General features: G+C 29.2%; 8 protein-coding genes across 12 annotated transcripts; 3 read left to right on the top strand and 5 right to left on the bottom strand.

The window, feature by feature from the left end:
- Positions 1–6,649: 6,649 nt before the first annotated feature.
- LOC113867419 (probable inactive receptor kinase At1g48480) lies at positions 6,650–9,452 on the bottom strand. Of its 2 annotated transcripts, XM_027502736.1 has the most exons (3): positions 8,304–9,452; positions 7,950–8,267; positions 6,860–7,645 (listed from the first exon to the last, which is right to left on the bottom strand). In XM_027502736.1, the coding sequence occupies exons 1-3, from the start codon at positions 9,382–9,384 to the stop codon at positions 7,005–7,007; spliced, it is 2,040 nt and encodes a 679-aa protein (XP_027358537.1). In that variant the 5' UTR covers positions 9,385–9,452; the 3' UTR covers positions 6,860–7,004. The 2 variants fall into 2 exon arrangements, with proteins under 2 accessions (XP_027358536.1, XP_027358537.1); XM_027502735.1 differs by having other exon boundaries at positions 6,650–7,645; positions 7,950–9,452.
- A 7,075-nt stretch (positions 9,453–16,527) lies between these two features.
- LOC113867785 (chaperone protein DnaJ) lies at positions 16,528–22,926 on the bottom strand. Of its 3 annotated transcripts, none has more exons than XM_027503258.1 (11): positions 22,562–22,926; positions 22,106–22,174; positions 21,715–21,807; positions 21,429–21,550; positions 20,871–21,066; positions 20,589–20,764; positions 19,844–19,973; positions 18,397–18,557; positions 17,803–17,885; positions 17,576–17,690; positions 16,528–17,057 (listed from the first exon to the last, which is right to left on the bottom strand). In XM_027503258.1, the coding sequence occupies exons 1-11, from the start codon at positions 22,850–22,852 to the stop codon at positions 16,859–16,861; spliced, it is 1,635 nt and encodes a 544-aa protein (XP_027359059.1). In that variant the 5' UTR covers positions 22,853–22,926; the 3' UTR covers positions 16,528–16,858. The 3 variants fall into 3 exon arrangements, with proteins under 3 accessions (XP_027359059.1, XP_027359060.1, XP_027359061.1); XM_027503259.1 differs by having other exon boundaries at positions 16,744–17,057; positions 17,576–17,694; positions 17,831–17,885; positions 22,562–22,909; XM_027503260.1 differs by lacking the exon at positions 21,715–21,807 and having other exon boundaries at positions 16,744–17,057; positions 17,576–17,694; positions 17,831–17,885; positions 22,562–22,909.
- Positions 22,927–25,481: 2,555 nt separating this feature from the next.
- On the top strand, positions 25,482–26,111 carry LOC113866746 (NDR1/HIN1-like protein 10). Its single transcript, XM_027501548.1, has one exon. The coding sequence runs from the start codon at positions 25,482–25,484 to the stop codon at positions 26,109–26,111; it is 630 nt and encodes a 209-aa protein (XP_027357349.1).
- Positions 26,112–41,303: 15,192 nt separating this feature from the next.
- Positions 41,304–41,930, top strand: LOC113866745 (NDR1/HIN1-like protein 10). The gene has a single exon (XM_027501547.1). It carries the CDS (start codon positions 41,304–41,306, stop codon positions 41,928–41,930), a length of 627 nt encoding a protein of 208 aa, XP_027357348.1.
- A 2,020-nt stretch (positions 41,931–43,950) lies between these two features.
- LOC113867950 (cell division cycle-associated protein 7-like) lies at positions 43,951–47,316 on the bottom strand. Of its 2 annotated transcripts, none has more exons than XM_027503466.1 (8): positions 47,181–47,316; positions 46,880–47,099; positions 46,119–46,302; positions 45,636–45,706; positions 45,468–45,545; positions 44,991–45,078; positions 44,337–44,392; positions 43,951–44,218 (listed from the first exon to the last, which is right to left on the bottom strand). In XM_027503466.1, the coding sequence occupies exons 1-8, from the start codon at positions 47,250–47,252 to the stop codon at positions 44,127–44,129; spliced, it is 861 nt and encodes a 286-aa protein (XP_027359267.1). In that variant the 5' UTR covers positions 47,253–47,316; the 3' UTR covers positions 43,951–44,126. The 2 variants fall into 2 exon arrangements, 1 of the variants encoding a protein (XP_027359267.1); XR_003505204.1 differs by having other exon boundaries at positions 44,132–44,218; positions 44,337–44,476; positions 44,929–45,078; positions 47,181–47,263.
- Positions 47,317–61,108: 13,792 nt separating this feature from the next.
- On the bottom strand, positions 61,109–62,744 carry LOC113867186 (nudix hydrolase 18, mitochondrial-like). The gene is made up of 5 exons (XM_027502300.1): positions 62,467–62,744; positions 62,047–62,146; positions 61,863–61,946; positions 61,637–61,765; positions 61,109–61,510 (listed from the first exon to the last, which is right to left on the bottom strand). Exons 1-5 carry the CDS (start codon positions 62,736–62,738, stop codon positions 61,397–61,399), a joined length of 699 nt encoding a protein of 232 aa, XP_027358101.1. The 5' UTR covers positions 62,739–62,744; the 3' UTR covers positions 61,109–61,396.
- Positions 62,745–85,980: 23,236 nt separating this feature from the next.
- On the bottom strand, positions 85,981–90,371 carry LOC113867534 (glutamine synthetase PR-2). Its single transcript, XM_027502919.1, has 12 exons — positions 90,084–90,371; positions 89,667–89,706; positions 89,466–89,569; positions 89,329–89,377; positions 89,111–89,217; positions 88,896–88,983; positions 87,498–87,626; positions 87,116–87,190; positions 86,947–87,000; positions 86,804–86,841; positions 86,570–86,729; positions 85,981–86,370 (listed from the first exon to the last, which is right to left on the bottom strand). The coding sequence occupies exons 1-12, from the start codon at positions 90,155–90,157 to the stop codon at positions 86,218–86,220; spliced, it is 1,071 nt and encodes a 356-aa protein (XP_027358720.1). The 5' UTR covers positions 90,158–90,371; the 3' UTR covers positions 85,981–86,217.
- Positions 90,372–99,041: 8,670 nt separating this feature from the next.
- Positions 99,042–102,998, top strand: LOC113867225 (NF-X1-type zinc finger protein NFXL1-like). The gene is made up of 2 exons (XM_027502385.1): positions 99,042–99,125; positions 99,308–102,998. Exon 2 carries the CDS (start codon positions 99,444–99,446, stop codon positions 102,525–102,527), a length of 3,084 nt encoding a protein of 1,027 aa, XP_027358186.1. The 5' UTR covers positions 99,042–99,125; positions 99,308–99,443; the 3' UTR covers positions 102,528–102,998.
- Positions 102,999–112,894: the final 9,896 nt, after the last annotated feature.

The raw sequence follows: 112,894 nt of genomic DNA, 5'->3' as shown, positions 1-112,894 counted from the left end.
TTGAAGGAGAAACTTTGTCAGCATGAGAATGATTTTTGACATTGATTTGTTTGCATGTTATCGATAGAGTGGGAATTTGTTTGATATGAGATAGACATCAAAGTATAAAAGGAGCTGTGTCAAATCTACACATTGTGTGACAACCTCTAAATGCGTATCATGTATATTGCATTCGTCATATTGCCAGTAACTTTAATCACCGGTTTAAAAATATAGCATTGAAGAAAGAGCTCATCAAATTGGGTATGTATTATTATTTTTATCTAGATTATTGTTAAAGTATTAGATAGCCATTGAATTTGTCGGTACATCTTTTAATGTTTTTAATGTTGTATATGTAGGTTATACACCATCGAAGGTCATATTTCAGCAAAAGTTAACTAGATTTCGCAATGACTCAGAAGATATACAAAGGTCATATAAACATGTCATTGTTGCCCCCTATGTGCCTAATGGTGATGATCCTCTGGAATTAAGATGCATTGCCTCTGTCTATCTTGAGCTCTTCAATGAGGGTTCCGATGAACCTCTCCTAAATCAACAACCGCACCAAACTCGACATTAAGATCAATACCTGACTCTATAGGATGTATGTCTGATGGTATAGGCTTAACTTGTATGTATGGGGCACTTGGAGTCAGAATGGAATGGTGCTCGTGAGGAGGTGTCAAAAAGAAATCAGGTCGTTGGCTGTAATCTTCTGAACCTGTAAATGGTGAAGATAGGTGTTATGATAGATGGTGGGTACCCTGTGATGAATGGAAATAGGTCGGGGCTATCATCAAATGAGATAGTTGAAAAGGGAATTGTGATGGTACAAGGAAGACACCATCAGGTCGCTCTAGCATAGCTGGGACAACCCACTCGGCTGCCTGCACTTGTCTTCGTTGATGTGCTAAGCCTTTTCCTTCTCTTCATTGATGCGGCTGATCTATGTGTAAAACTGGATCGACGGGATTACCACTTTGTACTGGAGGACCTGAGGATGAAACAGGTTCTAATATGCGATCTTGCTTCTTCTTCAGTGATAGGAGAGTCTCGGACAAGTCCTTTAATTCATTAAAGGTAAAGCAATCATGTCCATCAGTGTTCAAATAATGCAATCTCTTTATCTCTCACCCTAAAAATAGTCAAAAGTAACCATTACTATAATTTTGCATATAAAAAAAAAGTAATAGTGAACAAAGTATATATTTCTATTAACATATCAATAAAGCTGATAAAGCTGGTCATCCAACGACGAGTATGACTAACATACTATCGTATGTACTTTGAATTTGAGCTTAGTAAACCACACTGAGGCTCATTAGTCATCACCCAAAGTCGTCTACTCTTCCAAATTTCTAACATAGTACTAAACTTGGCTGACCAATCTTCTCCAGTCTTCCCTCTAAGTGTAAGGTCATGTAGCTGGTCAGGATGGTAAGGAGTCCTTGGTATGTGTTGAACCATACCAAATTGACGCATTACTCTCTCAGGTTGACGCCACTGACATACCTAAAAATATATAAGTGGCACCATTGTCTTCCATAAATCCATACCGTCTCTACAAATAGGTAGTAATATATTGATGAGTTCCATATTGTATGGCACCCACACAATCTGTATGATGACATAAAAATAGGATTAATAACAAATTAAAATTAATTAGTGTAATATACCCTATTTAATACATGTTATTTAAATGAGTAACTAAGCAAAAGTTGGCTATAATACCTCACCACGTGCTAGATGATCAAAAATATATCTGTAGTACTGGACATCTTTCTTTCCCTTTCTAATACCGTGGAATAACCATCTACAAGTAATTTTGATCATAAAAACATGAAGTCAAACAAATAACATTATAGAAAACCTACAAATGCGTAGAAAAATAATAACAATAACAACTTACCTAACACCGTAGGGAAGATAGCGACATGTATAGGGAGGATTGGTAGGTGTTATTTGGGGAAATCTATTCCAAGCCCAGATCACAATCAATACAACAAGTTCAAGTCCTCTAATAGCAACACGATCAATGTTGGTGGTGTAATGCCCTGACTTTTTGTAATATTGATTATTAGTATTATTATTATATATAAATTAGTGTTGAAATGTATACTTGAGTGTGTGATGAATATTGAATGATGATGTGTATGAATGCGTATGGATAAATACGTGATTATATATATATGGTGATGAGAATGTATGTGTATGTTTGAAACTAGTTTGAAATTTGGCTAAATGTTTGATGCAGGATATTCTTGCTGTAACGACAAAAGTCTTGCTGTAGCGAGAAGGTCTTGGGAAGAAGGCGTGAAACTGTCGCCTTCTCGCTGCAGTGAGAGGTCCTAGCTGTAGAGATAAAATGACAGTTTGAGGTGCAGTCTCGCTGTAGTCAGAGGGTCTCACTGTAGAGAGATTCTGCAAAAATCAGAATGCAATTCTCTCTGAGATTTTCACTGTAGCGAGATAGGGTGTCGCGATAGCGAGGCTCGCTGTAGCGAGATTGTCGTGATCAAAAAGGGATTTAGGGTTGGGGAACCTCATTTCTCATATCTACCTTCGAAATTTCTTCGATCCTATCAATCCCAAACCCTATTCCACTGATTAAATTGTCTCCAAAATCATTCGTGAGTTATATTGAAGGTTGGATTAGTGTTAAGAACACCTGGAGGTGAGTTTTAATGTTTAAGATTTTGTTTTTCATCCTTCTTCTCTGTTTTCTGAGATCATTGCAATATAAACAGTAAATCATACACAATGAGATAGGGTAAAGTCCCCCTTACCTCGGATTGAAGACTCACACATGAATCAATAAGGAAAAGGGCTTCGCACGCAAATTTCATCCCTAAAACACATAGAAAACTCCATAAGAAATGAGAAGAAGGATGGATAAAACTGTTATGAATGGGGCATAATAAATGCCATTGTAATGATGTTATGAATGGTTCAGCGATATACTGGAGGTGTGGAAGATAGGGACGGTAGAAATACCTTGGGAAAAAGAGAGTGGTGATAACACCAACAGTGAGCGTGGGTGCATCACAAGCCGTACACTCTCCTCCCGACTAAACCTCTGACCATTACCTTTGCCGAGCGACTCGTGACTGCCCACGCAGTATCGGTGAGGCATGAGTAACCGGTGACTGTTCATGGTGTGAATCTGTGATCACAGTGCCACAGTGAGTGTGACTGCGTGCGGTGAGTGCACACGTGTAAAATGTTTTGGTGTCATGAGTGCATTGATCGTGAGTTGAAATAAATTGTTGTTTGTAATTATACTTGTGTAAAATATATTATGAATCGTGCGAAATATGTGTGAGGTGAGACTCTATATTTAATTGTGTGTGTGTCGAGTAGTATAGAATACTCACCCTTATATTTATTTTTCAGGTGATCAAGACGATCAACATCGGATTCAGTGAAGGATGGATAAAATTGTTATAGGATTAGAAATTTATTTGAACTGTGATGTAATTGAATTAATCTTGTAGCAATGATTTGATGCAAGTTGTAACCCATCCTTATTTTAAATATTTGATGAACTATATATGGGAAAAACCTTTTCGAATGAAACTTTATTTTCTCCCATTTTTCTGAATTTTGATATTTGAGATTAAATTTAAAGTGTTACAGGTGGCCATGCATAGCTCTCGGTACAAATAACCTAGAATTGCAGAACCCCAACTATATTGACTGGTCAACTCAAAATCTTCAAGCAAAGGCAAGTACCTCACAGATAACCTGCTGCTAGAGTGATCAGGAAGCATGTATCCTCCAATAAGCCTCAATATATATGTTCTAGCAAACCGAGTAATCTACAGTAGAGTCTGATTATGCATGACAATATGAGTGAAGTGTTCGTCCAACCAACTCATCTTCAAGAAACTCCCTACAAAAGCATTTGATCTTGGTCTTCAACAATCTGTGCCCAATCACCTCCAGTAGGTGCTATAACAGGTCTTCCATCTATACGTAATCTTAAGAGAATAGCAACATCACAATCTCCAGGGGACATATAAAAGGTGTGCGTCTCGGGCCTCCACCTTTCTATTAATGCAGTAATCAATCCCATGTCTACGGGAAGCTGAGACAAGTTAGCCACTCTAATAAAACCTGCTAACTCCAGATGTGAAATAATTTCTTCCAAAACACTCTCTAATCTACTGAGAATATTTTGACTCTTCCTAACCCTCAATGTCGGGTGATTACGTCCATCCCAAATATGTTTAGAAATATGAATACTCTGGAACAGAAGAAGTGATGGATCTTCTGGCCCGAGATTAATAACCTTACTTTATCGTGAAGATGATGCTATCTATACAACAACAAAAAATATTAGTAAAATAATTTCATTCAATAACAATAATAATAATTTATATTTTACTAATATATTAATAATACATATTTTATAATCGTTAAAAAAAAATTTACGAACAAATCATTATCACATTATAATGACATAAATATATATTAATTGCAATATATTATAAATGCAAAAATCAGGTATATATAAAAAAATCATAACTATAATTTTTTTAACAATATAATTAACTAAATTACTTACCTATATTCTATACAAATAAGGTATAATCTCATCAATTAAATCATAACTATATTTTTTTTTACAAAATAAATAACTAAATTACTAACCTATATTCTATACAAATTATAATTTATGCAGTATCAATTTTATTTTAAATAAATCAATTCTTATTTACATTTTCATACATATTACTAAAGATATATAAATTTTTAATTATTGTAACTTTTTTCATATTAAAATGTATTTAATAAAATTTATATAAATAGTGTTACGTTATTTAAATACAAAACTCTAATTACTAGCATAAAATTAAATTAAATTTTTATTTTTTCATATTTCCAATTTAAATCTACCTAAATTGCATTCAGTTTATAATTATATAAATAATATTACGTTTTTTAAAGTAAAAAATATAATTATTTACATACAAATTTTATACATACATAAAATTCATACAAATTATGATTACATCTTAATTATTTTACATTATTACTGCATTTCAAATTTTACAATTTTAAAATTTTACTTAATTTACTATATAGGTGTAAAAATTATTTATTACAATAAAATTAAGTATAAATTATTATATTTAGTTTTATATAATTATTTTATTTAACTCATTTGCTATTATTCTGTATTTTTACAAATATATATAACAATTGCTCCAAACAAATTTTATAAATTTTAATTTAACCTATCTTTTTAACAGTTAATTATAATTTTACATTTTAATCAACTATATCACATTTTAATTTTTTTTCTAAAAACATATTAATCTATATATAAATAAATGAAAAAATATTTAAAATTTAAATTCTTTTTTACTAACCTTAATAAACCTTCAGCTAAATTATTTTTTCACTCACCCCTACTGAATCACCTGCATACAATTAAAAAATATTACAATATTAATTGTTGCTGTTTATCAGATTTTTCAATTAACAAATCAAATTAAAAATAATAGATAAATATGCATATTATAGGTTTATACCTCTTAAATTCGTAAAAATTTTAACCCTTCACAATAGAAATTAAAATAGATTTTTAGACAAATTTTGGAAATAAGAACCCTGCACGATGGAGGGGCAAAGATGGAGAAATGAAAATGGAAATGGAGGAGGAGAAGAAGAAGGCCGGTCAAGATTACTGTTTAGCTAGCCACGTGTCAAAATTTGAATGGTTTTGTCAACGGCAGGGCGAAATACACTTTCGCCAGTAGCAGCGCGAATCATCTGAAATGTTATTACATGTATCAAAATCTCTCTGGCAATCTATTTTGAATTCATTTTTATTAATTATTTTTAATTTTATTGACTTTCGCGATTCTAATAGAGAAACAAGGGTCGTTACAGTCACGTGTCACTATCTAATTAATTATGCTCAAGCTGTGGTGAAACTTGCTGATTATTTTGCCAATCAAGTCGCGAAACTAATATATGTTTGACACGTACTATTATCTTATTTATTTTTTATTTTTTGAGACAAAATAAATATAAAAAAATTTAAAAATAAATTATTTTTGTCAGTTGTTATGGTAAAAAATGGGTCCGCATGACCAAAAAAAAAAACAGAAAAATTATTTCAAATTACTTATAAAGTGATAAATTATTTTTTAAATTATAATATTGAAATAAATTTACCAAATCTAAATACATCATTTCATATCATATCAAACTTTTAACACATGCCGCACCTGTTTGACCTTAGAATTTTGCTCATCATATGACACTTTTTGACATTTTATCGACATAGTGCAGTGCTAAAAGTTGTTTTTTTTTTTAACATTCTTTTTGATGGAAGAGCACTAAATTTTAGGATCAAGATTCTTAGACATTATTTTAAAATTACGGCCATCCAATCCTAAAATTTCATTTCGAGTTTAGTGGAACACTGATAAAAAGACAATGGTTAAGGAATTAGTGAGACATGAAACTGAGAATTTTTACAACTGGGGATCCACATAGACATTCACATTCACATCCAAATCTTAAATCCACCTCCCATGTGGAGGAAAAGTTAATCAAAGTTGGTTTTGGGTAAAAATGATCCATCTTGTCTATACCAAGGTGGGGTTCACAACAATTAAATACGTGCTACATGCCACTTACAAGACATTACAACCAACCATGAAAGCGACTATATATTATCTCAATATCAACAGAGAAAAAAAGTGTCACCAAAAAGCAAAAGTCCCAATGTTAAAGCAAACAGTAATAATTACATCAACCAGAATCCACCGGCAATAACTATTGAAACAAGATATCCACTCCCACTCCCCCAAGAAATATTGATTGGGAAGAAGAAAAAGGGTGAAGTAGAACAATGGAGATAGGAGAAAAATTCAAAGTTGGGTGCTTAAGAAAATTATATCCCAAGCTAAAAAAAATACAACATAAACACTTGATTTACTTCACTTAGGAAGCAAAATATGAGGCTTTTGACAAAGCCAACGAGACCCTTATACATACCAAACTCATCTAGAAGACACATCATCTATATCATTGATAAAATCAGATTGTTGGGTTTGATCTTGAGTACCCTCTTTCAAGCTAGACCTACATAACTCTTCTATGCGTTGTCTCACTTGAGACATTGAAGGGCGGTTATCAGGGTATGTAGCAGCACAATCCACCGCAAGTTGCAACAATTGAACCATTTCCTCTTCAACATTATGATACCTTAATAGCTCAATATCAAACACCTCTGAAGTCCACTCTTCTCTAACAACTGATTGCACCCATCTTGGGAGGTCCACTCCTTCCTCATTCAAAAGGGCATGTGTGGGAGCCTTTCCAGTAAGAAGTTCCAAAAGCAAAACACCAAAACTATACACATCAGCTTTCTGAGATACTTTGCGAGGATCGGTTACTTCAGGAGCACGGTATCCAGCAACCCTGTTAGGTGTGGATGATGAAGGACCAACAAGTTGTGCAAGGCCAAAATCCGATACCTTTGGATCATAGGACTTGGTTAGGAGGATGTTTGATGACTTTATGTTCCCATGAGACACATTAGGCCCTTGTGAATGAAGATACTCAATGCCACGAGCTGCTCCGAGTGCAATGCTTGATCTCATTTCCCAATTCAATGGTGTCCTACCTGCCCCTTTGTTTCCTATGATGATAAAGAAAGAATCATAGTAATGTCATTTTACCAATCTTCATGATAACACAATTACAACAAAAGAGGTCAATGAGATTTAAAAGCTGATGCTAAATCACTTCTTGATAGCAAAAATGTTTTATCCAGAAAAGAAAATAAAGCACAAAACCCAAATGTATGCAAATTGCAGCAATTCATCTAAAAGAAAAATACACACTAAAATCAGTAAAGAAAATCTGAAGTCATGCTCAGAACCACAAAACATAGAAAGGAAGCAGATGATATATATCCAAAGTAAGCTTCAAGTTCAACTAACCATGCAAAAGTGCAGATAAGCTTCCCATTGGCATGTAATCATGAACAAGAAGCTTCTCATCTCTGCTATAATAGTAAGCCCTTAGAGGTACCAAATTTTCATGATCCATTGCTCCAACCCCTTCAATCTTCTCCTTGAATTCCTTCTCAGAAATGGTCACATCCTTCAACCTCTTCACAGCCACCACAGGCCCATCCTCCAAAACCGCTTTATATGCAGTCCCATAAGTCCCTTTCCCCAAAACCTCAGCAGAAGCCCTCAACAGATCCTCCAAATCGAACACCTTCACCGAATTCCCGAAAAACACCAACTTCTTATCTCCACCACCACCACCACCACCTTCACCCCTTCCACCACCACTCCCACTCATCGCCGCCACCGCCGCCGCCGCCACCGAATACCCATTATTCCCATTCCCATCACCACTCTCCACATTCTCACCCTCAATTCCCACCTCACCACCATCATGCTTCTCTTGCTGCTTCATTGTCACTATGCTATCAACACTCCTAGTCTTGCTACCACTCTTGTTCCTACACAATAGAATCAAAGCAAACACAACCAACAAAAGAACCACCACACACCCAATAACAATACCAGCAATGGCACCCCCAGATAACTTGCTCTTCTTCTTCCTCTCTCCTTCAATCACCTTCCCTTCATCTCCTCCAACCCCACTTGAATTTGAAGTCCCATTTGCACCATTCTCACTACCACCATCATCCCAAGGACACAATGCAAGTGGTTTCCCACAAAGGGTATTCCCCAAAAACGAATCTTTAGTGAAAGTTTGCAACTTTCTTGGCACCGACCCATTCAGCATGTTGTAGGAGACATTGAACTGAGCCAACTCGTTCAGCTCTTTCAACTCGGGCAATGACCCAGTGAACCTATTGTTCTCAAGGAAAAGGGTCCTCAACCGGGTCAAGTTCCCGAATCCAACCGGAACCCGCCCGGAAAAGTTGTTTGAAGCCAAATTGAGCCGAACCAAACCAGTCATGCCGGAGAAGAACGCCGGAACCTCGCCGGAGAATTCGTTCCGCTGCAGATAAAAGTTCCGGAGCTTGACGCAGGAAGCGAGATCGGCGGGGAGGACGCCGGAGAGAGCATTGACACGGAGGCTGAGAGTGTGGAGGTTGGGGAGCTTGGAGAACACGCCGGCGGGAAGCTCGCCGGAAAGTGCAACAGCAGGGAGGTGAAGTTCAACGACGGTGACATTGCTGACGTCACATTGAACACCGGGCCAAATGCACGGCGAAGATGACGAGGCATTCCAGAGAAGGGTTCTGCCGCGGACGGCGGAACGGAGGGTTAAGAGTGCGGCACGCTCCGACGTGAGATCGGGTTTGGCGAAAGGGAAGAAGCAGAAGAGAAGAATGAGGATTGTGCTTGGTAAGAATTTGTGAGAAACATTTTGTTGATGATGTTTCTTCATTGTTCTATGAATGAATGGTGCAGTTCAAGTTGTGTTGTGTCTCTATTTTCTTTTTGTTTTGTTTGTGTTGTGTGTTATTCACAGTTAAAAATAAGGCACAGCAATAGCGGTTACCGTCTTATGTTCAGTTTCTTTGATGATGTCTGATGCAGTCATCTTCTATTAATACGAGAGTTATTACTAAGAAGAAAGAAAAAAAAAAGTGATTAATTTTCATTTATTTCTTATATATATATATATTTATTTATCTCTATATAATGTAATTTTAAAATATGGAAGCAATTTAATCATAATAAAACAAGAATTATAGAAATAGATGTTAGTATAGGTGCTAAAGTATGTGAAATCTTCTGGTAGAGTGAAAGGTTGAGTTTTGGATAGAATGTATTATCTCCTTTACTTTCTTTTTTAATTCTTATTATCTCTTCTTTACAGAGAGAGACAGGGTATGTGCTTACTAATAAGGACACTGCAAAAAAGAAACCCTACCTGTAGGTATCTGTACAGTCAATGGTGTGGGGAACAGGTTTCTTTTTTTAACTCCATATTTTCCATTTCTTTTTATTACAAATTTTTCATAGCCCAGTTTTGGATTATTTCTTTTATATATCATATTTTAAAATAATTTATATTAAAATATAATGTTTTAAAAAAATTATAAAAATATAAAATTCAAAAACTTCTGTGTAAATATAAATTTAGAGATAGAACAATTAAAATTATAAAATATTTAAAATAATAAATAACATTATATGATAGAAAATATTATTTTTTAATTGATTTTTTTCCTAGATTACATATATTTTTATTTAAGATAATTTTTTAAAGCCAAGTAAGATTATGATAATTTTTTTAAAAATATTTAATATAATTACAGTTGTTGAAACTCATGCTCTAAATCACATATTAATATTAAACATATATAAAAATATATTCTATTAGAAAATATTTATTGTATTAAAAATATAAAATTATAATAATTTTATACTATTTTTAATTTCTTAAAATTACTACTAAAGGTTCAGAAATAATGTGTATGTGTCTTTTTTTTTTTTTTAATTAAGTATAATATCCTGAGAGTATCATTTTTCTTAAACACAACATATTATTTTGTAAATAAATATGTGATTTAGTATACTAAAATATCTATTTAATTTTGTTAAGAGGGGACAAGCACACGTTGATTTATAAAAAGTAATGATGTGATACCATGTTACATGTGTATATTATTTAGTTAAGAAAAGCTTTATACACTGGGTGGTGGAATATTATATATGTAAATATTTTTTAGGTTATATGGATAAGGAAAAACGATATTCATACACTTATTAGGTGTGTATATTTAATAAGAGAGTAAAGAAAAAAAAATACAATAAATGATATACTATGATATGAAGAAAAACAGAATAAAAATAAATATTATATATATATATATATATATATATATATATATATATGTATGTATGTATCCAGTAATGAATTCTATGTACAAGTATAATTTCTTTAAAACTGTATTTTTAGGTGAATTTATATGTATCCAGTAATGAGTACCCGTTGTATTAATATATATAAAATAATTAAGTCATGAGTACTCATTAATTGTTAGTTTGAAACCACAATTATAATAATAGACTCCATTAATAGTTCTTTTCTTTATTTTGTGAAATGAAAATAATAATTGAATTTGATGGCCCTTTGCTTAGTCAATTTTTGTTTTAGCTCTTAATCCGTTCTACCCTCCACACGCGGCGAAAACATTAAATAGGAAATTAAAGTTGTGTTAATTAGGAATTGCTAATTACTTCTATTATCTTTTATTAATGCATAAGATAGTGATAGAGGAACTAAAAAGTATTATTAACGTTTTAATTTTTATGGAAATTTTAATTTTTTTATTATATCTCTTATGAATGAAGTAATTCCAACAGCTTTGCATTACCCCAATTTGGGACCTTTTAAGGTTCATAAAAAGAAAATAGTCACATAAGTACTATTTTCTTATATAAGGTAATCTTTATTGGTGACTCAAATTGAAATGATTTTTTATCTTATTTTTCAAAATAATTTTTTTCCATAAATATAATTATCATGACTCAATTTCATAGCGTGTCACATTTTTTTTTACCAGGCACAGCAAAAACGTTTCATGCAAACAGATAAAAGAATAATAAGAATAAAAATATCTTCAGAATTATCAAACATGAAAAAAAAACAAATGAAGTTTAATTTGTATCAAAGAGAACAACAGCGGGGTAATGGAAATATATTAACATGAGGAAATGCATCATACTAATGTTAATGGATACTTTTCAAGTTAACAAAAAAATTGTATATATAATATGTAAGATATATTATTTTTACAATAAATTTTTACAGTATTTTTATAATTTATTTATTTATGTTTTTTAAATCACATATCACATCATAATTTATCTTACAGTATTTTTCTTTTATAATTTATGCAAAATTGTTATAAGAACATAATTTCCCTCATATCTAAGTGCACACTTTTTCTAGGAATAAGAAAACGATGCATTGACAAAGAATATATTAAAAATTACGTTAATCGATGTTTGTAAAACTTAAACCTTTCACCTTTGTTGTTATGATCACTTTGGACACACTTGAATAGCATACTTCTTAATCCTTTATCATTTTTTTCCATCAAAAGATGAGCATTGCAAAACAAACGTTAGTTATGTCTTATAAGCCCCACACGTAACGTTACAATTCTTTCTTACCCAATATTTTTGGTATTCGAGATATACATATAGAGAGAGAGAGAGAGTTGGTGGGGGAGATTTTTAACGCAACAATTTGATTAGTCATTATAAGAAGATAGATGTAGGACCATAGAGGGAGCAGCTACCATCTCACAATATTAATAATAGTAACTTCCAGTTTAGAAAGCAAATGAACAAAGAAAATAGAGGGGAAGAGAATCAAACCTACACCACAATCCATGTCAAAGGCAGAAACTAATTAAAATGAAAAATCAATAATTGAAGGAAAAGTGTAGGTGAGAATTTTGTGTACACTTTCTTGAGGGATTGAAAGCAGCAGCATAGTGTCCCAATGTTAGCTGTTTTGAAGGGCATCCTCTGGTTGGAAAGCTAGTCATGCTTGCTTTTCTACCTACGTACACTTTGGATAGAGATAGCTAATAACTTTCCATTTGGTTACCCATGTGATGACCAACGCAATTCATCTAGACCAACTTGTCCAACCGCTAAAACTAGAGTTTCTTTATGTTTTTCATATGAATATAGTTAAGGTTATTGATTCATTGTATTAATCAATTAGTAGATGGTTGTTTTAGTTTAACTTATAGTTTCAGATTTAAATTTCTATATTTCTTGTGCTATATAAATACAAGTTTCTTCTATCAGCTAATTTTGCTGAGAAGATACGGTGGTTGATCATAAGAAAGCATTAAGGTCTTGTTAATGACTAAAATTTATGGTTGTTTGGGGAATTTTTACTTAATAATTGAATTTGATGGATGTAGGTAAGATATGTAGATTGTAAAAGAAGTAAACTCACACTGTTATATTGCCCCTTTAATCTTATTATAGGGAAAGAAGTGATTTACTAGAAAACAAAAATTAAGTGTTGGCCTATAGGGGTTGTTAACGTGCATATGTGAAAGCAGGAAATTGCAGTTATTTATTGACTACTTGACATTGATAAAAGACATTTGTAAGACGAAAATCTAGTTTGGCTAGACATGTCTTTGCTTGAATTTTGATTTCTCCTTCATTAGCAAGCAAATGTTATTGTTGCGGTTTTTTGGGAGGCATAATTAGACAAATTTTTAAACTAAACATCACTGCCCACCAAATTAGTAGATTTGATTGGAGGTATATGTGGCTTAGATCATAGAGCTGTTGAAGTTTGAGTTCAATCCCTTTTCTATTTTGATTGTTAGTAAAAATTTATTTGATGACTTATTACGTATTAAATTAATGTGCAATGGGAATATTATATCTTACTTTTTAATACATTTTATTATACTTGTGTGATTAGCATCACTCACCCTTTGGATTTTTAATGGGCACTTGATTTTGGCGTGCATCAAATTGTAGTGAAATAGAAGATTTTAATTTTAATTTTCTAAAAGAGGGCTTTCATACTTTATTTTTTGTAAAAAACAGTGCATTCTGACTTCAGTCAGAATTAAAACTAAGAACGAAAAACATTGCATCAGAACAAGTAAAGTAAACCATGTGTAAGATATAGCAAAAGGTACTGAAACATCATGATTACAGCTTGCCATAGTGTTACACAAAATAGATGTTAAAATCATTTAAAATAAAGGCTATGAAATATATTTTCGAGAATTTATTCATACAAAACTATCAAATAATCATATCTAACTAATATAACACAATTATAAACATCCATTTTTATATAAGTATCTTGATCCATTATTTAATGACAATCTTGGCATTGTCACTAAATATAATCCGAAATTTAGATATCTGATTCTGGCTACACGCAGTAGCTGCTTGGCCAATTATATTTATTTACATTTTAAAGTAGTTTTATAACACTGATGTATCTTGTGATGATTTTATTTACTTATTTTAAACGCCAACTAATTGAAAGGGAATGGCTGAACATCGTAAATAATTACTTTCTTGTGTATTTATTTTATTTTATTTTAAAGATGGCAGCATCTTTATTGGGTAAAAATCTGTCCAGTAGTAATAAAATAATGTATCAGATAATTCACAGACAGTGGTACTGGTTTATGATGTTATCAATACATAAAACAAAAAAAAAATGCTAATTAAATACCAGAAATCGAAGAGAATGAGCGTTAAAGATTTAAGAATATTTTTTGCAATTTCTCTTTGATTTACATGTTCAATTTTAAGAATATTTAACTCAATACAGCTTGACTTCAATACTATAAAAAAAGCTGTGTCGACTAAGTTTCAGTTAAACCCATATTTTAGTTTCATCTTCGTATTTTGAGCATAAAATAAGTTAATACCTATGTCACATTTTTAATGTTCACAAACCATTTTCTTTTTAGTTTTGTTAGGATTTTGAGGTGCTTGAGTTACTAAAGCGTTTTGAATTTATGGCATTTGAATTATTAAAGCGATTTCCAATTTCAACAAGAACTGGTATGAAATCCAATCGGATCAAAAAATACTGCAAAAATAAAAATAAAAAAATCATTATATTATATTACCTAAAGATTAATAGAAAAATGGTGCAGAATATTTCTTAATGTGATCTTATGGTAGGAATTGGACTGATCATTAACAAGTTGTGAGCCACAGCTTAATCCTAAGCAAATCTTCATTCCATTAAAACTTTTTATGTGATAATCTTGCCAGCCTATATATACAATTGAGAAGTCTAAGTATTTACAGAACACAAAGGAAGGGAAAAAAAAAATAAAGTACCTTATCATCACCACTTGTTCTAAAAAAGTTGGTAATTGTGAAGGTTCCTAATGATTGCAAGAAATGAAAAAGTTGTAGCTTTTTAGCCAACAAGTAGGGTTGAGGGCTTTAAGCATTATCTTGCTCATTTCAACTAAGGTGGAAAACTCTGCGTTTGGACCTGTTCAACCATTGTTTAGCTTGATTTACACGACATTTATTAGTAGAGGTTTCTTCAAGATGTGTGCATTAAATTCTGCATCCAGATTATCCAATTATTGATGCTACATTGTCAAATGCAGAGGGGTAATAGAATATTAACCAGTTTTGTGTGGACAGATTAAGATGCAGCTTATATTTCAAGGAAGGCTAAGAATAGTAGACCTAGCCATTATTTACATGACAACTTTTCTAATGTCTCCAAGAACATATTATAAGAAATTAATAAATTATAAAATTTTATTGGAAATTATATTAAAAAAATATACATATAAATTCTTATTATATACTTTTAGACACATTAAAAAAATTTGTTTACATGATATAGTGTTTGTGCACCGCACATTGTAGACCCAAGAGCATTAGATGCCTGCCAACATATATGTGCCAGATTGTAAAGAAAGCTGGGTTAGGTCAGAGATAATAGAACAACCTTGATTACTTTGTCTGCGGAATATTTGGTTTACTTTATTTTGGACTTTAAAGTACTCACCCAACTGCTACTTCTTTAAAGGGTGTTTGGCTTTTTTATTAATACAAATTCTCAAGCATCCAAATGAAAGAGTAAGAATCAATTGCTTCTTGACAAACATATTTTAAATTCTATAATAATGAAAAACCACACATTTTTAGCTATGCTTATAACATCTCACCCAAATATTCAAGTTCAATAGAGACTCAAAGCTTATGCTACATCACGTGGGAATTGCATTTTCTTTACGAGCAATCCTTGTTAGCAGTAGCAACATAATTTACCAGCTTACTTATTGCAATTTTCATTAGACAAAAACTTATATGCTGTAATTTAAATGCTTTATGGTGCCGTTTACTAATTAAAATTAGATTTGACCAAAAAAATAATTAGAATTAAAATTTTATTTTAATATGTTTTATATTTAATGTTATTACATGTTACCTTGCTAATACATTAATCTTGATTGAAAAACAATACCAAAAGGTACCTGTAATACTTCATTTAAAATTTGTTGGCTTTGCACTAGACAATAAAATCACATCTTTATCGGGCTATCTTCAATTTTGCTTATGCAAATTCACCCAATCTTAATTGATACTTAGATAAGTTATAACATAATTAACCATACATGCACTCATGATTAGCATGATATATATGTTGCATGTTTGGAAGTGGTTATTTTTGAAAAAATAATCACTTATTTTTAAAAAGTTAATAAACGATCATTTTTAAAAATAATCTTAAGACACATTTGTTCGCCTTTTAATGAGAACTAGGAGTTTGTCATCATTTAATGTAGTAATTAGTGCTTCTGTGGAAACCATTATTATTATTATTATTATTATTATTATTTTTGTCATAATAAGTCTTCACCCAACAAATACAGTTCAGATAAAATTATTAGTAAAGGGAGCAAATATTAAATTATAAACTTAACAAATTACCGTATCAAAATATAATTTTCAACCAACCGCATGAGTTGTGACCCTTTCTCTGGATTTCCTTAAACGAATTTACTAAAGCTTAGGATTCACACAGCATGCCAAATTGAAAGGGAAATTTCATGTAATTTCACAGCTCAAAATAGTAGATAGGACCATTTTTCAATATAAGCTGCCAAAGATTGATAGAGATTACAATTTATGGCTGAGCATAATGGGAGCAAACAGATCAAATGGATAACCATTCTATCACTAATCTTAGCTCAAACAGAATGTTTTATAGGGGTGTTACCAGAGCTAAAATTAAATAGGAGAGAATTTTGAAAATAAACCCACGTTCCACTATGACCAAACACCAAGGCCTCAAAATCAAAACTTTTCCATCTCACTCCACTTTCACTTCCCTAACTATCTTTTACTTTTCTTACCCTTAATTTTTCTCATTGTGTTCTATTAAAGGACTGAGTTCTTTTCTGAAATATTGAGTACTTAGACTTAGCTATAGAGGCGAAAATCCAAGTTAAAATGAAAACAAAAAAAAAAGAATCAGGGACAGAATGATTTTGGTGGCTAGGTCTCCATGATGACCCTGATGCATCGAGACTAACTGAAGCAAACCTTTCTTCAGACTGTCCTCTCCTGTACATCAAGAAATAGGTAAGAATCTTAAAACTACATAATTTATCGATATCATTCATGAATGACTTCTGCCTCAAAGTTGGAAGATTAGTTTTGTCAAGAGCTTCAGGAATCTTTATTTTATCTAGTTTTGAATGATGATGAAGCCTTCTTATTTTGTTTAAGACAACTTATTAAGGTTCAGTTTGAGTAAACTTTTAAAGAAGTCTTTATTCGAGAAAAAAATCGATATAAAAAATGAATAAAATTTCTCTCTTAAGTTAAAATCGAATTTATCTTCTCAAATTTTAGAGAAAAGTTAAATGAGAGAGCTAAAGAAATAGAGAAACATAAATTATTTCTACCTTATGAGAGAAGTTCAATTCATTTTTTACACTGATTTTTTTTCTATAAAGACTTTCCTAGAAGTTTACATAAATATAGCCTAAGTCAAATTCTGATTATTCATGCAAAATTATTCACTATTGTTTTTATTCAATTAGAGTTAGCACATATAGCAGAGCTCTACTGAGATATACCTTAAGAAGTTCTTGACTGATTTCCACACAGAGTCAACATTTTTTCTTCCCTTGCTTGAAGCATCATCTTTTGGACCTCTCTTTAAGAATTCACTGAATTTTCCTTTAGGTATCCCTGGAAAGCAAAGTTGCAAAAAATCCTAAATAACTTTTTGTTCATGTATGTGCAGCATCATTTTAACATATTATACTTGAATCCCAAAAGTATGAGTAAAATGAACTATTACTGATGTCATTAGATGATAGCGAATCACGTTTGCTAGATGCTCTTAGTGAAGCTAACTGCTCAACAAGTATGCGTTCCGTGTCACTAGAACAAGCAGGATGAAAAGAAATCATAACTATAAGAAACTTCAAGAAAAAAATATAACAAAGTATTCATTTATCAAGAAGGCTTCTGCGTGTATGGTTCGACCATAAACTGTCATGTAATATGTTCTCACACTAAATCAACTTAGTGGAGCAAAGAAATTCAAAGGCAGCAGTTCTATTCAGATAACTGATGAAGTCTTTCAAGGTGAATTATAACTATAAAGTGCAAACTCATTCCATCTGTAATTGTTGGGACGTGAGACTGTAGACAAGGAAAAATGTGTTCTCCAACAGCAACATTAATAAAGTCCATGGAAAGGCATTAAAGGCTCTAGCTTAAAATTGATATAAGTAAATAAAATATTTACTGAAAATTGCTGCACTTGAAAACCGGAGTCAAAGTACAATAACACAGAAATTTCTAGTGCATGCAAAACTCCAAACTGGACAATCAATGATAAACTCTTACTTTAAGGAATATAAGAAAAGATGGTAAGAAAAATACAGACCTGAGATGCTTTGGAATAAGAACATTCACAATGAAGTAATGATCCCCTCGAACAGATGGTTTATTCATGTCTGGAACTCCTAATCGTGACAACTTCACGGAATCTCCAGGTTGAATCCCTGGGGGAATTTGAAGATCCCTTAAACCTTCAACAGTTTCTACCTGAAGTCACCTAAGTTTAAAGTCAAAACAACCTTCATAGACACAAAAGCCACATGATATTACTTAATGTTATGAATGGCTTAAGCACTGAACTATGCTGAGAAAGACACAGAATGAGTAAACTTGCATATCTAAAAAATGAATAAATTAATATCATGGACTTTCCTCCAAACATAAAAAATATAAGGAATATGATGGTATACTACTGGAAATTAAGGGTGGAAATGGGCTGATGAGCAACCCAACATATTTTTACCACAATTGGAAATCACTAAAAATACCTACCTGTTAAAGCATGATCATCTATATCAATAACCATGGGGATGATATAGATTAATTGATTGCACTCAGTGAATATTAAATGCAGAATATCTAATAGATAGCATGGTTGCCTCGGAAGCATAAGCTTCTGGATATGTAACTGCATTAATTATATTATTGTTCTGCAAAAGAATATATTTAGCTAATAAGATTGTTAATGCCAGCAAAGAAGAAAGACCTATTCTGAAACAAAATATTACTTCAACCAACTGTATTCAATTCAACATATAAAACAAACTGGAGAGGAAGTACATCTAGTAGAGGGTAATAAATCTTCCCAACTTAAAAAAGAAAAAATAGCGAGTGTGGCAAAAGAAGGCAACAGAGCTCTCAGTCTCTTTGCATATCAGTTATTTAAAACACCTCTACAGCGACCACAATGAGCTGAGCACCAAATTTAGGTAAAAAACAGAACGTACTCCTCTATATTAGAAAATGCATCAAAGACAATCCTGATTCCTGTCCAAATGTCTACATCAAAGGTGACAAAGAAGGGGTGCTTGTCCAATCCATAGTGGCACCACCAGGGGGGCCTAAATGATGTAAACTGGACTAGGAAAAATCCAAGAAACTCGGTTCCAATTACCAGGAAAGGAGTTCTTGGAATTCCAAAACAACAAATCCACAGAATTGAAACAAGATGATTTAATATGAAATCAATATCATACCAAATAACTACAGACACTGAAAAGGGTATCTATTTATAAACCATGGGCAGTCAAACTCTAGTCAAATCCTAATCAAAATAACATCAAATATAAGATCCTAGAAGTATGGAAAGATCCTAAAACAAAGTAAAGATCCCTAAATAACACAATTATCGTATAATCCATAAAAATAAGTTAAGACCCCAAAAGATGATAAAATCCTAAAAAACTTAAGTATCCAAATCAACATGCTTCTCCATTTTGCACCTACAATGTTACTGTTTTAATGTCAAGGGAGTGGGGTGTAGCTAATATTACCTTTTTGACTGATCCCAGTATTGCATCTGTGAAGTCAATGTTAATCTTTGAGTACAAATGAAGACCTTCTCTCCAAATTCCTTGCTTTTCATCTACATGAAGGACAACAAAAAGATCCCCAATAATTTTCCTGAAATAAAAATGCACCAAATTAATAGCAAGCTTAGATGAGTTGAATTCATAGTGATTCTGACCACATCTCCCCTTCAGGTTGCAAATCAATAATCCAATGAAAACAAGACCCAACTTTATTTTTAAATAAGCTCTCGTGTCTCAGATTAAGTGACATCATTTTCTATTATTACACATGATGAATCATAACAGTTTTTGGTAATCTATCACCAATAAATAATCATGGTATTGCGCAAAGGTTGTTAATTTAGCAGTAAATTGATAATTAAGAGTAAAGGAATGAAAAGAGTAAATTGGAAGTCGGCAATCTTTGGGTCCTTGAATGGAGGCTTCATAGTATATTAGTTGGTGAGTTTGTTGAAAGTTATGAATATGGTCAGTGTATTTACTCATTAGATGCTGTCTGTTGACTGTCGAGATGTAGAAACAACTTCATACTTATTTGTTTAATAAATAATAACGTGAAGAAGCTCTGTTTTGCAGTCTTTATTTATTACAACTTATATTTTCCTTTTATCAATCCGACAAGCCAAACTAGAATTCATCCCACAAATCACACAGTATAATCAAGTCAAAACATTGTTGGAAGCAAAACATTCACTGATGCTCTAACCTCTTCTTATCAAAATTCCCTTGCCCTCGAATTTGCATCGTGTCTCCATCATTGACTCCTGGAGGAATATCCACTTCCATTGTTTGTTTAGATTGAACCTGACCACTGCCATCACACTTTCGACAGAGATCAGTGATTATTTTGCCAAGACCACCACACTTAGAACAGGTAGAAACCTGAATATCACATGATACAAATGTCACTCTGTTATAATATCTCAGAGAATTTAAATATAATTGGCAATATAGTCACTCAAAGATTAAATCTATTTAATCAAATGACCTGAGACATCATTCCAAAAGGTGTTCTCTGACTTTTCATTTCTCCCCCTCTGCCACCACAATTTGTGCATTGCTTAATGCAACTCCTTGATTTAGCCCCTGTACCATCACAAGTATTACATGTCTGAAAACAAGAAACTTCAATCTCCCTCTGTCCTCCAAAAATGGATTCTTCAAAGCTCAAATGAAGGTCTTGCCTGCATTGCAGAATAAAAGAAAGTTAATTCCAAATATTTTGTGCAATCTTGTTGGCATTTTATGGACAGATATAACGTCTTCCAGAGGCAAAGGGTAACTCTGGCTATCTTCTTTCTTCTCACTTCTTTTTTCTTTTTATTTGATTTTGTTTTTGAAAGACAGCCCATCCTCCTGCTTGCAATTCTTTTATCTTCTGTTAGATAAATTTCTCTTTTTATACACATGGAATAAAGTCCCTATGTGAAGGAGAATGCTAAATAATAACAATTTTTTCAAAAAAACTCAGTCATAAAGGTAGTGTTCTGTAATTACTCGGTTAATTCTCAAACCAAATTAATCTTAGTATTGAGAAGATAGTTACCGAATATCACGACTGCGGTTTCTCTTGTTTCTGAAATTGAAGTTGATGCCCCCTTCATCAGCATCTCCAAAAAGTCCATCAGCATGACCAAAGAATGTATCGAATAAATCAAAAGGATCAACCTGATTAATTCAAAAGGCATATGCAGTAAAATCACATAAGAAGAACTAAGGCAGGAAAAGAAAATAAAGGAATAAATGTTAGTCCTTCAGAATTATATCATCATATAAAAAGTCGTACATTCATTTTGAGCTAGCAAAAAATGGAAGATGGAATATACACATACCCCTGAAGCACCAGCTGACTCTCCATTTTCTCCTTGTAGACCTGACTCACCAAAGCGATCATATAAAGATCTTTTCTCATCATCTGATAGGACCTATATGCATGCTTTGTTACCATACAAATAAATGGAATAAATACAAATATAGCACACAGGCAGTTATGGTCCACAAAGTAATACAATTATCCATAAATTTCACTAATCCAGTCATGTATCCCAGATGGGAAAAAAATTACAATGAAAATGTTCTGATCATAAGCAAAGAGAACAGTAGCACAGAAGATATAGATATATAAAATGTGGAGCCGGAGAATGTAGAAAAAAAAAAGTGTTCTGCTTGAGCACATTTTGCTTCTGACAGTAGAAAAAGTATCATTCTAGGGGCAAGAATTACCTCATATGCAGCACTTATTTCCTTGAACTTTTCCTCAGCCCCAGGGCTTTTGTTCATATCTGGATGATACTGATCCAAAAAACAAAAACTTATAACAATTCGATTATCAACCAAAGTCATGCCTCGTAGTGTAAACTATGAAGTGATTTTCTAACCTCTAGTCATTTTTTTTTTTTTTTAATACCATGTGTAAAGTGATTCTTCATTACAAAATTTTCATCTTCTCACTCTTTCCTCAACCAAACATATATATTAAATAGAGAAAAAAAAACGACTTTCATCTGCAATTTTCACACAGCACTGACACCAACAAGCTAAAAATTAACTCCAAAATTTCCCAAAAACCTGACACCCCAGATTTCAATTTCCCTCATTTTGCTCCATTTTCTCCAAAACCAAACACAACCCATTAAAATTACCAAGTAAATATAAGGGAAATTAGAAAAAAGTTGGAACCTTGCGAGCCAGTTTGCGATAAGAGCTCTTGATTTCTTGAAGAGTAGCATTAGGGTTAACATTCAAAGTGGAATAGTAATCGGTTCCTCCTTTGGCTCTGATTAGTGCAACACGAGAGCGATTCCTGTTGGTGGTGGTGGAAAAACCAAAACTTTGGTTTTGGGTATGACCCGTTTTGTGCATAAACTTGGAACCAAAGGTGGAATATGATGATGCATTGGAATAGCTTGTAACCGGGTAGAGGGTAGCAATAGCATAGTGGGATGGTGGAGTAGTGTGAATCAGTGGCATTGGTGAGTGATGGGTTTTGGTTCTGAAATGGTCACAACCAAGTAATTGAAATTTGGTTTCTCACATTCACAGTTAGCGATAATGATGATTCATTGGAGGGTTTTAGAGGGGTTCACGTAGCCTTGGATTTACAAGTGATTATTCATCAATGATTTAGACCGTAAAAAAATTTTAAGCAATAATTTAGGAGGACAAGATTTGATCGTCCATAGAGATTAGGGTACCTGAAAAACAGTATAAAATATTCCCACTGAATTATTTTTTTATCGCATTTTCTTTTACAGATATAAAAATGTTATCACATTCATATATCTAAAGCTAACTGGCTAAGAATTCAATTCTTTCTTATACAGAGATGAATTCAAATTTCAGATGACAAACCTCCAAGGTGCAATTTGCTTAAACTTTCTTCTATTTAAACAAAAATGTATGTATAAAACGATAAAGAAAATAATAGGAATCAATAATTTGAATTTTCACTTATCCTTTAAGAGTTAGGTACATGTAAATTTCCTGTAAATACTTCTTTAGCTCGAAAGTTTTTTTCTACCTCAAAATCTGACACAATTTCATATTTTAAAATTTTCTGTAAAAAATCTTTTAAATATTTAATGCAAGCCTTTGTTGGCAAAGAATATTCCAACTAGTTTTTCTGTTTTTTTTCCTTTTTTAAAAAAATTATTATAACTTATAATTTCAAATTCAGACAGAAAGCTACCTATAGTGATTTTTTCTTAAGAATAATATTATATCCTCATATTCTACTTTTCTACTAATTCTCTTTATTTTTTTATTCATTAACTAGTGTTTTTAGAGTACCAATTAACATTTACCATATTTTATAAGATAACTTAATATTTAATAGTTTTAATGTATAAATTATTTAAATTTTTGTAACTTTTAATTAAACAATAGTGTATATAATTTTTTTATTATACGTAATGTTGCACAAATCAGAAAATTTTAATTTAAAATTATAAACCCTAAACTATTTTTTTTTCAGAAGAAAGCTTGAGTAAAATACATGAATGAGTCATGCTGTCTTCCTAGTATCCCATTTTGATGTGTCATTGCATTGGTTGTTCTTGCAGACGGACGAAGTTTAATGGATAATTCTGCAGCTTGACTTAACCCTAATTTGGTAAAATTTAGAGGTACCATAATAATACAATTTTTTAATATATTTTTTATTATTAGTTAAAATTTATTAAAATTAAAAAATATAAAAAACATTAGTTTAAGAGAAAAAAAACATAAAATTTAGTTATTTTTATTATTTTAATAAAATTTAATTAATAATAAAAAATATGTTATTAAGAATGATAGAGAACATGTTAGTCACGTTTGTCTTAAATACAGATTCAAGAATGGTTGACATTTTGTTTTCAATGCGTGCGGCCGCGGCGGAAAGGATGCATAAAAAATGAATATTTTATTCACATAATTTTTTAATAAAACTAATAATTAATGGATAAAAAAGAATTATTGTTCCTTAAATTTGAGATAAAATAAAATATTGATATTTTTTTTTTATAAACAAAAGAAGAGATAATAGTAAATTTTATAATGATTCATTAAACATGTATCTAAGAACATATATTAAGAAGTTAAATTTATTTAATTTTTATTAAAAATGAGAATATTTATTATATTAAAATTATAAAAGCATTTGTGTGATTTTATTTTAATTTTTTAAAGTTATTTTTTAATTTATTAATTTTTGAAATTGAGTCTTTTATTTTAAAATTTTATATAATATTTATCATAACTATAATAAAAATATGCCATATTATTAATTGGATAAAAATAAAAAAATATACAAAATACTTAATAAAACACTAAATAAAATATAATAAAAATTATTTTATTTTAAATATTTTATATACCTTTAGTTTTATAAATTTAATCAATGATATATGATATTTTTGTTATATTTTTTTAAATATTGAATAAAATTTTGGGATAAGAGACTTAATTTAAATAATTAAAAATTAAATATGATAAATTAAAACTAAATAAACTAAAATAACATATAAGTTAAAATATGAAGATTAAATGTATAGTTAAGCATACTTTTTTCCTTTGCAAGCAAGTTCAATTTTCTTAAATTTATGTAATAGACATTACGAGAATTAAAAAGTTTATTTAAACTAATAAATAAAAATCCATGTCATAATTAATGTGAATAAATATTTTAAACTTGTTTATATATTTTTTAAAATTATTTCAGAAAAATACCAAAACTCTTTAACAAATGAAGATATCAGAGCATTATCTAGCGAAAATTTTATTATTAAAAATATAATAATATTTTCTCTCAAACTTATTAGCAGAATTTCTAATATTTTATACTTGATCTCCACTACCAAACAATGGTCATCACCTTGTTACTTGTTATTCAAGCATTTGAAGTGTTATTCTTTACTCGGCTACAAAAGTCAATGCCCCTCTCCTTCTGCACTTGGCATTTTGCAAGGAAATCTCCTAGAAAAGCTCAATCATCATACCACACGCCTAAGCCATAAACTCTTAACCCCTACAAATACCCATAAAAATTAATGTTACACCATAGTTTTTCATAACAAATCATCAATACCTTTTCCTATCAATCAATCATCACAATCACACCATGTGTTGCAAACCACGGTGTACCTTTTGCTACATCTATTGCACAATCTTTGCCATTGTGTTCATCATCATATTTTCCAGCATCATCTTTTGGATAATCATCTCACCCTCCAATGTCAAGTTCTACATAACCGAGGCCTCCCTCACACAATTCAACCTCACAAGCAACAACACCTTATATTACAACTTCAAGGTAAACATCACAGTTAGAAACCCCAACAAAAACATCATAGTATACTATAGGGGTATCAAAGCAATTGCGTGGTACAAAGATAATGACTTCGGTTGGGTGAACTTAACACCCTTTGACCAAGGTCACAAGAATACAAGCTTCCTTCAAGCAGTGTTTAATGGGCAAAGTGTGATTAAGCTCAAAGCTCAACAACTTGGTGAGTACAAGGAAGAGACAAGTGTTGGGATTTACAATGACTTAGCTGTGGATTTGGATCTTAGAATTAGAGCTAAGTATGGAAGGTTTAAGAGTAGTCGTTTCAATCCACCGATTGTGCAATGTCGTCGTTTGAGTGTTCCTTTGATTTCTAATGGTAAATCAGCACCTCCTTTTAGTGTCACCAAATGTAAAACTGGTTCTTTCTTTGTAGATCGTGATGCTGATGCAGGAGCAGCTTGATGTACACAATTTTTCCATTACTTGAATTTGCTTTGTTATATATTAACTTTACATGGATATATATAAATCTAAAATAAATACAAATCCTTGTGTTTTGTATCACTTTGGTTTGCTCATTTTACGTGTGTTATTTCAATTTATTGTTGAATTTGTTAAGTATTAAAACGTTCCACGTCAGTTACTAATTAATATACTTAGAATACTTTTTTTATAAAGTTTTAAAATTGTTTTTTTATGAGTTAGTTTAAGAACTAAGTTAAAATTTAATGAATTTTATTAATCTCGTCATTTAACACAGAGGTTAAGCACTCAAAAATAGTTTTTTTATTGAAAAATATTAAAAATTTAAGTGTGATGATACTTTGTTTAAAATAAATTTTTACTACTATTATTAAAAATTGGTGTTAATACTTTTTTTAATTTAGTATCTGAATTTTTTTTTATGTATATACATTTTAAAAATATATCTAAGACATAAAGGAACAATTTTTAATTCGTCCCAAATCTGTAGAAAGAGCATTTTAGTTTCATGAATGTGAATTCACACACATGCCGATTATATAAAATTTGACATATCTTACTCAAACAAAAATTAAACTTGACCAATCGACCAATCTTACTCTCTAAAGTCAAAATCTCAACAAGGCTTGTGTGAAATTAATGAATGGTTTTCAAAGCTGTAGGAACATTTGATGTTGACGTGATTGAGTTTTGAAGTAAAAAATGGAATGATAAATTTCTTTGCATTTGGAAAATTTATGTGAAACTTATTGTTTGGAATTGATATTGACTCATTCACTTATCATTCATCTTCTTCTTTTCCCAAATGAATTCCTTTTGATTTGATAAGAGTATAACTTATATATTATCGGTGCAAATTAATGTTTTTACACTGTCACTACAAAAAATGCGATATTTTTGGTGTTATATAACGTCGGGTTAGAAAGAAGTGTAGGTTAAGCAATTGTTGCAAATAAAAAAAAAAAAGATTTTCAAGCAGTTTATTTAATTTTATCATCAATTTTTAAAATGTTATGGAACTCAAGTCCATTTTGTAATGACTTGTAGTAAACTTGAACGACAATGCATACAAATAGCAAAATAAAAAATAAAATAAAATTATATAACTTTTGAAAGGTATTTGTACTTTTTTATTTTCATACTCTTATTTTTTCTTTTTTCTTTTACTAATCTCTTTCACTTTTTAGGTTTTTTATTCTTATATTTTGAATTTCATTTAAGAATTTATTTTTTGCCCTTAAATGTTGTTTTTTATTTAGTTTCTACTTTGTTTACGTCTTTTGCATGTTATTTTTTGTGAATTAGTGAGGGTTATCTCTCTTGTATAACTTTTTATTTTTTTCATTGATAGCTTTCTATTTGTTCATTTTTGAAGAAATTATTGTGAATTAATTAATTTTGAAAAAATCTAAATTCATTTTACATGTTAATTTATTGTCATTAGCTAGATTAATGTAATTTTATTTTTGTAATTATTTGTTATTATCTCTATGATTATTAAAAGATAATTTAAAATATTATCATATATAAATATTAGGATTAAATTCCTACATATACATGTAAATTATAATGTAATAATACAATACAATACAATTCAAATTTTAAGTTAATATTAAATACTTTGATTCTGATATTTTTTTTTTTTCACAATTCCTAACACCTAAACTCTAGTCATCTTTATTGCAACACTCAAATTCTAGTAGTCATTTTTATTAACCATCAATCCTTCTTGATTGTTATGTGCCTTGCTATAAATGTCATTTTGTTTGTTGGGACATCATGTGTCAATTATAACTCTTCATTCGTCAAACTATAGTTATTTGAGTGATTGTTTTTTCAAATTTTAATATGTTTTCATTTAAAATATAAGTATTTCTCACCATAGATGACTATGAGTCTCTCTTGCCATAATTGATAAAAAAAATTAATTTTTTTTTAATATCTCATGCTCATGTATGTCTCAACCTTTCTTCTTTTATTTTCTATTCCACTTTATCTTATACACATCACATTATAGTTGCTAATGGTTCATGAACTCTCGTTTTTTATTGTTGTAATATTCAACTCACTATATCTTTTTTATTAAAAAAATGTTCTTCATATTCTTAAGCTTACTAATATTATCTCTATTCATAAACTCATGTGTAGTAATATTTTTTCATCTCATTAATTTTTTTAGGATCTTGTCTCAAGAAGATTATTGGATTTGTTATGAAACAAGGAAAGTTATATTACTTTTCGTCAGTAAAAATTGAAGTATAAGACAATTTTGGAAGAGGGGAAGTCAATCTTTTTTACCAATCTTTTTTTGAAGATGACTCTTTTTAAATTTGGCTTTAATATAAACATTTAAATAATCTACTGTTTAGTTTGCTTAAGAGTATGTTTCTTTTTTTTATTTTTCAAATAATCAATTGTGTTTTTCAATATAATATATGTCACTTGATAATTACTCTATCACTTTTTAAAATATTTTTTAAAAAATAATGCACCTTCTAATCTTATCCATTTTGATGTAAACCTACTTCTTTTATTAATGTTTCTTGTGCTAATTTTTTAATTTAAAAATTTTATTTAATATTTAGCATAAATATAATAAAAATGTGTTGTATTATCAATTGCTAAAAATTTAAAATATATAAAATATTTAAGAAAAACACTAAATAAAATAAAATAAAATATTTATTTTACATTAAATATTTTACATATTTTTAGTTTTATAAATTTATATAAATCAATGATATATGATATTTTTGTTATACTTTTTTATTACTGAAAATTTTTTGAGAGAAAAGAATTAATTCAAAAAATTAAAAATGATAAATAAAAACATAAGTTCAACTTTCTAACTCAAGAGGACTTTTTATTACTTTTACAAAAATTAAAAATTTTATTTTAAATTAATAAATAAAAACCTATTTCATAATTAATGTGAATAAATATTTTACACATGTTTATATATATATATATATATATTTAAATCTATTTAAAAAAAATACTAAAACTCTTTAAAATATGAAGATATTAGAGTAACTATCTAGCAAAAATTTTATTATTAAAAATATAATAACATTTTCTCTCAAAACCTATAATATATTATAATAAAATTAATAAAAAATGTATTATTAATTTTTATTTTTCCATACAACTTATTATTAACTTTTAAACACTTATTAGGAGAATTTCTAATATTTTATACTCTATCTCCAGAAACAAACTATGGTCACCTTGTTACTTGTTATTTAGGCCTTTGAAGAGTTCTTTACTCGGCTACAAAAGTCAATGCCCCTCTCCTTTTGCATTTGCACATGGCAAGGAAATCTCCCAGAAAAGCTCAATCAACATACCACACACCTAAGCCATCAACTCTTTACCCCTTACAAAGATTAATGTTACACCATAGTTTTTCATAATAAATCACCAACACTTTCTCCTATCACTACTAGAAAAGTGCTTAATACAGAGCTAAGTATGGAAGGTCTACGAGTAGTAGTTTCAATCCCCCAATTGTGCAATGTCGTCGCTTGTGCAATTTCAATCCCCCAATTATGCAATATGAGTAGTTTCAATCCCCCACAATTTTTTCATTTTACTTTTATGGTTCGGATTAATAACTGAACTGATGAATCATATTCTAGCTTTGCTGAGTCATATTGCCACATCATAATCCAAGAAATTCCTTGAGATGCAATAAAAGAAATAAATTTATATTGTTCTGAAATTTTTACTTTCTCTGAGAAGATCTGAAAGGCTTTTTGTGCTTTTTCTGGAAGTATTTCTTGAACTGGCCCAAAATTGTGGAACCAAGCAAAAAACCATTTTGGAAAATGTAATGAAATTCCCTTCCGGAACCAAATGAACCAGGAATGAGTATCTGGTATTAAGAAAAGAAACTTTTCCCAAGCTCTGATATAATCAAAATAATTATATTGTATTGGCTGGTAATTTATAGTAAATATGCGATAACAATACAAATGTTGTCCCTAATCTTTTGGAGTCAATATTTGACAGATTTTGAATTTTGAAAAGATTATTTCTTGTTGTTCATTCTTTTTGTGAGTTAGTTCTATGGATTTTGAGTCAATAAGAATTAACTCATAGAACTCCCTTTTTTGTTCAGAAGAAGTTGGAACCACATGACAATTTGGCGGAAATACTCTTCTGGCTATTTCTGTTCGGTTTAATTTAAACCATTCTGGCTCTATTTCCATTATGGGTAATCCATATGGTTTTTCATAATATTCTGGAATTTTGTCAGTCTTTTCAATGGGCTTTTGGTATATCTGATCGGCCCACTGAGGGAGTTTTCTGGTCTGATTTGCGGATGGTTGATTTTGTATAGTTTGAGTAGGTTTGGTTAAGACAGTAAATTTATTTGGTGATGGGGACTGAATAGGTTTTACTATGGTTTGTAGAACTTGTAAACTGGTCATTGGTTTTTTTCCTTTGTCTTTGACTGGGGTTTTTGGTAATTCTGGTTCGTCTTTCTTTGGTATAGCATAATCTGAGCTATTCATTTTTGACATTTTTCCTGTAGAAATTCTCTTGTCAAATAATCTGGTAAGAAATTCTTTTCTCCTTTAATATGTTGTATATCGAAATCAAAATTAGATAATAATGCTTGCCATCTAGCAAAAATATGTTTAGAAACAAGATTTTGGACATCTTTTTGTAATACAGATGGTGCAGCTTTACAATCCGTTCTTACCAAAAATTTTTTGTTGAATAAATCATCTTGAAATTTTTGAATGCATAAAACAATGCTCAAAATTTCTTTTTTTACAGTAGAATATTTTTGTTGTGCAGGATGCCATATTCCTGAATAATATCTTATAACCTGTTCTATACTGGATTCTGGTAGTTTTTGTTTAAGAATCCCTCCATATCCTAACTCTGATGCATCTGTTTCTATAATCAGAAAGGCTGAAGGATCCGGTATTCCTAAACAAGGAAGACTTTTAACTAATAACTTTACCTGTTGAACAACTTTTGTCATCTCTTCATCCCATGGCTGAGGATTTTTCCTAAGTCTTTTGTATAAAGGGGCACATATTGTTCTAATATTTGGTAAAAAGTCTGCTACATAATTTAAACATCCTAAAAATCGTTGTAATTGTAAGTTTTATCTTTTATCTGTTCTGGAAATTTGTCTGCAAATTCTATAGATCTCTGTATCGGCATTATTGTCCCTTGATAAATATTAAATCCTAAAAACCTAATTTTATCTTGAAAAATTTTTATTTTCTTGGCTGAAACACATAATCCATTTTGTTTAATTAATTCTATAAATTTATTTAAATGTTGTATGTGCTGATTGATTCCTTTTGAGAAAATTAACACATAATCCAGATATACTATTGAAAAATCCATATAAGGATAAAATATATTATTCATAATTTCTTGAAATTCACTGGGAGCGTTTTTTAAACCTTGCGGCATGACGTTCCATTCATAATGACCAAAGGGAACTACAAAAGTTGTTTTATATCTATCTTGTTGTGCTACAGATATTTGGTAATAACCTGATTTCATATCAAATTTTGAAAATATATTAGCATTAATTAATCTTTTTATTAAATCTTGTTTATTAGGTATAGGATACCTAATCCATTTTAATACTTTATTGAGAGGTTTATAATTTATTACAAGTCTTGGTGCTCCTCTTTCTTGTTCTGAAGCTTTATTTACATAAAACCCAGTACAACTCCAAGGGGACTTTGAGGGCCTGATTAATCCTTTTTCTAGATATTCTTGTAATTCTTGTTTGCAGAATTCTAATTGTTCTTTATTCATTTGTATTGGTCTAACTTTTGTGGGTATATTTGTTTCAACAAAACCTTCTTCATATGGTAATTCTACCTCATGTTTTTTTTCTATGATGAAAAGCTATTGGATTTAAACTACAGATTTCTTTTCTAATTTTCTCTTCTAAATTTTTTATAATTTTTATAATTTTTCCATTTTTTAATTGTTCTTCGATTTTCTTATATTCTATTTCTTTATTTATAAACTTAATTTGTCTTTGCTTTCTTTCTATTTGATTTAGTCTAATTATTGATGCTTCTTGAACTAAGTTCAATTCTCTAATTTTTGGTGGTTGTAAAAATTCAAACTTAATTTCTCTATCTGGTATTACTTTACTAATAATTCCTGTATTGTTTATTTCACATGGATAAAGTAAGGTTAGAAAAGGAGTTCCTAAAATTACTTTGTTTCCTATGTTTTTTACTAATATAAAAGAGGTAGTAAAACATATCTTATTCTTACATATTTTTCCTTTTGAAAGTTTATAATTTATGTGTAATTTATTTCCTCCAGCAGCTGATAGCTGTTCTGTGGTTTTTTCATAATATTTTGTAGGTATTACTCCTTCTTGTATGCAATTTACATCTGCACCTGAATCTATTAATGCTATTAGGTTAAATTTTTCTTGTCCTATGATTAATGTAATTTCACACCACCATTTATGTGAAGTTATTAATGTTAATAGCTCTAAATTAAATATATCTGGTTCATCTTTTTCTCCTGATGTTCCTACTTGATTTTCTTGAGATCTTAAAATTTCCTTTCCTTCTAGAGATAATAACCTAATTTCTAAATCTTTTTGATACTCTTTTAATTCTTTTATCTCTGTTTTTAAATTTACAATTTCTTTTTGTAAATCTTTTATAGTTGTATGTTGACTCGGTGTTCTAAATCTGTTTAGTACTTCAGTCATCTCTATAGGTTTTATTTCTATTTCTTTTGGTTCTTCTCTAGTGACAAATTCATTAAGTTTTTTAATAAATTCTGTTTTTAAAGGTCCTTCTTCTAATCCTTCTATTATAGTTATTAAAGTTTGGGTTTGATCTTTGGTTATGGTATTTAGCTGTGGAGTTTTGCAATCATTACAATTACATAAACCTGGTCCTAAACAGAACTCTTGTTCTTCCTCAGACTCTTCTGAAGTATCATCTAATTGATAAATTTCATTTTCTTGCATATTTTCAAATTCTTGATCTGAAAACTCTGGTTCAGGTTCAGAATTTATTAAAACTGAAAATAAGACCTGTTTCATCTCTTCATTTTCTATAGAGTTAATCTTCTTTTCAACTCTGCATTTATCAGCTCGATGTCCAAATTTTCCACATTTCCAACAATTTCCTTTAAACTGATTATTATTGTTATTTTGTTGTTTTGGAGGGGTTTTCTTATATGGTTTTTTGTAATTATCATTCTTTTTTCTATATTGTTTTTGATAATTAGAAGGATTTTGATCCCTCTTTCTTTTGTTGGCTTTCTTAATTCTTCTGCTAGGAGCCTGTATAGGTTCTATTCCATACTGAATACAAAAACTTCCTAATTCTGCTTTTCCTATTATTTCTTGTTTTTGTATTTGTTTTTGTAATTTTATATCTCCACATATTTTTATTCCTGTATCTATTGTAAAACCATGTAATTGTCCTATTGTCAAAGTTTTATAATCTATATGCTCTCCTAATCTAGCTTTTATATTTTCTACTACCTTTATTGCAAATAATGAAGGAAGTCCAAAAATGAATTTTTCTTTCCAATATGATTCTCCTGCATCTTCTAACATCATGACTTTTGACATAAACATATCTTTATACCACTCATAGTCAATCATAGTTGGACATCTAAGTTTATGTAACTGTTCCCTTACTCTTTCCCTAAATACTATAGGATCTCCTGTAAAATGTAATAATATTGTATATATTAACGTTACAACAGCATCTTGTTCATTATTTTCTTGTTTAACATGTCCTAAAATGAACTCTTTATCTGCAAGAGTTATATAGTTATCCCACCACCCCCTTAATTGTCCAATAAAACCTTGTATAATTGCTTCAGCTGTTACTCTATCAGAAGCATTTTTCATTTTGTAAGCGGTGGCCACCATGGCCATTTGTTGTGTAATATCGAAAATTTGTTGTTCAGAGGCACCATCGATATTCCATTCTACGATGTCATTTCCTCCATAAGAGTTTTGAACAAAGTGTGGCCTATTTTCTAGGGCAACATCTGGTAGAGATGGTCTTTTATAATAATGTTTTATTTTTGGATGTTCATAGATTTTATTGACTTCTAAGGTATTTATTGTTTGTTTTTCTAGACTTAATCTAGCTATTTTTGCCTTTATTTCTTCTATGTCTAACTCAAAACTAGACTTTTTCCCTAATTCTTTTATGGCTTGGGCCGACATGGTGGTAATCGAATATATTGGTTTGTCTAAATAATGTAATTTTTTAGTACTATTGTTATTACTAGAGTTTTCTTTATTATTTTCTATTCTAGTTAATTGATTAGTTATTAAATTAATTATTGTATTAGAATAGTTTAGCTGTTGATGTATTTTGTTTATATCCTTTTTACTTATTGGATCATTATCTTCTTTAGTTTTTTTATATGGACTAGCTTCTACTTCTTCATTTTCTACTTGTATTTTTATTTGTTCTAAAGGAGGATACTCAGCTTCTATTATTTTCCCTGTGGTTGTTTTCCATATATTAGTAGTTTTTTGTAAGGGGCTTATTTCCTTATTAAATGGATAATCTATATTATTTTTTATGCAATATTTTTCAATCCATGGGAAAAAATAAGTATTTATTTGTATTTGTTCTAGGTATTTGTAGAATTTTTCTCTGATTTTTATTCTTTGTTGTTGGTTAAATGTTTCAAATAACCAGGTTTTTCTATCTATATTATGCTGTGCATCTATATCTTCCTTAATCCAGTTTTTATCTATTATGAACTTTTCAATTTTTTCTATTGTATTTAGGACTTGGGAAGGTGTTGGACTATAATTAGTTTCGGAGTGTTGATCATAAACTGGGATAGATATTCCAGGTTTAGTTATGTTGTCTAATTTAGTTAAGTCTATGTCTACTGTTGATCCACTAATAGAATGTCTAGAAGGTTCTCTAATATGGATGGTTGTGTTATTCGTATTGAACTAGATCTATTCATTCTTAATCTAAACCTTTCTGGTTCTTCTATTATATCTCTAATTTCTGTATGTTCTTGTTTTTTAAAAGAGGGTTCATCTAAAACCCACTCTTCTGGTATGGTTAATTGGTCGTGTCTTAGCCTTTTAGGAACTTGTACCAAACTTCTATTTAAATTAGCTTGAATTATAACGGTTTCATTTTTGTTTATCTGTCTATTTGCCCTGTAATCATAATTTATCTTTGTAACTTTATAACAGACTCTATAAATCACATGAAATGGATCAAAAGAGTCATCCACTATATCTTTTGGTATTTTTGTAAATATTTTGATGGCTTTGGATGTCTTGTTATTATCTAAAGACATGGCGAAGTTTGGATAACAATTAAAGAAAGCAGGCCCATCGTGAAGGTTGCTTTCTAGGGCCGCAATTATTGAATCTCTGGTTCTAATCAATTTCATGTCTCTTAATAATACAAGTATAAGGAGATCAACACCCAACTTGTAGTTTGGTTTTACAGCTAATTGTATTAACCCTATATGAATAAACTTAAAGCCTTCATTTTTATGTTTTTGTAATAAATCATCTTTTAATAATTGTATTTCTGAATTTCCTATTGTTCCAGGGTAGGAATATTTTATTTTATGTATTTGCTCTCTATTGTTATTTAGAGACCAAAATGATCTCTGTTGATAAACTTCTTTATCTTTTATGACTGGTATAAACCAGTCTTGTAGAGATTGTTCTATATCATCTATAGTTACTTGTTATGGGGTAGATGAGGATGCTAACGAAGAAGGTGAACTTTCATCCTCTGTTCTCATTACTCTTGGTATTATTTCTCTATTTCTACCTAGAGCTAGATTACTCATTGTTCTTAATAAGTTTGCCATTTTGAATCCTTAAGGTTACGGGAACACCCAGGCTTACCAACGGTTTCACTGCCCACACTTAGGATTTACTACCGGGAACACCCTCCAGGCTTACCAACGTATAAACAACTCGCGTTGCTACCCATTTAGATTCTAAATAACAGACTTATGGTTGAACAAATAATAACTTTACTCAAGATATGACATAAAAATAATAACAGTGATAATGAAAACATAAATGATTTTAACCTCTTGAAAGCACTTTTAACATTTCCTTTAAATCTTCAATTTCTGATAATATAATCATTCGAACATTTCTATTTCACCCCCATTTTCGTAAATCTTTTCTCATTTTATGTAAGAGAGTTTTGATATTAGTAGTATGGTATATTTCTGTATTTCCTTCATCATCTATGTAAATAGGCATGAAGAATAATGTTCAAATAAATAATAATTCCTCTCTCCCCCCTCCTGAACTCAGAACCCGTTTAGGCTCTGATACCAGTTTTGGTTGGATCGATACAGTTCTGATTTTAAAATAATAAACATGATGAAAAAATAATAAAAATGATGAAAATATGGTAATGTATTCAAAATTTGATAAAAGATAAAACTTACAATATTGTAATATCACAGATCTTGTAGGCTATCTCAAGGAAACATCAATATTCTTCAAGAATGATTTCTATCAGAGGATTCTCTATGGGGTGGTTTTTGCTCGTGCTTTCAAATGAAGCTGAGCTTACAATTTATAGGAGAAGTTTTTACTATGCTACCTTTAATTGTCGTTCTTTCATTTTCTTTTCTTTCTTCTTTATATCAAGTCTGTCTCTAAATAATTGTCCTTTGAACTTTGTCTTCTTTCTTCTTTTGCTTTCTCCTTTTTCTTTTATGTCGAATCTGTTTCTTCTTTTTCTTTATGTCGAGTCTGTCTCTAAATAATTGTCCTTTGAACTTTTGTCTTCTTTCTTCTTTTGTTTTCTTGTTACTGTAGAGAGATTCCATAGCAATCATCTTCATTGTCGAAGTAACTATAGTCATCATCTTCTACTGGATTAAGACTCCTCCTGTCTTTTTCAGAGGCTATACTTGTGACTTCTGGTGATATGGTTTCGATTATCTTCTTGAATTCATCTTCTGAACTGGCCGCACTTAGACTGGTTAAAAATCTTGCTTTTTGCTGAAGAAATTTTTGATTTTGTTTCTCTTTCAGAGTTTCTTGAGTCAATTTGGGACTTTGAACATTATTTTGTATCCATTGATTAATTTTTGTGGTTTCTAAAAGATTAAGATCAAAATTAATCATATATATATATATATATATAAATCCTTGTGTTTTGTATCATTTCAATATATTGTTGAATTTGTTTAGTATTTTTCACGTTAACTACTGATATATTAGAATATTTATATAAAGTTTTAAAATTATTTTTTTAGTTAGTTTAAGAACCAAGTTAAAATTTAACGAACTTTATTAATCTCATCATTTAAGATTGAGTTTAAGCACTCAAAAATAACATTTTTTTATTGAAAAAATATATTTATTATATTAAAGTTATAAAAATGTGATAAATAATGTTTTAAATAAATTTTTATTATTATTAGATGTTTAAATTAAAATATTTAGAGTTGGTGTTAATATTTTTTTAATACAGTATCAGAATATTCTTTTTGATATAAGTGTATCCTTTTTAAAAATATATCTAAAACATAAAACAAATTCTTTTTATTTGTCCCAAAAGTTGTAGAAAGAGCATTTTAGTTTCATGAATGTGAATTCACACACACGCCGATTATATAGAATTTGACATTTGGCCACATACCAAACCAAAAACTAATCTTCACCGATCGACCAATCTTACTCTCAAGAGTCTAAATCTCAACAAAACATACCCAATATATATATATAGGGTACACTATCAATTTAATAAAAAATTAATATAGTTTTTAAAATAATTGTTATAAAATCATTAATTAATTATATAACAATTTATAACTACATAATAAGATAAAAAAAATTCATATTCTATTATTATATTCTAAATAAATTCACTTTATAATTAAGTATTGTTCCACTTTGATTGACAAGACTAGAGACCGCCTCATGATAAGGATCACGACATGCATATGGTTAAAATTACTTTTTTAAATCACGTTAAAATATATTAAAAATTATTATAAAAGTTCTAATAATGCTTTTTTAATAAAAATTATTTATTTTTAATTCCTTATCTTATATTTAAGGAACGTAAAATATGAGATTTTTTCTAAATATCTAAAAAATATAATGTTAGGATGTTAAATTCCCATTTTTATATGGATATTTGAAAATATGTTTTTATAAGAAATTATTATTTACAGAAATTTTTGAATTGATTTTTTAAAATATTCTTATGGAGGGATGGGAATTTAAAATTTTCATGATAGAAATGTTCTTAATAATATAAAAAATGTATAATATCCTTCATAGTTCTTAATTAAACCTAATTTATGTTATGTTTTCATTTTTGTCATTATTCAAAATCTTTATTACTAATTCTTTATTGTAATAAAAAATTATTTGCAGTCGCTGTTATAGAAATTTTATAATTCTCACTAATCCTAAATTACTATGTGATTAGATGCATTAAATATTTTGATTTTAAAAGCTAGCAATAGCACTCCGTGTATTGAAAAGAGGAGAACGACAACACGAAGAAAGAAAGAAAGAAGATGATACACACTCACAATATCTTCTTTTCTTATTAATAAATAGATTAACTTGAATAGCCCCTTTTATTGATATATTATATATAAATATAAACAAATGCTCAACAGCTCAATTTGGACATCTGAACACCTAATTTCTGGGAAACTTCATAGGCAATGATCTGTGAATCCATGGATTTATTTATAAACCAGGCGGGTATTAATTTTTAAAAAGAAAACATTAATATTGTTAATTAAGAAATAATATCATATCAAATCCAAGGTAAAAACATTCTCAAAAAAATGTATATCACTAACAAAAATATTTTAATATAGTAAATACATTATTAACATCTGCAGAAAATATGATTCTCACGAACTTAATTTCAAGAACGTAATATTAAAAAAATTCTACGTACCAAAATGTCTCTCATCGGTACTAAAGAAATGTAAAATTGGAATGTGACAAGTGCCCTCAAATTTTATGCTCTTAACTGCCATGCAAGCAAAAATTAAAAATCAGTTTGTATGAAAGAAAAATGATACCAATAATATGTAATATGAAGAGTTCTTCAATCTTCATTACTCAGCTTCAAAACTCAAAAGTCAACGTCTCTACCTTTTCTAAGTGAAAGGAAATGACCAAGAGAATCTCAACCAACACACCATATATACACCAAAACATAACCAATTACTATCAATCCCTACAAATACCCATCAACATGTCACACATCAACCCCGAGACCTTCTCCTACCAATCATCTTAGACACTATCCATCACAGTGTACTATAGGGACATCACAGCAATTGCATGGTACAAAGATAATGACTTTGCATGGGTTAACTTAACACCCTTTGACCAAGGTCAAAAAAATACAAGCTTCCTTCAAGCAGTGTTTAATGGGCAAAGTGTGATTAAGCTCAAAGCTAAACAACTTGGTGAGTATAAAAATTATAACTTATTTTAAGTTGATAAATTAAAAGGTAGAAAATATATATTTAAAACGTAAAAACACAATTGAGCTATAAAAGAGAAACCACACAAATATGGGTCAAGATATTTGTTCATTCCATAGAATATTGACATACAACTACAAGAAAAATGTTAGCAAAAAATTCTTTAACTCATTTTTAGTTATTAATTATAATTTATTGAAACTATTTCAAAAAATTCTTCAACTCATAATTACAATGTCATTCAACGAAAAATTAGGCCGAGCCATCTTCCTCTCACGACTCAAGCCATGACTAGTATATGATATCGAGGAATGGTTTTCAAAGTTAAAGGAACATTCGATGTCGACATTTATTGCTTTCGAAAGTCAAAAATTAAGTATTTAATTTCTTTACAATTGGGATTTTTATATGAAACTTAGGGCAATATAGATTCATTTACAAATCTACAAATCTTTTTATTTTGATGAATTCATTTCAATTTTATAATTAACTATTGCTCCACTTTTGTCATTAAGTCTTAGAAGTACAGATATGTGTTAAAGGGGAATGTTTACAAGGCCTAACATTCACCACATTGGATACATAATTTTAGAGAATGGCCAAACACAATATCATCATAAACTGTCAACCCTCTACCCCAAATAACAAAGTAAATATTTTATGACCAAAGACAACTGAAATGTTTTAAAATATTTTTGGAAAACTTTTTAATTAAGGATTTTAAGAAAATATTTCTAAGGGGATGAAAATCTAAAGTTCTTATAAAGGTAAATTTTTTTATAAGACAAAAATATAATTATATTTCTCAATGTTTTAAAACTTAATTAATCCTAGTTTGTGTCATCTCTTTATCTTCTTATTATATTTTCGATATCTCTATCGGTAACCCCTTTATCTTATTATTCATTAAGTCAACTTAGGTGACATGTCTTATAATATCATTATTTCTTTTACACATTCATACGTGCATACATTTTTTTTTAATTATAAGTGTCTTGTATTACCATTTTATTTTAAGCTTTAATTTAATTTTTAAATTTTTTATATATGCATAAAATTATTTAGTAATGTGAATAAAATTTATTAATTATTAAAAAATTAGAAGGATATTTAGAAAATGGTAATTTTGGAAGAAGTATTAATATTTAAAAAAAAAAATTTAAACTAACACATGAAATAAAAATATTCTAAAAATATGTTGTATAATATTCTCAAAAATATTTTAGAAACACTATATTTTTAACATCTTCAATAAATATGATTTCCCAAAAACATAATTTATAAAGACTAAAAATTAAATATAATGCCCACATATTTGATAATCTAAACGGTCATACGAGCGAAAATTGAACATCAATTTGTAAGAAAATAAGTGAATGAACACGAAATGATAAGAATAAATTTAATATATACTCCTCAAATATACTGTTTTAGACTTTTATCTCCTTAGCCAAATTAAGGGCATTTTGTTACTTGTTGATTAATCATGCCTTTGAAGAATTATTCAATCTTCATTACTCGGTTTCAAAACTCAAAAGTCAATGTCTCTTTGTACATTGTATAGTGCAAGGAAATCACCAAGAAAATCTCAAGCAAAACACCATACACCAAAACCATTAACTTCCCTTATAAATACACATCAACCACCAAGAGCTTCATCTACCAATCATCACATACACTATATATCTGTCACAAATCACCATCACCATGTCTTGCAAAGCCAGATGCAACTTCTGCTGCATTTGCTGCATCTCCAGCACAATCTATGCCATTATTTTCATCTTGGTACTTTTCTCCATCATCTTTTGGATAGTGATCTCACCCTCAAATGTGACGTTCGGTGTAACTGAGGCCTCCCTCACACAATTCAACCTCACAAGCAACAACACCTTATATTACAACTTCAAAGTCAACATCACAGTGATAAATCCCAACAACAACGTCATAGTGTACTATAGGGGTATCAAAGCAATTGCATGGTACAAAGATAATGACTTTGCATGGGTGAACTTAACACCCTTTGACCAAGGTCACAAGAATACAAGCTTCCTTCAAGCTGTGTTTAATGGGCAAAGTGTGATTAAGCTCAAAGATAAACAACTTGGTCAGTATAAAGAAGAGACAAATGTTGGGATTTACAGTGACTTAGCTGTGGATTTGGATCTTAGAATCAGAGCTAAGTTAGGAAGGTTTAAGAGTAGTCGTTTCAATCCACCAATTGTGCAGTGTCGTCGCTTGAGAGTTCCTTTGATTTCCAATGGAAAATCAACACCTACTTTCAATGTCACCCAATGCAGCACTGGTTCTTTCTTTGTAGATCGTGATGCATCATGATCATATTGATATAAAGTGCTGTGTATACGTATAATTAGGATAAGGCTATATGCACATAATAAAGTTCAACTATTTCGTGTAATGTACTAAAAATGAAATAATTAATGCCCTCATGTTATTTATCACTTTGATTAATTTCTCGTGTTTTCAAAATTTTGTAATTTTTTTATTTGAGTCATTCATAATGTATTTTTTTATTATTTTTTTTGTAATTTTTGTTTCTCATTTAGTCATTCTAAATATCTTAAAATTTTTGTTTGATCCTCTTAAAATAAAAAATTATGATATTTAAGGAGATCAATAAAAAATAGGACTATTTTATAAAAATAATCATGAGAAATTCATTAAAAATATAAAAATGAAAGACAATATAAGAAATCATAAATTTTTAAAATACTAAAAGTTTAATGCAGTCTAATAAAAAAAAAAGTATGATATTAGATATTCTAAAATATAAAAAGCATAGTTGAATTATAGAAGAAAATTCACACACATAAGGAGGGATGTCCTTCCCATAGAATTTTGACATATAATTAAAATGTCACTAACCAGGCCAACCAATCTTTCTCTCTCGTCTAAACCATGACAAATGTGACATCAATGAATGGTTTTTAAATCCAAAACTCAAAAATTAGATATTTAATTTCTTTATAATTGGAATTTTTACATGAAAAATTGTGATGTTGATCCGTGTAAAATCATTTTATTTTTATGATATTTTTTAATACTTTTTTTTAATCAAATTAAATATATTTTCTAGATAAATTCAATTTTAAGAATAGTATAGTTTTTTTTTTAATACTCAGCGGGCTATACTCTAAGAGAAACATAATTAAAACACAATCTTAATAAAAAAAAATAATTCATAAGTATCCTCATTTGATGTTAAATTTGACTCACCATATCCATAGAAATTATGTTTTTATAAAATCAAATAATTTGTGTATATGTTAAAATTTATTATTATTTATAAATTGAACTTCTCAGTTTTGAACCAAAATATTTTTATAAATCATTCTCATCTTCGTTAGGACACTTGGTTTTTTTTTTTATATTATTAAATGTTTAATTTTATATTTTACTTATACTTTTTATTCTTTCCAAAGTATTTCCTACATTTAATCTCAATTTTAATTTAATTTAAATATTGATATATTGTCAAACTGAAAATATTTATCTTTTCTAGATAAATTAAATATTAATAAAAATTGAATCTTTTTTAATGAGTATTTAAAAAATATTCTGGATTAATTTTAATTCATCATAATTTAAATTAAATTATGATGCATCATATTAATAAAAATTACGTGGCTTAATTTTAATAATTTCTTCTATAATTTTAAATTTATTCTTATTTAATATAGTAATATAAAATAATTCTCATTAATAATAAAAACATCAATTATCAATTTCAATAATTTTTTAAAATATTATCCAGCATTGTATTGAATGCAAAGTTCAATGCGTCACTCAGACTTAACTTCAAGAAGTTGAGTGGATAATTTACATGAGAGGTTTGGATAGTTTACAAGAGACCATTAAATCAAATAACTATCATTGTTGTACCTGAAAAACCCCAAAACTGCACGAGTCCAATTTTATGACTAAATTCTAGTCATTAATTTTTCACACCACCTTTTTGGAAATTAAATTTTGAGAGCGGCTTTCGATATTTATTTTTTAATAATAGTTAATACCTTCAAGAATTTTATTTTCAACAAATACAAAAAGAAAAAAAAAAAAAAAAACAAAGGTCAACCAGTAGAATGGAGAGTTGTACTATATACATATCTTTAATTTTGAAGAGATCTATGTCGGTTAAAAACTCAATGCTTCAAGACATTACCCTTAAAACTTTGATGGGTTAAGAGTATTAGAATTGAACACAATCTAGAATTTGGTCTCATTTCATTTGGTCATTCTTAGCTTGCATGTTATTCTCAATGGTAAGAAATCATTCATAGTCGCTTGCATCTAAAACTGCTGGGGATTTGGGAAGAGTGTAGTGAGACTGAATACGCATTCAACACTGATTACAGGTAAATCAACAAAGCTAATCCTCATAAAAGAAAATAATGAAGCAGACTAATCTATATCAAAGTCAAATGAGTGCCACTGAAAATCTAACTCAGGTCCTGCATTTTAGTAAAGTAAATTCTACAAAGTCAGAAAATAACTGCTGATTACATCTTGATTTTACGTGGTAATCCCTTGTAATTTTTGCACTTCTCCACGTTTCAATTCTTCCATTAGTAGATGTGCCACTGATTTATATCCCATTTCCCGAGCTTCATTTCAGTCAATCAAAGAAAAGAAAAAAGTACAACACTCAGTACAAAGAAATTAGCAATGAAGAAATATCAATCACAATAACAAAGAGGAAGTGACAACAATAGAAAGTCTAACCTTTGTATATTGCTAATCCAGTTGGAGGAATATTTCGTTTCCTCAGGCATATTGAGCTACATATCACATTAAGACAAAAAAATAACATTTTGATTCAAATGAAAATAAAGTCTTTTTAAGAAATTTTAGACACTATCAATCTATGTTGCATGGATGCGGGTACGGTACCGGTACTGGGTATGAATATGGGTACGGGATATGACATTTTCTGAAAAAAAATAGGGTACGGGACGTCAATTTCCAAAAATAAAAAAATAAAGTACCGCTGTTCCCTGTTGTAGCTGCTCATCATTTGTCACTTGCCAGTGAAAGCCGATGGTTGAGATTACAGATGGGAGGAAAAAAGTAGCAGTATACAGCTTGTGGGTACGTGGAGGCTTAGAAGAAGTCTGGGTATGTAGAAGTTGGAGGCCAGAAAGAGACAACTAGGTTAGATTTTTTGGAAAAAAAAACCCAAAACTCAAATTTTAGTAAAAAAAAAAAATTCCATTTCCGGTATTCAAACCGTACCCAACTTTGCAAATTTTTTAGGAACATCCCCGGTATGAGTACTCTATTGGAAGTGTCGTATACATGCTTCAGAGCTATCAATTATGTCTCATATTTATAGGATCCAAACTCAAAAGTAAGATCTCAAATTTCAAATGGCTCTACCTGTTACATATCCAGTAAGGCTTCATTCCTCTCTCTTCTATGCAATGTGGGCACATCCATCCCTTGTTCTCTCTCACCTCCTCTATTTCTAAACCAGAATCATGGTAAATAGTTTTAGACTATCATTATTAATCATATTTAGTGAGTCTTGCTGCTATATTATAGAATATCATAATTGAGCTCAAAGCACAATTTATAAGTTAAGAAAAAGTTTGGAGTAGAAGATAGTTTAAATTCTGCTATCTATAAGGAATGAGAAATAAGCTGTTGCTTTGTAACATTCTGACCTCATGATTAGGGTATGTTGTCGGTTGGATAAACAAGACTATTTCACATAAGCATACATCAAATAAATGTGACAACATGCACTCAAGATTGCCTTGGGATGGATTTGATCTTAGTTGGCTCAACTGAAGTAAATGTGACACCAAAGATTTTTTATAATGCAATTTAATTTGGATTAACTATTTTTCTTACCTTCGCCATATCGAATCTTGAGACAAGCTCTACAGAAAACACCAGTGCTTGAGTGACAGACAGAACAATCAGTCTTTCCTGTTAGGAAAACATTGTCAATTAGTTAAAACATTGTGGAAGTAATGCAACAAGAATGCAAAATAAGACACCATTTTATTAAAATCTAACCCAGGCATGATTCATTCACATCACAATTTCCACATCTTTTGCAGTCTTCTTCGCCACACAATTTCTTTTGCCTGCATTTGTGTTTTACATTGCACTGTCATCATTATCTATCCCTCAAAATCTCAAATACAACACACATATTTTATATATGAAGCTCCACATTAACCTTTCAACTATAAGGAAATTTTTTAAAAGACCTAACATTGATCACATTGGATATGTGTCAAATTTTAGAGAATGACCAAACACTGTAATCATAAACTGTGAACCTTCTAGCCCAAATAACAAAGTAAAGATTTTTAAGAACCGCGAAAAAATCACACCACAAAAGCTAGCTATTGTACCTAAGAGTCCAAGGTCTTATAAGACCGCATACTAGTAGAATCACATACTTTCAACGTGGAACTCAAGTTTCATACAATGCAATTGGGATCCAATAAGGACCAAAGACAAATAAAACTTAAGGGGAGCAAAAGAGTGAACCTGCAAAAGTGGCAGCATATTCCCAAAATTGAATTGTAGACACTGCCTCTTCCTTTGCTGTTGCATCGCTGAGCCGAAATCTCTGCAGAAACCTTAAGGTCTTCAACGCTCAGTTTTATGAAAGGTGCATTGGCAGGCCTCCGCTGCTCAATCTCATCTTCCTCTACAGACAATGTTTCTTTCTCTGTCACAAAAATGCAGTAAACCTTCACATTTCACAGAAAAGACACCAAAAACATGCAGTAACTTTTGTTCTTCCAAATATAAACACTTGGTGATCACATGTTAATTTATAATCAAAGATAAAGAATAGTGTCAAATTATTCCGTAGAAAGGAGGGAGACAAATGGCATTAATTTTTAAATGAAGAACCATTAGTATCTTCGGAGGATCATAATGACTTTACTCTTAATTTGATCCTACATAGATCAAGATGTCTCTATATTAGTCCTCAGAAATTTAATTGCCACTACATTAATCTTACACATACTAGATTTTCACTGATTCTTCCATACAAAAGACTAAAATGATGATACAAAAGGAGGAATATGCTAACAATTTATAATTTTAAAAGACTAATTCACTATAGAAAAGAACTCTATAAAGCATAAAAAAATAAATTTTTTATTAAAACAATTATATAAAAGTATAATAAAAATTCACATTTTTAGATACGTTAAAATTAATATTTTTATAATAAAACAAAAAATGCATTTTTATTTTGCAATTGTTACCAAAGTAGTATTAATTAAGGTGAAAACCTTGTTTTCGGATGAAAGGGGGAGTGGAAGTGGTTTTGGCCAAATGGTGAGATCCTCGCAGTAGATGGTCGGTGACGGTGACAGTGACGGTGGCAGTGTTGATTCGTTGGGAGCGGCGTAAGGGGGTGAGACCATAGACCCTTTTATTGTAAGGGCGAGTTTTCTTTGGTTTTTGAAGCTGAGAAATGGTTTTGTTAACACCGAGGGACTCCAATCGAGCCTGCAAATACCATAATTTCAATTCATTCATATATTTATAATATATACTCATTGATTCATGAAAATGTTAGCTATGCCTCACCTTGTTCTCCAACATTCGAGCCTTTCTCAGAGCTTCGTAGTCACATTTTGCTTTCTCTCTCACCCTTCCCATTGCTCAATCCTCTCTTTTCTGAGTCTTCTTCTCTAACAAGTGTGCTTTCGAACGGTATCCTCCCAAGGTCAAATTCTGACAACATTAACATTTTCTACTTTTATAAAATTTACTGTAAAATGTTTCAGCAGACTTTAAAGATGTTTTTTTTTTTTTTTTCTTTTCATTAAGATGTGTGTATATAACAATAAAAATAATTATATATAATATTAATTTTTTGATAAAATAATAATGTTAATTATATTTTACTTACGAACACTTTTATGATTTCTTTCTCTTTGTTCAATGTGTTTTTTTATAAAATAACGGTAATTTTAAAATATCAATTTTTTAACTTGTACAGTATGCATAAATAAAAAATTATATATAATAAATTTTTATTAAAATTATAAATTTTAATAGAATTCAATGCATTAAAAGTGTTAAATGTTATAATTTTTAATAAAATTTTACTATATATAACTTTTTATTTTGTACAATATTGTACAGATTAAAAATTATTAAAATATAATTAAGTGTAAATTAAAATTATTATTAAAATTATAAAATATAACAATTTTGATTAATTAAAAGTTGATTAAATGTTTTCACATTATAAAGAATATTATTGTAACATGATAAAATGAATATAAATGACATTTTTTTCATAGTTTTGCATGCAAGTAAAAATTCTTCTAAGAGTATGTATTGTTGGATTTATTTATTTACTGGAAATTTAAACTATGATTGAGGTTAATATAGTATTTAATTGAAAGGTTCAAACATTTGTTACTTAACCAAATTTTTAATAATGTTATTATTTAAATCACTAAAAATTGATATTATATGTGATACTATATCTAATTATTTTTATTTTAATTATATATATATATATATACACACACATTAAATACATTCTTAAAACAAAATAAGCACCTAAAAATATTTCTTCTAAAGTGTAGATACATCATTTTTCAAAAACTAACTATATCTACGGTGGCTGGTAGCTGGCCCCAGACCATTATCTTGGAATAACCTGTTAAGACAAACTATATATTAATCTATTTAAATTCACGTTAAATTTATTTAAATATAAATTTATTTTAACTTCATAAAATATAATTTTGATGTTAAACTAAATACTAAATATGTCATTAGTGTTAATTCACTTATGATATTTGGATAATAAATTTTTAAAAATATAAAAAATATTGAAAAATATTTAAATTTAAAGTCAAGTAACCGATAAGTTATTTGAATGAAAACTTTTAAAATTTTAAAAATATAAAAGTAATATTGAGAGATGTTAAGTTAGAGAATAAGTACATAAAAATAATTATAAATGATAAATATAAAAAATTAATTATGATAGAGAAATTTTTATTTTTTTTAAAAAAAAGGTGGTTGAAAATTATTTTTATTCGAAAGAAAAATCATTTAATTAAAATTTTATAATATTTTTAGAATTACTTTTTAGTCTATATATGCCCCATTTGACAATGTATGTGTTATGATATGTTTTTCATTCACCAGCCATGATTCAAACAATTAAACAAAAGGGCATAAATATACAGAGAGTTTAAAGAGACATAAAACAAATAATGTGGGACTTTAAAAACATTTTTTTCCTTGTCATCATACAACCAACATAATAGAAGATGGGGAAGTTTTATATTCATTCTTAGTAGATAATCATATATTAACCAGAAGCACTTCATATAAACTTGCAAATTGATGAGTAATGTAAAAGTTGTGTGAAAATTGACATTCTCATTCTCAACTCAAATTTAATTTCAAAGGGCATAGAGGGTTGTGCTAAGTCAGTCTCATCTTGCATAATCATTGCCTATCGCCAAAGAAATAACCAATGCTGCATTTGGTGACACTGAGAGCATGTGCTATTTATTTGTCAGAAATTAAAGCAACAGACACTGAATAATTGGTGGATTGACACGTTCACAATTGAAATCCACAGCCAAATCATTGTAAATCCCAACACTTGTCTCTTCTTCCTTATACTCACCAAGTTGTTTAGCTTTGAGCTTAATCACACTTTGCGCTTCAAACATTGCTTGAAGGAAGCTTGTATTCTTGTGAGCTTGGTGAAAGGGTGTCAAACTGATATGAACCCCATTTGCACAAGGGCTGATTTAGGATCTTTAGGGTTAGAACCTTGTAGGAAAATTAGAAAATTTAGTGATGAATTTTTGGGCAAATTAGGTGTTGGTCCTTGGTGTTAAAATGAGTGAAAAAAAAAAAAGAAAAAAATGCTGGTTTGGTGGTGGCTGGACAGAATTTTAGAAACGATGATATCTCGAGTTATAGAACTCCAATTGAGGTAATTCTAAAACGAGGTGAAAGTTCTCGTTTTGAACTTCAATTTAGGCTCAAGAATCACTCAATTTGGCTGAGTAGAACAAAAGATATGATAACGAGATAATTCTGGGCAGATTTGAGTTTTTTTGGAATTTTGGTGATGAATTGAATGGGGGAAGGAAAGAATCACTCTTTCCAAGGAAGGCAACACACAAAGGGATGTGAAAGCCCTTTGATACAGCCAAGGTGTTCTTGAATCACTCAAGAACTTAGGAGAATCACTCTCACTAAGATAAAAGAGATAAACTCTAATATTTCTAAATCAAACTTAACTTGTCTTATTGATAAGAATGGTTCAGCTTATATAGAAGCTTTACAATCAGAATTACAAAGGTTCCATAACGGAAAATACATTCCACTTAAATAATGATCCACTAAGCTAGGAAATGAAACTACTTGATGGCTGATTGTAACTGAAATTGTGGCAACCAAAAAGTCACCCAACAGCCACTAGCTATGCGCCTCTTGGTCTCCCAAAGGCTGATGCCTAAGTTGCCAATTGGGCCCTTATTACAACTTGAAATAAAACCAAACCAAAGCCCATTAGTTGATTAACCGCAAAACATAATTTGGTCAGCCAACTTTACAAAAGATTGGGCCATTATTTAAAACAAACTAAAAACTTAAAAACTGAAGCAAAGTGGCGCCTTAGTTCTCCTCCATTTGGGCCATGATGCAATTCACAACCTTGGTCTTTTCTCCTTGAAACTTGGGCTTGTATTCAATTAATATGGACAACACTTGTTGAAGAGCTTTCTTTGCTCTCCTTGCTCTAGCCCTTGTTATAGGTCCTCCAAGTCCTTCAAGAGGATCTTTGCCCTTGCTCATGGTCATGTCCTCATCACAAACTCATTATCTTTGTACCCTGCAATTGCAATTGTTATGATGCCCCTATAGTATACAATGATGTGGTTGTTGGGGTTTCTCACTGTGGTGTTGACCTTGAAGTTGTAATATAAAGTGTTGTTGTTTGTGATATTGAATTGTGTGAGGAAGGACTCAATTATGTAAAACTTGACCTCTGATAGGTGGATGTTTATGGTGAAGAAGATGAAGTAGGAAATGATGACAACAGAGATAAAGGGGAAGGTTGTCCAGAAGATGCAGTAACAAGGGTTGATGGGGGTTTCATTGTGAGGCTGATTTGGGATATATATGTGATTCATGCAACACGTTTATGATGCAACACAAACATTTTGTTCCATCATATATTTTTTTACAATTATTTTTAATTTTTATCACATGATTTTTCTTTCTCATTTTTTTCTGTCAATAAACTCTCACTAAGTTGTAAAAATATATAGCCCGAGTAAAGTTCCAAATTGAGCCAAATGGAAATAATTATGAGGCCGGAAAAACTACTTTTAGTGTCTTTTTTTTATTATTTACAATAATTAAATCCTGTATTTTAAAAAAAACTAAACTCCTCACTATTTAGATGTCTTTGTAAGCTTGAACAGTAATGCATAAAAAGAAGACGATTATCAGCACCTTCTAAATCAATGCCTCAAAACTTATATATATTATTAGAAAATTTCCTAGGAAAGCTGAAGCAACATACCATACGCCAAATGGTTACCCCTTATATAATGGACAAAACATGTTAAACCATATTTCATCAGTCTCATAGAGCTTCTCCTTTATATATCATCACACTCACCATGTGTTACATGTCAGAAAAACATAAGACACATAAAAAGATAATAAGCTAGAGTATTTCTGTAATAAGATTGCTTACTTTCCTTGAGGCCCTGTCTCTCTTTAAATATTAATTGTAAAACTTTACAAAAAAGAATATATTGTAAATGTTCCTTTAATACAACAGATTTTCAGGGATTATAAACAACTTCCTAAAACTGATATCTATATATGGTAATAAAATAATTCTGTAATAAACAAGTATCAATTACAATAAATATGTACAACTGTATTGAGATATTGACATCCCCCTCAAATTGATGCTGGTAAGTCAACCAGTAGCAATTTGTCAACAAGAAACTTATGTCATAACTTTGTCATTGCTTTAGTAAAGATATCTGCTACTTGGTGGGTAGTGGAAATGTAAGGAAGAGAGATAAGTTGTTTGTTGAAGACCTCTCTAATATAATGGCAGTCCACCTCGATGTGCTTGGTACGTTCATGAAAAATGGGATTAGTTGCGATCTGAATGACACATGTATTATCAGCAGACAATGGGGTGGAATCAGATTGTGCAAAGCCAAGTTCCTCTAAAAGATTTCGCAGCCAAACAATTTTTGAACTAACAAATGACATTGCACGATATTCAGCCTCGGTAGATGATTTAGCCACTCGATCTTATTTCTTACACTTCTAAGATATCAATGCATCACTATAAGTTGTGAGCTGCAAAGATTTACCAAAGGAAAAATACAACTCACGCATAGCAGTGTCGAGGAAGTAGCAAATAATACGACGAACAGCAGCAAGATGGAGATGTCGAGGAGAGGACATAAACTGACTAACTTGGTGAACTGCATATGAAATGTCAGGGCGAGTGATTGTTAAGTATATAAGACTTCCAATCAAACGTCGATAAAGAGTAGAATCAGACAGCAAATCTCCTACGGTTTTGCTGTGTTTCACATTGACTTCCATAGGAGTATCCACCAAACTAGCACCATGTAAATCTTCCAAAGCCACAAGGTCTTGGATATATTTATATTGATTCACAAAAATTCCATTTGACTGACGATGAACTTCTAGGCCCAAAAAATATGTAAGATGACCTAGATCCTTCATGTGAAAAGTAGAATTAAGCATTTCTTAAAACTTGGAAATTAAGCTTCTATCTGAGCCGGTGATAATAATATCATCCACATAAATTAAGAGAAGAACTATCCCTATAGAAGACTTATGAAAGAAAAGAGAATAATCATTGTGACTTTGTAAAAAAGAAAAATTAAGAAGTGTACTGTGAAACTTCTCAAACTAAGCGCAAGGTGCCTGCTTAAGTCCATATAAAGACTGTTTTAATCTACAAACATTCTGAAGAGAAGAAGTAGACAAACCAGGAGGAAGCTTCATGTAAATTTCTTCATTAAGATCACCATGTAGAAAAGCATTCTTCACATCCATTTGATGAAGTGGCCAAGACTGAGATGCATCAATAGTAAGTATAGTTCTAACAGTAGTTAATTTAGCCACAGGAGCAAATGTCTCCTCATAATCAATTCCATATTCTTGCTTATTACCAAAAGCCACAAGATGTGCTTTATAACAATCCAAAGAACCATCAGAATATAGCTTAATAGAAAAAAAAAAAAAAACCATTTACTCCCAGTGGGTTTAATATTTGATGGACAAGGAACAATGTCCCAAGTTTGATTCTCCTTAAGAGCCTCCAATTCTGCTTGAATAGTCTGTTTCCAACACTCTTGTTCCATTGTTTGTTTATAACTTGATGGAATAGAAATATAAGTCAAAGTAGTACTGAAGGATATATGGAAAAGAAAACCATATCAATCTGAAGGTCTAGATGGTCGAGTGGATCGACAAATAAGAGGCACGACAAGATCTTGTCCTGGGCTAGGATATGGATGAGAGCCTGACTTGTTACAACGTCTTTCATACACAACACCAGGTTTGAAACATTCCACCGTGGTTGAATCATTTGAAAAGTGAGGCATAAGCGAAAGTGAAGAAGATTGTGGTTCAACATATGATTGAAAAAAAAAATTGTTTTTCAAAAAACATAACATTCCTAGATACTCTTATGCGACGAGCAAATGGATCATAACAAACATAACCTTTTTGTGAATTAGAATAACCCAAGTGGGCACACTTAACAGATTAAGCAGCAAGTTTATGACGCTCATGAATAGGAAGTTGCACAAAACAAACACAACCAAATGTATGAAGACCAGAATAAGGAGTATATCCATGCAACTTATGAAATAGTGAAACATTACCTAACACGGGAGATGGAAGATGGTTTATTAAATGAACTACAGTAGAAAGAGCTTCACACCAAAAACAAGGAGGAACCGATGATTCAAGAAGAAGAGTTCTAACAACATCAAGAAGGTAACGATTCTTTTTTTTTTTGCTACGCTGTTTTGTTATGGTGTTGAAGAACAAGAGCGTTGAGAAATTATTCCCTTGTTTTGTAGAAAGACTTGAAATTCTTTAGACATATATTCCCTACCTGAATCAGATCTCAAAATTTTTATATGCTTGGAGAATTGAATCTCAATAAAGGCTACAAAATGTTTAAAAATTGAGAAAATCTTTGTTTTAGACCGAAGAAAATACACTCATGTAAAGCGACTGTAATCATCTATGAAAGTAACAAAATACTTATAGTGTGCATGAGAAATAACGAGAGCAATACCCCAAACATCACTATGGATTACATCAAAACATTCAGTTGCATGGAATGAGTTAGAAAGAAAGGACAGAACTTTACTTTTTCCCAATTTACATGTGGTACAATCAAAGGAAACATCAAGAATGTGAGAATTTTTATTGCCCAATGAACCAGATTTAAGCAAGGTACAAAGAATGTAAGGATTAGGATGGCCTAGGCGCTTATGCCACTCTTGGTTACCAATGTTTGCATCAATACAAGCAAGTAAGAGTAAAGGAAATCTAGGACAAGTTCCAGAAAGAGGAAATCTAGGAAGTTGTATAGGAAAGAGTCGTCCCACTTTAGGCCCCTTCGCGATTATTTTTCCCAACACTTGATCCTGTACAATACAACCAAAAGAAGGAAATTGCACATTACAATCATGGTCTACTAATTGTCCAACAGAAATAAGATTAGTAAATAGTCCAGGAGACACAAAAACATTAGTCAGAGATGGAGAAATATCACCAACAGCACTTCTATCCAAAGAATTTCCATCAGCAATATGTATTTTTTGAGTTCCATCATATTTTTGGACATTGGACAAAGGTACAATTGTATTTGTCATATGATTAGAGGCTCCAGAATCAATATACCAAGGTAGAGAATGAGAATTGGAACTACCTAAGAATCCAAATGCAGAAAAAGCATAAAGTATCATCTGCTGTAACATTTCAGAAGTGAGTGTATTTGGATTTTGAGACGAGGCAGAAGGTGCAACTGTATCATGTTCGATCATAGGAGTAGCAGTAGAACTTGACGCACCAACTGAGGCATGATATGCAGTTCCTTACCTCCTTACAGGTCGTGTGGGACATGAGGAAATGATATGTTCCCTTTGTTTGCAATAATTACAAAATTTTTGCGAACAATCCTTTGCAATGTGACCAAATCCTTTACAACTATAGCATTGAATACCCCGCACATCTTTCCCTTTGCTTCTTCCTTGTGTTGCATAGGCTACATTAATTGGGTCATTAGCATTAGCTTTTTGTTCCATTAATGCTTGAGTCAGTAAGTGTTGTTCTTCTCAAAGGAGTGCACTCAATCAAGCATCTAAGGAAGGTACAGGATCGCGGTTCATCAGATTAGAACGAGCCACTTCAAAGTCTAGACGCAACTTTGTCAAAAAATGGTTCCTCTTACTGGATTCATGTACTTTTATGATAGCATCAGGAAAATCACCCTGAACAATATCTAAATATTCTCCCAAAGGTTCTGAAAAGCTGAGAAATATTCTTCTATTGAAAGACTTCCTTGTGTGAAATTTGCCATCTCATACTCAAGTTGAAATTTTCTTGCTGCGTTTTCTTGATGGTAAACCTTTTTAAGATATTTCCACATTTCCTTGGCAGTCTTATGAGGTCTCAAATTGAGAACAATGTGAGGCTCCACTAAGCTGATTATCCACGTCATGACACCAGCATCCTTAATTTCCCATTTTGCCAAGGCCTCTGCATCTTTGGGAGCTGGATCCTTCCCATCAATATGACTCCATAATTCTTTTCCTTTCACGAACAATTTAAACTGAAATTCCCAAGCAAAGTAATTTTTTCCATTAAAACGAACATGGAAAGATTTTACTTTCTCACAAGACATGATGCACCAAGAAAACACAAAAGCAACAACCAAGAAATGTGTTGAGATATGTCCAAGACACAAATAACCAGGACAAAGAAACTAACCATGGTTCAGAGTTTTAGCTCTGATACCATGTCAAAAAAACACAAGACACATAAAAAGATAACAAACTAGAGTATTTTTGTGATAAGATTGCTTGCCTTCCTTGAGGCCTTGTCTCTCTTTAAATATTAATTGTGAAACTTTACAAAAAGGAATATACTGTAAATGTTCTTCTAATACAGCAAATTTTTAGGGATTATAAACAACTTCCTAAAACTGATATCTATATCTGGTAATAAAATAATTCTACAATAACCATGTATCAATTACAACAAATATGTTAAACATGTATCAATTACAATAAATATGTAGAACTATATTGAGATATTGACATTGCAGACTCCGCAGCAGCAGCTGCATCTTCTGCCCACTATACACCCTTATAATATTGTTGTTTCTTACCTCATGACAATGTCCATTTGTAAACAGTTTTTCTATATATATATATATATATATATATATATATAACTATTATATAATGTGCTACATGCAATATTATACCATGGCTGTATATACATAACACATCCACGGGCACACACTTGTATCAGTTGGATTTACACATGTTATGTGAATTATTTTCAATTTGTGATTTGGTTTCTTATAATCCTAAGATGTGAGGTTTGCTGATTTCGAAGAGTACTTATACGGGAAGAGGTAGGAGCTATTATGTCACATTTATTTAATTCTGGTATATAGTTGTGTCTCATTAAGCATAATCAAATTAACTTTCATGTACAACTTTTTCCACTCATAGTGGTATTTGGAAGTTGTAAATAATTTATAATATATAACACATGAAATCTTACAAGTTTTCTAAAATTTATTGTAATAATTTGCTTTGTATAATTTATTAAAATAAGTTGTTTTACTTTATTTAATAAGTTTTATAATTAAATTTGTCATATTCATGATAAAAGTTTATTAAATAAATACTTAATTATTTATCTAAACATAACCTAAATACATCCAGTACATATACACACTATTCACGCTTTGCCTTCCTACGACAGAAGAAGAATCCTCTTCTATAAAATGATACTTTCTGGGCATTTTCTTATAAAATGTAATTCTGTGGATTTTTTTATAGTCAGAATATATTTCTTTAAGAAACAACCTATCTCAATCATAACTACGTGTGCTATCTTGCAAGTCTAACAAATTAACAATTGGGACAAAATATTATCATTTTTTCTAATCTGAATTAAGAATAGCCGAAATTAAAAGGTGGAAAAGAAAATTTTCGTTGGTCGACTTTTTATTTGTTAAAATTAAATATTATAATTTATTTTTCATATGGTTCCATTCCCATCAATCTATAAGTGAAATAACGTCTTGATTCATGAATCGTTACATCCTATTTATACCATAACCTACTGTTCAATCAGCTGCCATTAATTAGTATATACAAATTGAGATTTTGTTTTTATGCTGTCACTTGCTAGTTTGTGTTGCGTTTTCTTCATTTAAGTGCTGATGAGCCATTCGAAGCATTCTTAGTTCATGAAATATATATATATATATATAAGACTTGAGGCATTTTCTTTTACAAGAAAAGAAAAGATATTAATAAATTGTGTACAAGAAGTACTTAAAGCCAATGTTAAAAGCAATCAAGAAAGAAAGTTTACTCATACATATATATACGCTTATCATGACAAATTTCTTTCGGAATTGATAACTGAGGGATTATGACTGGGAATTTTTTAAAATTTATTAGTACAACAGTTTAGTACCTTGATTTTTGAAGAGTCTATATGGGTTTAAAACTTGTATCAAAGCATGATAATATATATCTATCCCTCTGCATAGCGAATATATGTAGAGCTCTCTTGTATCTGGTTTCATTTCATGTCATGGTTACCCTTTGTTTTGCATGATCATTCCTTGTTCTGACCTGTGATCGCTATTTAGTATCATTATTGTTCTTTGATTTCATACTCATTTCATAAGCATTCAACACTGGTTGAAGCAGATTTTCAGAATGGAATCCAAATTAAAGGCAAATTAATGCCATTGGAAGTCTAACTTTTTTGGTACTGAATATTATTATAGTAAGGGTCTTATGACCAATGATTTAAAAACATTGGTTAAGAAATCCAAAATAAGTTTACATTGAAAATTAGGTTATATTACATGAAAAACCATGAAAACAAATATATCAATAACATTTTTTATTCTTTTATTCTTTAACTAATACTTTAAAAATATTGTTTAGCTAAACTCTTAGTAAGAGATATTCTGCACCCTTTTCCTGAATGCTGATTCCATCACTATCGGAAATGGGAAACCGCTATTTGTATGTTTCCACGTTTAAGTTATTTGTTAAAACATTTTGGAGTTAGGAAGAATGCACCTTGAAACTATCTTGCTTGATAGTTGTATTTAAGAGGAGAAAGGAGAAGTTAGGAAGAGTTAATCCTTAATTGAAAGTTGTTTAATTAAAAAAAGAAAGATTTGAAAGATTTTTTTACACCCTCTAAAATCCTTAAAAAACTGGTTATTTGGGTTTCCCATTTTAAAATTTTTTTTCTCGCACTCTTTCTTACTCTTTCCCCAACAGTATTCTAACTTTTTTGAAAAAAATGTTAAGTATTTCAAGTGATATTTTTTAAAAAAATTTATAAAAAAAACATTAATTTGAAAATTATTAATTTTTAGAAAAATAAAAATATTTATTTTTCATTTTTTTGTAAAAATAAAAAATATATAAATAAAAATATAAAATATAATAATATCATTTATATAATTAAACTTTTATTATCATTTATTTTTAATATTAAACATCCAAATAAAATAAAAATTTAACTTTTTTCTCTTTTTTCCCCTTCTTTTTCCTTCCTCTCCATTTCCGTTGTCTTTCTTTCAAACTCTAAAACAAAATCTGAAGTTTGACGAATGAGTTATTCATTTTTCTCGCATCAAAATTGCTTCAAGCCTTCCTCACCCTACAATTTCGTTTGCCGGTATTTGCTTTTTGCATTACAAGTAGGGATGAAAAAAATTATCTGCACATATCTTAAAAGATGAAATGAATATTTTAAATAAAATTTCAAAGATAATAAAAAAAAGGCATTTGAAACTTATTGAAGTTATGAAAAAATAGAAAATATTTAAAAACTAAAATGAAGTTGACTCCGTCTTTCTCTTTATTATTCTCTCCTTACACGTATCTAAGCAGTTTAAGTTCCAAAACCTCATACTCATCAATATCCATTGACCTACTTACTCGTCGTCTCAAACCAAAACACGTATGCAAAGTGTTATTTCTAGATGCTTATTTTTTTTATAGGACACTTGTATCCTATATAGTTGTCTTATTATATTGTAAACTCACTTCTTTGTTACCACGCTTGATATGAGAATTATAGCATAATTGATGTTTTCCACATATCATTAATTGGAAAGGTACGTGCTAAGTATGATTGATAACAAGAAATAACGAAAGCAACATCATTGGCTTGAAACCCAGGGTGATCCACAGAGTTGAAGATAATTACATTAGACATCTCCATCAACCTTTTTTGTTAACCAATTAGAATCATGCAATCATGTTCCTTATCATCTCACTGCTTCAACTCTGCCTTTGTTTCTAGTTTTCATCTTTGTTAAATAATGTGTTAAGACAAATACGAATAAGATAATCTTATAATACAACAAATAGGTTATGTTTTTATGTAAATGTTGTGTGTCATCCACACGAGTGTAACGTTAGCTTTTCATTTTAAAATTAATAGATTAAAATATATGCGGCTATGAGATAGGTTAAACAGTGTATAGTTGTATTTACATTTATTTTCATCAACTTTTGGAGATAGATTTCACGCTTAAACTTAATTGAAAAATATGTTTTACAAAATCTTTTAAATATATAATTTGAAGAAAAATATCATGATTTTATAAGTTTAGTGATTTGTTTTTATTTTTAAAAAGAAATGGTATGAAATTATTTCAATTTAATTGGTATGAAATTATTTCAATTTAATCTGCGTTATCAAATTTGAGTATCAATGAAGTGTATTAAATACTTGGAAGGACAATTTTGTTGTTTGTAGTAATTTTATCCAATTTGAATAAAATTGCTTTGGGTGAAAAATACCTCTAGTTTAAATATAAACAAATAAATAATTTCATCATTATTTGTAAATAATAAAGTAAGTTCACCAAATTATTTTTATAATTTTAGTTTCTATATTTTGTAAATAATTTTTAAAGAGACTAAAGTATATTTCTACTCCCTATGCTTAACTTACTTTTTATTTTAGCTTTTATGTGAAAAAAAATGTTTTAATTCTTATTATATATATATATATATATATATATATATATTATTTTCACCATTTATTAAAGTTATAGTGATGTTATTGTATTTTTCAAGAACTAAAGTAAAGAAAGAAATTCATGTATGTATAACAACAAAATAAAAAAAATTTATAAGTAGGAACCAAAACAAAATGTACCTGTAAAGATTAAAATAAAAAAGGGTATTAAGTATATCTAACAAATTTAACAGTGTTTTAACTTATATAGCTGACAAGGATTTATCCATAAAAAATTTTCATATAAATACTGAAATATAGAAAAATTTAATTTAAGGAATAAAATGAAAAAGAACTAAATTTATAATTAATTTTTTAAAATAATGATTATCACTATTTATTGATATCTAAATATGTCACTTTAGATTGACGTCGGCACCCTTAAATGCATGCCACATCATCATTAAATGTGATAAAGATCAATTTTAAAATTTATGAAATTAAAATTTAAAAAAAATGTTGAATGAGTAAAAGGAAAAAGCATATGCAAGCCTAACACCAAATATTCCAAAGTTTGATGGTATAAAAATTGAAGACAATAATGGGCTCCTGCTTTTGTGGTTTTGGGTAAAAGCGACTTCTGCTTTAATGGGGAACAAAGACGCTTGAATAATCCCAAAATAGTAATTGCAAAAAATTGTCAATGACATTTTCTTTCAACAATGGCTTAATCCCTTGTTATTTCTTCACTTTGAAAGAGTGGAGCAGATCATGTTTATGATACTTCCTTCAAATTCTGATGCCTCCCATTTCAGATTAAAACAAATCAAAATTTGTCATATGAAGTGTTGATGCAGTAAGAATTAGGAAAAACATTGTTGATGCAGTTATGTTATCATTCTAATTAGGTTGAGAAAAGTTTGTACGTTTTAAAAAATTGGGTATATTATTACATGTTCTAGTATGGCTAATTTGGTTGAATTGGTCAATGAGAGTTGTTCTAATTTCAAATAAAATAGAAATTATGTAGTGATATAATAATAATAATAATAATAATAATAATAATAGAAGATACCATGTGTAATCTTCAGCAATAAACTTGAAAAAAAAAATGTTTCTTGTTTATTTTGGGTAGTGGAAGAAGAAGAATGTATTCTGCACATGGCCTAGTAGATAAATCACATTACAAAAGAATGAATGAATGAAAGAATGAATCGAATTCGTTCATTTACAACTGACTTCCATGGCTAGATCTCAATCACACCCTACAGATTCTTAATCTTCTACTTCACTTGAGGTTGCAACAACTATAGCCAATTTCAGGACAGGAACAAACACAAGGGCAGGTTGTGAACACAATCAACAACCAGAGTTTCCCACTTCCATGACTACGATGTCTTAACTACTCTGATCTATCAGCTTGAGTGCTTCGGTTCTACCATTTATAGACTCCAAAAGCAAGTGAATTTCTACAATTAACAACCCTACAATTTATATCCCAACCCATTTGCGAGTTGACTTTGTCTGCTGACCAATTCATCCAAAGCTTCCTTCATCCAAGCATAAGGGCATCTTTCTTTTGCTTCAGCCACAGTCATCTGCATGATGCATATCAATGAAACTTTAGAACACACTTACAAAATTAATGTCAACCCAATTAAGATATTACAATTAGGAAGATGAATTGATAAGTGATTAAGTGAAAAGGTTACATATCCACTTACCCATTGTCTTTTTCTTGTGTTCATCTCTGGCCAGTTATCCAACTCCTTCTTAACAAGCATAGGGAACATGTATCCCTCATGTTCTATGGGTTGGCGTTTGCTCTTATAATACCATTTACCCAATTTACTCTACAAGAAGACAACAACGCATAAGGTAAGCATCAAAGGAACATTTATTTGGGGGCCAAAAAAGGACTTAATCTAAAAAGTTCTTGCAAATACTCACTTCAACACTGCCAACAACACCAGCTTCTTCTATGGTCTCTCTTAAAGCAGCTTGCTCCATGGATTCATCAGTTTCCCAACCTCCCTGAGACCAAACAACAAACACATGTCAGCAACAGCACCAAAAAGGTTGAAAATGAAGCAAAATTGTTAATCAGAACAAGTTGTGAAGGAGTAAACAATACCTTTGGAAACTGCATTCCAAGACCTTTCTGAGCACTAATCACAAGAACCTCTAATTCCTTGTCTTTTGTTTCATTGTCCTTGTATCTATAAGGAATGCATCTGTTCATTTACCCAAAAAAAAACCCACAAAATAAGTCAGATTAACAACTCAATATACAGAAAAGACAAACTTAAATTCAAGACACAAAATAAGTGCAATTTTTAAAAAAATGTTTTTTTTTTCCACCGGCCATCCAATAATTAAACCAAAGGACAAGCTTTTAAGCCATTTTGAAAAAAATCCAATTGAGAAAACCTTGTAAATTTTAAAATTTGTTCCATTATCTTGAATTCCAGAGATTAAAAATCTCAACTTTATCCTCAAACAAGGAACCCCGGACCAAAACACAGAGAAATCATAGGCAGAAACAGAAACACACCCCACAACTTGGCGACACCCATTGTCATAGCGTTGCAAATGTCTGCCAGTACGAGGAGACACCAAACACATCATGTTTTCCAACTGCTTAGGAAACAAATCCTTAGAAATTTTCTCAGATAAGAGAAAAGGGTAGAAGAATTTGCAAGCCAAATTCCTAGAAAGGAAGAGACCCATCACGCGGCCTTTGATGATCTTGATCTTGTAGTTGTTGTTTAACGGAAGAGAAAAGGGAAATAGAGAAGAAGATGAGAAGAAAGAAGCAACAGACATGAATTGAATTATGGTATGAGACAACCAAAGTGGTATTTATATATGTAACTACCTGTTTTATGGGTGGAAGATGTGTGCGCGTAGAGATAACTACGACGTTCAAAAGACACGACGCATAGACCAGTGCGTTTACTCACGCGCATTTCTTTAAAACGTTTTGTTTTGGGTAGAAAATTTGACAACCTTTATGAATTTCTTGAAAACGATTTTATATTTTTCTTAATCCTTCTCCAAATACTTCTCCTTAATCCCAAGCATGTATAAGTAGTTTTTGCTTTGAGAACTTTTTTTAATTAAGAACCACTTTTACCGTAATTCACGTTATGTTTGAACTCTGAAGATATTATAAATGATGAAATTGCATTATTAAATTTGTTATTTAGTTGGTGTATTATGTTATTAAATTTTTATTTTAATTCTCTTGCACTTGTACATGCTAAACAATGTTTGCTAACTGAGTAAACAAGTCCAGCTTCCACCCATAAAGGCTCTTCCCTACCTTCTTTTTCAACACTATACTATGCATTGTTTATTCATTTTCCAACATTTGGTGTAACCTATTAATAGATTTCATATTAGTTAAAAATGTAATAAAAATATTTATTATGAGGCTTAGACAATTTGTTAACTTTTAAAAGTAAATTATACTTAAGTTTTTAATATGACGCTTAGAGTCTATCCACTTTAAATGCTAAGTCACCTTCAAATCAATATTTTTTCTACATTGATATGTTTTTCAATTATAATTAATTATTAATGATTCATAAAAAAATCACATTAAAGCTTTGATGTGATGATGTGAAATAGCATTATCCTATATCATATTTTGTGAATTAGGTCAATCCTCATTATTGCATTCCTCTTTGACTTTAATTATAACATGTTCCATTATATTGGCGCTTCATGTTGTGCACCAGCATGTAAAACTCCTACTTAATGATGAGCAGAATGGGAGATAATTAGCTGTAAATATGAATATGAAGATGATGAACAAGCTTAATTAATTGATAAAGAATAATAATAATTTAGAAGAAAGAAAGTAGTTGGTCAGAAAAACAATGATTTAGGGCTAAGTATTAAGAGAGGAAATGATTGTTAAAAGATGATAGGAAGGAGGAAAAAGTCACAAAATGAGGGCATTAGTGACAAAATGGGATTTGGCGATTGCAATAAAATAATGAGAAGGGGGAAGGGAGAGTAAACGACAAGGCGTGTGGAGAGAACGCAAGCGTGGGTGGTGGGTTAGGTTTAAAAAACACAGAAAGGGTTAGAGTTAGACGCGGCTTGGAGGTTGGGTCGTTTTCAAAGCACAGTGAGGAAAGTGAAGTCGCAGTTGAAATCACACACGGTTATAGGTGGGAGAGAGAGCCATTAAACATTTTAAAAATTATAATAAATTCTATCTAATTTAAATTTAATTATTTACAATATTTAGTAATTTTATTTAATAATTAAAAATATTTATATAGATATCTTAATAATTTAAAAATAAAATTGATGTTACTATTAAATGAGCGCACGTGATAGTTGTATTAGCTGTTGCTTTGGTATGTCCTTACACTGCAACTTGACTTTCTACAGTGATGTGAGGGGTTTCCACGTATTTTTATTTCTGTTTTCCGTGTCCTTTCCTCGTCAAAACCATCGAATTTACTGCATATTACCAATAGGTAAAATAATAATAATTTATTTAAATGGTGAAAAGAAATAATTAAATTATACTATAATTATAAAATAAAAAATAAACAATTTTATTTAATAAAAATATTTTCAATATTATATAAAAGAATTCAAAGTTAAAATAATTTTAAAAAACTGGCACCCCTCCTCCCATTTCCACTGGTTTTGGTTTCTATGTTCAGCACACATTATTCTCTATTTATCTTTTAATTCTCTCATTTATAATTTCCTCCGTGCTGACTCATTATCATGAACCTATAAAAAAACATGACTTGATATGTTGGTTTATTATTATTATTATTTTTAAGTAAAAAACATATACCCCTTCTTGTTTTCGAGCAAATTGACAGGTTATCTTGTCTAATAATAAAAAATAAAACTATTAGTAGAATTTTATTAAAATAATCACATAAAAATATTTTAATAGAAATTATTAATTTAAACTTTTAAAATAAATCTTAAAACATAATATTAACAAAATTAAAAATAATAAAATAAATGAAAGAAATTAAAATTAAAATTTTCTTAGACAAAATCAACAGACTGGTGGATTAACCCACCTAATATTAAAAATATGAATAAATAATCCCAAATAGCTAAATTACTTAAAATAATAAATTATGGGAAAAAATCAACTTGACAAGTTAGATCCTTCCTACTCCATTTTATAGACTACTTAACCCGTTAAATTAAATAAATTATATCAATTGAATTAACCCAATTTACAAGAGTTGGATTGGGATTTTCATTTATTTCCACTAGGAACAAGCCTCACCAGCCAAACTAATGATATTTTCATACATCTTTCTCATATTATCTAAACTTTATTAAATATCATGAAGCCATATATGATGGTGGTTTTTGAGCTAGTAACTGTAAAAGCAACTTAAAAGTATTTGGTTATGGGATATGATTAATTGAAGACAAATAAAAAAATTTGTAAATTAACAAACCAAAAATCATATTTAGTAAACGTAAATATTATTTATTTAAACGTGAATATGAATATGCTAATAATTAAAGAACATTGTCATGAAAAAGCAACTGTAACTAACGTTGGACATCTTAATACGATGTTGATTGCTGACAGTGGTTTCGTGGATCCAACTCACTCTACTTGAGCCTCCTTTTTTTCTTTCTTTGAAATGTTCAACCTTAGCCACTTATTATCACAAATGGAAGTCATTTGGGGTTCCCCTTACATGTTCCATACACAAAAGTCCATATATGTGATGCTAAGTTTAGGGCTCCACAAATTTTGTTCTTGAAAGCCTCCATAATAGAGTATCACAATCTTGGGTATCAGATTTTGTGCCAATAACTTTAAATGTCGCTTTTTGTAATTAATTTCTGCATATAGAAGCTCAGCATGTGATGAAGGATCAAGTAGGATAAGAGCAACTTTATGCCAAGAAGTAGGAATCATGCACAAAGGCAAAGAGATGCACCCAAAATTGAATAATTAATATTATTTGCTTTGACTTTTATAGTCATTGTCACTGATCATCAATAAGCTGTTTGATTATCAGTATTTTGAGAATTGAACAGATAAAATTTCTCTCTAAAATGATTGATTAATCTATGGACTCGGTTAGAGGATTGATGATTTTGTCAATACCAATTATTTTCATCATCTAATTAAACTAATGAGATTAGAATTGACATAAACTTTTAAAATTAAATGATGATCACAAGATATTTGTTGTAATTCATTTCCAGTTGTTTATAAACTAAAAGGGTCATGTCTAGTGGCAATAATGGAACTTTGTGAAGAAAAGTTAAACTTTAGGAAAAAGAGGATGAGATTGGTTCTTGGACCCGGCATTTCATAGTGCCCTCTATTCACTAAGTTGCTTTGCAATTGTTCCCCATACATGTGTGTGGTGTGGCAAGGAGGTAACATGGACCCATTACTACCACTTTCACTTAGAACATCTTCCACCAATGATACCCTACCAATTATTCATGTATACTTAAAAGAACTTCAATTTTAATTATTAATTAGTCAGTTATTTTTATGTAGTGTTCAAGTGTTAATTCTGACTACATACATGACTTGCAAACTTTAGTGTCAAATTCACTGCTGTAGATTTTTGTTTTAATGTTGTCAAATTAACTACTGTACATTTTTCGAAAGTCCATTAAAACATATCTCGTGCTAAAATTGTGGATCCATTGGACCTTTATTTAATTAAGGGAGTATCCTTTGTTTGTGGATATATATCTGAAGATTTTATTATAATATAAAGAAATTATCACATTAAAAAAATTGGATAAAGTCAAAATATTACGAGGGGAAGATCAATCTATGAACCTAAGACCTTGTGTGAAGACAAACAGCATAAGGACAAATATATAGTAAGTTGCCATTAATTTCTCTAATTAAACTAGAATCAATTCCTGTGTCATTAAATGGGAGAAGAAAAGCAAAAGCCATTATATATAAACCAATTATTAACAAATAACTAAATATTATGCAGAAAAAATTGCACCAGTGGGTACCCTTTTAACATCATTTTTTCTCTTTAAAATTTTCCAGACAAAAAAGCAATATCAAGAATGAAGATACTATGAGAAGAAAAAAGAAAAAAGAAAAAGTCAATTTCAGGCTTTCCCTTAAAATTAAGGCAAATTAAAAATGATTCTAGATAGCAAAAAAGCAGCGCCGTAAACCTAAAATGTCAATCATTCAGATACACGTACCTAACTAATTTACTGGACTTGGAATTTTCTTTTCTATGTGAAATCTTTGAAACTATACAAGATTTCTAGAAAATGCATGTGAAAGCTTTGAAACTGCTGAAGCTTTCTAGAAAATATTAATTTTCCAAGTTAATTAAAACCTAAATGATCACTGAAAAGGTCTTGATGTAGTTTCTATTGGTCCCAATATACATATAATTTCTTTAGGTCGTATTTTCACGACGTAGTTAAAATTTTTAAGTTTTTATTATTTTAAATTATTTTATTTGAATAAAATAATTAAATTTAGTTCATTTATGTTTCTCTTTATTTTAAAATTTGTTTGAACAAGGTAATTAAATTTCATTCATTTAAAATTATGTACTTTTTTAGTTTTAATTTAGATAAATTAATTAAATTAGTTTCGTTCATAAAATTACAAAACTTAAAAATTCTAGTGAATCGTTATTATTTGAAAATTTTATGTATGATGATGTTGACTTCCATGTGACTATTGGACGATAACATGTGGTTCTTACTATAATTTAGCAATAGCAATTAATATCGTAGTTGAGTCCATTTAAAGACCAATAATAGCGATCTAGCTCTAATAGATTTCAAAAGAGAGCTTTGATAAGTAAGGTTACTTCGATTGAAATAAATAAATGAGCATATTTTATTATTATGTAATACTCTTTATAATGTTTGAGTTTATAAAATTTCAATTTTTTTCTTTTTTTTATTATTTTAATTTTATTCTCTTTCTGTTTATAAACCCATAACATTTCATTCTCTCTTACTCTATCAATATATGTCCTTTCTATATAATATAAAATCATTATAATCATGATATAAATCTATTTACGTTATTTCATTGTATTTAATAAAAAAATAAAAAAATATTCGTGTATGCTATTTTATATTTAACAATTAATTTAACAGATATTTGTAATAAATATTTTAAAATATAATCAATATGTTCATTAATTTTTAGTATCTAACTTTGAACTTGCAATTAATTAATTGAGCTTTTAACTTTGATTCATTTGTTGGATGAATTGAGAGGGGAAAGTGGTTTTGAGAAGCTGAAGCAGTAATGCTAAAATGTCAAAGTCCATGTTCATCAAATGGGTTGATCGGGTAAGACAAGAAGACTCCAATACACTTTCCCCACGTGTTAACATTGGGATGGGAGAAGGAAAATTTAAGTGTAATATTATAAATATTATTGGCACTATATTTTAAAGAGTTTTTGTTAATTTTAATCTTTTAAATTGAGTTTAAATATTTATAAATAAAAAAATTTATAAAAAAAAAATAATTATCATATTAAAATTATAAAAATATAATAAATGTGAAAAAAAAATATTATGCATTGACCCAAATGTTCAACAAAGAAAAGAAAAGAAATATAAACATATTAAGTTTATTTTCATTCAATACTAAATTGACAAATATAAAAATTATTTAAGATCTAATTGTTAGAGAAGAAAGTATTTACTCTTCGTTTTCTTTATCATTAGAAACATCTACACAAAAAAATAAAAAAAATACTAACAAAGAAAAAATAAAATTCTACAGTTAGTTTTTACATTAATTAATAGTTAATCAATCTAATAAAAAGTTTGATGATATTTTAAAAAAAATTAATATTAATTGTCAAAATAATTGATATAAAAAATATTTTTTATGTTAGAAAGTCAAAAATAGTTGAAAAATTATTTTAAAATATTAGAAAAATAAAAAAATTTAAAATTAGAAAAAAAATAATAAAATTTTTACATAAATTGTTAAATAACTAATATAAAAAGTATTTTCTATATCTATTATTTTTAAAGTTAATGTAAAAAATACAATTCTAGAGGCAAGAATTTGCATGAATTTTTATATTAGTTGTTTTTAGAATTTACGTAAAAAATATTTTTTATATTAGTTATTTTAGAAATTAACATAAAATTAATTTAAAATAAAATATTTTAAAGGCATGCATTAGTGAAATAATATAAATTTGAATTAATGAGTATAAATTTTTATTAACTTTTTTAAGCTTCTATTAGAGTTTTTGGCTACACCATGGACAAATATATTCTTTCTTACATTCTTAAATTTCTACTAAAGTTTTTTATTATATCATTAATAAATATGAAATCTTATTACATACATTAACAATTTTATTTTGCTTCATTATTTGTTTTTTTCTCCATAATTCATTAGTACATGACATTAATCAACATTCCATATTTTTATTTACAAACTCAATAAAATTAAATTTTAAATAATTATTAAGAATAAATATTAATTTTATTGATATTAATAAATATTGACTCTATTAAAAAAATATTTGTTAAATTATAAAAATAATAATAACACCATTAACAAATAGTAATAAAAATAATATTTTTTAGAATTGATATAAAATATATATAATTTTTATATAAATTAAGATATTTTTATTAATTACATCGTCTATGTCTACATCAATACAAATTTTTTACAAAAATCTTATTAAAAAAATAAAAAATTACAGAAATAGACTAAAGAAAAATTTATTTACTAGAAGAATGAACTCATTTACTGTAGCACAAAAATGCCAATACATAATTCAGTTCCTCGAAAACTAAATTTTGACTTGGTTTTTATTTTTTATTTTTAAATTTTATTTTATGTTTTTATATAATAAAATAAATATTATTAATTAAAATATATTTATATATTTATATTTTGATAAAATAAAAATTTATAAATAATTTGTTAATTATATATAATAAAATAAGTTATTATTTGAATTATGTTTATACTTTTATATTATTTGAAAATGAATAAAATAATAAATAATATTTATTTTAAAAATATATTTGTGATAATAAATAATATTTTTAGAAAACAATAATAATTATATTTTTAAAAACTAATTAAAATAATTAAATAATAAGTAAATTATTTTAGACAATTTTTAAAAACTAATTAAAATATTTAAATTATAAGTATATTATTTTAGATAGTAATGTTAATACTTAAATTGTTTATACTTAAAGAATAATAATAATATTTTTAAGAATATGAGATTGGAGTTTTTTTATGCCAGTCTACCTCTTGCTCATCAAGTTTTTTATAGCAATATCATAAAAAAAAAAAACCCAAATAAAATGGAGGCCATTTTAATTATCTAACTAGACCTAATTTTGGACAACAATTTTGGCACCGAAAATTCGGTTCTCATGGAACCGAATTCTGAATTGCTTTCTCTTTTTTTTATTTTATTTTATGTTTTTATATAATAAATTAAATATTATTATTTAAATTATATTTTATTAAAATATATTTTATAAATATTTTGTTAGTTAAATATAATAAAATAATTTTTATTATTTGAGTTATGTTTATATTTTTATATTATTTAAAAATGAATAAAAATAATAATATTAATTTTAAATATTTATTAAAATTTATTTGACATATTTAAAATAATAAATAATATTCTTGTTTTTCTTATTATATTATTTAATATAATTTAAATTTTTGAAAATGATATTAATATTATATTCTGAAATTATATTTTTAGTTATTTAATATTATATTATTTAAAAAATAAAAATTGCGATAATAATTTATTTAATTTTAATTTTCTATAAAATAAAAATTATAATAATAATTTATTTAATTTTATATATTTATAAAATAAGTAAAAGTATTAAATAATAACTAGTTTATTTATTTATTATGAGATATTAATCTTTATTAAAATTTATACATAATTATTTATTTAAGAAATATAATATTAATATTAATAAATATAATTAAATAATATTATGTAGATATTTTATATATATAATTATATATTTAATATAAATTACAAATACTAAAAATTTAAAAGTTGCAATGACATTCATAAAATTAATAATGATATTAAGAAAATTTTAGAATAATAAGAATAACATAAATAAATGGCAGGAACTAGAAGCTTGAACGATATTTGGACATGTCTTAGATAAAAAAATGAATCTTGTATATTTATTTTCTTGAATTACAAACGGTGAATACATGAATATATATATACACTAGAAAAGTAAGATGTCGATCCTACAATCATGCTAGACATTATAACGATGATTCTATAATAATTACAATTGACTAATAACAGGGAATAGCTTAATTATAGGGATTGACCAATTCATATCATGATTCTCATGATCATCCTTCATTATAGAATTCGTATATCAAGGGATTGATTGATTCTCTAACTGTCTTCCTTGTGTGACTAGGGGTATGACAATAAGAACAATTTTTTACCTGACTTTGTTGTTCTCTAATGTCCATCTTTATTCTTATCCTACTAGACTTCGGTCGACCCTTTGAAGTTCTTTTCAGTTCTGGATTTAGACACAAAGTTTGGCCCGTGTAAGTTGGCCAATAATCTTCGTGTCTGAGTTCTTTAAACTGACTTTTGTATATCTTAGAAACTTGTTGTAAGGTATACACGAGAGATATGTAACTGTCAAAGTTATGGTGTATGCGTGTAAGCATGAAGCAAATACATGCGAGCATAAGATGTGAACTTTTTGAAACTTGTCACAATCACACCACATTTCATTTAACCGTACTGTAAATCTTCCTACGGATTGAATTTTCTGTCGGATGTTGCATTTTTTTGATTAAAAATCTAGTGCTTGTTCTGTCAAAGGTGATAACTCTATGAGTGTTTGCCTTTGACTGTGCATCTTGAATTGCTTTAGTTGTAACCTCCAAGTACATATGTCCACATTAATCATTGCATCTACTTTTCTGCTTCTGTCAATGAAAAACTTATTGCAACGGGTGTATGTTGCCATGACCATGGAGCAAATTGGTAGGATTTTGGTTTTCTTCAAGACCGAATTGATTGACTCTGCTAAGTTTGTTGTCATATGTCCCCAGCATCGTCCGTTGTCCCATGTCAGTGTCCATTTTTCCCTTGGGATATTGTCTAATCATTGTGTAGCTTTAGGATTATTATTTTTTACTATGTTGTAATAGTAAAAGAATCTCAGTTCAGTCATCCCATATGCTGAAAATAAGATTACAAATTAAATTAATATAACTAGCTAAGCAATTGTATAAAATATTAATGATAATATAGAGTACGTAAAAAATTAAAATTACTCATATTGGCGACATCTTTCTTCAGTGCAACGTTTTTGAATTGTTGCATGAAGTTTTGTGCAATGTATCTAAAACAATAGACATGGACAGAATTGTTTTCTGTCCAACCACTTTTATTTCTGGAGTATGCACTTTTTATAGCATCGTGACGATCTGAAATGAGGCACAACCCCTCTTGCGGGGTTACTTACCTCCTTAAGTTTTTCAAAAAAAAGAACCTTGCGTTGGTAGTTTCACCTTCAACCACAACAAAGGCAATGAGAATTATGTTGTTGCGGCCGTCTTGCGCAATTGCCACTAATAAAGTTTCTTTGTATTTGTCATTCAAAAATGTTCCATTCACTTGAATAATTGGTTTGTAAAAGGCAAAACCATCAATGCATGGCTTGAAGGTCCAAAACAACCTCTTGAAGAACACATTCTCCTGGTCAAGCAAGCTACTCTTGTATGCCAGTTGTGTACTCAATTTTTAGATGAAGCCTGGAACATACAGTTGCATTGCAAGCAACTGTCTAGGTAACTTATAGTATGACTTCTCCCAATTTTGAAGATATTTTCAATGGCATGTTGTTTCCCCAACCATCCATTTCTATAGCTGATTGTGTAACCCATTGTGGATTTTATGTGGGCTAAGATGGTTGCGATGGGTGTGGATGAATCAGTCTTAATAATTTCATGAATGGTTTGAGAAATCATTTGTGATCCCAACTTGTTGTGATCTTGTGAAATGAGTGGGGAAGCATGTGTGTGACACCCTTCAAGTTTCATTATTTCTCAGTGTTGTTCTTTGGTGTGTAATATAGCGCGACATCTCCAGGCATAGTCGTTGTGAATGCATTCCACGACAAGCCTAGTTGTGCTTGACATCTTCACCTTGTAAGTGTAATAATTGACAATGTAAAATCTATTTATGACGTTTTGCACTTGTTCTTTTGTTAGGAAGTGCTGACCAACAAATAATGTTCCAGGCGGATACACTACCATTTCACGATTAAGGACATGGCCAAACTCAGAGTCATGTTCTTGTATTTGAGTAGAAAAGTTTAGAAAATGTAAAGGTGGATTGTATAATGGTAATGATTGTGATGGTGGAATATTTGGAAGTGGGAGGGAGTCTTCTTCATCATCCTGCTGTTGAGATAGGATTTCATTTTTGTTCTCGCTAAAAGGATAAAAAAATTCAATTGGAAAACCCAAAACAAGATGTTCTTTAATGGGGGTTTCTTCAAAAAGCTAAGAGGGTAGGATTTGCTGAAATGGTTTAGAGGATATTTCATTGAGGTCAATGAATGAACCAATTAAAAGTTGTGTGTAGGACTGAAGGTCAGAATTCATATCATATCTTGGAAAAGATGGATTTATGGTTTCGTAAGTTTGTAAGGTGAAAGTTGTGGTAGCTGGGTTACGTTTGTGGCAAATGTAACATATAATTCTATACCTGATTGAAGTTGATTTGAATCATGGATGTTGAAGAGTGCCTCAACGTCTTCATCATCGTTCAACTCAACACATGTGTAGTTGCTAACTCTCGGGTCAAGTCTAATTGGATAGGAAAAATATATGGTTGTCACCATTTCATTTGAGTCTCAGTTAAGTTTTATGTGGATGACTTTCTTGAACCTTTGTAGAGTCACTCCTCTCTTTAGATGTATTAATTTCGCTAATGGTGAGGTGAATGTGACTCCTTCATTAGAACATTGGTTAATGGCACCGTCAGAGTGAACAATGACATAGATTGAAGACATTTTCAAAAGGAGAAAGTTCACAAGAACAACGAACAAGCTTAGAAGGTTGAATGAATAAAATGAACATCTTTCAAGGCTATTTATAACGGTAACGTTGGATTCTCAGTTATTCAATGCTTTATCATGTTTTACGAGTTGATGGTGACCTCTTTATTCACGTAGACCAAGGGATAGTGACTTCTCAGTCACGCAGACCAAGGGATACTGACTTCTCAGTCATGCAGACCAAGGGATAGTGATGCCTGACAAAACAGGAAACAAATTACATCTTATGTATTTAGCTTTATTAACTAATCTTAGAAGAACAAGACGATATAGTTGGGGTTCTGCTTGTTTAGTTATGTTGTACAGGGAAATGTGCAAAGCCACGGAAGTTGGTAGCAAAACAATGGGTGGTTGTTCATCACTGTTAATGTCCTGGACATGGTATCGCATGCCATATATTGCGCCAATTTCTAATAATCCACCAACATACCCTCTCGTGTGCAGATGGAGCGGGGGTAGAGTACTAAACTTTTGAAATAAACCTCACAATAATATTGTGGGGGTATAGATCAATGTTTGATCACATTCAAGCTAATCAGGTAACTCTTCATAACAAAAGTTTGAATTTATATTTATTTTCTTATCTTTTACACATCATCTTAAGTAATAAAGTTAAATTTATTTGTAGTTTTTATAGGCGCTATATCAAGACTTGCAAACATCAATACCCATGGAAGCATATAGAGATGTTCAACTGTGGACTTCATGTATTGTCATCTTTTATTTTGCAATTGTTGAATGGTACTAAATAGATAGAGTTACATTACAGTTTCGTCTCTTCCAAAAAGTTTCTTCTCTATCGAATAATTTGAATGACTTCCATAAAATTGACGTGAGAGGAAGATAAAATGAAAATTGAGTTATAAAACATGCTTAATGGATCAAGAATGGAACAACAGATGTGAGCTAATAATAACGGGTCATCTAATGCAAGGCCCATTATATCACACACAAAAATACATGGAATGGTACATTGCCAATTTCATCTATTTCCTATTTGTGCTACCACTACTACAAGATCTAAGGAGGAGCGACCAACAACTAAGGACTACTAACACATTTGAAATCGGTACGACTTCTACACCGTCGTGCCACGAGACTGCATCAATTCCTCTGAACATTACGTCAGAAACAAACATAATTAACACAAGACATTCGTTTGCAACAACATCGGAGAATTTTTTTACAAACTTATTTGGAGTTAATTTTACAACTCCATCTTCAGCACAAACTTATATGCAATCTCTTTACCAACCGGATTTTGCTAATAAACCTGATAAATCATCAAATGCATTCCAACAACTAAACCTTCATGATGATCCAAATCCTTCACAAGTTTATCTTAAAATTTCAGAGCAACAACCACAACGATGAAACTCACCATGTCACAGACATTACCCTCGTTATGGAACTGACCACCATTACGGAAATAGTTAATTATTAATGTTGTTATGAATTTGTTATTATCTTTATTAATGCACTTTGTATTCATTAATGTTATCTTAGTAATATGAAAACGTTCATTTTAAAATATTTTTTCAAGTATAAATAATTAACTTATAATTTAATATTTTATTTACTTTTTAAAATAATTTTTTTATTCTAAACTAAATTTTATTAAAAATTATAATATTAAAGTTTTAGGGTTTAGGGTATTAAAAATTATAATATTAAATAATGTAATTTTTAAAAAAACTAATTTAATTAAAATAAAATTTTTATTCAAAATATTATTTTATCATATTAATATTTAAAAATATTAACTCAAAGTTACATATTTAAACAAATAAATAAACATAATAATATTTAATATATTTATTTAATTTTTAAAAATATTATTATTATTCTTTAAGTATAAATAATTTAAGCATTAATATTACTATCTAAAATAATATACTTATTATTTAAATATTTTAATTAGTTTTTAAAAAATAATTATTAATGTTTTCTAAAAATATTATTTATTATCATAAATATATTTGTAAAATAAATATTATTTATTATTTTTATTCATTTTCAAATAATATAAAAATATAAACATAATTCAAATAATAACTTATTTTATTATATGAATTAACAAATTATTTATAAATATTTATTAGAATAACATATTATAAATATTTATTTTATCAAAAGATAAATATATAAATATATTTTAATTAATAATATTTATTTTATTATATAAAAACATAAAAAAAATTAAAAAAAAACAGAATTCGATTCTCAGAGAATTGAATTTTGTACTGGTATTTTTGTGCTACAATAAATGAGTTCATTCTGGTAAATAAATTCTTTTTGGGTCTATTTCTGTAATTTTTTATTTTTTAATAATATTTCTGTAAAAAATTCACATCAATACTCCAAAAGATGATAAAATTTATTTTAAATCAACATACAAAACTATTTTTTCACTAATAAAATACTCACAAAAATAATTTCTTTTTATTGCTTACAATCTAACTATCAAGTTTTCTTTATACTCAAAAAAATTAAATTAACTAAGGAGAGGAAACTCATACTAAATTTGTATATTTATGCTAATTATTTAGTTTTTTTTTCAATTATTTAAATGTGAGATTTAGATAAACAATGTCAACTTCAACGTAACAATAAATTGACGATGAATTAATTTTTTAAATGACTTGTGAATAAAATATTTTAAATATTAATACAGTGATATATTGAGATTTTATCCTCTTATTTTCCTTTTTTATCTTTTGGTAATTAAGCTTTATTTTATTTTAATTTAGAGTGCTTAGTTAGTATGAGGTCCTTTATCATTTATCAAATTACAAGATGGAAACTCGACCAAATTAAAAGAAAGTACCATATTGAAACACACAACAATTGTTTTTTTTTCGTTGGTCATAAAAACACGCAAGAAGATGAGGCTTTATTGAAACTTTGAAAACATGCTTAGTTTTGCATAGTTGCAGCCCAAGTGTTCAATGGCCTAACACTGAATGGGTTTGTCATCTTTGCAAAGAATGAGACATGTTCTGGATCTGATTTCAAGAAAAGAAAAGAAAAGAAAACCATCATTGTAAACAAATGTGAGATGACGTGATGAAAACATATATGAAAATGTAATAATTATTTAAAGAAATAAGAGTGAAAACGATTAAATCTAATTCTATCTCTATTGAGGTTGAACAAAACTTGTGAAAATTTGATTTAAAATTATATATAAAAGTATATATATCAAGAATCTTAAAAAATAAGAAACCCACGAATTAAATAATTTTTTTAAAAACAAAAGAGGTGGTTTCTACTTATTATTTAACTAATATTATATTTAAATTATGTATTTATTTCAATAGTTATGTTTATATTTTTAATGATAATGAGAAATAAGAAGTGCATGTGAGAATAAAATTTAATTACCAGTAATTTAGTCAAAATTTATTTTTAAAGTACATGAATTTTTTTTATCTCTCTCTGAATATTTATATAAAAAAATAAAGTACATGACCTCTTGTAAAAAATAAAACATTGTTAAAGTACGGAACAGAATAATTATTAAGAATTGAGATAACTTAAAATGCAGTTCACGCTCAGGTAACTAATTGTATTAATTATAACAATACTTTTTTTTTTCTTTTTTCTTTTTTAATTGATGATTTATGAATAAAAAATTTTCAATATCTATTTTTTTATTCATAAAACTAAAAAATAATACCTTATTTAAGGATAAAAAAACTGAACTCCTAGCAAAATTATTAGAGGTAAAATTCATACTTTATATTTTTGTTGCAATTACTAAAAACTCATTTTTATATACACCCACCTTACACTATCTTTTTTATCTCTATTTTTTTTATATCACATTAGTTTTTAACATTCGTTTCTAAAATTAAATTTCTAAATATAAATTAAATTATTGACATCAATTCTTTTACATCACTCTAATGATTTGAAAATCAATTGTATCGAGAATTATATGCTCCACAAATAATTTACAACATGAAAGCAACAAGACACGTACTTTCGTTAGAGGCAAAGGTGAAAAAGTTCCATTAAGGTTGCCTTTCAAGTTTAGACGCTTCACTTCACAGCAGCATGCGACGCAAATTAAATTTGATCCTCTTTAGTTTAAAAGCATGGAAACAAACGTTAACTTGAAACAACATCTACCCTTACGTCTATTATCAACTTTTGAAATGGCATAAGCTTCTTTCACCTTTTTTTCAGGGTCATGATTATGTTCGTTTGAAATCATGATATCACATTAAGTTAATATCATTTATCTTGCATATCTTAGCTATGTGATAATAGGAAGGGAGAGTTAAAGGTAAGGGAGTTTCAATGAGTGTAAAATATTATAATGCAATTCAAAATCTCAAGGCAATAAGTGTATGGATAGTAATAGATGCGTGAGTCTTTTTCATGCTATACTACCGGCTCTCTCTCTCCGCTGTAGCTCATCTACTCGTTTGAATTAATTAAATTGACTTAACTCTAAAAGTTTCACAAAGTATAAAATACTATAATACAATCTAAAACTTCAAGATAATAGATACATGAATTATTCTCTTTGTATACTCTTAAATTACCCACGTTCTATTCCATATGAATTATTCTCTCATGATTCTAACATATATTTAAACGTTATTAGTGTTATTAATATGATAATAATATATATTTGTATTAGATAAAATATTACTTAGTCTTATAAAAAAGAAAAATGAGTACCCCTTCGGCCTGAGAAGGATGTGTACCCTTCAAGACAGATTAATTATGAATTAAAGAATAATTAAGCCTATTTAGATAAATAATTAAAAATATTATCAGCTTAATTAGAAAGCTGAAAACAAGAATGACTCACAAAACTCATTAGCTCATAATAATGCCTATAAAAGAAACGTAGGATGTACATATAAAGGGTTGACTTTTGAATATTAAATAGTATTTATTATCTAAATCGGTACCTGACTTCATCATCAGAGTATCTTTCGCAGATACGCTCCTTACGTGAGACGGAATCAACAGTCTAAAAAAAGACATCATTTCAAGTCAAGAGAAACAAAATGACTTAGTAAGAACAATATTTATTAAATAAAATTTATATTAATGAAAATAAATCTAACAATGATAAATTATTAGTAAATAGTTTTTTTTTTTGGTTTTGGATAAGGTTGAAAACGACTTATTAATTTTTTCAAAAAAAAAAGTTTATGTATGGCCATTCACCTAACGATATAAATCTTAACTTGAACTATACGTTTTATAATATTAATGTTACTGCTAACTAAAGATTAACACTGCATCTCATACAAAAGAGATTTTTGAGTGCTTTATTGTTATGGTTAGGAATATATTATTGAGCTTTACTCCGAATCATCTTTACCTAAAATTTCAAACTTAAAATAAAAAAAGTGCACGTGGCGTGGTTGTGGTCTTGCAGATGCGTACGACGTGTCGTATCACGTATGAACGAACGACGATTCTACGTAGAAAGTTTCGAGAGGATTGAGGAATGGGAGTAGCGGGACAAGCACGTAATTTCGAGAAAGTGGTGGTTGACTGCAACAATTACACGTGTCCTTTTATAACAAACTTAACTGCTGAGCCACCCAAACCCAACCATTTCAAGTTTCAACGATTATGATTTATAAATGATGTTTCATTTCGTCATTTTCAATTACTCTTCCAACTGAAATTACTACAGTACCCTCATGGTTCTCCCCCACCTCTTTTTACAAAAATTATTAATAAATATATTTAATTTTATAATTATTGAATATAAAGTAAATGTTAAATATTTGCAGTAGAAAATTTTGTAGATTGAAAGTCAGTTGAGGACCTCCACTCTTTCTGTTTGATGTCAATTTTGTTTTATGTTTATGTAAAAATCATTTTAATGCATAAAGATGACAGCATATTTCACCTTAAACTTGTTTAATGCTCTTTGATGTCAAGGATTGGTCATATTAAAATCTGTGGTTAATAGCACAAAAATAAAAAAATAAAAAAATCGGGTAATCGAGTATTGAAGCCATATCTAATTTCAGAGTCACATCACAAGTCAATTTCGCTAAGATTTCAAAGTTTTGGAGGTTTTGCATTTGGTTGAATTGAATTTGAACCTCCTACTCACAGACACAAATAAACAAAACACAGGTATTTGATCAAGCTTTGACCATATTCATGAAGATATTCAATCAATCAATTATTTTATGTAACCCACACTTAGAATTGCAAGTTACATCCGACAATCGCAGGCACCAATAATAATATCAAATGCAATATCGACCGCTAGCATTTATTTTTACAACAAAAACAAAACAACAGCAAATGGTGCATAGCATTATTGATAATTCTCAGCCATCATCCAAATTGGCAACTTGGTAGGAAAAAGGCATCGAATCCGAATCAAATATTGATAATTATCCGTTTGATTATTGCCATATACATAGCACCCATTCACAAAAATACATACACAAAAGATATATACGAGAAAATGATAAGAACAAGAAGCATAAAAAAACATGTTGTTCCTACTTTTCAACAGAATTCATGATGCATCAAATCAATCAAAAATAAAATAAAATAACGTGACATGAAAATTAAATACACAAAATCAGAATAATAGAATGTTCCATTTATCCGAGAATACACTAATGTGAATTGCCACATCATTGACCCAATCCAACGGATGCAAATTCTTGGCAACATATTGTGTCACGGTGAGGTGTTGCACACGTTATAGAAAATCCTTGTGTCAACGACATGGTCCAATTTAGTCATCTTCATAAAGATAGAGCATTCCCACCAAACTTCTCTATTCTCTTCTCCCTTACGTTTCAATCTTGAATTCCCTGTTTGTATACAAACACATAGTGTATATATATATATATATATATATATATATATATATAGACAGACACTTATTACATGTGAAGTGTTTTTGTTTGTCTCTTGAAGATTGGCGTAAGCAGAAACAGAATTAGAACAGGGGAAGCTAGGAAAGTCTGTTCTTAGAAGTTGAAAAATTGAAGATTTTTTCTTGAATCAGAGGATGGAGAACATGAAGATGAACAGAGATGGAAGCTTTTCGCAAAATGGTGTTCCGATTCACAGCCAGGTTAAGAAGATCAAGCAAGAGTCAGAAAAAATTGTTGAGTGGTTCCCTGAGAAGCCAGAGATGAGACCTGTTCTCCGGGAACTAAGCCGGCAAATTTCACGGTCTCCGTTGGGAATTTCCGGCCAACCCATTTCGGTTGGTGATTCATAGAGTTAGAATATGGTTCAGGGTTTTGGATTAGATGTATGCAGGTTGCAGAGGGAGGATTTGTTTGCTTCCCCTGCTTTCTGTTATGTTTTTCCTCTGTTTTTTTGTCGGAGAATTAGGTATTAGCAATATTCTCCATTTTGTTTTTCCTTCTTTTTTTGTAAATAGTAATAATAGTGTTATTGGAGAGATATTATATATGATTTTCTTTTTATTTTATTTATGTGTTTACATGTTCTCTCAAGATGATTGGTGGGGCTTGGGGAATTGGTCTCAAGGTTTCTCAATTTTGAATGGTTCAGTCAGATTTTAGAAAATTATTTAAAAGAAAGAAAGATTCAATTAGTTGCTTGTAAGTCATAGACTACTTGTTTTGAAGCCTTTCATGGTTCTAATTTGGGTGCTTTGGTCTTTCAAGAATTTTCAAAAAAACGAGAATTATTCTATAGGTACTCTTTTTTGTCCAAAAATTTGAATAGATCTTTGAAGTTTATAATTCACTCTTTATTTTTTAATATTTTTAACAGATCATTATAAACAAAAGACACAGAAGATTCAGAGTTTCAATAAGATTCACACAGAAATTTAGAATTCACTCTTCTTAGTAAACTACTGTATATCGATTACAAAATTTAAATTTCAGGGTTTTATTCATATTTTTAGAAAAGAAGAGTATGGAAAAGTAGTATTAACCATTCTAATTTAGAATACTCCCTCAACATCAATGTTTAAATTGAATTTGAATAAAGATCCGTTGGATATTAGCCATGAATAATGGTTTTGCATTGGCCAATCAGCACTTGAAAACCTAGGTACTATGCTAGTGGGATCCAAGATTTTTGTCACTTGGGTTCATGTCAGGCACACCATGATTAGCATTTTATATTTTTTATGTATAATCATGATTGGTTAGCATTTTGAACTTTTGGAAAGGGTGGTTGGTGAGTGTTTGGTTGAGAAGAGCAGCGGCAGAAAACAAAGCATAGGAGGAAGCTAAACCTACTGCTCTCAATCCCCCAAGGCACTGATTCTTAATTATATTTTTAATGGTTGCAATGGAGAGAGAGTGTGCCAAATGCCTATTTTGATGGTCTCAAACTGATGAAATCATAAGAACGATAGTCATGTATAAAAAAAGACATTTGTGATGAGTTTTATCATGCTATAAATATATTACATATCATATATTAAAACATAACAGCAAATTAATAACTTTATATAAATATTCATAGTTATTAATTATCATATTATTAACATGGTTGTAAGGTAAATTGAAAATAAAAAGAAAAAAGAAAAATGGATCAATAAAATAGTCAATAAATCCTTGGACTAACAAGTTTGTAACTTGAAGTGAGGCAGCCCAGCTTGAAGTGGGCAAATTTGAACTCTTACTCTCAAGAGTGATACACTTCTTTAAATGACATTAGGTATAATAAGAAAATTATAAAGTGTCATTAAAATGCTTTATTTTACTTAAACTAATTTTTTAAAATATTCTAATATTAAAATTTTGAAACTCGTATAAATTTTATAATGCTTGTTAATGATAATTCAAATCCACTTTTGACTCAGATATTCTAATTGGGTTGGCTAGAATTACATTATTAGGTTAGTCTAATTTAACTCATATTTTATTTTAATTAGGCTAATCGGGTTTCCATCAATTTGATCCATTTCAACAATCTTAAGTAGTTTTGCACAATAGAAATGAAGAAAATTCATCCTCAACATTGCTCAATCGTCATCACGTTCAATTATTCACTTTTATATTATTAATTTTTTGACCTTTACTCCAATTCTCCTTACATAAGTCAGCGTCTCCTTACATATATAAATATATGTATTTATATATTTGAAACTTTTAATAAAAAAATTAAAATTATGTTAATTAGTGAAATATGATTTAATGATTATAAATATCTCATTGTATTTTGTGTTAATTTTATAAATTTGAAACTTTTTTTTTATAATTAGACAACTAAATAAAGAGAATAAGAATATTGATTATAAATGAAAGATACATGTTATAAAATAAAAAATGTGTGACTATAAAGGAAAGAAAGTGCTTATTAAAATAATCTTTTTTTTAAAATGAAACTTAAATGTATAATTGAAAGATAAATTAATTTTATGATTTGTTGTTTAATGTTTTATCAACAAATTTTCAACACAAATAAATGTAAGTAACTTAGAAGGTTGGCATAGTAGTGTAAGACTTTGCTATTTTCACATGCAAGTAATCAACTCATTTAGCAAAATGTCATGTGTTGAAACCTTAACATATTTTAATTTTTTTGGACTAAGGATAGTTACAAACTTCAGAAAGATATTGTTGATCTTGAGTCATTGTTATATTTAGCTATATTAATGTCTATTTTGTTTGGATAAAGGGGGAAAAAACTCTTTCTTATACTTTAAAATTCTCTAACAAAAGTTATCCTCAAATTAAAAAATTTTAATCTAAAGGCATTCCCTATTTTTTTATTATTATTTTTTGTCTTCATTTTCTATGTGATCATTGTTGCCGAATCTAAGCACATACATACGAAGTTATGATATTTGTTTTCATTTTAGCACTCATAGACTCATTTAATGCTTTCATATTATATATTCAAGGATGTCCAATAAAATAATCCATAAAATAATAACACCCCATACATTTTTAATGCATAATTCGGCTGAGTAAAACAATGTCATAAATATCCCTATAATAAGCTCAACATACAAAAAGTTAAACACAATTTGCAGGTTATTCATCAGCATGAGCTAAATTTATAGGTTATCAATTGACTTGTGAAGAACAAAAAAATTCCCATCGTGTAGTACAAATATGTAGAGTCATTAAATAAAAAATAAAATTTCGTAAATCAATTTAGGATATAAAAGTGTGTTGTAAACCATGTAATTTCTTAAAAACAAATATATACTCTATTGCTACCAAATTATATATATCTACTCATGTCATTTTATGAGTATATTATTAAAAAGTGTTTGATATGGTGTCTCTAAACTTTAGAAATTCCAATATCTTAAAAATTGTTGAAGAGTATTCATGTTTTTTTAAAATAAATTATTGACATTATTATATATTGATATAAAATTAACTGTTATAATTGTTTTACATATAAAAAAAATATAAAATACACATTATTTTACTGAACACCATAGAATTTACTTTATTTAAAATCTAATAATATAAGATTGATGTTATCTTGTTTTTATTTTTCATTAAAATGGTTAGAGTGTTGATTAGCACATCGATTTAAAAATTAATAAATCACATTACATTTTGAATGTTGTAAAACTCTTCTAATCCAAAAATAAGACTAAATTTTTATTAAATTAAATTACATTTGTTTTTGTTTTCATCAATTACCTATGTTCTCAATCAGCCTAAAAATCAAGGCCTAAGTATAATTTAGGCTAAAATAACCCTAAACTCAATTCTACTAGCAAGAGTTAGAATCAATTGGCTTGAATTTAGTGATTTTTTTATTTTGAAAATCTAGTTAAACTTTTTTCTAATAAAGTAGGAAAGTGCAATAACAATATATTTTAAATATATTTTATTGCGTAGTTTTTTATTCATGTATAACAAGTTTTTATTTATCTTTGTTGAGAACAAAATCTTTTACATTAAGATAAGTTTAAAAAAATTTATACTTAGATTTAAATTTTTTTTATTAATTCTGAATTGTTTAAGTAAAATTTCAAATTCAAATTTTTATGTATATAAAAAAAATTAATAATAGACTCATCCACTACATTTAGATGCGTAACTCAAATTAAATTTAGATTAAATCTAATAAATATATATATATATATATATATATATATATATATTTAAGCGAGCACAATTTTAAAAACATTACATTTGAGATATAATAATATTAGTAGTTACTTGAACTAAAATAATCTTCCGAACCAAAATTCAAGACGCACCATGATTAAGAAGAGAAATTGAAGAATGAATATATATTTTGGAGTCATCATCCATGATCCATGAGACTCTCTCATGTCCCATGGTGAATTTCATTGTCATGGTTGCATGAAAAAGGACTTTACACCCTTTTTCACCCTTTTACAATCTATGAGAAGACGTGTTTCTCAGGTAACCTTCACGTGGAAAAAGAAGACATAGCTACAATTCTTGGGGCGTGTCCATCATGCCTACAAAATGCCCTTAGCATGTCTTATCGCATTGTGCCAATCATATATATATTGACATGGGTCATTTTATACGAGTTAAAAAATTTGTAGTATGAATTACTATACCCAAATAATTAAAATTATAAAATAATCACTTAAAATAAATACACAATTTTTTTTAATAAAAATCATATCATTTACATATCTTAATTTTAATTATTTATAAGAGAAAATATATTTCTCACTAAATTCATTCCCCGCGTAGAAGGACACTAATAGACAAAGACATGTTAATTTGGCAGCCATCGTGCCCACATGCCCAAAATCAGATATGTGACAGAGACTTATCACTTCAATGATTTATATCATCACATGATGGTTCCACCTCTCTCGTTGTGAATACTGCCAATTTTTATGCATAAATTAAAAATCAGTCAACAGTCTCCAATTCTTCAATCGTGGAATCTAAGATCACTTCTTACGCAAAAGGATAAAACATGATATTTTGTGCAGCTTTTTTTTCCAAGTCTATGCAACACGTTCATCCATTTTAGACTCCAAATCTATAATGAATTTCCCTTCACCGTGGTCCATGGACCATCATTTAAAAGAGTTTATTAATCATTAATCATTACATGATTACACTGTTGATTCTTAAATCTAAATTAAGAGTGAAATCAAGAAGCAATTATTATGATTATTAATGATAAAATCCCACATAGAGCTTAAAAGACCACTTGGCAATTACCAACAAAAACACCACCTTGAAGATAAATGTCATTCAACACAGAATTTAATGGCTGTGACTTCATGGTTTCCAGAGGATGGTAGTCTCTGCAATCATGGAGGTGACCACATAGGGATCCATATTAGAAGCAGGCCTTCTGTCCTCAAAGTAACCTTTGCCATTTTTCTCTGTGTCCCTTCCAACTCTAATGGAGCTTCCACGGTTTGCCACACCCTGGACAAATAACAAGACAACAAAACATAATCCTAGTCATCAATATATTCCTAAACGTAATCCTTAAAATCAATACCAAGATGCTCTTCCATTACTTTAATGATTTTGTTAACTTGAGCTATTTGAATTGAGTTAAAATATTTGAAAATTGTTATTAAGAAAGAATGTAACATTTATGGTTAGCCTTGGCCCTTCTTACCCAAGAGAAAGTGTTGATGTCTGCTGTTTCATGTCTTCCAGTGAGGCGTCTCTCATTGCCTTTTCCATAGGCAGCAATGTGATCCTTATGCCTCAATCCAAGCTTTTCAATGGCCTTTTTGATGATCTCATAACCTCCCTCATCTCTCATGGACTTGGTGCTGAAATCACCATTGCAAGTCTCAGAAAATTAGAACATTTCAAAGAATTAATAATCCCAAAAACTCAATATTACCTATAGTTTGTGTGAGCACCAGCTCCATTCCAATCTCCCTAATGGCAACAATGTAACCATTAAAATCAAAGTAGTGAAACAAATAATAATAATAGTAAGACAACTGTTTTCAACAAATTGAAGAATTGTGAAAGACTTCTAACCGGAATAGGCTTGGGATCAAAAGAAACAATTGCTCCAGCTATCTCAGTAATCCTCTGTAATATACACATTTTTCATCAATATTTATATTTTTAATGACTTTCACTAATTAATTCTTATTATATGTGAATAAACCTTCAAAATAAAACAATGAATGGAATTTAAAATTACCTCCAAAATGTAGCGGGCAGCCCAGACCTCATCTCCAGCAGAGATACCAACAGAAGGGCCAACTTGAAATTCCCACTATAAAAATAAATAATTAATACATCGACATCAATAAAAAAAATCATATACTATATATTTATATTGCATTTAAAAAAGTTCATGATATTATACGGTTAAATTTATTTTTTATAATTAAAAATATTAATAATTATATTAGAAGAAATATTAAGTAAATTTTATTAAAAATTACAATACAAAATTATATGAATCTGACTATTTCTTACTTTTTTTAATATTTATAGCGTTTAATAAAATTTAATAAATAAATAAATAATATTAAAAAAAATGTTTCTAATGGTTCTCATGATTAAATGTTATTTAATACCTGGCCAGGCATGACCTCTCCATTGATGCCACTTATGTTAATGCCAGCATAAAGACAAGCTTTGTAATGTGCATCCACAATATCACGACCATAGGCCTTATCAGCACCAATCCCACAGTAGTATGGACCCTGCTCCAACAAATATTTATTTATTTTTATTATTAAAATAGCTATGAGGAAAAATAGGAACATGAGTGCTGAAATTGCATGTCAAGTTATTTATTAAAATTAATTTTACCCTTATTAAACTAATTCTTAAAAAATAAAGTAAAACTAAGGTCACATATTTATAATTATAAGTGAAAAAAAAATGCCCACAAATCAATACACACTTGTTTGCAAAGAAACATAAAAATTAAACAGCTGGTTACCAAAATTTCAAGAAAACTCTCTCAATTATTTTCACTAATTTTCAATAAATCTTAGATAATAACTATTTACTAAGTCAAAGATGGTTTTGGACTTTGTCTTTGGTGGAAGGTATGAATTAAAGAGCCTCACAACCTTTACGTAACTGGTAAACCCACTTTGTTGGCAAAATAGTAATTGGAACCATAGGAGAAAGACGTACAAGACATAAATAACTCCTTTTCAGTTAATGCAATATAAGACAATCAAATTTAGGATAGACACAATGTTAACATGTGATGTCTACTGTGAAAATCCAGAAGCATTTGAGGATTCAGACAAATCAAAAACAAGAAAAACACAAAGGGAATTCCTACTTTTAATAATAATAATAAGATGGATGATAATAATTAGTATACTTGCTCCAATCCATTTAATAAAAAATAAATATTTAATTTATTGAAATTAATAAAAATATTTATATATTATAATTTCTTATTTTAAAAATATTTATTCTATTAATTAATATTTTATCTATTAAATAAATAAATATATCCACTTATATAAGTACAAAATGAATATTTTGATAATACAAATTTCAAATAAATAAATGTATAAAAACTATAATAATTAATGCATTTGAAAATTAATTTATGTTTCTTATATTTTAAAAATATATCATTTATTTATAAAAAAATATAAATACTATTTTATGGTTAAAAAATAAAAAATAGATTTTTTATTTGTAACTTTGATATATTTATAATACTATTTGTTAATGTAGATCTACGTACGCAGGAACATTAAATATATCTTATTAAATGTTTTAAATTACTACAAAAGGTATATATTAAATGATTTTATCATTTTGAAATAATAAATATTTTTCATTTTTTATAAAAAAAAGTTACACTTTTAACCTTTTTAACGTGTATTCTTGATCACATTGTTCGTTCATAGTAAAAAAAATTGATTTATTATAATAAGACTCTAATAATAATAATAATAAATATAAGTAGATGACAGGGAAAAACGTGTAACATTTCAGACCTGTGGTCCAGGAAATCCCCCAATTGGCCACCCAAGTGGCCAATTTACATCTTTCTGCAACAAGGTATACTCTTGCTCAATACCATACCTGTTAATAAATTCAGGAAAGAGTAAATCTGATCATGTCATAATAACGATTTCATAAAGCATAACACAAGAAGTGATTTTTATTAAGGGTTTGTAGAAATTGGAAGCATGGTTGAAAATATACACACCATGGTTCCTCAGCAACAACATCAGGGTCACTGAAAATTTTGGCAGCATCATGCCTCTTGTTTGTTGGAAGTGGCTCACCAGCAGGAGTGTAAACATCACAAATCACCTAGAGAATAGAAAGTGGACACTTGAGCCACAACAGTATACACATTTTCATGAACTAAGACTGAATGAGACACATTAATTGGAAGCCACTTATTTAAATTGAAAAACTTACAAGAATATTATTTCCTCTCCTAAATGGGTCCTTGAAAATTGCTTGTGGGCTTTTATCAAATAAATTAAAAATATATATATCAGTTTTATGAAAAAAATATTGAAAAGGCAAAGAACAGCAAGGGAATTGGATCATACTATAGGATGACTTCACTGTCATCCCCAGGAGCTTGATTTGTGCTAGACCCATCATAGTTCCACTTTGGAAGTTTTGAAGGGTCATTCACTGGTTCAGGAAGTGTCTGTTTGTTTAAAATCACAAAAAGAAAAAGGTTAAAATAGTGAACATGAAAAAGTTCATTATTTTATTACCAATTGTGATGAACAAAAAACAATTACCCTGGCTTTGCTTCTGATGTCCATACCAGATCCACCAACCCTGTTAATCAGTACATAAAAAATTATTAAATAAAATTCCCTTAGATTTTCAGGAACTAGATCAAGCCCAACAACATGATTATAAAATCATCCATAAAAAAAATTTAAAAAAAAATATTTGCTTATTATATGTTTGATCCGCCAAACAGCCAAAGCGCTAAAAGGAGGAAGATGGAACAAAGGAAGTAAAGTTCCAAAAGAATCACTCAAAATAAAATATACCCAGAATCAGAAATAAAAAAAAAAGTATATCCACAAAGAGATTACATCAATAAAGTAATAAGTTATAATTCTTTGGTCAAAGATTTCATTAACAGGGAGAAAAACAGAGTCCCCTGTTTCTTCCATAAGGTTTGTGTGAGATTTTTGAGAGCTCACCATATGTACTCAGCAATAATCTTCTCAGTGGATTCTGAAAGATTGAGGTTGATGAGATCTGAGAGCAAGGACATGACTAGTTTTGCTGAAGTAAAACACAATACAAAGATGATGGTAGACAACCCCAAGTGCAAGCTCTAGCTCTTTATAGGGTGAATGAAAAACGGTGTTTGGTCTTATATCCCTTTTATAAGTGATTCTCTTGTGTGAATACTACAAATTTGCACACTACGCAGACGTGCTTGGACTCATTTTTCTTCTAGATGAGTTGAATTTTCATTCTAGAATGAAAATAGTGATGTTTTAAGTTTTGCCCATAAAAAGAATAATAGTAAAGTTTTATTTTATTAATGAGATCAGTTTAATTTTATATTTTTATATATAACTTTATTAATTATATATATATATATATATATATATATATATATATATGATTAAATGCAATTCAAGAGGCAACAGATTTCAAAAATATAAAATTTGTGGATGGTATTGGAAGATGACATGCACTGACCCAAAAGTAGGGAGTGTTGGATTTTATTACTTTAAAATAAGATATATTTTAAACAATGATAAAATATAAAATAATAAGTAAGTTAAAGCTAGATTTATTTATTGACATTAATAGCTCATAAATATTTTATTTATTTATTTATATAATTTATTATTATAATTATTATGTATACTATTATTTAGTTTTAATTTTCAAGAATATTTAAAAATATCATTATATTTTATTATTATTTTATTTTACTTTTTAACATTAAAATATTTATTAAACTCTAAATTAATAAAAAAATTATTTAAAATTTATTAAAAAAATTTAACAAGTTAACGAGTCAAGTTTAAGTTTTAAATTTGTTAATTAAGCTAAGCTCAAGTTTTAAATTTAACTTTACTCGTTTATACTACTATTGACATGTATTATTTATTTGGTCGTGTTGTCTGTCGATGGTTTCCTTCAAGAATAAAACAATGCTTAAGCATTATTAAAGTTCTCAATGTTTTCTCAGATGGTCACTTTTATTGGTTTTTTTTTTTCTGGGTACATTAAATTCTCCAGAAGACTAATATTTCAATATACAATGAGAGATTTTGGAGAAAATAGTGAAAAGTTTAACATAAAAATTTATACAAAATATTAAGGACAAGAAAAAAAAAAAAACTCCTAAAGAAAAGACGAGGATATTAATTTAGAAGAGAAAATACTCATATTTTAAATTTGAAATATGTTAGTTCATATGACTAACTTTTTTTAATTGGTCATGTTTTATGTGTAGTAAATTTTAGCATTTTTAATATTAAAAAATAAAATATGGCAAAACTATGATATTTTTTCTATAATGTATAAAGGGAATGAATTCTTTAATTAGTTTTTAAAAATATATTAATTCAATTTTAACTTTCTAACTTTTAATTTTTTATTAATTTTAAAGTTTCTGAATATTTTCTTTATTATCTTATAAAATTAAGAACGAATCATTATTTTTAATTCAATAAATAAATGGTAATTTCATACCAATTCGAAAGATTAATTTAGAGATTTATTGTGTATAAACAGGTTTCCGTAGAACTAACTTCGAGAACTACACTAACCGAACCCCACATGCATATTTAAAAGTGTACAGCGTACGAAATTAATGAAAAAAAAAACAATAAATGAGTTATTTTATATATATAGCAAATGCATTACAATTTTCAATTTAGAGGTTTTAAATGAGAAGAATTAAAAGAAAAATTTATATTCTAGCAAAATAAAAATAAAAATATATGTTATATTTATTTATAATTAAAACTTTTAAATGAGAAAAGAATGTTTATAGATTCTACAAAATTATTTTAATTTAATATTTTTAAGTTTATTTAATTTTAAGAATTATGTATTAACATTTTTTCCTTTCCTCTTTTTTATTTTTTTTATTTTCAAACTCTCAAATAAAGTATAAAAATATAAAAAATGAAATAGCAAAATGATAATACTACTTCAAAAAATAATTGTTTAGATAACTCAATATCAATGCAAGTAATTAAACATCATTATCAGATTAATTCGCTCAGGTTGAACATGTTAGGTTATGTAGAACTTGCTTAAAATAATTTATAAAAAATAGTGTATGATTTTTATGAATTATTTTTTAGTTAATTTTAATAAGTTTTATTGTTAAATATATAATATAAATAATTATTTAAAAATATTAATAAATATTTCAATAAAAAAATTATCTAAATGCATTTATAATATAAAATTATAATTTCTTTCCTTTTTTTTAACTAAACCCTTAATTTAGTCCTTTTAACGAAAAATATCACACATTTTAATCCTTAAAATTTTTAAAATATCACATTAATTTTTGACTTCCATCTTCACAAATATTTAAGTCTTTATATTTATATAACATCTTTTTTACTATACAATCAATTATAAATGTCATTTAATATTATGTGTTAACATTATTTTACTGTCAATTAACGTCCGAGTCTAGAAATTTAAATATACAGTAAATATAAAAATAAGAGACTATCATATCATTTTAAAAATTTTAAAGATTAAAAATTCTGTTATTATCATTATATAATTTTATATTTTATAATATATGTTCACATATTTTATCTCAAATTTAATCATAAAAAATTATTATTATTATTAATTATAACTTAATGCATTTTCATTTATAATAGATCATAAATTTTAACCTATAATTATTCTAATAAAAAATTCGTTGACCTAATTTTTTTCAGACATAACATAAACCTAACAAAAAAATGTGAACCATTAATTTTGTTAAAAAAATCTGAGAAAGAAAATGGAAGAAAACTGACAATATTTTATATATAGTTGATGAGTGAAGAATAAATAACATAAAAGTGATCAAAGTTGATAAGATATTGATATTAGGATAAAGTATAAAAGATGAAAAGGTGTTCATTTGATTATTCGAAGTTACGAGCATGAATGGATTCCCTTGTTGGTAGGATGCAGATAAATTAGGCAGAGGAATTGGACAATAACAACCGATTAATGTGATGTGATGATAATAATGAAAGGAGTGTGGTCCTCAGCTTGTTGATGCCCAATTCCACACTACATGTATCCAACCCATCTTATATATTGTAAACAAAATTTTTTCTATTTCTTTTATATCGTTTTAAAAAAAATTTCTTTTGAAAATATTCAAATTTTTATACGTATAAAACAATTTGCAATATATCAAAAGAGAAACAGTTTTTTTAAAAAAAAAAATCAAACTTATTATATTTTAAAAAGTAAATTTTTTTTTAATCATTCAAATGGAACTTAAATTTTTAATATATAAATTTCTACAAAGCTATTTTAAAAGTATTTTTGCTAGGATTTTGTTTCACAACTATCAACAAAATAAGATAATTTTATAAACTTATTTTAATATATTCTAATTTTTTTTTTATATAACATTATAAGGACCAAAATTATCATTGAATGAAATCTTCTTTTTTTTTTTCTGTATTTTCCCTTTTCTCCCTCTAGCTAGTTTTGTTCGTGCTATCGTCGTTCTAGCTTTTTTATTTTCCTTCGTCCACTTATCACGAGCTTTGAAAAGAAATATATTTCTCTTTTAACATATTGTAAACTATTTTATACTCTTTCATTGTTTGAATGAGGGAGTTAAGGTTAATTATGTCTGGTCCGAAATTTTCATTTGATTCAGATATAACGTTTGTCCAAATTTTCTTTGGGAGATGTGTAAGGCCTCCTTCTTGTAGAGCCATTAAAGTTTCAATTGGAGAAACATGATCAGCTTTAGATTGTTTAAAATTATCAGGATGAATCTATGACTCTGTTGAAACTATTTTCTAAGTGGATGACAAACTTTTAAAGGAATCTCAGCACGCTAAATTAATGACTCTACTTGTTGGATTAATTTATTGATAGATGACTCCGATCTTGATGTTGTTAGACTTGGAAGAGTTAGAGCTATTTTGAATTCTTTAATTTTGCCTCCCCAAGAGGGATAAAAATTATTTTTTTAAGCATTCTACATTTCCTATAAATATTTAGGAGATGAAATAATCAGGAAGAGAGTTAGAAGTGCCTTTAAGATATTTAATTTTAAAATTAAAAATACTTAAAATTATTTACCATTAAGCAAAAATCTGTTTTAATGAAATATTTTTTTATATTTTTTTAAAATTTCTTTTGTTAATTGTAATAAACTCTAATAAAAAACTTTTGATTGAGTAAATTATATTGATATTTTAAAACACATAAAACAATTATCAAAACTTCTTTTTTCATAATAGAATAATTTTGTTTTGCAAAATTTCAATGTTTATATGTATACAATAATATGCTCTTATGAATTGTTTCTTTGTTTTAAAATACCACCATATCCTTTGTTCAAAGCATCTGTCTCAATTATTATGAAAGCTTAAAAAACTTTTTTTAATAATATTGAAATAGTTTTTTATTTATTTGAATTGGTTTGACTTTTGTGAGAATTTATTTTTTCCTAAAATCCTTTTTATAAGGGAGATTTATAAGATGTTTCTTTCTATTCTAAAATGTATATGGCAAATTAGAATTGATTGATGATTGAATATGTTCAAATATAAATTAAATTTTATTTTAAATTTAATGTTTATCTAATAGAGATTGAATATTTTAAAAAAATCTCAATAAATATTAATAAATACACTTATTTTGAGAATAAATATCGATTATTTTTTGTTTGAAAATTTTTTATAAATACACTTCAAGGGGTTAAGCATGTTTAGGCAAATTTTTTAGAATAGAACAAATTTATGTTTGGTAATGTATTTTAACAAAAGAGAAGACTTCTTCGTCGTTTGCACGGTATTTCACAAAAATTATATTCTAGTCCTAATAGGTTCTTGGACCAGCTACAAACTGAACTATGGTAGGAGTTGGATACAATTCTATAGCTGAGATGAGGTCATTTGGTTTCAAAAATCTCGATGCAAGTGGCTGACTATAGGGGATCGTAATACTCAATTTTTCCATGGCTCGACGATAATTCGTCGTAGGAAAAATTGAATAACAAGACTATTGAACGAGGATGGAGAGTTGATCAACAACCAGCAGGAGTTGGAATCATTGGTCACTAGGTTCTATGAAGATCTTTTCCATGAAACTGGAAGTCATGTTCCCTTTTGTATTACTAATATGTTTCCCTCTCTCTCAAGTACTGAAATTGAGGATCTTGATAGGGAGATAAACAATGAGGAAATATTAGTCATTGTTAAGAGTATGAGTGAGTTTAAAGCTCTAGGCTCGGATGGCCTTCAGGCCATATTTTATCAATCCCAGTAGAATTGTGTGGGACCAGAGTTATGTAATTTTATCTGGGATATTGTCGCTCATCCACATAAGATTTCTGAAATCAATGAAACTTTTATCACGCTAATTCCCAAAATGGATCAGGTAACTCAACTTAAACATATGTGTCTTATTGGTTTATGTAATGTTTCCTACAAAATCATAACCAAGATGTTGGCTCTCCAAATTAGGAGTTTCATGGACAAGCTGATTCATCCAAATCAATGCAGTTTTGTTCCCCATCAGAACAAGGATAATATCATCATGGCTCAAGAAGTCATCCATTCTATGAAGTCTAAAACTGGAAAGGTTGGTTGGATGGCTATCGAGATAGATCTTGAAAAATCATATGATAGATTAAATTGGGTATTTATCAAGGAGACATTGGAAGATATTGGTTTGTCACAAAAAACCATTGAATTTATATGGAGCTATATATCTTCAACCAGGTTACGAGGTTACAAATGCTCTGGAATGGAGAGGTGTTAGAGTCCTTTTCTCCTTCTCGTGGGGTGAGGCAAGGGGAACCTATATCTTTATATTTGTTTATGTTGTGCATGGAAAGGCTATTTCATCTTATTGAAATCTCCGTAACTCAAATTGTGGAAGCCTATTCGATGATCTTGTGGAGGACCTACATTATCTCACTTGGCTTTTGCGGATGATTAGTTTTTGTTCGCGGAGGCTAGCATGGATCAAGTTGAAGTTATACAACTCTGTTTGAGTCTTTTTTGTAATAGCTCAGGCCAAAAGATTAGTCAGGATAAAATAAGAATCTTCTTCTCCAAAAATATGGCTAGAAATGTGAGAAATGAAATTGGCTCATCATTTGATTTTCAAACAGCTAACAATCTAGGTAAGTATCTAGGTATTCCTTTGCATCATTCAAGAGTGCACCAAGAAACTTACCGTGGAATTATTGACAAGGTCAATCAAATACTTAGCAAGTGGAAAGTTAAGAACCTTCTTTTGCTGGTAGGTTGACTTTAACCAAATCGGTTTTTGATGCTCTTCCATCGTACACCTTGCAAGCAGTTAGGTTACCACGTAGCATATGTGATGAGATTGACAAGAAATGCAAGCAATTCTTATGGGGAGATAATTCATAAAGTCGAAAGATTCATACGATGGGATGGTTGGTGATTTGTCAACCCAAAACTCAAGGTAGACTTGGGCTTAGGAGTATGCATGATGTGAATATGGCCTTCATGATGAAGAATTGCTGGAGTTTGATTGCTGATAGGGATAAGCATTGGGTTTAGGTACTCTTATCCAAATATGGGTGTCTTGAAGACCTTATTCCCCAAGTGGAGAAAAGACAAAAGATGTCTAATCTTTGGCGGGGAATATGCAAGGCTTAGTATATGGTGAAACCTCATATTAGATGGATAGTTGGTGATGGAGCTAATGTGAACTTCTGGTTTGACAGATGGATGCTAAGGTCAAAACCACTGATCTAGACAACAATATCTTTTATTTTAACTGGAGAATTATCAAAGAAAGTGTGAGACTATGTGAATGCGTAAGGCAAATGGGAGCTGGATCATTTATAGAGTTGCCTCCCTAGTGAAGTTCTTGGGTGTGTTTTAAGGGTAACTCTTTAAATTCAAGTTAAAAAGGACTGAGTGATTTGGAATCTATCAAATGATGACCATTTTTCTTTAAAGTCTACTTACAAGGTGATTGGGTCCATGCAATATCCATCTCCTCAGCAAGTGTTTAAGGTAATATAGCGTTGGAAAGACCCTGAACGTATTCACACTCTTCTCTGATGAATAGCCCATAATAGCTTGCTCACAAATGATCTCAGGGTGAAGTTTGGTTTAAGTAACATCTCGACTTGTAGTATAACATTTTAACATCTCACAAATGTTAAAAACGAACTTTTTAACATTTACTTTAACACTCTCTTATTATTAAATAAAGTTTATTAAAAATCATAAAATTCAAATGAATTTTTTTTTGTTTTTATAATTAGATAATATGTTTTAACACTCGACTTAAAGTAATTCATAAAAAACAAAACACAAATACTATACCAAAGATATCGTTAATACTATTTGTTATTAAAATTAAAATTTTATTTTAACAATACACCTGATAAACTTGGGTATACTAACATTAAAAATGAAATTGCCAAAACAAAACTAAAATTTTTATTTGAGTACAGCACCATAGAATGTGCACCTAAATTTTGTCCATTGATGAATATGTGACAGCTGCTTCGGATCCTGGCATTCGATGCATCTCCATTAAATTGTCTTCATTGCAAAAGTCCAAACAAAATCACCATCTTTCTTTAGGATATCTTTACTTCATCTTATTATATTATTTTTTGTCAGATTACATGTGATTAAATCAATCAAATATGCTTCATATTCTTCCTGTCTCGTTCTATTTGCCCAATACCATCCATATACAAATTTATTCAAATGGGACCACAAAATCGTTGCTTTTGATCATCAAAATTTGTAGAGTTTCGCCTTCTCCCTTCTTAGTCTGCTTTCATGTTTTATTTCAGAACAAAGAGAGAAAGGAATCTGATCAATTCGAGCTGAGCCAAAGGAAAAATGGCATTACAAATTGCAATGACTGCAAATTTACGTTAGAGAAGGTTAATTACATGATCACACAATGTCAACAAATTGTCATGTATTCAACACAGCCACAAAAAGTTTATCTCTAATTTTTTTATACATATCTTCCACTAAAAACACTCTTGTTTGAGTAGGATAAGACCATTATGAGTGGCAAAGTTTTTCTCTCAATGTTAAAACATTTTCCTGTCAATTGATTCATGTATTTGGTGATATTTCTAATTTACTTTTAATATATTGATTTATATTTTTTATTTAAATATATTTTTAGTTTTTATAAATATAAATAAATTTATTTTTGATTATTCAATTTTTTTAAAATTATGTTCCTGCTCTGTGATCATATAAATCTAACCATATTATTTAAGGAATCATTCTAAGATATGAAATCATGTAATATGTACATGTCTAGATATTCCTCACATTATAAGTAAGTTGTAGTAAGGATTGTTTCAAGAGTTTTTTTTTTTCTTTTTTTAAGGAGGGAATATAATTTGAAAAGATTAAAGAGTCAAAAGCTAAAATGGACCTGAAATGAGATGGGCTAGTTTGTCGGGGCCAGCCCAGCACTACTGGAATATGGGTATGCCATCATTTTCAAAAACTATGATGTCCAAATGTTGATCCAAAGCTATTATCAACACCATGCCCTCAGAAACTGTTGGGCACCTTCATGAAATTTTTTGTGGCAGTCTCAAGAACATTACCCTTTTGACCAAAAACCCAAAATGAGGTTTGATGTTAGATTGGAAAAAGAAATCCACTAAAGATGCTAGCTATAAGATGCACGTTCATATATGCAACTTTCTTTTTCTTTTCTTTTTTTGTCTAGGCTTCTTACTTCAAAAAGCCATTTATTCCTTCAACTCCGCAAGGCCCAACAATCTTTAAAATATGGGTTTGTTCACTGGGCCTAAATTGGAGACCACTATAAAAATCTAATTTGTTTTATTTTTTCCCTCATCAAACTGAGTCCAGTTTGACCAAAAAATTAAAAAAAACTGACTCTAGAAAACTTATAAATACCAGACACAGGTTTGTCCATAAAAGAAATCTTAAAAATCAAAATTCAGACGGAACAATAACAACAAACGAATCATCGAAATTTCTCAATGGTCTTTCCTTCGCCTTCAGGTACCATTGTTTCTCTTCTTTGCTTTTTCCTCTAATTGTTTGTTGTTATTCATCAAATAAAATAGAAATAATTAAATAAGCCTCGTTATAGTTCTCAGTTGTTTTTTATCAATTGAAATTCTAATCAAGCTGCAACAGTTTGCAATTCTTGGTATTGATTATATTTTATATTTTGTTTTGAGGTATTTAACAAGTGTCTCAGTTTGAGAAGAATTGGGGGCCAGGTGGATATTGTGGTTTGGTTTGGTGTGTGTGGTTGAATTGAGCTTGCTATAGTTTTAGTTTAGATTTTGGGTGTGTTAGGAAGATCGTAAAGGTATGAGCTTGCAACATCGGAGAGCGAGAAGGGATTGGTTAAGGGTTCCATCACAAGGTGCTACTCGTCAAGAATGGGTTCCTAGAGGGAGTGCAGCATCCACTACTGTTTTACAGCCATCAAATTTGCATTTAAATCACAATGCTAATGTTGATGCAAGTTCTTCCAATCATGGGGTGGCCGTTGCTTCGCGGGTGACTCCCCATAGGAGCAATCATGGGAATCATAGTATGGAAAGGGATAAAGGGAGGAGTGAGAATCACGAGGGGAAGGGGTTGGAATTTAGAGACTCTAGTTTGCCTCAATTGGTGCAAGAGATTCAGGAGAAGCTTATGAAAGGTACTGTGGAATGCATGATTTGCTATGACATGGTCCGGAGGTCGGCACCAGTTTGGTCTTGCTCCAGCTGCTACTCTATCTTTCACTTGAACTGCATCAAAAAATGGGCTCGGACGCCCACCTCGGTTGATTTGTCTGCGGAGAAGAATCAAGGGTTTAATTGGCGGTGTCCTGGTTGTCAGTCTGTGCAGCTTATGTCCTCAAAGGAGATTAGGTATCTTTGTTTTTGTGGAAAGAGGATAGACCCTCCATCTGATTTATATTTGACTCCCCATTCATGTGGAGAACCGTGTGGGAAGTCTCTTGAGAGAAAGTTGCTGGTTGCTGAAGGGAATAAGGATGATCTTTGCCCCCATGTTTGTGTCTTGCAATGCCATCCGGGTCCATGCCCTCATTGTAAAGCATTTGCCCCTCCACGTTTGTGCCCTTGTGGGAAGAAAATGGTTACCACCCGTTGCTCTGATCTGCAGTCTGTTCTTACTTGTGGTCAATGTTGTGATATGCTTCTTGAATGTGGGCGTCATCACTGTGAACACATTTGTCATGTGGGTCCTTGTGATCCTTGTCAGGTTCTAGTCAATGCCTCTTGCTTTTGCAGTAAAATGATGGAGGTTATTCCTTGTGGTGATATGGCTGTAAAGGGTGAAATTGAAGCGGAAGATGGTGTATTTTCTTGTGGTTCCAATTGTGGAAAGAAACTTAGCTGCGGTAATCATATCTGTAGTGAAATTTGCCATCCAGGAAGTTGTGGGGAATGTGCATTTTTACCAAGCCAGGTTAAAACATGTTGTTGTGGGAAAAAAAGGTTGGAGAATGAACGTTGGAGTTGTTTGGATTCAGTACCTACATGCTCTCAAGTCTGTGGCAAGCTCCTTTGTTGTGGGATGCATCATTGTAAAGAGCCCTGTCACGTTGGGGAATGTCCACCTTGTTTGGTTCTAGTTTCACAGAAGTGTCGATGTGGGTCTACTTCTCGAAATGTGGAGTGCTATAAGACTATAATGGAGAGTGGAAAATTTACATGTGAAAAGCCTTGTGGAAGAAAAAAGAATTGTGGAAGGCACCGATGCAGTGAAAGGTGTTGTCCACTTTCAAATTCAAATAATAGTTTTAATGGGGATTGGAATCCTCATTTTTGTTCCATGCCATGTGGAAAGAAGCTAAGATGTGGCCAACATATGTGTGAATCTTTGTGTCACACTGGTCATTGTCCACCTTGTCTTGAAACAATCTTCACTGATTTGACTTGTGCTTGTGGAAGGACTTCAATCCCTCCTCCTCTACCTTGTGGTACACCACTTCCCTCATGTCAGCTTCCATGTTCAGTTCCTCAGCCATGTGGACATTCAGGCTCACATAGTTGTCATTTTGGAGATTGCCCTCCTTGTTCAGTGCCCGTAGCAAAAGAATGTATCGGTGGGCATGTGGTTCTCAGGAACATACCTTGTGGTTCTAAGGATATTAGATGTAATAATCCTTGTGGGAAGACTAGACAATGTGGTTTACATGCATGTGGCAGAATATGTCACCCCCCACCATGTGATAATTTATCTGGTGTTGTACAAGGTTTCCTTGCACCATGTGGCCAAACATGTCGTGCTCCAAGGACAAGCTGTCAGCATATGTGTATGGCTCCATGTCACCCTTCATCGCCATGTCCAAATACAAGATGTGAATTCCCTGTTATGATTACTTGTTCTTGTGGCCGGATTACAACAAATGTTCCTTGTGATGCTGGTGGTAGCAATAACAATTATACTGTCGATGCCATACATGAAGTTTCCATTATTCAAAAGTTGCCTGTGCCACTTCATCCAGTTGATGCAAATGGCCAAAAAGTTCCCCTTGGACAAAGAAAGTTGATGTGTGATGATGAATGTGCTAAGTTGGAGCGTAAAAGGGTTATTGCTGATGCTTTTGACATTACTGCTTCAAGTCTGGATTCCCTCCATTTTGGTGACAACTCCGCTAATGAATTGCTTTTTGATTTTATTAGACGTGATCTAAAATGGGTTTTAGCTGTTGAGGAGAGATGCAAGATTTTAGTGCTTGGCAAGAGCAGAGGAACTACACATGGTTTAAAATTCCACGTCTTTTGTCCTATGCCAAAGGATAAAAGAGATGCAGTGAGGTTGATTGCTGAAAGATGGAAGCTTGCAGTGAAATCTGCCGGTTGGGAGCCAAAGCGATTTATCGTTATCTCTGTTACCCCAAAATCAAAGGCCCCATCTCATGTGATAGGGGTTCAGGGTACCACAACTTTAAATGCTCCCCTTCCTCCTACATTTGATCCTTTGGTAGATATGGACCCGCAGCTTGTTGTCTCATTTCCAGACTTACCAAGTGATGCTGATATTCGAGCCTTGGTGTTGAGGTTTGGTGGTGAGTGTGAGCTTGTTTGGTTGAATGACAAGAATGCCTTGGCTGTTTTTCATGATCCTGCCCGAGCTGCAACTGCAATGAGGAGGTTGGATCATGGAACAGTTTATCAGGGAGCTGTTTTGTTTGCCCCAGATGTTGGGACATCGGCGACATCTTCAGTTACCAATGCCTGGGGAGGAGCACTGCTGGCACTGAAAGTTAACCCGTCAAAAAAGGCTATGGTTCAAGACTCTAGTTGGAAGGGAGATTCTCAGGGTGATGAAGAATGGTCAAGTGGTTCTGCTAATCTGCTACCATCTGTTAGGAAGAAAGAAGCACCTATAATTGGTTCTTTAAATCGTTGGAATGTCTTAGACCAGGAATAGAGTTCAAGTTTGTTGTCTACAGCTATTAAAACTGAAGTTTCTAGGAAGCAAACTGAAGATAGATAGTGTTGTCTCAAGGTTTGAGTCTCATGCAGGTGGCTCAAATGAAGGGGGAAACTTAGGTGCAATAGAATTTTCTGAAGTTGTAGATAGTTGGGAGAAGGCTTATGAACGAGGATAAAAAAAGAAAAAGACAAAGACAACAAGAAAACACTATTTTCATTGCTAGAAATTTTATTCTGTTGAAAAGAAGATGTGCATTATAAGGCTTCCATGCCTTGTTTTATCAATTTTGGTAAGGAGAGGTCATTCTTTTCCCTTTTAAGTAAATATTTTAGATTCAAAGTGATTGGAACATTTATACGTGAATTGAGTAATAGTTATCAGGCTACAGAAAAAATTGTATTTTCTAAAAGCACTACATATTGTCAAGGTGCACTGATAATCAGATTAAAAGCAAATCATGTTTTGAATTATCTTTGGTTGAAGAAAGTCATCATAGTTATCATCTATAAGCCTTTTAGCAGTTCCTCCCAATTCAAAGAGCTTAACAGGTTGTAAATTTTTTCTCAATAATTTACAAATGCTTTTTATCATTTGCAGACAGCACAGATAGTCGTAATCGTAATTTAGGTCTCAGCCAAGGAATATCAAGTCTATTTCTTTACATTTACTTCTTTTTATTCAATGCATACCAGAAAATTATGATATCTAGAGAGTATCTTTACTTAAAATGACATAATATAAGATATTTTACCAACGGTTAAAAAAACTGAGAGATATGGTATCAATTAAAATTTTAATAGAACTTCCAAAAACGAAAAGCAATGGAAGAATTTATGGATATTAACATCATAAATACTTCCTTTATCTCTTATTAAGCTTAAAATGTATCCTGTTTGTGAGATAAAAGACTAGCTATGTTATAAATACAAACTATATTTGAAGTATCTGTTGCATGTTCACATGATGATCATGGAAAATACAGAGGAAAGGTTCTGAGTAATTCCATGTAGAAATTGCCTTGGCTAATTATATGCAGTAGCTTAATTTCGGAATATTAGCTATTTTCTACTCTTATAATTTCATCTTCTTCTTATGGCTCCACGTGTTTGTATAACTAAATGGTTATTAAATTGTATGTACACAAAATTGACATTCCAATTTTTATTTTATGTTTTGAAGATTATACCTATATAACTCTTAAGAAAAAGAAATTAAATCCAAATAAATATCCTAAACTTTAGATTATCACTCAAATATTAGAGAAGTAACAGAACACATAGGATGAGGATTTCCCACGTTCAGATTTTTTATGAGTTATTCATTACATGTTTGATTACGGATAGCATTATAGAGGGTATGCTAGTGAATAATTCCAAACATAACTTCATCCTCAATCTACATAAACAAGTACTGGTATTTATGGAGGAATCAAACATATAAGTTGCATGATGAATCCTCTCATGTTAAATTCATAGAGTTTGGCATTGATTTTTCATGGACTAGCATCAACATCTAGTCTTCTAGTCTTAGGACAACATACTTGAGGTGGTGGAGGAGGGGAAGGAAATATGCGCCTGCCAATATTTCAATAAATTATTTGTCAACCATAGGAAACCAAACATATCATAACCATTTAAATTTGGTAATAATTCAAAATAATGTTAGCAGTTAGAGCTAAGTTATTGTTAATCTTATCTCCTTGTTGCAAAATTAAGGTATGTTTACCTGGCTGAAGTAGAGGGGAGAAAAAGGACAAGCAACAAGCAGAACAAACATAGAGGAAAATATAAAATCTTCATGTTTATGTAGGAGAAAAGAAAGCACTAGCTGATCAAGGTTGTGACTTGTTATGGATGATGGAACTTATCATTTTTGCTAGATATATATGTACAACCTTGCTTAAAGTGGAAATTTTTATATGATAAATTAGATTAAGTGCAGTATTTTTTTTTTTTTTTTTATTATTATATGCACATAGACTTATAGTTATCATGGTGGCTCTATCTTTCAACTCCCACTTACAGAGTCTTAATTGCCCAAGAGGATTAAAAAGAAAAATTCCAAGAGTAGAAAAAAGAGGAACTATTAAAATGGCAGCAATCCAATTAGGGATGTGGCTTGTGGGCAAGTTGGCTACGACAAAGTGTTTCTATTAGATAAAAAGACAGATTTGTTTAATCACCAAATTTGTGTTCATATTATATTTGGTTGATGTTACTTGCTATGCATTTTTCACGTTTCGGGCATATAATTGCTGGATCCGGAGAAGAAAGTGTATCCAAATTCAATGGCCCAACTTTCAATTCAGTTGTTTCTATTTCCAACAGATACATAAAGGTTTTCAATGAGACCTTAGAGGTTCAAATTCTCCAAAATGGGTGAAAATCAAATAAATTTCCTAAGTTTTAAGTTTGTGTTTGGATGACGCAGAGTTTTAGATTTCTGAAGAATATGAATTCAACAACAAAAGATGATACAAGTGAGAGTAAAATATAAAAAAAATAAATTATAAATAATAATTACAAAAAGTTAAGCAAAATAGTGGAGTATTTGAATTATTTCTAAAGACATGTTATTGGAAATTCTCTTTGATATAAAAATTATCTAGTTAAGACTTTGAAGTATATTATAAATACTTTTTTAAACTATCCAAATACATATAATTTAGTAATTTAGAATTCATTCATCCAAACCTCTAAAGTTTTCCATGAGACCTTAGAGGTTCAATTCTCCAAAGTTGGTGAAAATCAAATAAATTTCCTAAGGTTTAAGCTTAAATGAATGAAAACTAGAGCTGGATTTATTTGTAATTTATTTAAATTTAAATGTATTTATGGCATCATCCTTGACTAAACCATGCATTATTCTCAATCCTTGACTAAACTATTAATATTCACAATTTTTTTTCTCATATTATATGTAGATTGATAAATGAAAATGTCTTAGAAGGCCAAGACCCAGCAAACCATTACAAACAGAACTTTGAGTTAAGACATATATAAACATGAACCATGAGCAGGTAGCAAAGTTACAGGCACAATACGCAAATGGAACAACATTGATTAACTCCATAGCATGAACCATGTAGATTTTCTATGATGAGTATGAGCACAGTGGGTATAGAAATGTTGGATCTGTTCATGATTCTGTTGCAAAGACCATCAACTCTGTTACACTAAAAATAATATAATATCAAAATCCAATTACAATATATCATAGCACAAAATTTTTTATATTATAATTTAATAATGAATTATTATATTACTAAAAAGTATTATTTTTCATAAAATATATTAAAAATTTATTTAAGAGTAGTTTTTAATTAGTTACTAATATAAAATTTTTATCCTGATAATTTATTAAAATTAAACACTACAAAATTCTAGCAATGAAAAGAACCATGACTGGAGTAGCAATAGCATCATCTTTACCCATTGTTTTGTCTAATTTGGCTGTGTCATGCTCCACTGGTGATGCCTCACATAAACACACCCAAGTACCTCACTTTTAAAAGCCTTTTGAACCGATATAATTATATCACTTTAGGTTTTTTCTTTATGACAATGTCCTATTCAAATTCAATACTACACTCTTTTACTTTATGGCTTTTATCACACATTTTTTTCATTATTATTATTATTATTATATATACAATTTTCATTAATATTAGTGCCATAGCACATGACACTATTGGATGAGACAGCTGTGGTTACCTCTTTGACGGCTCATGGGATCAATGAATAGTGAATGGCACAATTCTTAGAAGGATGGCCTATGACAACAGTTTTTGGCATCCACATGCTTCCTCACTAATTTTTTGTAAGGTGTAAGATGTTTTTGCCTTTGACCAACCCTACTTGGACTTGACCTCAGCACAATTATCAATGAGGATAAAACCCTTTTTTTCAAGTTTTAATATATACTAAAAAAATTATTTGTTAATAATTTAATACTAGATTAGCTTTTGTGGGTGTAATTTTTTTTAACAAAAATTAAATTATTAATATAAATATTTGGAATTTATATTAATAATATAATATAATATATTAATAGTTTTATTAGTTCAGAATATTCATCTATACTATTAATATATATAGATTTAATTTCTTTATTAATAGCTTGATTTTGTTAAACAAAGTGTATGCTAACAATGTTATCCTAAATTTTTGTATGACTTTTAAATTGGTTATTATAAAATTCAATAACTTTTACTAATATGACAATTTATAATTGAATAACATAATAAAAAATTATACTATTAATGCATTTTAATTAAATTCTAAAATTAAATATTTTTTAGTTATCTTAAAATACATTCTAATATATAAGTTATTTTTAAAAGTTTCAAAAATATTATTTTAGTATTTAAAAATTTTATTTGATATCAATTTTGGAATTAAAATATATATGATATCAAATGAGTACTTCAAAATGGATTGAATAAGTTACAAACAAAAATTATATATATGTTTGAATATCTTAAATATTTAAAAGACTAAATTAATGTTAATCTCAATTCATTTATATATTTATTTCCTTAATTTAACATATACAATAAAAGTTTATAATGTTTTAAAATTATTGTATTTTCATAGTCTTTTTATGAAAAAAATAAGAAAAATTTTGAAAAAGTTAGAATGCAAAAACCAAGTAACGTATACATGTAATAAACAAAAATTGTTAAAAAAATAAAATAATAAATTTAAGCAATAAAAATATACAAAATGTCATGTGATATTATAATAGAAGAAAATAAAAAATGAAAAAAAAAAAGTGGAAGAGGAATTTTAGTACTAGTTATAAATGTTTTTACAACATTAAAATGGGTAACCAAATGTTATTTTTAAATTTTAAAAAAATATTTTTGAGTTGTGTGCCTATAATTATATATAAAGAGAAAGACAAACAAAAACAATTATATACATAACTGTGATATATGATATTAATTTTAAAATGTTTAACAAAAACAATTGAGCTCCATAATCGATCTATACTCTGAAGTGCAAATGGGTGCACTGATCAGAAGCAACTATGCATATGCTCACATCGTCTGGTCCTACTGCTCCACCACTCAGGACAGTACGTCCGTAGCACAAGAACTACAATTTTTCTTTTATATAAATATATCACATTGGTTTGCAAATGAAATAAAGATGAAGAAAATATTGCACCCATCAGTGAATTTAGTGAGTAAAGTAAAGATATTTTGAAAGATAAATTTGTGAAAAATGTTTGATAGACACTTGCTTGGAGAGATATATATAAAAAAGAAGAAAAGTGATAAATGAATAAACAATATGATGTGATCAAAAATGAAAATATTAAATAAAATATCATTATTTAAGTGTTTATAAATTTAAGTTGTCAAATTTCCATGGCACCACGGTTGTTGCATCTTGGCCTTAATTGCTGAAGGAAATTGTTAATTGTTTTGTATGTTCCACATTTCCCCCATTAATGAATCTTTTAAGTAAATTCTTAATTTTATTGGATAAAAATAAAAATTTCATATTTTTTACACATATTTTATTCTTTTCAGAAACCAAATCTTGAATGAAGTCTCTCCTTTATTTTGATTGAATGATATTATTATATTAAATAATATAGGTTCCTCATGACTTATCTTTTTTCCCTTCATTGTACCAAGATTATCTGTATGTTAAAATATAAAACTTTAAGTAAGTCAGTAATAAAGATTAAGGTCTTATAAATAATAAAAAATTTCTCTTAAAAAGTAGCATTTTAATTTATCATTCGTTTTTCTCAGAAGATTGATGTTTAGTGTTTGACTATTGGTTCTTGTTATTATATGCTGGGATTTATGGTGCCACCATATATATGTTGAAGTGGCAATTCCATGACTTAGAATTTAGAAGGAACGGAAAATCAATCAAAATGGATATTAAACACATAATATGTGTTAAAACATAAGAGAATACACCATCAATAAAATAAAAATAAAAAATCACGCTACCATCTTAAAAATAAATTATGTTTTCAGTATGTTTATGTTTGTCTATATTAATTTAAAATCAATGAAAGCCTCATGAGATCAACAATATTACGTATCTTCATAGCTAAAAAACCGTATCTTTTGAGTTATATACATCATGCTTGTTAATTTTTATAATTCCTTAAGAAATTGTAAATTATCATAGATATTGTGTATATGCATGACATTTTTCTCATAAAATAATACCATATTATACATTATTAGTGGTGAGTGGTGAGAGATATTAGAGAATGCCTTTATGTATAAATATTAGGGAAGAGGAGTTTCCATATAACACTTCACATGCACAACTAAATGGGCACATGCACATACATGAGAAGTTAAAATGCTGAATCAGAACAATAGAGTTTTCATAGATTCTCATGGAATAATCAGTATATGCACTTTCACACATGCATATACAAAACACTCCAACCTTGCTATCAACGACGTCATAATAATAATATTTCTTAGAAATATTTCAAAACTCTCACTAATATAAACTCTTTATGTACATTTGTTAGCAATAACGTATCCAACTACAATGTCCTCAACTTTACATTTGTCAATCTCCTTTCTTCCCATTTAATTTATGTGAAATATTTGTACCATAATTTTCCATTGTTTTAACTATCTGTTCTTGTTCAAAAATAGAGAAGGATTATCTGCATGCCCAAAAGAATTAGTAATATTTAATGACCTTCTTTGAAATTATCTTCATACAAGATTAAAGTATCTGGAACAATTAGCTAGCTCAACACAAAACTCTTATGCAAGTAGGTAGACAGCATGATTGCTGAATGGCATGTGATGCAGCCTAACACTTGGATCAGACATGAAAAGGCCTGAGACAAAGTAGCAGAGATCTTTTGCCAATTGAATTATCAATGCATTGTACTCATCTCCATAATAAATTATATATTAAAAAATATTAACAAGTATTTTTTAGATATTAAATAAGAAATCAAAACTACTTTTTATATAAAAAAATATTATCAACATTTTTATCATAATTTTTAATATATTATTTATCTATTAATTCATTAACCATCGTCAACACTTTAGTAGGACCTTAAATTATTTTGCTTATAAAAAAAATAAGATGGATATTGCGGGAGCAGCCATAAAATCAGCCACATATTGAACATGCCAATTATGTCAGTCAACATGAGAATTTGAACATAAAAGAATGGAACAAATGACTTTATCTCTTCTGATGTGATGAATGGAAAGTTAATTAGTTAGTGGAGTTTCTCTTTCAAAAGAATTTTAAATAATATAGCTTTGGTGTTTCGTTTCTTGTTGCAGGCCTGGTAAAGACACAACCAAGTGATTCAGATATATGGTCAGGTTGGGCAAAATAACTTTTCTCCTGTGTTTTTTTTTTTTTTTCCTTATATTGTTTTTATAAGTTACTAAACAGTATAAGAGGCAAGGTTTTGTACATATTTAAAGTTAGAATTTGAGATTATTAATTAAACTAAAAAATATGTATCAATTGATTCACACACTTGATATTTCAAAATAATTATTATCTTTGTTTATTTTATATTATTAATTTTTAATATAATTATAATTTTCTCTCATTTATGGTAAATGTGTAAAATATTTAATAATTAATTAAAAATAATTATATAAGTTTAAATATTTATTAAACTTATAAATAATTGGATAAATAAAGTGTTTTCCTTTTTCTTTTAGTTATTCAATCTTCCTAATATTTTACTATAGGTTTTGTATTGAGTAGTCTGAAGATATTGGCTAAAGCATGAATAAATAAGAAGTTATTAAAAATCATATTAACATTGTGCATTAAAAGTATAGGCGGATATACGAGTTTTGACTTATGAATTGGCTTGTAAAAACTTTAAAAATATATATAATATTAATGTTTAATAATTTGAAAATTATTTTTGAACTATCTTAAAAAGGAAAGATAGAAGATATAACACAGCAATAAAAAAATTACATATGTGCGAGAGAGAATGTAGGTCAATGCAGACTAATCCGTATACTTGTAATCGAAAATTACTGTGATGATGAGATGATAACACCACCATAAAAAGTATTAGTAAAAAGATATTATAAAAGAACAGAGAATTATTTACATGGTGATGGGCATGCATGCATCAATCAAATCAAACACTGTGTACTGCTCTGCATGCATTTGTTGCGACTCAAATGGTACAGATAATTGAATGATTGAAACACCGAAGTGATGGATCCTTTGAAGAACACAAAGACACACACGCACGCACACACACGTAATGTGTACACACAGGATGACAACAATGAAGTTTCCATACATCTTGGTGGAATGATTACACTTCACATGCATATTATATGAATGTGCAGTTTCATATTTGTTGAGAAACCAACCCAAAACTAAGGATTTTGGTGTATGGTCATGGAGATGTCTTTTATATTCATCTCAATTCCCCCAACATTGGAGCCCCCTATTTGTACCAATCCACATGCCTCTATGAAGATGGCAACGGGGGGCCTGTGAGAGATGAGGGAACTAAATTCAATTCTATAAAGTTACTTTTACATGCCACTCAAATAATCTACACTCACATCTATATACATGCATGCTTCATTCCAATATAAATATATAAAAGAGTTTAACCAAAAAATGAAATTAATGAGAGAAAATGCATGCACCCTACCCTCCAACTCAGTGATTTCTTCCTCTTTGTATGTGATTATATTGTAGATTTATATATCTCAATTTCAAAGTGATTTATTAAATATATTGTTCAACTGATTAATTATAGGCAATTCTAGCCATGTTGTCAAGGAGGATAATATTTATATCTGCCAATAAGGAGGGAGGATGTCAAGAGAATGTGAAATGAAATTGAATAATAACATGTTTAAATTGATATTGAATACATTTAAATGTAATTTTTATGTTAAAATGTGATTTAACATAATTATTAAGAGTTTTTTAAATGGAAATTAAAATTATTATTTCATTGTATAACTATTTTGCCGATGAAATGGAAAAGGAAACAAAAATTGATATTAAATTTTATTTTAATTATACAACCTACTTTATTTCATTCATTTTCATTAATTCAAACATAGTAAAAAAAACAAAAGGGTGATTCTGGAAAACACTATTAAAAGCAACTGCTTCATCCAATCCCGTTGCTATTGAACAGGAACTTAAAAGCTACAACAAAAAATCACAGAGTAACAATATATGTACATATATATACTGTGGCAGGATTCTTTGTAAAAGAGAGATAGATGAAATTATTTTAAAAGTAACTCGTTACATTGGTTATAATTTTTTATAAATATTAAATTTTATTAATTCAAATATTGAATAATATGATATTAATATTTTTATTGTGTATATTAAGTTTTAGATGAATTAAACAATCTTAAATATGGAATTTTATATTTAATATTTATTTATATTTTTAAAAAGATATTATACATTAAAATAAAGTTATTTGATGAAACGTTAATTATTTTTATAAATTTAATCTATTTAATAAAATATTTTAATTTAACAATTATATTCACAAAATTTAGTATTTATAAAAAGTTATTAAATGAAATAATATTAACAAAAATTACTTCACACACATCCAACACATGGTATAATCTTTTAATTCCATGTAAGAGAGGATAGATCAAAACAAAGGTACACTCACAGTGTACATAGTATAATACTTTAATACCATGTAACAGAGAGGATAGATCTAAAAACCAAGCTCAATTTACTGTTTTATTCAAAATCTTTTAAAGAGTTTAAGAAAACACTTTATGATTTTTGTAAGCCTTTTCATTTTATTTTGATAATTTTTTTGAGAAGAAAACAAATTATATCAATGTAAATTATATAAATTTTTGAACAATTATAATAAAAAAAATTATAAATTTCAGAAGTATATATTATTAATTTATACAAATAAAATAATAAACAACTATGAATTGATATAAAATTTTATAAATTCAATTCATATATGATGGTAACTTTAATCTAAAAATTGATTTTAAGAATGAATTAATCCAACAAAAATTATTAAACGATAGAAAAGTAGGTGTACACCTGTATAATTTAATTTTTTTTCTCAAATTTTTATATAATTTATCAAATAATTTTTTAATTTATGTTTAATTAAGTTATTATTTAAACATGCCTTTAATCCATTATAGGAGAGTTGTGACAGTTGTGGTGTCTGTAAACATTATGGAATGCTATTATTTTCATATAGGAAGCTTGTGAATCTCCACCCATTAATAATTTATTGGATTTGATCAAAGTTAGGTGATAGATTTGGTTGGCTAAATTAGGAATTGGCCCTTGTCAGTTCTCATGTTGGTGTATAAATACATTGGCCTGTATTGAGCA

This window comes from Abrus precatorius, unplaced genomic scaffold, assembly GCF_003935025.1.
Source record: "Abrus precatorius isolate BTA unplaced genomic scaffold, Abrus_2018 Scaffold5, whole genome shotgun sequence".
Lineage (NCBI taxonomy): Eukaryota > Viridiplantae > Streptophyta > Magnoliopsida > Fabales > Fabaceae > Abrus > Abrus precatorius.
This window is presented reverse-complemented; position numbering and strand designations above follow the sequence as displayed.

What these genes read in the sequence shown, in the direction of transcription:
- LOC113867950 (XM_027503466.1), bottom strand. Translation starts at nt 47,252, where the DNA reads ATGGGAAGGGTGAGAGAGAAAGCAAAATGTGACTACGAAGCTCTGAGA. An exon ending in TGTGAATGAATCATGCCTGG is followed by an intron (nt 45,546 to 45,635) that starts GTTAGATTTTAA and finishes TTTTCCTAACAG; the next exon opens with GAAAGACTGATTGTTCTGTC. An exon ending in CCTTACTGGATATGTAACAG is followed by an intron (nt 44,393 to 44,990) that starts GTAGAGCCATTT and finishes TGTGATATGTAG; the next exon opens with CTCAATATGCCTGAGGAAAC.
- LOC113867225 (XM_027502385.1), top strand. Translation starts at nt 99,444, where the DNA reads ATGAGCTTGCAACATCGGAGAGCGAGAAGGGATTGGTTAAGGGTTCCA.
- LOC113867785 (XM_027503258.1), bottom strand. Translation starts at nt 22,852, where the DNA reads ATGCCACTGATTCACACTACTCCACCATCCCACTATGCTATTGCTACC. An exon ending in AAATAAGTGCTGCATATGAG is followed by an intron (nt 21,808 to 22,105) that starts GTAATTCTTGCC and finishes GCATGCATATAG; the next exon opens with GTCCTATCAGATGATGAGAA. An exon ending in AGTCAGCTGGTGCTTCAGGG is followed by an intron (nt 21,551 to 21,714) that starts GTATGTGTATAT and finishes TGAATTAATCAG; the next exon opens with GTTGATCCTTTTGATTTATT.
- LOC113867419 (XM_027502735.1), bottom strand. Translation starts at nt 9,384, where the DNA reads ATGAAGAAACATCATCAACAAAATGTTTCTCACAAATTCTTACCAAGC. An exon ending in CTTATCTGCACTTTTGCATG is followed by an intron (nt 7,646 to 7,949) that starts GTTAGTTGAACT and finishes TTATCATCATAG; the next exon opens with GAAACAAAGGGGCAGGTAGG.
- LOC113867186 (XM_027502300.1), bottom strand. Translation starts at nt 62,738, where the DNA reads ATGTCTGTTGCTTCTTTCTTCTCATCTTCTTCTCTATTTCCCTTTTCT. An exon ending in TTGGAATGCAGTTTCCAAAG is followed by an intron (nt 61,947 to 62,046) that starts GTATTGTTTACT and finishes GTTTGGTCTCAG; the next exon opens with GGAGGTTGGGAAACTGATGA. An exon ending in ACACAAGAAAAAGACAATGG is followed by an intron (nt 61,511 to 61,636) that starts GTAAGTGGATAT and finishes TGCATCATGCAG; the next exon opens with ATGACTGTGGCTGAAGCAAA.
- LOC113867534 (XM_027502919.1), bottom strand. Translation starts at nt 90,157, where the DNA reads ATGTCCTTGCTCTCAGATCTCATCAACCTCAATCTTTCAGAATCCACT. An exon ending in GAGAGGTCATGCCTGGCCAG is followed by an intron (nt 87,191 to 87,497) that starts GTATTAAATAAC and finishes TTATTTTTATAG; the next exon opens with TGGGAATTTCAAGTTGGCCC. An exon ending in CTGCCCGCTACATTTTGGAG is followed by an intron (nt 87,001 to 87,115) that starts GTAATTTTAAAT and finishes TGTATATTACAG; the next exon opens with AGGATTACTGAGATAGCTGG.
- LOC113866746 (XM_027501548.1), top strand. Translation starts at nt 25,482, where the DNA reads ATGTGTTGCAAACCACGGTGTACCTTTTGCTACATCTATTGCACAATC.
- LOC113866745 (XM_027501547.1), top strand. Translation starts at nt 41,304, where the DNA reads ATGTCTTGCAAAGCCAGATGCAACTTCTGCTGCATTTGCTGCATCTCC.